The sequence below is a fragment of the Cibotium barometz genome, chromosome 2 (assembly GCF_041138505.1).
Source record: "Cibotium barometz isolate CiBa-2024 chromosome 2, ASM4113850v1, whole genome shotgun sequence".
In the NCBI taxonomy this organism is placed as follows: Eukaryota; Viridiplantae; Streptophyta; class Polypodiopsida; order Cyatheales; family Cibotiaceae; genus Cibotium; species Cibotium barometz.
The window spans coordinates 17,749,681-17,893,859 of record NC_141047.1 but is presented as its reverse complement, the minus strand read 5'-3'; the positions used below and the strand labels follow the sequence as shown (position 1 = coordinate 17,893,859).

General features: G+C 41.4%; 3 protein-coding genes across 8 annotated transcripts; all 3 read right to left on the bottom strand.

The window, feature by feature from the left end:
* Positions 1–18,366: 18,366 nt before the first annotated feature.
* LOC147640748 (uncharacterized) lies at positions 18,367–24,489 on the bottom strand. 2 transcript variants are annotated; one of them, XM_086814680.1, is made up of 6 exons: positions 23,369–24,485; positions 21,417–21,495; positions 20,915–21,074; positions 20,581–20,709; positions 20,031–20,434; positions 18,367–19,943 (listed from the first exon to the last, which is right to left on the bottom strand). In XM_086814680.1, exons 1-6 carry the CDS (start codon positions 24,052–24,054, stop codon positions 18,699–18,701), a joined length of 2,703 nt encoding a protein of 900 aa, XP_086670806.1. In that variant the 5' UTR covers positions 24,055–24,485; the 3' UTR covers positions 18,367–18,698. The 2 variants fall into 2 exon arrangements, with proteins under 2 accessions (XP_086670806.1, XP_086670813.1); XM_086814687.1 differs by lacking the exon at positions 20,581–20,709 and having other exon boundaries at positions 23,369–24,489.
* A 24,917-nt stretch (positions 24,490–49,406) lies between these two features.
* LOC147640746 (uncharacterized) lies at positions 49,407–137,998 on the bottom strand. Of its 5 annotated transcripts, none has more exons than XM_086814659.1 (2): positions 137,641–137,937; positions 49,407–50,085 (listed from the first exon to the last, which is right to left on the bottom strand). In XM_086814659.1, the coding sequence occupies exon 2, from the start codon at positions 50,043–50,045 to the stop codon at positions 49,533–49,535; it is 513 nt and encodes a 170-aa protein (XP_086670785.1). In that variant the 5' UTR covers positions 50,046–50,085; positions 137,641–137,937; the 3' UTR covers positions 49,407–49,532. The 5 variants fall into 5 exon arrangements, 4 of the variants coding, with proteins under 4 accessions (XP_086670785.1, XP_086670792.1, XP_086670770.1 ...); XM_086814666.1 differs by having other exon boundaries at positions 49,407–50,081; XM_086814644.1 differs by lacking the exon at positions 137,641–137,937 and adding an exon at positions 97,623–97,797.
* Positions 58,662–60,178, bottom strand: LOC147640747 (uncharacterized). The gene has a single exon (XM_086810941.1). It carries the CDS (start codon positions 59,277–59,279, stop codon positions 58,662–58,664), a length of 618 nt encoding a protein of 205 aa, XP_086667067.1. The 5' UTR covers positions 59,280–60,178.
* Positions 137,999–144,179: the final 6,181 nt, after the last annotated feature.

The following is a 144,179-nucleotide window of genomic DNA, read 5'->3' as shown; positions in this document are numbered from 1 at the left end:
AATGCCACCACTGCGATAGACCACAACTCTGAGGAGACAATGTACATGTTGAAGATTTTTTGGACCTTGCAATGTTTAGAATATACCCTTGGTGGTTGAATTTTTTATGTGATAAATATCCAGCAGAGAAGGAGAAGGATTTCCTATAGCATGCAAAGAAAAGGGAGGCGAATAAGGTGATAAAGGTGTTTTTAATTAAGACTATCTCCACTTCACACCTTAAGACATTAACATATAAACTTACATAATTTACTTAGGTTAAGCAGCTCCAAAGGTAAATGCCATCCCATTCATTTTCCATGATATTAGAAGATAACATGGAAGACCTTGAAGGAGAGGAGCTTAAAAATATCAGTGAGACGGATTTAACAATACACTACATGAATCCACATTAAAGCATCGACAATGAGCCCCCCCTTGCCCCCCCTCCTGCCCCCCCAAACAACACACAAGTTAGCCAACAATCTAAGGTGTGGTAGTATATGGTGATAGTGATATTTAGTTGTTATAATTTACAAGAAAACTCTAAATTTATATGTAACTAGGGGAGAAGCAACAACGTGAAGAAATTCAGGCTCGTCCTAAGCAACGGGGGAAAACTCAGGCTACACCCAAACAACTCAGGCTACACCCAAACAACAAACAAAATCTTAGGTTTCACTAAAGAAATAAGGAGAAATTTAGGCTCCATCCAAGAAGCAAGAAGAAACTCACCCTCCACCCAATCAACAAGCAAGATCTCATGCTCCACCTAAGCAATAAGCATAAACTCATGCTCTGCCATCCAAAAGTCAGGTTGCTTCACCAAAGCAAGGCATGCAAAATCTCCAAGTCAAAAAGGCAAGAGAAATAATTTAACCACTAGAATACGTAGTGAATTTTATTTACTAAATTATTTCATTTTCTATGTGTACTAGGTAGTTGCAATTCAGGTAAGACTGAGGTTGTGGTGGCCAATGATCCTTTAGGAATTGGTTTGGCAATGAGGGGATGGGAGACACCCCAAGATTTTGTTTATTTACATAATACTTTGGGGAAGTTGACTCCTCTAGGTCATAGATTTGGCCTAAAATAACAAAGTGTGCTTGCTTTCTTTCTAATGGTCCTAACAGGAGGATAGGTGCATGGTGTTGAAATTATATGCTCATATTTGAGATAAGATGTGTGTGTGTGTGTGTGTGTGTGTGTGTAGCAAACCATCTCTTATTGAGATAAGGTTTTTGTGTACCAAACCCTAACCTAGAGGCTATAAAGGAATCAACTCTCTCTCATATTGTGTGAGAGGAGTAAGGTATCTTGTAAACCTTGTTTTATTTTTGCTACATTCTCTCTCTCTCTCTCTCTCTCTCTCTCTCTCTCTCTCTCTCTCTCTCTCTCTCCACTTTTTCAAGTTGGTATCAGAGCCAAGTTGGTAGGTCATCCCATTTATAGTCTTTTTTGACTTTTTCTCCACAAAGCTCCAAGTTGCCAGCCATACCTACAGCTGGTGGAGGATTGAATGCTCCCAGCTCAAGTCCTCATTGCCCATGAAACTTTGTGAGCACCTTCCCCACCTCTGGGTGCTTCATCATGTTAGGTTAATTTACTGGAGTAGGTCGCAAATGCCGCGGCATTGTCGTTTCCCCCAAAACTACCTGCTTTCTGGTCGTACAGCATATTCACTGTCTTGCGCCCCTCCATCGTCTAATTCCTCACCATTGTAGGTGCACCCATATGTGTGCTTCCTTGCTCTAAGAGGGCTTAGCCAATGGCATCCTCAGCTAGGAGAACCAAGCCTCTCAACAAAGCTATGTTTTTCAAAGTCATAGCCACAACCTTATAATCATAATTAGTGTATTAAATATCACTAATTACCTTGTTTTTTTTACTAATTGAGTGTTCTGTCTAAGATTTATTTATTTTTCATCTTGTGGTTGGTCTTGGCCTCTCTTGAAAGGCCCAACAAGGTTCTTGACATCACAAGGTAGCAGCAACTCCAAGGCACCATACTCAAGGCACCATACTCAAGCAAGGGCTTTTGTGTCTTTATCAACAAGGTGGACAAGTCAACCATCATTTGGCCTTCAAAGCATCTCAAATATGAGGTTATAATCTCTGGTTTGAACTCTTAAATTTTGTTTTTTAACACCACTTAATTGAAGGCCATATTCATATGCAAGTCTTTATAGAGTTTTGCCATATTCATATGCAAGTCTTTATAGGGTTTTGCCATAAGCATTTGCCCTTGCAAATCATTAAGCTTGTTTTTTTCCTCTCTTGTGTTGGGTCACCTAGTTTGTAAAGGAGCTAGACACTACTCTTCTATAAGGCAAGTAATAAGACCTCTCCTACCTCCCCGTCATCATCATGTCAAAAGATACATATGTCATTGACAAGTTTGATGGAGAAGGGTTTCACACTTGGCAAGTCCAAGTACGGTATGCTCTCATGGGCAAGGGTTTGTGGCCTCCTTTGGTGAAAGGCACAAAGGTTTTGGATTTTGATGATTCCAAAGTTGTGGAAGACGCTGAACGAGCTTAGTCCATTATATCTCTAAATATGGATGAAAATTTCATTCATCGTGTTGCCAACATGAAGACCGGGATGAGATGGCAAAGTTGTATGGAGCAAAGGGCAAGCACTCCCGTATCTCTCTTAAGGTGAATTTTTTTGGCCTAGAAATTAAGAGTGAAGAGTCCCTTGGAGGCTTCATAGGCAACTTGAAGAGCATAATGGGACAACTTGCAAGCATTGATGCAAGAATCGAAGAGGAAGACACCATGGCGATTCTTTTCAAGGCAATGCTCGATGAGTTCTCCAACCTCGTCACACCCTAAAGAACCTTCCCAACCCTACCTTCAAAGGCATCGATGCGGCTCTCCTTGAAGAAGATTAATGTCTACGTGTGAAGAATGGAGGATCTACAGCGACTTCTCCTCCTACATCAAATGAGGCTCTTCTTATGAAGTGTAACCTTAAATGCTCTTATTGTAACAAAGAGGAGCATACAGCCGATCAATGTTTCAAAAGGTATCCCCATAAGCTTAAATGTATTAAGTGTGGAGTGCAAGGGCACACTATTTCAAGGTGTCCATAACATGCTTCTAAATAAGAGGTGGGAAACTTTGTATCCAATACCTCTAAGTGTGGAGTGCAAGGGCACACTATTTCAAGGTGTCCACAACATGCTTCTAAACAAGAGGTGGGAAACTTTGTATCCAATACCTCTAACCCTAATGAAGGACTCCTATGATACATGAGTGTTGTAATAAGCACACATTGTCACTCACAAGCCACTTCTTGTACAAGCATATGTTATAAAGGCGTTTCCCCTTTTTGTGTATGAGTATGTCCAATGCCTTCCCATGTCCCATGTGGCCATGTCCCATGGTTAGAATTGAGGGGGGGTGTTGAAATTATATGCTCATATTTGTGATAAGGTGTGTGTGTAACAAACCATCTCTTGTTGAGATAAGGTTTGTGTGTACCAAACCCTAGCCTAGAGGCTATAAAGGGATCAACTCTCTCTCATATTGTGTGAGAGGAGTCAGATATCTTGTAAACCTTGTTTTAGCATAAGAATTTCATTAAGATATCTTGTAAACCTTGTTACTCATATACTTTTTGTGATGGAAATGTGGGAGTATGTTCTGTATTTGCATGGAGTGATGGGTATGTAAATGAAGAAAGAGGGAAAGATAGGAGAGGGAGAGTGAGAAAGGGAGAGAGAGGGTGAGTGAGAGCAAGGTGAATAGAGAGAGGGATATATATATATATATATATATATATATATATATATATATATATATATATATATATATATATATATATAGAGAGAGAGAGAGAGAGAGAGAGAGAGAGAGAGAGAGAGAGAGAGAGAGAGAAAAGAGATAGATTAGGAGAGAGAGAACAAGAGGAAGGTGGATACATATAGAGAGATCGGAGGGGCAGAAAGAGATGAATAGAAGGGGGGAGAAAGAGACTGAGAGAGAGGGGACAATGAGAGAGGTATATGGAGACATAGGAAATAGGAGAGAGAGAGAGAGAGAGAGAGAGAGAGAGAGAGAGAGAGAGAGAGAGAGAGAGAGAGAATGGATGTGAGGAGAGGTGGAGGAGTAATTTGAAGGCCACATTAGGTTGGGCCAATGAGAGATGGGCTGGGAGGAGGAGGGGAGGAGCGAGGAGTAGGAAAGAAGAGTGAGAAGAAGTAGGAGGAATGGGTATAGAGAGGGTGTGGTTGTCAAAAAAAACTCGCTCAAAACACACACTCACATTACCACACTTACATCACCACTTGCTCATTCCACTACTTGCTTGCACTACCACTCACTCGCACTACTGCATGCTCATTTCACCACTCACTTGTTTTGCCACTCATTTATTCCCCTACTTGCGCTTGTTTTATCTTTGTTCCTCTATTTGCTCATTTTGCAACTTGCTTGGACAAATCACACCTCACTTATATGATTCTTGCACTTCTCTATCAAGACATCATAGTGTTGAAAAGTTTTGCACCCTTTTAATGTATAAGAGAGGAGAATATTGATTACTTTTTATAGGCAAATTGTGCTTATACTACCAATTTAGTTTGAAATAGAAATTACTTAGTATGAAGATAATTTAATGAAAAGTGCACGCAAATATACATTACTTTGAATTTGTATTAGATGCATGGGAGAGAGAGTTTTTATATTTGGGTTTTTCTATTAACTATTTTAAAAAAATTGCTTCGCTAAAAAACAATTAAAAAATAAAACCCTTATGAGTATATTTGAATTGTGACATTATGTATTCTTTGGTCATAAATAACACATATTTGGGGTGTTTTCAAGGGAAGAATCATTCACAATTACCCATTTAATCTATAATGTTTTTAATTGCCAACAAGCACTCAAAAATTTGAGTCACTTAAAGAAAAAGTTAATTTGCTTGGAAAAAGTCACTTTTAGAAGGGTAATCCTCCTTATAGAAAAAAACTATTAGAGTTAGCCATTAAGGCTTTGCAAAGCCTTTATTGAAGGTCTCAAAATACACTTACCTATCTGAAAGGAATATTATTATAGACTCTTTTTGCAACCTACTTTCTAATTTAATATGCCTACATATAGCAAATATAAAATACACACCTTTTGTGAAAATTGATTGGCCTAAATAAATAATTCAAGATTCTAAAAAGTTTCAGCAAAACAAGCCCAACAGTTCTTCTTTGCCCTATATCAATCCATACTTAGACTTCATTTTTATGCTACTGTAAATCAAAAGCTAGATTCTATGATGCTCAAAAACTCCCAAAGCATTTTGAGCTAGGCCTTCATGCAAAAACAAACCCCTTGATTAGTTATGAAGAAATATTGAAAAGTTGGTATATGCCAATACATATAGTCCTTTTTTCATTTTTGATACATGTCAATAGGTACCCAACCTCTGTTTTGGGGATTAATTAATTTGGTCATTGAAAAAAAATCAAAGCATTAAGGTTGCACCAAGGTTTAAGACCTTGAAAACACAAGATTTGGGAGATTTTTGTCATGATAATGATGTGCCACCTCATCACTAGTCTCATTAACTTGTCTCTCAAGGTTCCTCTCTCTAAACTGGGTGTTCTCTTTGTCTCTCTCTCTAGCTTTCAGTGCTCTATCTCTCTCTCTCTCTCTCTCTCTCTCTCTCTCTCTCTCTCTCTCTCTCTCTCTCTCGCACTCATAGGAGGACACCATCTCTCTCATTGGACAGGCAAGGGTAGCAAGCTCTCGTGCTCTCTGTTGGACGGTCCATAAGGTGGCCTCTCTATCTCTCGCTTCTGTGAGCTCGAGAGGTAACATTCCATCTCTCTCTCTCTCTCTCTCTCTCTCTCTCTCTCTCTCTCTCTCTCATAAAGGCCATGATCTACCCGAGTTCAAGTCCCACCGTTGGTCGTATATGCCCTCGTGTTGCATTCTACCGATGTTAATACCTACCTCTCTCTCTCTCTCTCTCCCTCTCTCTCTCTCTCTCTCTCTCTCTCTCTCTCTCTCGGATGGCGGGCGAGAGAGAGGTGGAATCTCTTTGTCTCTCTCTCTCTCAATAGGGACATCTCTATGTGTCGGGCATGAGAGAAGCTTTGAAGTAGTAGGGATGTAGTAGGAAGCCTTTTGATTTAAAATTTTAGTGAAACATTAGTAGATAGACAACCTTGATGAATTAACTTATAGAAAGAGTATGGGTGAGCAATGTTCATTTTCTATGGCAGGCCCTTCTCTTGCTCTCTCTAAGTCTCTCTCTCTCTCTCTCTCTCTCTCTCTCTCTCTCTCTCTCTCATGTTCCAGCTCTACTCTCTCGTATCCATCCCACTGTTTCAAGTCGACTACTGTTCTACCCTCTACCTTAGGGTATAGCCCTGATGCCCTAGCCTTGCCTATCAGAGCCTAGCCCAGCTCAGGAGCGCCGCGCAGCTTGTTGGCTCCAACCAGCATCGCCCACAAAGCTTGATGCCATGGCCCCCAGCTTGAACAAACGGTCCAGGGAAGGGGGAGCCTCTGCATTCCAACAGCAACACCAACAGAAGGTTTTTCTCTCGCAGGAGTTTGTCAAGAACGTAGTAGCATGGGTGTTCTTCAAGCAGTTGCAAACGCAACACTTTGTAAATATGTAAATAACAAAGGTTAGCCCTAACCTTTAAACGACCATTTACATTAGAAATTAGCAAACAAGCCAATGGAGACACACCGAGCCGTAAGGTGTTGAAGTCCCATGCATGAGGTTCTGGGTTCAAAACCTACTAGCTATTGACGGTGGCATGAAAAAGCACACACCCACACGAGCACAAAGATCCCAAAAAAAAAAAGATTAACAAACATGCCAAAAAAGCTCAACTTTGCTTCAAATCATGGTGATGTTTGCAAATCCCCCCCCCCCCCGCCCCCCCAACACCCCACGTCAACACTCTTGCAAATGAGAGGACAACATACTTGATGAAGCAAAAAACGTGATGGGTGCATGAACTTGAGAATCGCCTTCGCAACCATGGTGGAGAACAATCCAAGACTAAAAACAATAAGAAATCAAAGACCTATAGGAGATGGTGAGCAAGATCGAGATGGGAATTTGTGAGAACAACTCAAATAAGAAGGCGCTTGAGGTCAAGGAAAAACAACTAAGTTAGTTAAAGGCCTTTCAGATCCACCTGGGGGGTTTAGCTTTGGGGCATTAGCCGAAGGATGGCATATGGATGGAGACATGGATGGAAAGGAGGAGGAGTTTTTTGATCAACAAGTAGCAGAAGTTGTGCCAATGATAAAGTGAATGTCCCAATGAAAAAGCAAAATCATGCTGGTAAAGTTTCTCTACCTCTCTCTCTGGTAGCCCATGTTACTCTAGCTTGGTCTGTTTTCTAAGATGCAAGCTTTGTACACAATTCCCTTCTTTATTGATTCAAGGAGCATGTGTGCCATGTTTATTTTCTAAGATGTGGTGTTTGTGTGTAATTCTTTTCTTTACTGATTTAGGGAGTATTACCTTCCAAATTTTATGACAAATAATTATATTATATGGATCGTGGAGTAGAAAAAAGGACACATGACATCCTCTTCAAGAAGCGCCATATAGTGTGGTGACTAGCCAGAGGGCGTGGATTCGCATTTTGTGGTGACTAGCCAGAGGGCGTGGATTCGCATTTTGTGGTGCTTTTAATCAAATGGACACCACATGTCCTTTCTTTGATCATCATGTTTAGGTGAGAGTAGCCCACTATCTGCCAAGCACTAAGGATGCATATGCACCCACAACATCACACAATGGCCTCACATGGGACTACCCACTTTAGAGATGAAATGTGTCTATCGCCACCACACAATGGCCACACAGGGGACAACACACGTCAGAGCTATAATAGGTGCCAACTCAAATAGCAAGTGCCTTTGTGTCACACTTGCAATGTGTAGCTCATATGATAATGCAATTTAGTCTCTTCTAAAGCTTGTGCAATATTTTGTGTTTTTTAATATTTTAAGTGTTGAGGTATCAATTTGAAGTTTTTACAGTTGTTGCTAATGTTATTTTTTTAAAATTAGTTTACTTAGAATTCTAAATGTTAATGTGTTAAAATCTTATTTCATCAAAGGTTATAAAAATATTTGTTTAAGTTTACTTATCATTCTAAATGTTAATGTGTTAAAATCTTATTTCATCAAAGATTAGACTAGTAGGTTTGATTTAATGGTCAAAATTAACTTTCAGACTAATTCGACCAGTTAAAAATAGATTTAAGTGGGTCAAATTGGGTAGGAGATAAAACTCTCGGGATGCCCAATAGAAGTGGGTCTCTGAAAATTAAATTTTTGAATTGCATTTTGAGAAGGTTCAAAGGAATACAACATAACTATCTCTATGAGGTGAGTGATTTTGGTAATTTTTGTGGCATTTTTTTGCACATTTTGCAAAGGTCATAGGGGCAGGTCAAAGAGCATTAGTAGGAGATAGAAGCATAAGGTGGTCCATGCTTGAGAGAAAGAGAGAATACCCTTGGCTCTCATCAATGTTAACAAATCCGAAAGACTTCATACAAGAAGGGTATAGGTAGATGACAAGACATTTAGGATGAACAACACTATAGGTGGATGGATCATGGGGAGCTAGCCAGCACATATAACATTAAAATGGAAGAACAAGCCTTCCTAAAGGGAAGAAATTGACCATCTACAAAATTGACCATCATTTACTCAATTCTCCCTTAGGAACAAGCCTTCCTAAGGGAAGAAATTGACCCATTACTACAAAATTGGCATCATTTACTTAATTCTTCAGTTTCTAATGTAATTGGACCAATTCTCGAGCAAAAAATCAAAAAATGGTATTTATTTCATTAAGGTAAGAAAGAAAAATTGGATTAAAAAGAAAGTTCAAAATGGCAATTAAGGGAAACCAATTATGCTTGGGGGAGGTGCACCAAGACTATGTAGAGGAAAGCCCTTCAACAAAAATTAACTTGCTACTATATACGCTCTTGCATTGCAAACTTACCACCACTAGATATCACATAAGGAACCAGGCCAATATCATTGAAGTTTGCCCTCTCTAGAAGAAAGCTCTAGAAAATGTCCACCTCTTTTGGTTGGTAAACCCTTTCTAAAAAAATGTTCTACCTCTTTTGGTTAGTAGAAGTGGCTCAACAAAGCTAGTACACAAGAAATTACTTTTTTTAACTAACCTTTTACCATCAAGTAGACATAAAATCACCTCCTTTGGTTGGTAACCCTTTCAAGAAGTGGTCAACAAAGCTGGTACACAAGAAATTGCTTTTATTTTTTGACTAACCTCTAACCATCAAGTAGACATACAAAACCCCACTCTTAACAATAAACTAGAAATAACTAAAACCACAAGAACCTACCTAAAAGGAACAAAAACCAAAAACAAAAAAATCAGCTACATACAAACCTCCACCTAAAATCGATGGAGTGACACAAGAACCTCTTGTAAGCAAGTCATGCTAACTAGCAAAGCCACATCATCAATATGCACAAGCTAAAAGACCATAGTTATAAAAGTCCTAGTTAGAAGAAGTTTCCCTTGCCACAACAAATATAGCTTCATGGTTGGGCAAGAGGTTCCCCACTCTTTCATAGAAGGGTATTCCTCCATTAGTAGGCAAGAGGTTCCACACTCTTGCCCACTAATCATAGAAGGGTATTCCTCCATTATGAAACAAAACAATTTTACAGTATCCATCATGTAGTGCATGTCAAGGCTAAGCAATTTGATACTGAGTGATGGCATGCTTGTTTAATTTTGCTAGTTCATGGCATCCTATACAAATTGTGCAATTATACATTATACATTAAGTAAATATATATATATAATGTAAGAGGATACAACATTCAGGCATACAAGAGAACACTCAGGCTTTGCCATCTATTGTATCACTTCAGTAATATAATACACTCCTCTATCTCTGTTATTGTGCAACTTAAGTTTTAAAGTTTTGTGCTTTGAAAGATCCTACTTGTAATAAGTGTTCTCTTATATATATGCATTGCATATTGTATCCTCTTACATGGTATCAAAGCCATGAAAGATCCTACTTCTTGTGATTGTTCTCTTGTATACACTGCATATTGTATCCTCTTACATGGTATCAAGGCCATGAAAGATCCTACTTCTTGTAAGTGTTCTCTTGTATACATGGCATTGATGGTATCAATGCCATGTAAGATCCTACTTCTTGTGAGTGTTATCTTGTATACATGGCATTGATGGTATCAATGCCATGTAAGATCCTACTTCTTGTGAGTGTTATCTTGTATCCTCTTACATGGTATCAAGGCCATGAAAGATCCTACTTCTTGTAAGTGTTCTCTTGTATACATGGCATTGATGGTCTCAATGCCATGTAAGATCCTACTTCTTGTGAGTGTTATCTTGTATGCATTGCATGTTGTGCCCTCTTACGTGTATCAAAGCTCCAAATCGATACAAAACTTCCTTCTTGTCTAGCATGGCATCTTTCGTGAGACCATGCCCACCACCATTTGATGATGCTAATGGAAAGCTTAACGGAACCACTTATCCTCTCTTGAAATTCACGCTTAAGGCTATACTTTCCTCTAATCAAATTTGGGACACCTTCATTAGTGTTGATATTCACCCCCTCTACCCCTTGTCTAAGCTTGAAGTTGAAGGTATACACATGCTCTAAGCATCATCGTCTCACTAGCATAAAAGATAGTGTGCTGACATAATTCAGCATGTCTCCACAAGTTGTAGAAGCATGGGCTTTGTTGCATAGCCAGTACAAGACCATGAATCCCTCAACGATTCAGAATTTTAAAAATTAGCTTTAATAAGACAAGCTAAATGAAGGTGAAGTAGTGGAGGTGTTTCTCATTAGAATCAAAGACCTCCATTCAAAGGTGAATCAGTGGAGGTGTTTCTCACCAGAATCACCTCCATGACCAAATGGTTGCGATCGGCCTGAGTTTGCTCTTCCTAGATCTTGCTCATGTCATTGCCTACTTCAAGATGAGGAGATACGGATGTATAGTCGCAACAGTGGAGATTTCTCCATGAACACAAAGAAGAAGGGTAAGGAAACTTAAATAAAAAGAAATGCTTTTACTATAAAAAGAAAGGGCACATAACCAAAGAATATGAGAAAAAGCAGGTAGATGACAAGAATGGCACCCTCAAGAGTTGTTTGTTGCCATTGAAGAATCATGTGGTGAGATAATATTGAAATAACTAATGTTGTAGTACATGATGATTCTTAGATCATCAACAATGGGGCTTCTAGGCACAAGATTACAAGGATTGGTATTCCTCCCTAAGTCCTAATGACATCATGGTGGGCAATGATGCAAAGTGCTCAATCAAAGGCTTAAGTACTATTTCACTTATGTCTAAATAAGGTTATACAAATAATATTTGTGTTCCATATATGAAGAGAAGCCTACTTTCTGTCTCGGCCACATCAATGACCTTGACTTGGCCGGTTCAATCTCACAAGAACGATATTATTGCACTTGAGAATTCTTCCTATTTTTCATGGTGATGGATGAGTACACTAGGAAGATTTGGGCATATTTTCTTGAGGAAAAGTCTTAAGGCTTTTGGAAAGTTTCAAGAATGACTTGCACATTGGTTGAAACTAAGACAAGAGAAAAATTGAAAAAGTTAAGAAGAGACTGAGGAGAGGAGAAGATGAATTGTTCGATTTATGCAAGGAAAGAGGCATAAGCTGCCCACTACCACTCACACTCTACAGCAAAATAACATTCTAAAGCACAAGGATTGTGCTATTGTGGAGATGGCAAAACGAGTATGCTTAATGGTAGGAATCTACCTAAATCTTTTTGAGGAGAGGCAATCAACATGGCTGCATATCGAGCGTATAGGAGTGCAACGAAGGCCATCAAAGGAATGACTCTATTACAAGCCTACTTGGGTAACAAAATTTTAGTTGTACACTGGAAAGTTTTTGGCTGTGAATGTTATGTACATGTTCAAGATGCTCAAAGAGAAAGTTTGATACCAAAAAATGACAAAAATTCATCTTCTTAGGTCACAACACAGAGTCTTCAGCTCTATGATCCTCGTGCAAAGAAAATCATAGTGAGCCATGATATGGTATTTGAAGAACAACCATGTCTTGGAATAGAGGAGGAGCTTCCTTCTTCATCAAGCAACAAGAAAATTACCAAAGCAACACAAACTCCACATGTAGCCTAGACTTCCTTGCATTTTATGTGGTATGGGCGACTTTTGGATGGAACAAAATCTCTAGCCATCGAGGATACACCTCAAGCTATTTGCAAATACAAAATCTTTTGAATTTTTCTCTCATGGTAGAGATACTCAAGATTCAAGAGCCTACCACCTTTATTGAAGCACAAGGGTATAAGAAGTGGATGATGGAACCATGCAAGCAAAATATGACTCCATCTTGAAAAACCACACTTGGGACCTTGTAGATCTTCCTCCAAGATGCAAGGTAGTTAGCACTAAGTGGGTTTACAAGACAAAATATAGATCTAATGGTACTTTGAAAAAGTACAAAGCACGGTTGGTTGTGCCAAAGGTTTTACATAGAATGAAGGTTTTGACTTTTAGGAAACTTTTTCTCCTACAACCAGGTTAACCATAATATGCACCGTTCTTACATAGCTTTCCTCAAGCAGAACCTCAAGGAGGAGGTATATGTAGAGCAGCCACCAGGTTTTGTGGTTCCTGATTCCCAAAGCAAATTTTGTAGGTTACAAAAGGCACTCTATGGGCTGCAAAACAGGCCCCACGAGTGTGATATGAAAGGATTAATGCCTAGTTTGTGAGTGTTGGTCTTTTAGACAACCCTTCAAATACAAATTTGTATGTATTTTGGGAAGAGGGAATGTATATGGTCTCATTATTCCTCTCCAAGTAAATGGCCTCATGTGGACGGGCGATCACCACAAGAAAAAGATCTCGCAAACACAACAAATGCTTAGTGCAGAGTTTTAGATGACGGATCTTAGGCTTATATTGGGGATTGAGGTCAACTAGAAGCCAAATAACATTTTTTATCTCTCAACAAAAATATATAGGTGAGATACTCAAGGCATTTGGTATGACTAAATGCAAGGCAATTGGTACCCCAATGGAGGTTGATCTAAAGGTGTCCATCAAGCAAAGACACTTCAAACCTTATGGATGAGATTTTATATATGAAACTAGTTGGTAAACTTACCTTCTTATATGTAATACTAGAGTAGACATCAGTTTAATTATTGCTATTTTGAGTAGGTTCTCCAACCAGCCTAGGCAGAATCATTGGAAAGTAGGTATATGGGTGTTGCAATACATCCAAGGTACTCAGAAGTACGGCTATACTACGGGCAAGACCCTCAGTTGCTTTTTATCTCGGATTGGGTGGATAATTTGAACACCAGGCGCTTAGTAATACGGTATTGTTTTTATCGTGGTTTGGGATGCATTTCTTGGATTAGTAAGAATGTTATACTATTCTCGACAAAGACTGAGTACAAATGCAAACCTGTAAGATTTGCATCATGTAAGGCATTATGGCTGAGGAGGATTCTACAGGGTGGTGCAGAAGTAGCTTATAACACTACAATTTCATAACCACCATTGCTTGGAATCCTGTGTTTTATACTCGCACGGAACACATTGAGATTGATTATCACTTTATTCGCAAAACCTCGTCATATTCAAGGAGGTTGAGACGGTCTAACAGCAAAGAATCATGCACACATCTTCACAAAGGCTCTTAGTAGGGGACTAGATGGAGCGACATCTTCATCAACTCAGCATATCATATTACATAGGTAGTTCGGGTGGACATTGAGAGGAGGTGTTGGATACTCTCATATTGTACTACCTAGGCACCGTTTGGCTCATGTTTGTACGGCTCCCCATTATGAGTAGTAGCCATGGTTGAGTAGCTCAGGTGCTCAACATCCTCGTATTCACACATGAAGGTGACCTAGGAGACCAAATGGTTTAGAGACAGCATGGATAATATTTGACACGTTTCCAAATAAGCTACATGATGCTACACTGCACCGTTATCTCATAATAACGATCCACACACAGAGTAGATAGACTTCTCTGGGACACCATGTTCTGACATTGCGAGGCCTAAATGTGACCCAAGATGAGCCCGGATGGCCATGGGAGGTACGAAGCTGTATACAAGACTCTAGTTCATCTTTATGGACCGATTCTATACCGTGGTGGTGGATGATGGCATCGACTATGACCTCGGACCTGCGTGGTCATGTCATGGCCCAATGTATACATATCTATATAGATACATGGCCAATCCCTTCTCCACATAGTTCATCAGTAATGACTGAGTTTTTTCCCAAGCTTCTCCTAGCATATAGCCTCTGTGTCTTAGTAGTTCTAGATCAGCCACCATCGAAGCTCCCTTCAAAGAAGTACACAATCTTTTGTATCACTTCAATAATACATTATTCTCCTCTATCTCTATTATTGTGCAATTTGAGTTTTAAAGTTTTGTGCTATGAAAGATCAAATTTCTTGCGAGTGTTCTCTTGTATACACAGCATGTTGTATCCTCTTATATAACATGTTAAAGCTCTAAGCATCTTGATACTGAATGTATCAACTTCTTGTGAGTGTTCTCTTGTATACACTGCACGTTGTATCCTCTTATATAACATGTTAAAGCTCTGAGCATCTTAATACTGAATGTATAGCACTTTCATACTAAGTGCATAGCAATGTGTAACATGATAACCATCTTGATACTAAGTGCATAGTGTAACATGTTAAAGCTCTAACCATTTTGATACTGAATGTACAACACTTTCACATTGATGATAACATAACATCCTGCACTTTCATCTTGAGTATATAGAGCATCCTATCCTACACTTTCATGTTGAGGACACAGCATTATGTACTATTAATTTATGATATCCCTACAACAAGCAATTAATTGATGATATTAACATACAAATAGTGTACTAGTTTAATTAATTACCTTGCAAATGGGAGTCACCAGGACTGCCGCATTCTGGGCTCCTACCTGTGAACAGAAGAGCTACAGAGCCTCCCATAGCTTATCACCCTAGCTGCATCATAAAGAGTAGTTGATGAATTTTTCTTGCAACACATACCTGGAGTAGGTTTTGTGTGCAAGAATTGAGCCCTGCTAAGCATCCTGCAAGCTGTCCACCTTAACCCACACAATTTTCTCTTCAGACCCCCCGCTGGTGACAAAGCTCTTCAACCTTTGCAACAACTCATCCTCAATTGCAGGAAGTGTGTCTTGTTTTCTCTTGATGTGCAACATGAGCTTCCTGGCTCTACATTATCAGGTTGTCTGCTATTAAACTCTGCTTCTAGTTTGTGCTGTTTCCTTGCCACGATGTTCTAGCTCCGGGTGGACATGCATGGATGGTGCAGATGAAAGATTATGCATAGCTTAAGCGCAAGTAGCTAAAAAGCACACCGTGTGAGAGCTAGCGCAAGAGAGACTGTGAGCCATAGCCTGTACAGAGGTGCGTGCATGCCCAAAGATGAGATGAGCTACTGTGTTGAGACTGAGAAACATGATGGCCACTGCATGCAAGAGCACAAAGAATGTATTTCCACATGAAAGGAATGTAAATAAAAGAGCACTTGATGTGGTGCACTCAAATGTATGGGGGGCAACAACGAGAGAGAGATCAATAACCCCTCCATGACTGCACCTTGAAGCTCCATGATTGCAATTTACTTCAAGTTTTACAGGTTGTTGACTACCGTAAAGATCTCCATGGATATGAATGTTTGATTGACAAACAAAGACCTATACCCATCTCAATTGCCCCAAGCAAGTGTTCCCTCACTTAGAACTAAGGCAGTGATCACAAGACCAAACCTTGGTCAAAGCCTTGGAGGTCCCCAATGACCAGCTTCCACATGACCCCAATGATGGATTGGCTAGGCTAGAGGTGAGTTTTGTACTAATGCTGGTTATGAGTTTTGTACTAATGCTGGTTATGATTGCTGCTTCATTAGTTTGTGTTCCACGGCTTCACAAGAATAGCTGAAAACCTCCGGACTTAATCTGCTCCTACTAACTACTATCCAATAAGAATTTATCATTAATGATATCTTTCTTTCTTCCATGAATTTGTTAGTCTGCCACCTATGCCACAAAGCCCCAATGTGGGCAAGGACGACATGTAAACACGCTATCTTTTCTTTGCCCCACCCTTCCAGCGTGGGCGGGGATTGTGTAAACGCCTAAAACTTGGACTACCTTTTGCACATCATCCCTGACTTTCGCACAGACACGGGCAGAACATGCACATCTAGTCACCTAGATTGTGTCAAAGCCAACCCATCTTTTCCCCAACCTTACCTCGTCCTTCCAATGTGGGTGGGATGATTTGTGAACTTCCTCAAACTTGGACTAGCTTTTGCACATGCTCCCCCGTCCTTCCAATGTAGGGGGGGATGATACCCTGAAACGTATCTCAACCTTTCAACCTTCAAGGAAGAGTATGGGCTTATTCAAGATAGAACATAGTTTCCTAGTCTTCAAATCCATGTCAATTCTGTTGATTATACAAGCATATTGACTTGTGAATTCTCAGGTCCTTGAAACTTTTTTTTAAAATCAATCAAACATCTAATTGTATGAAGAAAAGATAAACATCATGAAATATCTAATTATCCTAATGGATTTATGGCCCTTACGAACGCAAATTTTAAAACACACATCATTGCTATGATTACAAAGCATTACTGATATCAAAACGTCAATTTGTTGACCTCCTATTTACCTTTTACCCAACTCTTTCACATCTATTCTCACAACAATGGCAAACACTGGCAAATATACACATGCTTCTAAAGGAGAATCCATGTAGACACAGGATGGCATTAAAGAGAGAATTGAATTTACCGACCTTCACAAGAAATAGTCTCATTATAGATGAAATCTAACACTTCATTGGAGCGGTGGGCAGTGATGAGCTGGGAGCTCTACATGCCGGGACGCAAGTTCGAATTGAGCTCACCCCTCCCCCCCTCGACAGGGTGGGTTAAAAAAGGGCGTGTACTGTGTGAGTAACAAATTATCGCAATACCCCCCAAAAAAAAAGAGACTTCATCGGGGGTCAAGGGGGTGGGAACAATCAGCCCTGCATTTAGATGTTATTGCTCTCAAGCTATCAACTGGGTGCACCAGGGTGAATGAGGCCTCTATTCCAAACAAGCCAAGTAGATAAAGGCCAAAGAAGTGATAACCCGATAGTTCAAACACGTTAATGAAAATATTATGGAAATGATTTTCTTATAAATCCAACATGGGCCCTCACCTACAAGGAGGGTGCAAGGAGGATGTGTATACTCACTCGCTCTACAGTGTCACCATGGGACGAGGACATTTCAACAAAAAAATTACAAGTCCCCATTTCTCTCCGAATAAACAACAAAACAAAAGTCTACAGGCTCAGATTATGTACCGAAACATATACTCTGATGAGTTGAAATGTGTAACGCATATACAAACAGTAACAAAGACCATTTGACCAAGAACGATCACTGCAGAACAATCTTGCGTAGCAAAAAACTTTTGTAACGAAACAATCACAACCTGCTAGGCTAACACACGCCAATAAACTGGCAAAAATCTATTAGCTGGCAGCAACATCTGGCACTAACTATATTCACATGGTGGCAGGCAGACAAAGCAAAAAAGAACATGTCTCTGTCGCAAATACAGGAAAAGTCATCAGGCCAGACCACACAACACTAAGCACAAGCCTTCAGAAAATCTGAGCAGGCAGGGAGCTGCATGCTTAACCAGGTGGGCTAGCTCAATTGGTTTTAATTCTAGGTGCAGCTTTTTTATATTTTCATGTCTGAACAGTAGAAGCACATGGACCTAGACGGTCCTGTTTCCAGCCACCCAACTACTGCCACATGTGGACACCTAGGAACTTCAGTGTACAGAATTCCACCAAGTTCAAGAGAAGCACAACTGGTAAAATCTCCATTGTCATTGCATAGAAATGGTAGACACCATGCACACTTTCTACATTCATGAGTACGCACCACGAGTTTGTGCGATCACGGATGCATGCCCCTGTGCCTGGGCCCTGCCTGCCATCCATGCACGCGCACACCGCACTCACTCGCATGCACACAAACACCATCCCCCCCCCCCCAAAAAAAAAAAAAAAAAGCCCAAACAGCTTCCAAGAGAGTTGATGCAAAGACAAACAGATTCAGAAGTCATTCGATGCCTACACCCCACCCCCCTCAAACCACAAAAAAAGCCCACACGCACGCACACATTTCTAGGAAGCTTCACATTAAAACAACAAACTAGAGACTAGAATGGGAGGGAGTAAGATACTTGAACCCCATGAGGTTCTTAATAAACAGCTTCAAAGAGAGTTGATGCAGGGACAAACAGATTTTGAAGTCATTTGATCCTTCTTCAGGAGCTCTACAAAGCCACATCCTGTTCAAAAATCCCATTTGAAAACAGGCTTTTCATACTTGCTTTATCAATATGGGGCAATTAGCCTATTTACAACGACATCAACAATTTACAACTACTTTCCTAAGTACAACAAAGTTGTATCACAGCTTTGCGTGGAGTCAAACTACGCAATGGGCTCCTCAAAACAGAAACAAATGGGCGGTTATCCAAAACAAATAAAAGCTAAGCCTCAAAAGTATTATCCATGTGAGCTATGCTTGAACACTGGAATTTAGTTTCAATCCTAGGCATGGTAGGCATGTCCACCATCCTGGACCTGATATCCCTGTGAAGGTGCCCCCACTCCTGAGACTTCTGGAACCAAGGCTGGTGGCTGGTGTACCTGGGGTGCATATGCATGCCCATACTGGAAGGCATGCGTCTCACTCCATTGCATAGGATAGGGAGGATGTGGAAAACGTAGTGGATAAGCATGTGGTGGGCGGGCATACATCTGTGCATGTGGCATATGAATAGGATAAGCATACCTATCTTGATAGGCCTGCTCAGACGGCACTTGTCGTGTTTGGATATTTGATCCCATGGCTTCGTTTTGATGGAAAGGTGCTAGATAAGAGGACCCTCCATCTTGCCTACGAAATGTTTCTTGGTCTTGAGGCACAGGTAAACCCAAAGCCTCTCCTGCTTGCCCCTGCCTAGCCTGAGAATAAGCATACCTATCATGAGAAAAATAGTGTTGCTGTGACATCATAATATCACCGGAAGCTTCTGGGCGCCCTTGTTGCAGATGTGGGTAAATGACTTGTCCGTTGTCTTGCATCTGATATGGCACTTGTTCCAATGATGCCATTCGTGGAGATCCCTGAGATCCATCTATCTGTTGTTGAGGGAGTGTAGGAACATACGCATATGCATGATCTTGCCCATAATAAGGCTGTTTAGGGGTTGCAGAGCCATTGTGCGCCCTAGGTTCATGAGCCCTAAGCTCATTTGTGTGTAATGGATATGCACTCTCTGGCATGTTATAGTCTCGATCTGAGACATGGTATTCACTTCCATCTTGACCTTCAAAAATTTTCTCAGGACCAGGATAAACCATCTCGTCTTCCTCCCCTTCATAAGCTTCCTCCAATTCAGCATCGTCTTCTTCTTCGGACACAGGCTCTTGGGGATAATCACCTTCATCTTCCTCCACTTCGTAGGCCTGTTCTGAGACCAAATGGCCGCCTGGCGTCTCAGATTCCGGAAGGTGTGATTGTGGCCCACTGGCATGATATCCATGATAAACCTGTTCCATTTCAGAGACCTGCGGGTGCCCACTCTGAAGGTCGCTCTCAACATCCAACGAGACATGATAATCATGACTAACATAATATGCACCATGGTCATGCTCTGCAACAGGCTGCCCACTTCCACCAGCAGCAGCAGCAACATTGGCTACATCAGAAACCTGGGATTGCAACCTCATCTTTTCCCGGAATTCTGTCAAGTATTTCTCCCTTTCTTGATTACCACGTGCAACATAAAGCTGCAACAACGGCTCAAAAAATTAATGAATTAAAGACAGCATCAAATACAATAGAATGCCCTTGAAAACAGCTTGACGGCAACTCACAGCTTTCTCATTCTCAGGAAGCTTGCTCCACATTTCAATAACTTTCTTGCCATGCCCCTTAGTCTCTGGGTAGAGCTGTTTTAATCTCGCCCGCTGCTCTTTGAAAAAAATGTTATATCCTGTTCGGGTTCTTTTGGGAGCATTTGGATCCCTCTTTCGTATATGTTCCTTTCTCTTCTTACCATACAGCTGTATCTCTAGACCATGTGTGTTCCCATCCGATCCAATGCCATCCAGCAGGCTAGGAACATTAGCAAATTGCTGAACCTTATTATTGGCAGAAACATGGTATAAGACACCGGTTAATTTTTCTGTACCGACAACTACTGTGACAAAGTAACCCTCATCAAATTTCCCATTGATAGCTCCCGTGGCAGTAGTGCCGATAGATGCAGCAGGATCAACTGCAAACCACAGCAAACATGAGATGAAGCATGACAAAATACACCTGAATCAAGAGCCTCACAGCAGCAGAAAAATTTGTATGCCAAGGCAAAAAAATGTGCGCACAATCCATGGATTAATTAGAGAGAGTGTCTGCAAAAATGACCTCCAAAAACTTTCATGGGATCTAGCTTTCTCTTTCTCTTCTTTAATGCAGACCGGATTTCTGGTGGTACCTCATAAGGGGACCCAATATCGGCTGCAGGCTCCACAGGACTAGGTGCAGGTAAAGGAACTACTCCACAAGAGGAAAAAGAGGTATACCAATGAAAAGTTCAGGTTATTTCCCAAAATTAAAAACAACCAAAGTGCAATCTTGAGAGTCTACTGACAAAGCCTTCACTGAGAAGAAAAACAGGGCAAGACTATGATCAGCCTCTCTAGAACTAAGCAGAACACCGACAAAAATGCATTATACACAAAACTTTCCAGTACTATACCAGGAGGAGACAGGAGTTGTCCTTCCACTCTGAAGAAATAAACTTGCTCATAATGAAACAATAGACTGGTGTAATGCTTGCGGAGGACAAAAGATGTGCTCAGGGAGGGCGGGATGTCTAAAATTTCACATAACTCTCTCCATTGTGCTAATCTAATGACCTGCGAAAATCAAACCAAGAAAAAAAATCTGAGAGGAAATTTACGTTACATGTCTCAGCATCTAGAAACAGCAAGTTTATCACACATGCACATTCTGTATCCATGAGTAGCTACTGCATGTAAGTGTGCACGTGTACATGGGGACGGGATACCTACAGTAACCTACTTCCATATGGAGGCTAAAGATGCACTTGTCTTTTGAAGTTTCCAATAAGCTTGAAGATTGAGAAAAAAAACGTCAATTGAAAACCCACATAAGATTAATAAGCCGCACCACATAAAGGGGTCCGTCTTTCTTAGTGCCTAGATGACACGCTGATACCAAAGAGGTCTCTGTGTTACCTGTTCAAGTCCACCATGAGCAGTGACTTCACAATAGAATGCATGTAGATTCATCTCCTTGCCTCCCACTTTTGGTACCCTGCAGTACAGCTTATATCAGGTAAATGCTGTGTTCTTGACAAAAAAAAAATCCAATATCTGCAGTGCCTCTTGATATGCAAAACCAGGCAGATTATGCTATCCGAAGTCTCACAAATGAGATATTGGACACACCAGTTAGAACCTCTTCAACGTGCTCAGACACAATCCAAGAGCCCCAAAGGAATATATCTTGTCCAAGTCCTTTTTTTTGGTCCAAGATACAATTGAGAGCTAGTCCACCAAATAAAGGGATTTTCAGAGATAAACCCAGCACATAGAAGGGAAGATCTCACCCACCCACACCTCATGGGTGAGGGATTGGTTTGCTGGGATGAAGTGGGAGACAGGAGGGAACGGGGGCAATACATGCACTACAATGCAAAAGCCGCGCAAGGCAAGGACCAGCAGTACATCAACAAAGAGCAAGGAAGAACACCGGGAATGGAAAACCCATTCCCTGCACATTAAGAAATCCATTTTGACCTAAACAGAACAATTTGTGCCTTTCAACTATATTGTTCAAAACAACATATGTAGCAGAACTTTCACAATGATGGGTGTTTTAGGCAAAACCAGTGCATTATCATTCTGGGTGCTTGATCTTTCACAAACACATGAGCATCACAGTACAAAAGCCTTTGACGAAACAGAAAAGGAAGCCACTATATATAAAAGAAGTGTACAGTTTTGCATTCAAATAGCTACAATTTGATCAATTTTTTGTTGTAGTTAGATTAGACAAAACCCCCCACATTATCATTCGGCATGCTCCTCAAATATGCACTTCTTTTAACCATAACTCATGCACATAGATTGCATCTACAAGTTCCATTACTTTTCGCTCCTCCAATTAGATAAAGACACTTATAGGTACAAGCATTTACATAGCTTTTCAACATTTTTTTGCCAACCACCCCACATAAGGATGGCATGTAGCTAAAATGAAGATGGATGAGCACCATTTTATGGTAACATCTTACACATATTGAAGTTCCCATTAGCATTAAAAAATCTGAGCAACCCATGCATATTTGTTAAGAGAGAGAAAACTAATCATCAAAAGAAAACCCTTGATTGTGCAATGTTTCAAAAGTTTTCAGCAAACCAGAATTGTTGACTATCTTGTGTAAATTAGACAGCATATTCATACCAAACACCATAATGGCTAGGGAAGCTAATATAGTATAGAATAGTGCACCGCATCGAATGTATAATATACTGAAATTTGAATAATGTAACATCAAAAGACTAGGCTAGGCCAAACAACACAAGCACATTAAAACCATCATAATTATACTCATGCTCCCATACATATAATCTTGAATGTTTCCAAAACTTGGCCTTTTCTAGAAGATCTTAGATATAACCTCATATAGTATTTAAAACAGTGACCCTTACGATAAATACAGATCTGTCACCCCTGTTTATATCGTGTAGAAGCCTAATTGAGCACAGAACTTGGCATTAATGACCTAATACAAATTGATGCTCATAAACAAAGATCACAAGAATTTAAAAATGCAAAGACATTCCCGTGATAAACTAGAAATGCACACATTCATACATACATCAAACACCGTGAGAGCAGGCCAGGGGATGTAAACATGTAGAAGGTTGAAGACCGCCATCTGCAGTGGATAGGCTAGAAAATGCAAGCATGTAAACGATCACTATATGAGGGTAATGATAAAAGATCAAAGGACTAATACATACATGCCAACACTATAAGGGCTAGGGTAAATAATGGACGGTTAAAAGGACACCATGTTCACCCCAAACATTGCTAAAGCTAATATGAAAAGCTACAAGGAGTGCATCTTTCTCACGTGCAACAGCAATGCAATGCGAAAAAGTTGTCAATTACCACTCACGTTAGCCTCGTTCCAAGGGCTGCAAGGAAGTTGTCCAGGGTCGTCATGAAGAGCTCCGGATCCTGCATCACGTCATCATGAGTAGCTGATGCTGAAGGGTAGTGTTGCTGGTGGTCACCCTGGTCATGCCGCGGAAATTCAGATGCTGGAACAATCTGAAGGTGCATGTTATCATCAGCTTGCTCCGGAGACCCACCACCATTGTGGGTGGGCATCATATGAGCTCCAGCAGCATGATCAGGCTCCATGCCCTGATGTGTTTGATGGGCATCTGGGATGTTTCCATGGTTGGTATTATAGGTCGGATGATTTGGTTGCTCTATGTGTTGGAAAGGTTGCTGCTCAAGGTCAAATGAGCGAGTTCCATCTGGCCGTACATCGAGAGCGTGGACACCAGATGGCCGTACTTCAAATGGGCCGGCAGACGCTGGACGAAGAGTACCCCCCTGCTGCTGCTGATACTGCTGTAAGTTTACACTACCGTATGCATCCGGCCGTTCCAAGCTTAAAGAGAGCGATGGCTGGGCCTGTCTTGGATCAGGGTACCTCTGTTGATGAAAGGGGACAAACCCTACATATTCCGGCGGCCTCTGCATGGGTTGTGGCGGAAAATCTACCTCTTTTGGCGCTTCTGAGGAATTCATTTGCTGCGAGATCTGGCCATACATAACCTCCTGCTGAGCCATGGCCGGAAAGCCGCCGAAAATGCCTTGATCGGAAAATTGCCCAAAATCCGTGGCAGGAAAGCTCCAAGCTCGCCGGGGAAATTTTCCCTGTGTCCCCGGCTAAAGCTCCATTTGAAAAAAACGCAAATGCGCTACCAAAATAAGAGCTTCACTTTTGAAAGAAGCTCCTGGCCTGCATTAAGCTTAAGGAAAAAATTCTGCCGGTGGCGGGAGGAGGCAAGAATCCCAAGATGCGGGGAGGACGCCGGGAACCCAATTCGACGAAGAGAGGACCCAATTTGCCGAGAAGGGCAAAGGGAGACGGAACAGGCACGAAATGGGCGAAGAAGGGACGGCTATGGCGCCCTTCTCTGGAAGGACAAGCAACAGAGAAGAGGTGAGGGTGATAATGAGGAGGAGGTTTGGTAAGAAGTTGCCACTTTGCAACGACAAGGGAGGCGTATTCTATGCAATACCCTAATATACGGTCCCATATACGGTCCCCGTCGCTTATACGGTTTCCCTTTTAGTTGGTGGTGTATTTTCTCCTCCCAAAAATCAGCATTTTCCGTTTTAGGTCTTCCTCGCCCGCATCCACACCGTCCAATGCCTCTCCATCCAACGGTTCCCTCCTCGCACGTTAAACTCCATCAATCCATCTTATCTTATTTTGAATCTAAAATTCCTTTTTCCCCTTTTTTTTAAAAAAAACTTCATATTTTCTTTTATTTGTATGTACGCTCCACACATACCTTCCCTCTCCCTCCTTATTTCCCTTGTATTTGGATTGGCCCACCTACCATTCAAATTTTTGAAACTTGCTTGTTTAATTCCCCCCTTCCTCCCATGGGTCTTTTTAACTCATTTTCTCCAAATAGAACAAATCTTAAATTCATTGCCTTTTCATAAAAAAACATGATATTAATTAGCTATTTAATCTTAACACCTGTGTATTTTCTCACATTATATTTTTTTCGCACTCCCCTTATTGTAATTGGTCCCTTGCCATCGGATTCCTCTCTGTGTCCCTGCTGGTGGAATGCATCATCACCAAAAGAGGAGGTAAGGCATCCGAACAATCATGTTTGAGCATGTAACACGTGGACACGATTCAAATATACTCTTGACTGCTACTTCTGCTGTCTTTGCTTTCATATTCTAAAGAAATATGTTTCAACCATACCTATCAGTTGCAGCAGTTGATGATTTTGCCAAATTTGTTTCATTGCATAAGGCTCTCTGTATTAATGTGTGAATGTGCCCGTAGTAGCTTGAACTACTGATCTTTCTATTACATGTTTCTATAGCTAGGTGAGAAATGATGATCTTAGAATTGTACATATATATAGCTTACACACTCCACTAATATGTTGCCAAAACTTTAGTAATTGAGAGAACTAGGCCTGTAGGATCTGTAGGATAATAACAACATGAAAACAATCAAAGTCTAAACTTATTCAATTTTGTGAGCCACTCAAAAATTTGCTTGTAGAAGAGTTTCACCAAGTAACCCTTGAGCTCTAGCAGCTGTTACATAAGGCAAGACAAAGGGCAACTGGTAGGATCATAAACCCATTTGCATTAGCCAAGTTGGGCTTTCAACTTAACATTGGCACTTTTCCTCTGACACTCAAAGTATCATAAGTACTTGCCATTTGAAGCCTTGGGGGTGTGAATGTTGTGTGTGCTGATGCATATACATGTATGTGCATGAATAAGCTCAAAATCTTTCACTATTAAGAATTTAGTATGCATTTTCAAAACTTTTCAAGGGTTTATTGGCTAAACCTTTAATAGTATAATGCTTTCTTAAGCATCGCAACTCTTTGAGAGGTCTTAAGACACTTGGTCGACTTCTTAGAAAGATGTAAGTGGCTCTTTTAATTATGAAATGTAGACATGTTTTTTAAAAGAGATTTAAAAAAAGAGAGGAAACATTTATGATGTGGAGATAATATTGACCTTCTACTTGGACTCAAAGTACAACAAAAATCTAGAAAGTACATCAAGATGCATGTCACTCGTCTAAACAATGATATCCATTTACTCAAAGATTGATTTCTTCGAGTCCATAATCATTCCCTTCTTACCTTCTTTAGTTTGTAGCAAAATAGAATGATTATGTGGAAAGTTGTCAAAAGAGGATATGATGTGGTTATAGTCAACTCTAAAAGACCAAGCATCTCTTGTTGTTTGTGATTAAAGTGGAAAAACATCAAGGAAATTTGTTTTTTCACACACTAGTTCAAGGTAACATGCATACCTTGTTTCCATATTCATTACATTTAGCTAGACAATAAAATAAAGTAATTTTTTTTTTCGCAAATGCTTCAATGTCATAGGTCATTCTTCCATTTTGATATGGCTTTGACTATTATGACTTTATTGGTTCGTCCGTTATCTTGTAAGAAGTCAATTGTTCATGTGTATCATTTTTTAATTCGATAATATGAAAACACAATGGTGAACCAAAAGTTTTTTTTGTTGTTCTCTTCAAAATTGATCACATGTGTTAAAAACAAGAGAGATGGTATGCCCACTTAGACAAGTGTGTACCATGGAGTTGAGATCTCCCTTTGTTTTTTCTTTCACTCTCGTGAACATTTAGCTTATGTTAATCTCATCTTTTGTTTAGTAGGTGCAAATATTATTTTCCAATCTAATCATTGACTATATTAGCATTAATTTATAAAGCTAAAATAGCTATGAACATTAATATTTAGCTTGTTTAGCAAGTGCAACAATCATTTGCCAATCTAATCATTGACCATTTTAGCATTAATTTATAGAGCTAAAATAGCTATGAATGTCATTATATGAAAAGTACTCACTCAAGATTTTGTTCTTTATTGTTTTGGTATAGTGTGAATGTATGCTCCTAGATAATTCACAACATCAATGTTAGCTTGTTTAGCAAGTGCAACAATCATTTGCTAATATAATCATTCACCATTTTAGCATTAATTTATAGAGCTAAAATAGCTATGAACGTCGTCATTATATAAAAAATACTAACTCGAGATTTTGTTCTTTATTGTTTTTGTATAGTGTGAATGTATGTTCCTAGATAATTCACAACATCAATGTTATGCAATCTTAAACATAAATTTAACTTGCTAGAATTTGAGTTTTTCTTAGGTTTCCATTGTGCCCTTTTAAGATAAAAGCATGAAATGTGTTTGTTGCATGATGATACTGAACATGGCATACTTTAGCTAAACTATAGATCCTATTGACATAAGTTTGTTATCATTCTATCATCTACAAAGTTCTCAAAGAAGGTCCACTTGTCTATCAGTTTATTTTACTAGCAACCCTAAATATTTGAATGTTAATATGTGGGGTAACAACAACTAGAAACTCAAAAAACCATGATGCTTTAATAGAGGTGTTGACATGCTTAAGTTATCATCATTGCTTTAAAAGGTAGCAGTATTCTTATAGCCATGCACATATGTATCTTAGAGATACTTGAGTGATGATGCAGACATCCCCCTTCTACCGCATAAGCATGCATGCCTACACATTTCCACAAATTCGCACATGTATACCTGAAACATCTTTTAAATATCTTAACCTTCTCTTTGCCTCCCAAACTCAAGAGTGTGTTGTCTTCTTACATGTCAATGGTGTTGTTTAAAAGATGCAAATTCAAAGAAAAGCAATTTGCTAAAGTTTGTAAGTTTTTTTATGTAATTGTAGTATACAAGAGTCTAGATGCAAATAGTGTGTGCGGTACATGGACATAGAAGTTACGTTCAAATAAAAGTTCATTTTCTCATTCATATCCATCTATGGGCTTAGCAAGAGTATAAATAAAGATCAAGATATGATAATCCATCTTACAATTTCATATCTCAAGTTGCTCAAAGCAAGATCCATTTCATTAGCAACTACCATGCATGTTCTACTGATTTGTTAACTGATTTCTACCATGCCTTTTCTAGTGATTTGTTTACTTCAACCATACTCAAATTCTCAAACTCATTGAATTCAATGCTTGGTATATATTAGAAATGAAAGTATTTTCTAGTCTCGTATATAATCATGAACTTAACGTGTCCACTTAACACATTGTAGGGGTTGGTAATAAACATGAAAAGCATGTGCCACCTTCTTATCCTTGGTACAAAGAACTATGTAGCTCATAAGAGGAATACATTTCGAGCATTTTGTAAAGTAATAGGATGTAAGAATGTGTGTGAGTTTAACACTTTTTATTCTCGAAAACATAATTAGGATATTTTATCTTTTATACAAACAATAAAATTGAGAAACAAGAAAAGAAAAACCAATCATAAAAGCACTTAAGGCATTGCATGCACCTTTGGGTGCCCATGCAAACATATCATAGAGGATCATGTCTCAAGTGTCTCCCGCCTAGATACATATATATGTTTTTAAAAAATGCATGACAACTAATTCATGTGTATGGAATATACATCATTGCTTTTTGTATGAATCAACATGATCATGAGTTTAAAGCATGAGAAAAAAGTATGTTTAAATGAAAGTAGAGAAAATAAAGCAAGTCTTTTTTCTCCAAAGAGGAAAAGGTTCACTAGCTAGTTCCTTTGCTTGTTAGTGCCTCCATCTAAGAAAAGCTATTAAGTTGCATAAACTATACTGAGGATTTGGTTGAATATTAATGGTTGAGTGCATCATAAACAAAAAAAATATATTCTTTTATTTTTCAATGTTAGTATGTAGAGAGAATTTCATACTTTTGATGTGCTATACCATGCCTAACATTAGGATATGTCATGGTTTTCTACCCATCTTGAGGGGATTAATTTGATTAATATATCATAGGAAATGAAGAGCACTCCCATTATAATTACGACATGCCATCGTGTATGTGCACTCTCAATTGTTTAGAACACTTTACCTCTTCTTTCAATCTAATGATGTTGCGTAGCTCAATCACAAAGTGTTCATGAAGAGGATCTATCTAAAACGCTCTTAAAAGGCCAAAATGGGAATGGCAAAAAGGCAAGCACAACTAAGCTAACAAATGCATGATAAACTATAACCAAAGTTGTTGTATAAATATATCAAATATTATAAATGACATATACTTCCAGCAAATCATGTTCATGCATTTAGTCCCTATTAAGATAAACTCTTGTGGAATAAAGCTACACTTGTTAACAACTCTACATTTTCTTATTTGATTTTTTGTAATCATTTTAGAGCATTGACTAAACAAACAAACTCAAAATAAGTGCTCCAAAAAATGCCCTTATCTGCAAAATAAGGGCTTTGATTAAACAAACAAACTCAAAATAAGTGCTCCAAAATTTCCCTTATTGCAATTTCTAAAAGTCTTAACAATTAACTTCAATACCAAACAAACATTGTCATATCCATAAAGAAATATCCCCAATCATATCATATTTTAAAAAACTTGAGAAAAATGTTAACATAATTTTAAAGGGATATTAGCTATGTGAAAAATATTTCCTAATGAACCAAGCTCATTGATTGAGAGGAAATAATGGTGAGAGTTAATTAATTATTTTATTATGTGCTACACATTTGGAGTTAGTTAATTTCTTTATATGTGCTACACATTCTACAGTTTTATCCTCTAATTATTATTTTTAAATCAATTTTGATACTTGGATTTTCATCTAAACTACCAATCTTAATGGCTCAATGTTTTAAATTTGGATTTTTTAGCTTCAATTGTTGTGATTCCTCTTAGTCCTTTAAGTATACTTTTTTATTTCAATTGATGTGATCTCTCTTTACCTCTTACTCTAATGAAGAAATTTACATATACTAGGTTCAAGTCCATGTGGTTAATTATGTGACCTTAGTGCATGTTTCTAGTTGTCTACATGCTATTTTACTTAACATGGCCTCTCTCTCTCTCTCTCTCTCTCTCTCTCTCTCTCTACTTTGTAATAGCAATGTGGTAAAGGTATAACCCATGTGTTACTATCTTTTTATAATATCAAAATTTACTTAACATGGCCTCTCTCTCTCTCTCTCTCTCTCTCTCTCTCTCTCTCTCTCTCTCTCTCTCTCTCTCTCTCTCTCTACTTTGTAATAGCAATGTGGTAAAGGTATTCCCCATGTGTTACTATCTTTTTATAATATAAAAATTTTTAGACATTTTACATATTTAACTAATATATAAAATCAACTTTAAAATCAAGAGAACATGACATAAGTTATCTTAAAATATTAACGTATTGCGATTGATGAAAGATTATAAATCATGTAATGGTCTATACTCTTTACTGCTTCTTATGATGTCTTTGCTTTCATACTCTAAAGAAATATGTTTTAACTATACCTATAAGTTGATGATTTTGCCAAATTTATTTCATTGTATAAGGCTCTCTGTATTAATGTGTGAATGTGCCTCGTAGTAGCTTGAACTACTGATCTTTCTATTACATGTTTCTGTAACTAGGTGAGAAATGATGATCTAAGAATTATACATATATATAGCTTACACACTCCATTCCTAATGACTAATATGTAGCCAAAACTTTAGTAATTAAGAGAGCTAGACCTGTAGGATCTATCGGATAATAACAACATGAAAACAATCAAAATTTAAACTTACTTCATGGAATTCAATTTTGTGAGCCACTCTAAAACTTGCTGCAAGACAAAGGGCAACTGGTAGGATTGTAAACTTATTTGCATTAGCCAATTTGGGCTCTTGCAATTAGTCTTTCAACTTGACATTGGCACTTTTCCTCTGACATTCAAAGTATCATAAGTCCTTGGCATTTGAAGCCTTGGGGGTGTGAACGTTGCATGTGTTGATGCATCTACATGTATGTGCATGAATAAGCTCAAAATCTTTCACTATTAACAATTTAGTGTGCACTTTCACAACTTTTCAAGGGTTTATTGGCCTAAACCTTTAATAGTATAATACTTTCTTAAGCGTTGCAACTCTTTAAGAGGTCTTAAGACACTTGGTTGACTTCTTAGAAAGATGTAAGTGTGGCTCTTTTAATTATGAGATGTCGACATGTTTTTTTAAAGAGATAAAAAAAAGAGAGGAAACATTTATGACATGGAGATAATATTGACCTTCTACTTGGACTCAAAGTACAACAAAAATCTAGAAAGTACATCAAGATGCATGTCACTTGGCTAAAAAATGATATCCGTTTACTCAACGATTGATTTCTTTGAGTCCATAATCATTCCCTTCTTACCTTCTTTAGTTTGTGCAAAATAGAATAATTATGTGGAAAGTTGTCAAAAGAGGATATGATGTGGTTAGTCAAACTCTAAAAGACCAAGCATCTCTTGTTGTTTATGATTGAAGTGGAAAAACATTAAGGAAAATTGTTTTTTCACACTAGTTGAAGGTAACATGCATGCATGCATACCTTGTTTCCATATTCATTACATTTAGCTAGACAATGCAATAAAGTTCTTTTTTTTGCAAATGCTTCAATGTCTTAGGTCATTCTTCCATTTTGATATGGCTTTGACTATGAATGACTTTATTGGTTTGTATGTAATCTTGTAAGAAGTCAATTGTTCATATGTATCATTTTTCTATTCGATAATATGAAAACACAATGGTTAACCAAAAGTTTTTTTATTATTCTCTTCAAAATTGATAGCATTTGTTAAAACAAGAGAGGTGGTTTACCCACTTATGACAAGTGTGTGCCATGGAGTTGAGATCCCCCTTTGGTTTTCCTTTCACTCTAATAAATACTTAGCTTATGTTAATCTTATCTTTTGTTTAGCAAGTGTAACTATTATTTGCCAATCTAATCATTGACCATCTTAGCATTAATTCATAAAGCTAAAATAGCTATGAACATCAATATTTACCTTGTTTAGCAAGTACAACAATCATTTTCCAATCTAATCATTGACCATTTTAGCATTAATTTATAAAGCTAAAATAGCTATAAACATTGTTATATGAAAAGGACAGATTCAAGATTTTGTTCTTTATTGTTTTGGTATAGTGTGAATGTATGCTCCTAGATAATTCACAACATCAATGTTATGAAATCTTAAACATAAATTTGACTTGCTAGAATTTGAGGTTTTCTTAGTTTTCCATTGTGCCCTTTTAAGATAAAGAACATTAAATGTTTTTGTTGCATGATATTAAATATGGCATATTTCAGTTAAACTATAGATGCCATTGGCATAAGTTTGTTATCATTCTATCATCTATTAAACAAGCGAAGTGTGTCCTAAGTTTCAAATTTCTCAAAGAAGTTCCAGTTATCCAATCAATTTATTACCAAGAACCTCAAATATTTGAATGGTAATATATGTTGTTTGTGTATCTTGTATAGGTAACAACAACTAGAAACTCAAAAAACCATGATACTTTAATAGATAGAGGTGTTGATGTGCTTAAGCTATTATAGACTCAAAGGTATAAATTAGTTGCTTTAAAAGATAGCTATATTATTATAGATATGCACATATGTATCTTATAAATATTTGAGTGGTGATGCATACATCCCCCTTCTACCGCATATGCATGCATGCTTGCACATTTCCATAAATGTGCACATGTATACATGAAACATCTTAACCTTCTCTTTGCCTTCCAAAGTCAAAAATGTGTTTTCTTACATGTCACTAGTGTTGTTTGAAAGATGCAAGTTCTTCAAAGAAGAGCAATTTGCTAAAGTTCATAGGTTTTTGATGTACTTGTAGTATACAAGAGTCTAGATGCAAGTAGTGTGTGTGGTACATGGACATAGACGTCACGTTCATCATTTTCTCATTCATATTCATCTATGGTTTAGCAAGAGTATAAATAAAGATCAAGATATATAGCCCATCTTACAATTTCATATCTCAAGTTGCTCAAAGCAAGATCCATTTCATTAACAACTAACATGCCTTTCTACTGATTTGTTTATTGATTTCTACCATGCCTCTTCTAGTGATATGTTTACTTCAACCACACTCAAATTCTCAAACGCATTGAATTCAATTACTTCAACCACACTCAAATTCTCAAACGCATTGAATTCAATGCTTTCTATATATTATAAATGAAATAATTTGCTATTCTTGTATATAATCATGAACTTAATGTTTTACCCAATGTGTCCACTAACACATTGTAGGGGTTGGTAATAAACATGAAAATCATGTGCCACTTTCTTATCCTTGGTACAAAGAACTATGTAGCTTGAAGAAGAATACATTTGGATCATTTTGTAAGTAATAGGATGTAAGAATATATGTTAATTCAATACTTTAATCTTCTCAAAAGTGTAATTAGGATATCTTATCTTTTGTACAAATAATGAATTGAGAAAGAAGAAAATAAAAACCCATCATAAAAGCACTTCAAGCATTGCATACACCTTTTGGCGCTCATGTAAACATAGAGGATCATGATCATGCCCATGTAAACATAGCATAAAGGATCATGTCTGAAGATGGAGTGTTATCCAAATCTTCCAAATATTTAAGCAAAGAGTTTCACTCACCAACAAAACCATAGTCTCAATAAATTTGGACCACCCTTGAGCCATTATATGAAGAAACACCCACACATGATCCCTCTAGGCATCATACAACAATGTAACCACCATTGAACACCCCCCACACCATGCCAAATAGCCACCCTTTTAATCATTCAATAATAGCCTGGCCCAAGTGATGGACTAGAACTAGAGCTGACATATTTGATGGCTCCATGCTCAATTATGTCCACACCGACCCCTATAGGGCCCGTAGGTGTTATATTAGAAACCTTACTTTATGGAATTATTTAGCAAAACTCTTAACACATTACAACTTGGCCCCACCTACTCATGTAGGCATGCCCTTGTAGACAACTTGGCTCCACATGCACAACTTTGTAGGCATGCCTTTGTAGACAACTTGGCTCCACACGCACACCTCCTTATGTAGACAACTTGTCTCCACATGCCCACCTCCTCATGTAGACAACTTGGCCCCACATACACCCACTCACGTAGACATGCCCTTTTAGACAAATTTAGTTTTTATTGGCTTATTTAGCCAATGTCATGGTGTGAGGATTCTTCTTTACCATTGGAAGGCATGCTTTCTTCCTTAAAATCATTGATGTTTCCTTTTCCCCTTGAATTAGGCACCTACATTTGTAGGACTCACTTGAGTTAGCCCTCAAACAACATATTGCACAAAAAATACACAAATTACAAATTGGAGGGGTTGTTGGCTCCCACGACAATAAAAGCTCCATTCGGAGTATGCTTGAGCCATGGGCCTATACCTATACCAATTACATATTACCACAACCTATGTATCCTATATCATTAAAGTACAATATCCAAGTGTCTAGCTAGCTCCTTCTCATGGCTGTTGAAGTGGAGGCAAAGGTAGCATTACACACATAGATGTGGCAAGTAAGTAGAGATGGACAGAAGGACAACACTCAAAGGAGATTGATGAGAATGAGTAAAGCACAAGTGAAGTGATATGATAAGGTCACTTACACACTCACTCATAAGAGTGTGTACACATGCTCGTGGGGAAAAAACATCCTAAGGAGGGAAAAGTACCCTAGCCTACATCCACATCTCATTACCATATAAATGGATACAAATCCCCCTTTGTCGTGATGATGTGAACATGCACATGGATCATGTGGTTGATCAATAACCAAATGGAAATAAGCTCAAAGCCTTGCAAAAAGCTTCTAACCTCTCGTGAGAGAAAGAGAAAATAGAAGCCTCTCTCGTGAGAGAGCCTTTGTGAATATATGTGCCACATTATCATGTGTAAAGACATAAGCTAGGCTAATCTCTCTTGCAACGAGCCTCTCCCTAGCATAATGATAATGCACCTCAATGTGCTTTATGTGAGCATGAAACTCTAGGTTCCTTGTAACGATCAGTGAAGATGGAGGTAAGGGTCCAACACCAAGATTTGCCAAAAGGCGTCTGAACCATACACACTACATAGTCGCTATATAAAAGCTGCCTTCACTCTTGGTTGCTTCTAGTTGAGCTATGATATATATAAATCTCCAAAATGAAAGAAAAAGACACTAGTGATGAACACTTGTATGTCATAATGTTCAGTTCAATAGGAGTTACCGAAAGCATGCAATTGAATCACCCTAGCATTGAATAACCCAAGGGATTAAGTGTCTTGCAAGTATTGAAATACTTGCTTGGTAGCTTGTTAATGCTTACTTTTAAGACGTATATAAATTACTCAATTGGAAGATCCCAACAGACAATGGGTTAGGTTGTGGAGGCTTACCCTTATTACTAGAGGAAGGCTCAAGATGTGTTAGTGTTAATAGGGTATAAGAAGGGACATATTCTAGAGTGGCTGTGTTGTCGACAATTGTGAGGTTGTGAAGTTAGAGGTGGAAGCCTATTCTTGTGTTGGTGAGGATGAAGTCGAAGGAATAGAAGTTTTATCAGGAAGGTCTTCCGTTGGAAAAGGTAAGTTTTTTAATTAAGGGGTTTTCTAGGAGGATCCTTGTAGCCTCTTTCATGCAATGTCATACAGATCCTTTAGTGTCATAATCTCTTTGTCACAAAATAGTATCACCATCTCCATGCTCTGGATCTTTAAAGTACTTATGTTGCTCATGCAACATGGTTTTTCACTGGTAAACAATAATCTTTAAAGTACTTATGTTGCTCGTGCAACATGGTTTTGCATTGGTAACAATAATCCTTTTCCCTCCAAGAACTAAGTCTGCTTCCAATACCAACTTAACCATGTAGGATTAGTTTACATATAGATTGTATGTTTAAAGTACCCCATACATGGCAAATTCATGTCTTGCGTGAAAGGAATTTGTTCAAGATAAGCTTATAGTGCCGGTTGACCTAATGATTCCCATAGTTCAAGGGTCATGAGATTATATAAGTTCATTCCATGGATAAAGTTGGGATTGAATTGTGTTGATATTTCCAAAGGCTTTAAATCCTACATCAAATCTTGGAGTATTTGGAATAGGGTTAAGTCCAGGTACCGGGTTTCAAGCCCATGGGTTTAGGTGGTCATGTTCAGGTACCAAGTTTCAAGCTCCATGGGTTAGGTGTGGTGAAGTTCCCTTTTCTGGCAATGGCTCCTCTTCTCTTAAGAGAATCATGAGTGTACTCACTCGGGAGCCTCTCTAGGGAACCATAAGGTGACAATTTACATTAATTGGTTAATTGAGTACTGATAACTACTTATCCACCAAAAGCCCCCCAAGATGATTTCTTCAAGGTTGTTAGGAGTAACCTGAAATTCCATTCTATGTCAACCCCTTCAAGGAGAAGAGTGAAATAACCCCACATTTCCATGCAACCCCTTCTATGTCAACCCCACATTTCCATGCAACCCCTTCTATGTCAACCCCTTCAAATAACCCCACATTTCTATGTAACCCCTTCTATGTCAACTCCTTCAAGGAGAAGAGTGAAATAACCCCATATTTCCATGCAGTCCCCATTAGCATCTATCACTTCAAAGTTTGTAGGAGTGATTAAGGATACCCAAGTTTCCCTAGACCACACAATGTTGTTGTTACAGGTATATAGTTTATCATATTTTTTATGAATTAATAATCGAAGAAAAATATGCTTGATTTAATGTGTGCTGAAATCGGCTTAATGGAATGTGTAAATGTACACAAGATTATTATATGTGAAAATGTGCATAAAGTTATTTTATGTAATAAGGCCCACTAGCAATTATATTTGGGCAAAGGTTTTTATATGTACAAACCTTAGGGATTTTGATATGATTAAAAATATGTAAAGCAATACCCCAAAAGTGGAAAAAGCAAGCCCAATTTTGTACGCTCATCTATTCTTAGCTCCTTAGGCTATTTTTATGAATAAAATTCTCAAATACTCAAGTCGTGGAAGTGGAGCTACACACTTGAGAGGGGAGATTGCACCCAATTTGGTTTAATGTGCGGTATTCTCTATCCTTTACTTTTGATGGTGATGTTATTCTAATTCTTTTGCTTTGTGTTATGCTAAGTTATTTAATTATCAATTTCAATTCAAGTCTTTGTTTCAATTATGATGTAATTTGTGAGATTTTTAATTAATTCTTCAAGAAGTACAAAAGGGTCCCATGACAGTGGTATCAGAGCTTTGGTTTAATTTAATCTTCTTGAAGGCGGGCAAAGACTTGTGGACAAAGAGGTGAAAGAGACGAATGAACGGGTGATTAGGTGTTTTTGGTAAATTTTTAATTTAATTTGAAGAATAGGTGATTTTGGTAAATTTTTAATTTAATTTGAAGAAGAACACATTTATGGATTTATGTTTATGTATGGTCGAAAGAAAGCTTGGATAACCAATCTCCATCAATCTATTTAAAAACAATTGGATAACCTATCTCCATCAATCTATTGCCCAAAGAAGGGTAAAGCAAGGTGGAAAACCATTAGTGGGTTTGCAAAACCATAAAACCACCTTTAATTTCACTAATCTGCTTCATAATCCGTCCATACGGATTGAATCAGCAAGGAGAGGAGCATGTAGAGCCATAGCTAAATTGCTAAACTGCTGCGACAATAGGAAATCCATCATGGAGGGATGAGAATTATTTAGAGATTTGTTTTTCAAAATTACCTTTTTGGGTTTTTATTTTCTCCTCCTCAATTGAGCGCTAGGCGCAAATTCCTTTTACCCGAGCTTGTGGACAAGCTTGGATATATATATATATATATATATATATATATATATATATATATATATTCTATTTTCTCGTCCACGACTGGCGTTGCACGTAATCCAAGAAAGAATGAGTGGCTGTTTTGCGTTGAATTACTCCACAAAAGCTTTGTAAGCTTTTACTAATAAAGCTTGTGTTGAATAAAAGCTTTGTTAAGCTTTTAGTAATAAAGCTGCGATGGATTATTTTGACTCAAAGCTTTGTTAAGTTTTAATACTAAAGCTTTGATAAGCTTTATACAACAAGCTATAAATATATATATATATACCTTATCCCATCTACCTCTCTCTCTTTTAGTGCATTCTTGTAGCCAAAAAATTCAAAGAGAGAAAACTTCATAATTTCTCTTAGAGAAGAGAGAAAACCCATAGCTTCTTTAAAGCAAATTTTTGCTAAAAGGCTTTAAAATTTTATAAAGCCTATCCTTATCACTTTAAAAGAAACTTTTCGAGAGAACTCATCACTCCCCAACCACAAAAGGCAACGATTCAGAAATCTCAAATCTTTTAGAGGACGGAATTGAACACAACATTTCATGACTGATTTATAAGTTAAAACTCTCCGTCTTAATTTAGTTGTAATGGTTGCTTTACCCACACCACCCACATTACAAGAACAAATCTTAGCGTTTCAAGAACAAATTGCTAATGTGAACGAGAACTCCAATGTAAATTAGAGCATCAAGTCAAGCATACCAAATGCAAACGCGATGCTTCAAATTCTTCTGACTCAGATGAGGAGGAAAGTGATCAAGTTAGACGCACTGTTAAAACTACATTGCGTGTTCAAAATTCTAAGAAAGACTCACGAATCAGTCGAAAGGCATTCACTTTCCAAAATTATGATGGCAAGAAGGATGCTCAAGTTCTTATTGCATGGATTAGCCAACTAGACGATTATTTCTCTCGCGAAAAGTTCTCAGAAAAGGATAAAATTAAATGTACTTGTAATCACTTGATTGAAAATGTTGCCTTATGGTGGAATGTGATCAAACAAGGTGAACATAAACCTTCAACATGGAAGAAGTTCCAAAAACTTTTAAAGAAACATTTCCTACCATCACAATACAAAGCTGACTCGACAATGATGGTCTACATTCAAACAGCTTAACACAGAAAATATATCAACTTATGTGGATAGATTTTGGTAAACTTTATTACAAATGTAGGTAATCGAGAAGGTTCGCACCAAGGATCAAAGAAGAAAGTTTATATAGCAGGTTTGAAACCTACAATTCGATCTAAGATAAATATGTTTCGACCACATTCTCTTAGCTCAGCCATTTCTCTAGCCTTGAATTATGAAAAGAAAAATGGTTTTCCTAAGAATACAATAACTCCCCAAACCACAGCATCAACATCTTTGAACCCTAAAACCTCTCCAAAATCTTTTGACACGTCTTTTAATGACCATAACATAGGTATTAACACTAAGATAGATGATTCACAAAAATCTAATAAACATGATTCCAAGAAGTGTTACGGGTGTAACGAGATTGGACACATCACATCAAATTGTCCACGGAAGTCAAAGTTTATTTCATTAGGACTCAATATGATCGATGAAGAAGAATACCATGAATGATGACTACTCAGACTCTTGAGGCAACCTATTTATTTCATTTGATTATTTAACACTTTTTGGTAAGCTCAAGGAGAGTTTTTATGCATCAAAAGTAGAACTTCTTGAAGGAACTGGACCTTCCATCTTGAATTATACTTTATGAATTTTTCACTATGTATTAATCTTGTGGTATGGGACACAAGATTAATCCTATGTGAAGCATTCTGATGCATATTTATCTCTACATTTGTGTGGGATAATTTCTGGTGGTACGGGACACTAGAATTTATTACACATAGAAGTCTTGATATAATGTATTTTGTTAGGGAACATACTTGAATCTCCTTTCCTCGCATAAGCAAACAAGCATTTGAGGTCAGTTGCTTATCCAAGCAGGAGGGATGTTACATAATGTCCACCCTTTAGTTATACGAGAACGCCCGGACGCTAGTGTGCCATCCTAGTGAATTGCTATCGTGGGTGACTCCACATTAAATACTGATACCTATTGGTATTGGCATAGCTTAAGACCATGCTTGACGGGTGTATGTTGTTAAAGTGTAACAAGTAGTGCCATGCTTGACAATTGTACAGTGGTCAAGTGAAACAAGTGGACTATGCTTGACAACTGCACATGATCGAAGTGAAACAAGTGGTTTATGCAACTGATGTAACATGCTCATTGGAGTGTAACAAGTGGTAACTCACAAGCTTCAGATGCAAAACGGTACTACCTTTGTATTATAGGATGTCAGACATGTGCCAAAGATCACGAAGAACTTATGCCTATCAATGTATCATATTGGGATTAATTGTAAACTAGGCAATTAATTGGGATATGTTTACAAAAATAGGTGATGAACAATGTGTGTGTGTCGCACATAAGGGATCTTGTCTATATCATATTTATTATTATTTATGATTTGATAATGGTGTGAGGATCACCAATTTAGGTGTCGCACGAGATTTTATTTTTGTAGCATTTTCTTTTACACAACTGAGGATAGTTGCTTCCTCAAACGGGAAGACTATTACATGTATATAGTTTATCATATTTTTTATGAATTAATAATCAAAGAAAAATATGCTTGATTTAATGTGTGCAGGAATCGGCTTAATGGAATGTGCGAATATGCACAAGATTATTATATGTGAAAATGTGCACAAAGTTATTTTATGTAACAAGGCCCACTAGCAATTATATTTGGGCCAAAGGTTTTTATATGTGCAAACCTTAGGGATTTTGATATGATTAAAAATATGTAAAGCAATACCCCAAAAGTGGGAAAAGAAAGCCCAATTTTGTACGCTCAACTATTCTTAGTTCCTTGGACAGTTTTTATGAATAAAATTCTCAAATACTCAAGTCGTGGAAGTGGAGCTACACACTTGAGGGGGGGGGAGATTGCACCCAATCTGGTTTACTGTGTGGTATTCTCTATCCTTTACTTTTGATGGTGATGTCACTCTAATTATTTTGCTTTGTATTATGTTAAGTTATTTAATTATCAATTTCAATTTAAGTCTTTGTTTCAATTATGATGTAATTTGTGAGATTTTTAATTAATTCTTCAAGAAGAACAAAAGGGTCCCGTGACAATTGTGACTAGCTTTAGGACTAAGCACTAAGACATGATGTTGTGACTAGCTTTACGACTAAGCACTGCTCGATTAGGACTAAGCACTACTCGATTAGGACTAAGCACTAAGACATGATGTTGTGACTAGCTTTACCGACTAAGCACTGCTCGATTAGGACTAAGCACTACTCGTTTCTGTTCAACATTCCTTCCTATAGAAAAATATAGCCAAACTTTAATAGGCTTCTCAAATGAAACCATGGATGTTTTAAGTTCACTTTCCGTTCAATTTCCCAGTCACTTTAATATGGAGGTATGGAAATTTCATTCTCTGATGTATTCCCCAATAAAGAGTTTATTTAAGGCATAGTTTTCCTCATTTTGACTCTCAATATTCTCAAGATTATTTAATGTTATGCTTAACCTTAAAAATGGCATTGAAGAACCCCTTAATGTGTTTATTGAGACTTATTTAGAAGCATCTGAAACCCACTTAATTCTGTCAATCTCATTCTGAGTTAAATACTTGGAGTATCACCTTGGTTCAATGGATTGGTCTTGGTTCCCAATGCTTCTTCCCCTTGAAAAGGAAATTGGTACTCCTATTTGTGGTAGTCTTTAGAGTTGTGAAATTTGCCTTAATTATAGGCATCAACATGATGAACTGTCTATATTGGCCTTGCCGAATAAGCATAGATTTAATACATGTACCTTGGTATGGTGATCCAAATTTCCCAGTACCTTACATTGCTACTTAAACATTTGCATGAATTGAACATGATCGGTAGATCCATCATATTTGCCCATGAGCTTGGAAATTTCTATGGACACCATTCTAGATGACTCCTTTGTCTAGGAATATAGGGGTGCTCGGTGTCTTGTAACACTCCCTTATTAGGCTTAATGTCATCAACATCTCCTACATAGTAAGGAGGAGCATTTCTCAAAAAGTGAAGAGCACACATATGTTCCCAAGCTCATGGGGAGGAAGCATGGTAATTTAAAAATGTCAAAATCCTCTTTGGTAATGGATGCATTGGCATCTAGATGAAGATCCGGATGTCAAAGAATCAATGTGGTGTTATATTAATAATCATTTTTATGTTTTTAATGGAAATATGATAGGAACACACAAAAGCTTGCATACAATTGTAGAGTTTGATCTTAACTTTGCAAATAGGAACATGTAACTTTGAATGCATGCACATACTTGGAAAAATCAGTCAATTAACCAATGAGCGCGTTATTATGTTTATTGGTGAACAAATATAATAACCAAAAGAATTACATAATTATGGAATCGAAATGATTACATGATTGTTTACTGACCCTCATGGAGTTTAACTTCACGAGATGATTGTTCAAAAGGGATCACAACACATTCATGCTAATCATTTGTCATGTGTGGCTAATGGAGAGCCACACCAATTGGAGTGGGTGATGACCTCCCTGATGTTTTGTTGAGTGGGGTGAGAGAATTTCTCACTATTTGGCTAATGGACTTTCACATGATGTTCCAATTAACAGGAACAACTTATTAAGAAATCTATGTGCAACACATGTGTAAGAGAATAAATGATAGCATTTTGAGGGAATATACGGAAAAGGATGAATGAGCATGTGGACATTGTTCAAACCAGGGGAGTCCACTCTCATTAGAAAATAGAAGAAAGCTTAAAGAGCATGAGATGAAAAAATCACGACTTAATTTCTCTATTGCAAGAGGATATATATAGAAAATATATCCAAAATTAGCTTGCCTCAAAATAGACCTAATATGCACCCAAAACGTTTTTATATGTTTGATTAAATAAAAACAGCCCATAACTATGTTGCAAAGCCTTTGGTTCATATTTAGTAATTCAAAATTAGTTCACCATTTTTGGGAAAAGATAAGCATCAGATGCCTTTCTAATTTTAGTGTGGGGAAATTTTTCTTTAAGAAGAGGAGAGCCTTGATTCTTAGGCTATGCTCAGCAGTCTCATGGACTACACGATGCTCTCTCCCTCAGGCTAAACCTGTTTCTGGTTGTTGTGACTAGAGAAGTGTCCTATCTGCCATAAAACTTCTTTAAACCCCCTCCCCTCCTCAAACCTTACGAAATTCTTTTCTTCATGTTTCGTATATTTTTGGTGTAAGTTAGGTTTTCTGCCAAGAAAACCTTTGTTTCATGCTTGTCGGGGTCGTGAGTGAGATCTTGGGCCTTGGAAATACTTTTATGTATCATGTTAATATTTTTTATTTTGGTTTTATGAAGTTTTTAAAATTTCCAGTTTGTTGTTATGTTTAGAAATATATTTTATTTTCCGTTTTGTGTATTTTCTGGATTCAAGTTTGTAATATGTATTTCAGGTTCTCAGTATATTCAATTTTTTAAAAAAAAACACAGTTTCCTATACTTTTATTTTCTTCTATGTCTTGATGTTGGTTTTTTTGAGCTGGAAGGATTAAAATTCGAAGCTGGAAAAAAATAAATTTGTTTAAAAATATTAAACCGACCTTACACATTAATGTTTTTAGAAAAATTAATCAATACACTAAGGTTACTTAAAGTTTACAGACCTTCGAAAACATAAGGTCTGGAAAAATTTATTTAAAGCACACTCGAAAAAAATTAATTAATTGTGTTAGGATGAATAAGCACACCTGAAAAAAAATATTTAATTGTGTTAGAGTGAATTAGCTTGCCTCAAAATAGACCTATCACCGCTTCCACCACTGAAGTTAGACAACTCACCCCTCAAAATGAGTGTGCACTGCAACAAAGGATATAGTGAACAATCCATATAGAATACAATTAAAAATTCTCAACAATCAACAAAGCCAAAATGCATGTCTTCTCTCAGTGTCTTCTCGATGGCATGACCACTACCATATTCACATGAAGCAAAGGTAGCTTGATCAATTGCTATCACTTCATCTTTACAAACAGCTTGCACTTTTGTCCTTTTAGCTTTGTTATGTGTCTTGATTTCTCCACAAGAGTGATCTCATGTGACCCATAGATCACACATGACTGCTAAAATAGTATGTACACACCCTAACAAAAGTGAAATATTACAGGTGATTAGCCTTCGAGGGTGTAAAAAGCCTAAAAACTCTCACAAGTGAGAGCCTATCTCTTAGTGTGTAAAGGGCCTTGATTTAGAACCTTAGAAACCAAGGTTTAACATTAAGCCTTTATAACTTGTGGGCAAAAATATGTGCTCTGCAAAAATGGACTCGATGTTCTCCAAGGAAACGACACTCCATAGAATCTTCAAAAGAAACATGCTAGGTAAAAAGAAGAATGCATAGAAAGTGGAAATGAGATGGGCTTGTTTTTTTGGTTTTGGAAAGCTCCTTTTGAGGGGATGTAGCCGAGCTAGAGGCTACACTACTCACATACACAAGCCTACAATGATGCGAGGATTCGAACCCATGACCTCTTGGGTAGGGCGAGTCATGTGCGCTTGTTACATTTGCATGAGTAGAGAAAGCATTGTTGCTTTCTATTAGGGTGAAATTCTAGGTCAGAGCCTTCACTTTTCCACTTATGGTATATCCCCACTTGCTTGAGAAAGCCATAGAATAGCCCACAGAAGATGTTTGAAATGTTAGCACACAAGTCACTATGGATGCCTTTGCTAAGATAGCTTTGTTGGGCTGATTTATGTTATGGTGTCGTTTGCAATCTTTCTTTGATTTTGTTTTGCAAAAAAGTGACTCTCCAACCTCTTTGTTACTATTTTGTAAGCCTTATAGAAACCTTAAAATAAGGTTAGGCGACTTCCAGTAATACTACATATATTTCTTGTAAATTTAAGGTCTTCTAACACCCCAGAATGTCCTATTTTTAACACTTGACCTAACTCAAAAATTTGTATTCAAAAAATATGGATAAAAAACTTATATATTAGACTCCAAAATTTTGTATTCAAACATATGGATAAGAAATTGGTTTTCAAAAATAGCTCTAGATGTAAGACTCCAAATTTTTGTCTCAATCTTCATTTACAACTTCCATTTCAATCCCATCTGAGCCCTTCATAGAAAAGAAGGGGCTCACCTTTTACCTCAGGGAATGCCTCTCAACTCTGCTTAGGGCCTAGCCATGTGTTGCCGATTGTTTAACTATCTCGTGCAAGCCTTGTGCACTATGCTGCTCTCAGATATGTGCTTCTCGCTCCTCGAATGAAGGTAGAGGAAGAGCCCCTTTCCCCTATAATGGGGATCTCAAGTATTGAAGGCAAGGTATGTAGGATTTATGAATGCTTTGAGAAATTGCCTATATTTTGCAATGCTCATAGATGAAGGATTGTAAAGAGGAGATTTTGGGATATTGAAAGACCAAAAATTTATCTTCTAAATTAAGGTTTTGAAGAGGGATTTTTGGGGTTTTTCTTTTATTTGAATTTGAGGTTAAACCTATAACCACCTCACATAGATTTTCTTAGACTTGAGGGATGTTAGTAGGGGAATGACTCCAAGAGGTTTTGGGAAGCTTTTTAAGTTTGGAAATTTAGAAAGACAAGCAACATAAGATCAATTTGGGGACCTTAAGGGAAGATTCAAAGATTTTCTCCTTTCATTTGATAGATCTAGGACATAGTTCTAAATCTTGAGGACCCTTTAATTGAAGCTTTTTGGGGACATTAAGACCTTTTGACCTATCCAATCATCTTGAAGAGAACTAGGGGAGGAACAAGATGTGTCAAATAAGGTGTGAAACACAAAGAACTTGTATGTGCGAGTGTATCATACACTATGAGAACATAAGAGAAGAGAATTATTATAACCATTGCCGACTCGTCTCTTTGACTTTTGATTGCAGGATCTAAGAAGTCAAAGAGTAGAATATCATTATAAAACAAGTCTCTAGAAGCTCCTTTGATTCCAAGAGTCTCACATAAAGAGCTTGTTCAACCCTTTTCTATAGCTTGTTACGGCACCTTTAACGATAAGGGTTTTGTACTGGCTTTGGGCCCATAAACAATTTGAAAGTAGTTGACTGGGACCAGCCATGGGGGTGAGACTTACCAACCCACATTGGTTCCAAAGATACCCCCAATCTTATAGAAGGATATAATAAAGGGCTTGCATGAAAGCTAACAATTAGATAACCATATGATTTCAAAGGGTTTTTAGAGCCTGATATCTAGCATGTCTTTAAATGTCACCATGGAAGTATTTACCATGCAGTACAAATTTATTTGCTAGCAAAAGTTGGGATCTTCATTGAGGTCAAAGGCTAGCCGCTCTTTTCTTTCCCTTTGAGCACCTCCCCGCAAGGATGAGGATAATGAGCTAGAAGAACTAGTGTATGGCCACTATAGCAAGGTCAGGGACTTGGTGTATTAGAGGTCATTAATGTTCTTCATTCGGAGCTACATCTCCGTGGTGGTGTGGGTCCGTCATTGTATGGGAAGTTGTGGATGGGCCTACCATGTACTCTTTCCACTTTTGATAGTCATTGAGTAGATAAGGTGTATGCCACTCGGGTTTCTCCTACGTGACCTGCATCCTTCGGATTAACAAAGTGGCAGCCTCCTCTGTTGTGTGCCATGGGTGGTCAATCTTCCCCTATGAAAATAGGTGATCCATGTGTTGATTCATAGGATGGATTTTGGCCATATCAAAGGGTGTATTAAGGCTGTTATGGAAGTTGTCTTGGAATGTGAGATCTTTCACATTGGATGGGTATGTGAGGAGCTATTATTGATGGATATCAAGGTATGTGAAGATCCCACACATTGGGTGGGTATGTGAGGAGTTGTTGATGGACAACTCCTACGTGTTGTTGATGGACAACACGCAGGACACCCCTGGGTCCTTCCCATCATCTTCATCGGTTTCTTCCTATGGTTGGTGGTGGTTCCTCATTGAGATCTAGCCCCTTATGGAATGATTCGATGATGGGGGGCTCGTGGATACAATTGATGAGGTGGTTAAGTTGGGGGAGAAGCTCTAGGCTCGAGTGTTGAATTATTGACAAAGAAGGTAATCTCATGGAGGATGATGCGGATAGAATAACGGGAGGGTTATGGGTGGGGGGTAGAGTTGCACCACACGGATGGTTTAACATTAAGTCTTTATAACTTGGGATTTAGAAGAAACAATTGGGCAAAAGTATGTGCTCTTCAAACAAGGACTCCATGTTCTCCAAGACAACGACACTCCATAGAATCTTCAAAAGAAACGTGTTAGACAAAAATGAAGAATGCATAGAAAGTTGAAATGAGATGGGCTTGTTATTTTCTTTTTTTGGAAAGCCCTTTGGAGGGGATGTAGCCGAGCTAGACGCTACACCATTCACACACACAAACCTATGGTGTGACGACTCAAAAGCACGACCTCTTGGGTAGGACTCGAACCCACAATACACCACTTACACAGACAAACCTACAGTGTGAGGACTTGAACCCATGACCTCTTGTGTACCTAAACTCTACACCACTTACACACACAAACCTATGGTGTGAGGACTCGAACCCACACTACACCCCTTACACACACAAACCTACAGTGTGAGGACTCGAACCCATGACCTCTTGGGTAGGGACGGTGTGAAGACTGGAACCCACGACCTCTTGGGTAGGAGTGACATTCTAGGTAGGGACCCTTCACTTTTCCACTTATGGTATGGCCCCACTTGCTTGAGAAAGCCATAGAATAGCTCTGCGATTTACAACTACTGCAGGATGCTGATTCCTCTCTGATTGCTTTATTAGCACACAAGTCGCCATGGATGCCTTAACTAAGATAGCTTTGTGGGCTGATCTATCTTATGGTGTCGCTGCAATGTTCCTTTGATTTTGTTTTGCAAACTCGCTGTTTTATAAGACCCTTAGAATCAGGTTAGACGATTTCCAGTAATAGTAATACTGCACATGTTTTCTTGTAAATTTAAGGTCTTCCAGCACCCCAAAATGTCCTCATTTTAACTCTTGACCTAACCCAAATTATGGATAAAAATTTTGCCTCGTGCACTATCCTGCTCTCGGTTATGTGCTTTCACTCCTTGAATGAAGGTAGAGAGCCCTTCTTCCCTATAATGGGGATCCCAAGAATCAAAGGCAAGGTATGTAGGATTTATGAGTGCTTTAGGATTTTCTCCCCAACCACTTATCAGTTTCTGGTGTAGCATCTGCAGATTAAAATTGAAATTGAAATTGTGAGTGACGTTTTACAGATTGTGAACGAAATTTGAGGAAAACTTTGCAGCTTTTTTTATCTAGACTCATTTTGGGGTCAGATCAAGAGTTGTAAAGAGGAGATTTTGGGGTATTGAAAGACCTAAAATTTATAGGAATGTATCTTATAAATTAAGGTTTTGAAGAGGGGTTATTTGGGTTTTTCTTCTATTTGAATTTGAGGTTAAACCTTAGAACCACCTCACATAGATTCTCTCAGACTTGAGGAATGCTTAGGGAAACGACTTCAAGAGGATTCGGGAAGTTTTTTAAGTTTGAACATTTAGAAAGACAACCAACATAAGATTAATTTCAGGACCTTAAGGGAAGATTCAAAGATTTGCTCCTTTTATTTGATAGACCTGGGACGTAGTTCTAAATCCTTAGGACAGATGTGTCAAATAAGGTGTGAAACACAAAGAGCTTGTATGTGTGAGTGTATCATACATTATAAGAACATTTACTGATCTAAAGAGTGAGATACTGACCCCTCTTGAGTTGTTTTTACTTCTTGTGAAAGAGTCTAGAACTATGTTATGATTGTAACAAAATTATGATGCTTTGTGGAAATAAGAAACTTTGCAGGGTTATCATGGACCTCACTGCGGTGATTGCCAACATGTTACCACGATACATGTCACACTTCTGCGGGAGTCTGCGTGGAGTTGTTTGAGGCAGACCCACACTACAAGGGCAGTTTTCAACACATCACTGCGGTGCATGTTATGCTTCTAAGAAAGTTTTATGTTGCACATCTTTGTGGGGATTGTGTAGCTTGAGATCCAGAGGAATCCCAAGACATGTTACCACTACAACAGCAGACCTGGATAGGTGTTTGTGGGTCGTACTGGAGCCCACAGATTGTCAATTGAAACGAGCTCCTACGAAAGTATATTGCATAATTATAATGAAATGATTATATTTTTTGGAGTCTTATCTTGCAAACGTGTAATTTTGTGAAAAATTCTTTTGTAAATTTGTGTTCGATTTTTACTGTGGATGTAGCACATATAAATTAAAGTAAAGACATGAGGCTTTGAATTATATTTAAGAAATTCATTAAGTATTCCAAGAATTTGTGAGCAAAACAAAGCATCCAAAGAATATGGTGGCCAACAACAATGATTATTTGTCAAGAAAAACGAATATTGATTGATGAGAGATGATTAGGCATTGCGCATATGCCAATGCTTATGGCGACCTGCATGTTAGCTCAGAAAGATTTAGCTTGAAGGCAAAAAAAACTTAAGTGTTCAAAGCTATGTGGTAATCCATGCATGACGGCAAGCTTCTGTGCATACATGTGCATGTCTGCAGCACGGACACAGCCTTGCATCCATGCATGTGTGCAAGCGCTTATATACCCGATAAACTGCATGCACGCAGAACTTGCGAGGTTGCTGTAGGTAAAATACATTGATTTTAAACCTTCCCACCACCCAATAAGGTGTTTCAAGCCTTACTGAATCAAACAAGAATATACACTTACTAATCAATAACAAAAAGATTGCCAATATGTGAAGGAATCTATCCAGAAGAATGTACATTCACATGGCTCCTGGGTTGTGACTGAACAGTTGGATACGGATTGTAAGCCAGACCCTCCAGAACCAACAGCTCATCCAGAAGAGACAACTTCTCTTCTTCGAGCTGTTTGACTTCGCTGTCTGTTTTCTCAAGCTGCTCAGCAAGCCTAAAACTTTCTTCCTCTAATGTCGTGTATTTCCTCTTCAAAGACCTGTACAGACTGTGACTGTCTCCTTCGTTTATCCTCAACATATCTACCACTGAAATTGGAGCTGGCCTGGCGGCTGCTGCTGATGCTCGATTGTGAGCTTCATTCACTAAATGCGATTGGTTAGCTTCTTGTACGCTTTTCTTTGACCTCTTCACCATCTTTGGGATAATGGATTGAGCTGCTTGAGCTGCACTGTCGAGCTGTGATAGGACCTTTGGCTGAAGCAGTCCAACCTGTTTCCTAGGTGGTTTTGGCTTAGGTTTGTGGAAGGAATGATTTGAAAAACCAAAGGGACTCTGCATTTGTTATGTAGTCAGCCTTGTGACTTCGATAGAGATCTGACTGACAACAGATACAGAAAGCAATAAGATTTCTAAACAAGGCCATGATAAGCACATACACTGAGTGTACTGGTTGCATTGGCTGAAATAGTGCCTTCATATGGGACTGGTAGGGCACATGATTTCCGCATTTGATTAGGAAATATTACATTGAGGAATGGTCAATGGTCCATAAACTTAAGCTTGTAACCACTTGATTGGAAACCAAACTAATTATTTGATTTAAGCTAACACTCATCCCAGACATGAACATCCTTGTTAGCATACCTTCAGTGGCTTACATGAAAAATAATCTCTCCTCTCTCTCTCTCTCTCTCTCTCAAACCGGTCCATTCAAGGGTGAAGGAAAGAACCTAGGTGACCTAACATAACTATTAAGGTCAAACACAGATGCCCACTATCATCCACACCCTTAGCACTGATGTGTCTGCACAATTCTTAAGACACGCTAGTAAGGCAAGGATCCATTCTGACAGAGATACCAGTCTCCATCCTGTTCTAAGCACACAATTATTAAGTACAGCAGACTCCAGAGTGGCATGCATCAATGATCAGCACTTAATGCATATGGACCTTTTGAAAAAGGGGGCCCTTGAAATGAACCTCGGGAAAATAAGCTTATGGTTTTCAACAAGCCATGGGGAACCACATAAGAATTCATTCTCACATTCAAGCACTAACACGTGGCAGGATAACAATGCAGGGCCACCTTACAGGCTTGCAAGTATGCGACTAGCTTTTGGAAAGCAAAAGATTAAAAGCTTTTTAAATACTAAAAGAGAAGAGCTTCTATTATTAAAAAGATGCTTTTTGGGCTATAAGTGAGTTTTAATGCGCTTTTCTCAAGTGCTTTTGGGCAAGAACTATAAATTCAGCTATTCTCTCATTGTTGTTGAGACATGTAAAAAGACAAGAGAGCTAGCTCTAAGAACTTGTACTAAAGACTCTTGCAAGGGGTTTTATCTAATATACCTCGGGGCGGGGAGGGGGGGGGTGTGTGGGGGGTCAACCCAAGGGTATTCTAACCCCTAGTGTGGTGCCTTTTCTCTCTACTCTCTCTTTTGTTTATTTTCAGATTTTCTCAAGGTTTTACGCGTGAATTTGTTGTTTTCTTGAAGATGCGCTAAGTACCCGTGCCACAGCTCTTATGAAGGCCTGTTACAATGGGCTGATCTTTGAGTTGTCCCCATGCTTTACGTACCACTCTCTCTTTGTTGTCATGCTTTGTATTCCCTTGTATGTCAGGAACAGCATGCATATTTACCTTTGGTTGCTTCTCATTTTCCTCCTCCTTACGTTATGGGCATTCCCTAAACATCTAATCCTGGCTACCATAAGAAAAGCATTTACTGAAAGTCGCAGCGGGTGCCCGGGGGACTAGGGCCTTTGACACACTTGTCGATACCATCAAAGCATATTAGAACATTTAAACATGGCCACAAGCTTAACACATATCCATCATCACTTTGCATAAAACATAAAAGCTGGACAAAATATCCACAAATGCTGAAAATGAAGCTTGCTCATGTGACACCGCATAGAGGCCAGAATGCGCGTGCGCCCCCCCCCCCCCCCCCCCCCCCCCCCCCCCCCCCGGTTGGAGTATTTTATTACCCAAGGAGAATAATATCATGCACAAGCTTTGAGGGCCTTACTCTCCCCATGGGAGATGTTGGATTATCCATATACAAATGCCATAACACAGCCCAACACAAGGCAACCAAGCCGGAACACAAGCTGTAGAAATACCGAGCCAACATTATAATCCATATACCTCCATGTGGGTACTGATTCTTTCCCAAAAACCACGGGTCTTCATGCAATAGAGCTGGTACAGCAAGTACAACTCTCCATTCAGCCGGTATAAGTAGTACAATGGTTGGTACAATAGGTACAGTGGCTAGTACAGCCGATATAGCAAGTACAAATACTGGTATAGCAAGTACAATGGTTGGTACGGTAGTTACATTGGCTGGTACAATTGGTACAGTAGTTACAAGGGCTGATACAGTTGGTACAGTGGCTGGTACAGTAGGTACAAGGGTTGGTACAGCCAGTACAATGGCTGGTACAGCAAGTACAGAAAGTACAAGGGCTAGTACAACAAGTACAATGGCTAGAAATCATAATAAAATGATTAAATACCCTTGCCTTAAGTATTTCTTCGCGATGGAAGCCTCCAAAACAGTCCCCAACAGCCGGTATTCTTCATGGGCAGCCTTCAAGAGAGAGAAAGAGAGTAGCCATCATTAGGACAACCTGTAATGGTGGTAGAGGCTAGTGTACAACAAGAGAGCCTCCCTTGGACTCCAATTTATAGATTTGGGCCTCCCATGAGCTAAAATGGCAAGAGAAGGCTACAATGACAAGTGGAGAGCCACACAATAGCTGGAGTGACAAGTGTGAGGCCACTTGTCTCACTTTGATCCACTTTCTTGCCACATGTCCCAATCTAAGAGATGGGTTCTCCCATATTCTTTACCTCTAAAAATATCCCAACTAGTTGACATTCTGTCATAGGCACTTTGCCAACTCTTGGTATTTGCTCAATTCTAGATGTAATGACACGAACAGAATTTCCATCGGAGTCGGGTCAAAAATAGCAACTCTCCTAAATTTTAGGAGTGTGGTCCTTTGTATTCTAGGATAATCTCCCATTCCCAAAGCTTATACTTTCCAAATATTTAGACATCCTGGAGTCCACCAGACCCTTTCATACTGGAAATGTCCAGGCTGGTGACATTTACCCTCCTTTGCATATTGCTCTCTTTGCTCCAGGGTTAGGTCTTTTATGGGGGTTATCCTTTGGCGATACATTTTCACCTTTTACCCCCACCTTTTGCATCCTTCCCATTGCCTTTAAAGTGCTGTCCATCTTTTTGGAGGTTTAGACCAGCCCTTACTTTGACCTTAAATGCATAGTCTCCCTTGCCAAAATGCTGCAACTTATGCTCTAGTTGCTCAGTGGCAAGAGTGGCTGTGATATAGTCTTGCAAAGTAGCATTATGATGCGTATCCAAACCAGATTTGTAGACCGGTTGCAACCCCGATTTAAACTCCCTTCTTCTTGGCTTCACCGACGAACAAGAAAGGTGAGACCTCCAACAAGAAGATCTTCAAAAACTTACTGACATAAGTTTGCCCAAATTCATTCTCCTCCTGCTCAATTTTATCCCATTTGCCCATATTCATTCTCCTTATGCTCAATTTTATCCCATTTGCTCATAATCTTATCCTCAGCATTGGGAGGTAGAAACTATGCATAAAACCTCTCTTTGAAGTCCTCCAAATGGGGCTACTAGAGAGTTTCTCGGTAATCCACCAATGGGCAGCCGAGCCCTTTAGAAACATGCTAACATGGCGAATCTTTGGTTTCTCAAGCCATTGATTTGCTTGCATCATACTCACCATGATAGGCTTCAAAGTTTCAAACTTAACAAACTTGTCACCTGCCTTGAATTCCTTAAGCCTCTTTACATGGTGATCCTCTTTATCAAGCTTTCTCTTACCCTTGTCCAATTGGACAGCATTGGGTGCATGCACATAACCATGATGCGAAACATGTGGGACAAAGCGGCCTATACAAGGGTGGCCTTCATTTAGCATGTGAAACATGTGTATCCTTGGTTGTCCCATCATTATGCTCCATTTTCAGCCCATGGCACGGCTCTTCCCTTGCTCGTTCCAAAGGCAATGACAAGCATGTGTCATATGTGCATTACCCTCATATCTACCACTGTCTCTGTCATGTGCATCTTTGCCCTTTCCCAAACCATGTGGCATAGAGGCTTGATGGGTAATCGCAGAGGCCTCATCCTTATGCACATAGGACTTAATCTTGCAAGATACGAGTCCACCAAGCCCTACTCGCAGAGGCTCGTGCATCACGAGTGAAGGAGATAAGTGAGGGCAATCTCCCTAGGCTTCACACCTAACTCCTTTGCTAGGGAGTCAAAGGTGTGCTCTATCGTGGACTTGGCTTCAATACATTTTTGCACCTATGGATTCTCATGCAACAATTTTAGCTCTGCTTCTTTGGCATACAATTGCCTCGTGACATGCTCAATCTCAACCCTTAACACATTAGGGCCCTCCTCGTACATTTTCTCTTTCCCACTAGAGTGTTGTCCCACATGTGTATAAACCACTTCATGGGCTGAAGGCATGTACCTGATTTGCAAAGCATCTGATGCATGGGTACCACTTGAATGGCCACGAGAATTTGGCGCTTATTGGCTGTCCATTGTGTATGACGGCGTTTCCACACGCTATCCCAAACACATAACAATAGTTTCCCCACTAAGGAGAGGGAAACAACCGTGCTCTAATAACGCTCTAATACACCCGGCTAGGTGTGAACGTTCCTGGACACTATCTTGTGAAATAGATAGCACGTCAACACTTAAGCAAAGCAATGGACATTGCATCAAAGTAAATAACAAAGCTGAAAGTAGAACTGCACAATGAACCACCATTGGGGCCGCAAAAACACACCCCCCCCTCCCAAAAAAAATACTGAGTATATTATTGGAGTATTTTAATTTGTACAAAGTTCCAAGGGCTTGCCTGCCACATAATCCAATGCAATGCAAGCATGAAGACAAGTTACCCAAACAAAAGTATGTTGGAGTAGACTGTCGATACCGGACTCGTCGAATGAGTCAAAGTAGCCTCGCCACAGATCTCATACACTTGGAGGGGAGTGAACGCGAAAACTGTCCGAGACCACGCACAAACAGGCGCTCTCGTACTGGATCTTGGCTCACACCCTCACAGAGACCGTGGCTCAAGCCTCCCTAGTGTGAGTACTCACACAGGTACTTGCACAACAGGTACAAGTACACCAGCAGGTACTCAAATAGGTACACATGGTGCCAGTTCACAACACGTACATCTAGTTCTGTAGACGTAGGATGATATTGAAAATGTACTTGCAAGTACAGTTAGGATTTCAGCCTGTACTTCCAAGTATAGTTAGGGTTTTAGCAGGTACTGTCACCATTTGGCCACCCAATTGGTCCACACGTGCTTTCTCATCATGTATGTACATTGGACTGGCATCCATGGCAGTTGTATATGCCGGGGATTGATGCCACTCATGTGATACTATGGAATTGGCTTTCCGTTGGGACTTGTGCCTCCATGTACATGCTCGGAAATGCCTGGTGGATTGGTGTTTCATTGGGTCTGGTACCTCGTGTACTTGCCTAGGGTACGTCTATTTTGGTATAGTCTCATGAACAGGGATTGTCCATACCAATGTTGCATTGCATAGCATCTTTATGTTCTTGCTTGCAATGGAAATTACATGCTATTTTCATACTTACTTTAACCAATGTGTAGTTCCGGGTAAGGGGACATCCGCCTGTGGACTGTGCGTGTGAAATTGTCTGCAGACATGGTTATGTGGCATGTGACAGGTGGTAAGTATTGGTCCATAAACCTAGCCTTAGGAATTAACACTAATTTATAAGTGAGTGTGTACACACTTCATTAAGTTTTGGGCGACCAAAAGTCACTTATAAATTATGACCAGCCCTGTGTTCGCACACACTGATGTCCCGAGGTGTACAAAACCCAATGCCCACCACGCAGACCTTATCCCCTTTGTACAAAGTGAGCAACCAACCATGTGTCCGTTCTAGCTTGCACCACAAAGCACCTACCTGACACCTAGAGTGGACAACTCACCATCTCACTCTTCCCTCTCTCTAGAAGTAGGCGCCTCCTTCATGAGGCCTCTTGGGCTGTATTTTCTGCACTTTTCTCCTTCCCAACTCCATATCCAAGCTTGCTAGGGTGTTTTCCAAGCTTCCAAGAGTGTTTCCAGGTGTTATACACTCTCCCACACACTCCCAATGACCAAAATTCAGCAAAACACCTCTTATTTTTGCTGTAGTTTCTGGTCTTTTTATTGAAAACCCTACTTTTAGCCTTCCTTTCTCAAGTTGAACCATAGGGGAAGCTTTCCCACGGTTCCCTTAATCCTCTTGAAGACTTTTGTCGCAAAGCCTTCAAGAGAATGAAGGGAACCGTGGGAAAGCTTGCTAGGGTGTTTTCCAAGTGTGTTCCAGGTGTTATACACTCTCCCACACACTCCCAATGACTGAAATTCAGTAAAACAACTCTTATTTTTGCTGTAGTTTTTGGTATTTTTGTTGAAAACCCTAATTTCAGCCTTCCTTTCTCAAGTTGAACCATAGGGGAAGCTTTCCCACCGTTCCCTTCATCCTCTTGAAGACTTGTCGCAAAGCATTGCAACAAACCGAAGATTTCAACACTCCAAGTGCTTCCATCGCGAAGACTTCCGCTGTCATCGTCTCTACTTGCGATTGGTAAGCTTTAATGCTTAAATATGGAACCAAGTAGCAAGAGGGAAGAACCGGATTCCAAGATCACATACCCTGTGTAGTGTTCTCTTGTCCTACGTGCTCTCTTGCAGATTGTTGCTACCATGAGTTGGTGGAGCAATAGATAGCAGATAGTAGGGAGCATGGGCACGGGCACTTGAGAGGATAGTGTGAGTTGCAAGTCTACACCAACAATCACATTGTTTGCAATACTATATTCATATGGAAATCCGGTCAGAAATGCCCATGACACTATGAGTCTCTTGTCAATTCAGCAAATTACTTCTTGTATTGAGCATGTTGTCCAGTAAATCTTGGTGTATTTAAGTGTATTGATAAGCAATTTGTTCAACCAAGTTACAGGTGCACAGCATGTACAACACAAGTACAGTAGGTAGCTACAATAGGTACAACAATGTCAAGTCCCCATGGATCTCCTCATAGAGCAATCTTGGAACATGACTGGAAACCTCCAAAACAAAGCCAAATAACGTGAAGGGGGTGCAGGCCTGACTCACCACCCAACCATGATAGCCGTGGGCAAAACCCTCAAGTCTTAGCTATCCCCACCGAGCCACGAGCTCAGCTAATTGGCAAAATGCACCGACCAATCTCTATCCCGTGACGTCCCATACCGCCATGGAGCTACCCTCGCGAACCTCGAGACTGCTACCAGCCTCAACAAAGGATTGCTGCCTTCCAAGGGCCAGGACAGCCAAGGGAAGGGCTCCAATCAAGGTGAAAAGTGCAAGTTAAGATTCTGTCTTTATTTTCAGATTTACATCATTCTAATAAAGCAAATACACCATTCGTGATGGGGAACCTACAGAGAGTATTTTAGACCCAATATTGCGTCCTCTTCTCCCTCCCTCCCTCCCTCCGCCTCTCTCTCTCTCTCTCTCTCTCTCTCTCTCTCTCTCTCTTTTCTACACATCTACTTCAGTTTTGTGCATTATATTTGTCGTGGAAGGTTGTTGAATTCTGAGCATTGAAGTTACCGATTCAACCACGAAGCTTCCACATGTTACACACACATGGTAGAATACTAGAAACAATCTTCAAAAGAGCACGTAGGACAAGAGAACACTACACAAGGTATGTGAACCATGAGTTCCATAAGTCCAATGCATTCCAAATAAAGGGAGACATAAACAATGTTTCCTTGAAACCATCTCAAGGCAAACAACACCACCTTTCTCCTTGCATGGCTATACAAGGATTCGTGAACATCAAAAACACTTCATAGTAATTAGCAAAAGCACCAACTTTGCAAACACAAAGTATACTTAGCTTTTCTTTGCCAGGTTGGTCATGAAGCCAAAAGAAATATCTCCTCACCATATCCTTCAGATATCTAGACATATATCTCCATATAGCTTGCTTGTAAGCTTGATAATATAATCCACAATATCCATATGGAAAGAGCTGATATGGCAAGAGAAGGCTATAATGACAAGTGGAGAGTCACACAATAACTGAAGTGACAAGTGTGAGGCCACTAGTCTCACTTTGATCCACTTTCTGACAAGTGTGAGACCACTTGTTTCTCTTTGATCCACTTTCTTGCCACATGTCCCAATCTAAGAGATGGGTTCTCCCATAATCTTTATCTTTTAAAATATTCCAACTCATAGAACTTCTACCAAATGTGCTTTGGCATGTCTCCCCATTTGCTCAATTCTAGACGTAAAGATACAAAAGAAATTTCCATCGGAGGAGCTAAACATAGTAACCCTCCTAGATTTTAGGAGTGTGATCCTTTGTATTCCACGATAATACTCCATTCCCAAAGCTTGTACTTTCCAAATATTTAGACGTCTTGGAGTCCACCAGACCCTTATCATAGTGGGAAATGCATAGTAACATGGAACGGGGACAGGGAACGACAAAAGGCAGGGAACGGGGATGGGGAGACGGGGACGGCATATGGAATATGCAATTTATTGACTACAAAGCACACTAAATAAAATAACATTTATGTTTTTACACTTTGAACTTTCAAGGCATCACTTTAAATGCACAATACGTGGCGCAAACACCGAAAAGGAGCTAATCAGTACACCGACGAAGTTCAAACCAATATATAAGCATGAAATGATGATCGCTATCAAGTAACAAAAGACTAGTGTCTACAATGCACATAAAGCGCTGAGTTAAGACTCAAAAGTAAAAACAATGAAGCATAGCTAAATGATAAATCATAGAGCCTGCAATGCTCAATCAGAGACTAGAGCGTGAGAAGTATGGCGTCATGATCATGGCTGCCTACATGACCAGTCTGAAAGGTAACGGCATCGTCCTCTGGACTCTGTTGTGTCTCCACCTTCTCATTTTCCTCCTCCTGCTCCATCTCCCACTGAGTAAAGGGATCTGCCTTTGAAGTCGCATCCTTGCAAAGCATTCGCAAGTTTGTGCTTACAAAGACAAGATCATTGGCCTTTTCTACACCAAGGCGGTTCCTCTTCTTTGATGCAATATGGCTGTAAGAACTCCAAAGCTGCTCCAAACAAGAGGAGCTTACAGCTTGGCTGAGAATGCGGATAGCCAAGTGTTGCAGCTCAGGCCCATCTGAACCATAGTCTTCCCACCACAAAGCAGCCCCAACCTTCAACCTATCCTCTTGTGCATCCGCACAACCAAAAGCACCACGAAAGGACCTGTATGCAGCAAGCTGGTCTCTGATTTTGCGCCTAATGCCTCCATCTGGCACTAGATGATCCAAGATGCACCTCCAACCATCATTGACCTCTCTGTCACTCTCATGTCCATTACCCTGAAACTCAGGGTCCACCATATATGCAGCTGCATGCATAGGAGAGGCATAGAGTTTCACCTCGTCACACATAAGGAACGAATATCCTCGTATCTATCCTCATCGGGCTCTAACTCTTGCAACTTCTCTATCATTCTATCCATTGCCTCATACACCTTCCCAATGCATGGCTGCATAGCATCTAATAGCCTCAACAAGTGGACAATAGGCCTCACCATAGCATCAATGCGTTTCACATCCCCCCAAAAGGAAGTGCTCTCTGCGCATGCTCCCTGCATAATATGCCTATGGTTGTCGAAGCCAATGTAGAAGTGGTGAACTCATCGCTGATGAAGAGCTGCCTCAATGCACCACTACACTCCCTCAAGTGGGCCAGCATCAAGAAGTTGAAGGCAAATCGTGTGTCTGAGTATTTGAGAAGTGAGAGCCTTGATTTCTTGGAGAACTCGTGGGCGGAGGAACTGGTAGTTCAAGACAAATGTGACCATTTGATTGGCCTCTTGAATGATTGGCTCAATCCATGACATCTTTCCAATATCCTTTAAAAGATTGTTCAAACAATGTGCCACAATTGTATCAACCTCTTCCTTCTTCTTAGGATCCCAACTTTCCTCTAGTGTACTCTGTCGCCGCGCGGGTGTGGGCATCGCAAAGGAACCTACACCATGTGGCCGTGGTGTAGATGTGGTAGATGCACCCCCTGACCCTGAAACAGACCCCTCAAGTAGTCTCACACAAATGCTGCAGGATCCACAGCCACATGTGCCGGCCTTGCAACCCTCAAAGCCTCATGCCCGGCAATGCACTCAAGAAGCTCCCTTCTCTTCTCCGATGTGATTCCCGTGCAAAATCGAACCTCGTGCCTAGACTCATGCATAAGGTGGGCTCTCACTTTGTCTGACCCACTCGTCCGCCTATAGGAGCAAAGCTTGCAAGACCACGGGCGTGAACCTCCTCCACTTCTTCCAGGGTGGTTGGCATTAACCTCTTCCCACCATGACCATCGGTTCTTCTAGCACCGTGCGGAGCCGAAGGTTGCTTGTGAAGAATATGCCATGAGAGAGGGTGAAAGTTGAGAGAGAGAGAGAGAGAGAGAGAGAGAGAGCTCTTAAGACTTAAGGCTTAAAAGTTAAGAGGCTAGAGCCTAGAGAAAGCTTGCGGGTTGAGACGAGAGAGAGAGAGAGAGAGAGAGAGAGTGTGTGAGAGAGTGAGGGAGAGAGAGAGAGAGAGAGAGAGAGAGAGAGAGAGAGAGAGAGTGGCCCGTGGGAGAGGGAGTGGGAGAGAAAGAGAGAGAGTGAGAGAGTGAGGGAGTGGGAGAGAGAGACAGAGAGAGCGCTTGCTGCTTAAGCTCAAGAGTGGAGAGAGGGAGTGGAGCGGCTGGCCAAGAGTGAGAGAGTGGGAGAGAGAGAGAGAGAGAGAGGAGAGCTCAAGCCTTATAGGCGGCTTAGGGCTCCAAGCCTCAAGGCTCATGCATGGTGTGGGTCACAGGTGACGGCAGGCCACAGTGCCAACGGGAGGAAACGAGCGCAGTTACCAGCCATCAACGGGCAGAAGCAGCAGAAAAAATGGTGAAAAAAAAAACGACAGAAAAAACTAAAAAAAAAACAGCAGAAAAAAAAGCGCAAAAAACGGCGCAAAAAAACCAACGAAAAAAAAAACGTTTCGCCGTCCCATTCCAGACCCGTCCCCGACAACGCACATCCGTTCCGCCGTTCCCGGGACGTCGTCCCCTTGTGACGCAGGTGCCCGAGGCGTCCCGCCTATCCCCAGATCATGTCGGAGCACCATGCCGATTCGGGACGGCGTTTCCGCGTCTCGGCCCTCCGTCCCCTATTACTATGGGGAAATGTCCAGGCTGGTAACACGGTGCAGTCTAGAGTCCAAACCACGATAACTATTGAAAGTCTTTCAAGCATCTCCACCTTTGCTCCGAAGGGGGTTTTGTTAGGATTTGGAGCCTAATGCATGTGAACAACCCCTAAAAGAGGTAAGTGTGTTAGTGTGTGTGAACCCACCCTTAGGTGTGGATAAGATAAGTGTGCCATGTGTCACTTCTCTTGTATGTGTGTGTGATTCCCTTGGGTCAAAAGATAAGGCTTACAGCCTACAAAAGCATGTGCTTGGTCTACGCTTCTACGCATCGATCAAGTATCTCATTGAGTCGTGCAACATATGCTCTCTTGAATTTCTTTACTCTACAGTTGCCATAGCTCAAGTCTCTCTCTATCTCTCTCTCTCTCCACGTCATTTTGGTCTCATAGATCCTTTAGGTCTTTTGAAGACGTTAATATAACACTCTCTCTCTCTCTCTCTCTCTCTCTCTCTCTCTCTCTCTCTCTCTCTCCACATCATTTTGGTCAATATAACTCTCTCTCTCTCTCTCTCTCTCTCTCTCTCTCTCTCTCTCTCTCTCTCTCTCTCTCTCGCGCGCGCGCGCGCGCGCGCGGATGGGACTACAGCACCATCTCCATGCACTCGATGACTTCTGCACATAGAGGGGGTTTACAATGAACCTTGGGAAAACCAAGGCCATGATTTTCCACACCTTAGGGCCGGTTCAACGACAGGCCATCTTCACACTAGCAAGAGGACAGGTAGAGGTGGTAGAGTCATATGTGTACCTGGGGATTACATTTACGACTCCGCCACGAAGATTTACTATGGCACAAGCAGCCAGGGATAGACTCACACGAGGGTATGCAACTCTGGCCATGCTAGAGAGACAGTGTCACCACACACATGCATGCACACGCATGCATACACATACACACACACTCTCTCTCTCTCTCTCTCTCTCTCTCTCTCTCTCTCTCTCACACACACACACACACGTGTATACACCCGCACATGCACTAATGCAAACACACACTCCCTCCTCCCACACACACAGAAAATCTCTCTCTCTCTCTCTCTCTCTCTCTCTCTCTCACACACACACACACACACACAATCTGAATAGGCCACCAAAATCTTTCTTTGTTTGGCATTAATTGATTAACCATCCCAATGCAAACACACACTCCCTCCTCCCACACACACAGAAAATCTCTCTCTCTCTCTCTCTCTCTCTCTCTCTCTCTCTCTCACACACACACACACACACACACAATCTGAATAGGCCACCAAAATCTTTCTTTGTTTGGCATTAATTGATTAACCATCCCATTTTCTATGGCCACCATGGGTTTCCTGTGAGTTACTAAGCTTTAAATCTTAGCAATTTTGATCGCTTCTTTTAGAAAGTAGGGATTTTTGGGATTTTTCTAGTGTGTGCCTTATGCACGCCCCTCTCTCTCTCTCTCTCTCTCTCTCTCTCTCTCTCTCTCGTGGTTGCATAGTAGGCTGGCTCGTGTTTGCATATTGCTCCCATATTACTCCTCCCTGCTTCCTCTACTAAATCGTGGCTCCCAAGGGATAGATGGTCTCTCTATTTCCCTCTCTCTTTGCTTGCATTCGTGCTGCCAACGCTGCCCTCTTCCCGCCCATCCCACTTCACCTACGCTCTCTATCCCGGTTCTGCATACTGTTTCCCACTCTCGCACAATTAAGCCTTCTTTATACCCATGAGGGGAGAGAGAGAGAGAGAGAGAAAATAGATAGTAGACACAATATTGGGTCCCAATCACCCACTGAAAAGCACCCCCCCCCCCCCCCCCCCCCCCCCCCTCTCCTTTCCCTCTTGCAAGCAGGAGTATTTGCTTATATTTCTTCGGAGAACTTTGTACAATGAGTATAACTGATGGCTAAGGACTGCCAAACACAAGGACGAAGTAGACCGAACTCAAGCTTAACCATATGCTGTCCACGCTCCTTCAAATAGCTCTTCAATGACAACTATGCGAACCCAAAACTGAATGCTAAAGCATTAATGCTCTTCGCAAAGGCCCTGGAAATTGTAGCACAATCCAGTGCTGAATGTATGTGCAAGAGGTCGGAAGCTCTAGGCACACATAACAGCTTGAGAACTGCTGAATATGATTTTATGAATGATGATTCTGACTGTGAACTGAGCGCTTGTTTATATTTACAGTTGTGGTCAACTGCTTATACGAGGGAGGGGATGTCACCATTTGGCCTCTTACCCACCTCTGACCAGTGTTTTGGGAGAAGTTCACACATAACGAAACCAAGGTGAGAACGAGGATTTTCCACAGAAGATGGGAGATGCCAAAGAATAAAAGCATTTCTTTGAAGAAGGTGTCAGGTGTTCACAGTGATATTTAAGGCCTGGGCACTTAACAAGGGATTTTATGGGTAGTTAACACTAAAAGGGTTCATGGACATGTGGGCAAGCTTTTTGGGCTTGCAAGGGCAACAAACGCTGGGCACCCACTTCTTTGTGATAATTTTATAGCATAGATACTAAAGATGGCCGACTTTTATCATTTATAGCGTTTCTGGACAAAGAGAGAATATGTTTCGATATTTTTAACATGGGCAACCACTTTTGGAAGGGAAATAGCATTTTTAGAGCTGGCCGACTCCAGCTAAAAGGGGGGGCTGGGCTGAAACGTGGAAGAGGAGAGATTCCAGGCCGGCAGCAGTGAGTTGCCCTCTTGCTTTCTCTCACACAGTACAGGCTGTACAGCAGCGTTTCTTCTCTCTCTACCGGTCGTCCTTTATTCTGCTCTCACACACACACACACACAGTACAGGTCATACAGCAGTAAGCTTCTCTCTCTCTTGTGCCCATATCCAGGCCGTACAGCAGCTTTTGTCTCTTTCTCGTCCTCAGAGGTGGCTGTACAACAGTGGACTGTTGCGGGGCGGATCTGGCTCAGTGTTTTGAGGCAATCTTGGAGCTTCATCGACTGATTTACGGCGCAGATCTAGCCTAAGCAAATGGCTGAAGATTGAGGCTCTTTGGGCTTGTGCAGAGAGCTTATACATTGTCTCGTATGAACTTTGTGGAAAGCTGCCCAAGACATGTGGAAAATCTGGTCAAGCGATGTCTTCAGTTGTGGCCGTTTGCATGCACGGGATCAACATGCAAAATTTACTGAATCAGTCCACAATGGTTATGCATTGTGTGGTGCAAAGATCGGGTGCGAACCTGTCTACATCCAAATGATGGCGTACAAGTGTACAACTCATCTTCTTAGCAAGCTGAGGAGAAATGGCATCCTCAGAGCTGCCCATGTCAAAGAGAACAATGAATTGTTGTCCCTTTGCTATGCCATAAGCACGAATGAGGGCTTTCTGTTGCTCCTCAACCTCACCCTCCTGCTTATCGTCAAATACGATTGTGGATACTATGTTTAAGGCGGGTAAGAGTTGGATGGCGTTAGTGGCTAATGCGGGAGGTGTACATGCAGCTGTGACTGTGGTTGTGGCTGTGGCGGTGGCTACTGTGGAGGCAGAGGTCTTGGAGGCTTGTACAACCTGCCACTTGGAACATTCTTTCTAACCATGCCCCACGGTGTGGCAGAAGAAACATCTGTTCTCCCCCTTATACAACGTTTGCTCTTTTGGTTGGAGATATCCACCAATGATGCCCTCCTTGGCCTTTTCTTCAAGTGTTTTCTTAGGCGTAAAGTTTTTATCCTTCTTGCCTCTTGAGGTGCTTTGGGATTCTTTCTTATAGTCTTTGCTATTCTCAGCTCCCTTCCCTCTCTCTACCGGTCGTCCTTTATTCTGCTCACACACACACACACACAGTACAGGTCATACAGCAGTAAGCTTCTCTCTCTCTTGTGCCCATATCCAGGCCGTACAGCAGCTTTTCTCTTTCTCGTCCTCAGAGGTGGCTGTACAACAGTGGACTGTTGCGGGGCGGATTTGGCTCAGTGTTTTGAGGCAATCTTGGAGCTTCATCGACTGATTTACGGCGCAGATCTAGCCTAAGCAAATGGCTGAAGATTGAGGCTCTTTGGGCTTGTGCAGAGAGCTTATACATTGTCTCGTATGAACTTTGTGGAAAGCTGCCCAAGACATGTGGAAAATCTGGTCAAGCGATGTCTTCAGTTGTGGCCGTTTGCATGCACGGGATCAACATGCAAAATTTACTGAATCAGTCCACAATGGTTATGCATTGTGTGGTGCAAAGATCGGGTGCGAACCTGTCTACATCCAAATGATGGCGTACAAGTGTACAACTCATCTTCTTAGCCAGCTGAGGAGAAATGGCATCCTCAGAGCTGCCCATGTCAAAGAGAAAAATGAACTGTTGTCCCTTTGCTATGCCATAAGCACGAATGAGGGCTTTCTGTTGCTCCTCAACCTCACCCTCCTGCTTATCGTCAAATACGATTGTGGATACTATGTTTAAGGCGTGTAAGAGTTGGATGGCGTTAGTGGCTAATGCGGGAGGTGTACATGCAGCAATGGCTGTGGCTGTGGCGGTGGCTACTGTGGAGGCAGAGGTCTTGGAGGCTTGTACAACCTGCCACTTGGAACAGTCTTTCTTACCATGCCCCACGGTGTGGCAGAAGAAACATCTGTTCTCCCCCTTATACAACGTTTGCTCTTTTGGTTGGAGATATCCACCAATGATGCCCTCCTTGGCCTTTTCTTCAAGTGTTTTCTTAGGCGTAAAGTTTTTATCCTTCTTGCCTCTTGAGGTGCTTTGGGATTCTTTCTTATAGTCTTTGCTATTCTCAGCTCCCTTCCTCACCCCCCCCCCCCCCCCCCCCCCGGCGAGATAATGACTATTGGGTGGTGAATGACTGCTATTGGGGTTTAGAGCTAGCCTAGATTTGCTAGAGCTTACCTCCGTTTAGCATCATTTCCTTATTCTGAGCAAGAGTGAGAGCCCTGTCATAGGACTGTGGCTCAAAATTACGTACAGTAAACCTAATCTTCGTATCCAGACCTCTAATAAATTATATCAACTTATCCTTCTCAAATATACCTAACTGTTGTACTCACGTGATTACTTTATTAGAGTATGTCACCACGGGTGACCCATTTTGGAAGAGTCTATAAAACTCATCCTCGAGATTGATCATGTACCGTGGAGGTAGAAACCGTTTTTTGAGATCAGGCACAAAGGTGCCCCATACATACTACGGATCCCCTATGATTGGGTCTACATGAAGACTCGACCAATGCTACCACCAAGTGGTTGCTTTGCCCGAAAGGTGAGGTGCCGCTAGATGGACTCAATCTTGAGGATCTAAAAGCTTAGCCAATGGAAAATATGCTACAAACTGATGAATGAATTGCATTATTGCAGCATAATTACCCACTGAAGGGCCCCCCTGCAAAAAGCAGGAGTATTTGCTTATATTTCTTTGGGGAACTTTGTACAAAGAGTATGAATGATGATTGAGGACTACCAAACACAAGGACGAAGTAGACCGAATGCAAGCTGAACCATATGATGTCCAAGCTCCTTTGAATAGCTCTTCAACGACCACTATGCAAAACCAAAATTGAGGGATGCACACATGCTGGCTGAATGCTAAAGAATGCTCTTCACAGAGGCCTTGGGAACTGTAGCACAATCAAGTGCTGAACGTTGAATGTATGCGCAAGAGGTTGGAGGCTCTAGGCACACATAACTGCCTGAGAACTGCTGAAGACGATTTTATGAATGATCATTTTGGCTGTGAACTAAGCGCTTGTTTATATACGAAGTGTTGCTTCTAGTTGGCCTGTTTATCAACTGTCGGCCTGTTTTTATGGCCCAAAAATGCCTTTTAATCAGCATTAAATGATGTGCATTCTTCCCATGAATATTCCACAAGCTGGCCGACTGGAGTTTGCTGCACAATTGGCTGTCGACTACTAGATGGGACTCCTGTAGGCTGCCAATTGCCATCTGGAGACACTTGTAGGCTGCCAACTGGCTGCCTATGCCAACCATGGGCTAGAAGGTGGATATTATGCTAGAGTCCTTAGACCCATGTGCTAGGCAACCCCCATGTTGGGGTGCCTTATGGACTAGCCCATGTGCTTATGCCCTACATGCTTACTGATGCAATATCTATGCTAAGGGTGACTTCTACATGACTTTATCTGATGAATTCTCCAAGTGAGTAAGCGAAACATGCCTTCGTAAGGGTTGTGGCACCGGTACTTGGCTTATCTTCAAGAAAACATCAATTTCACGCGTAAAACCTTGAGTAAATCTGAAAATAAACAAAAAGAGAGAGTAGAGAGAGAAGACACCACACTAGGGTTCGAAATAGCCTTGCCCTCCGAGTTATATTAGATAAGACTCCTTGCAGGAGTCTCGAGTACAAGTTCTTAGAGCTAGAGAACTCTCGTCTTTTTACATGTTTCAACAATGAGAGAATAGCATAATTTACTCTTTTTACATGTCTCAACAGTGAGAGAATAGTTGAATTTATAGTTCTTGCCCAAAAGCACTTGAGAAAAGCGCTTTCAAACTCACTTATAGTCCAAAAAGCATCTTTTTAATAATAAAAGCTCTTCTCTTTTTAGTTTTTAAAAAGCTTTTAATCTTTTGCTTTCCAAAAGCTAGTCGCATCATTCCAAGCCTGAAAGGTAACCTTGTGTTGCTTTCCTACCACGTGTCAGTGCCACATCACCATCGCCACGTCATTAGCACCACGCCACTTTTTTCCCCTTTTTTTGAAACTTTTTTTTCCCAAACTTTTTTTTCCAAACTTTTTTTTGGGCGCGCACATTGCGTTTTTGCATATCATCAACCGATATTTTGATGCTTCAGTCACAATGGGGTCACGGCATACGATAAATATTCCTAAAAAAAGGTAATCCTACCATATGAATGTTGCATTGATGTAGAACCAGTGTGTCACATAGCACTCCAGTGCAGGGTGCATGTGACATTGTGTGTGTGGCAACCCCGTACCAATGGTTGGACCATCAACTAGAAGGTACTCCCACCCTTACTTCATTGCGCATCGGGTGAGCTAAGTAGCCCAAGCCAAAAATGACCAAACTGAGCAGGTGGGACGATTGCAAGGAGTCACAGGGATGTCACAAGCGATCTCTAGTACTACTAGAGTGAAACACGGCTGCCCTTCATCACCCACTCTCTTTGGCCTTTACATTAATGAGATCTCAAGCTTCATTGACACATTAGGCAGGCCAATCACTCCACTTGCAAGCATACTCATTCCTCTCCTACTCTACGCAAATGACATTGTGCTCATATTAGATTCAGCCGAGGGGCTTCTCAAACACCTGGATGCTCTATAGGTTTTCTATACATAGCAACATCTCACTCGTAACCTTGGTAATGAAGGAAATCATGGTTCCAGGACCACAGAGTGGGGAGAGTGGAGATGGAAGCTCAAGCCATGATGAGTAGGTGCACAAACATGGAAGAGAGAGAGAGAGAGAGATGCAATAGAGCTAAGTGAGAGAGAGATTGCACATGAACACAATGATTGTATTATGAATAATAATACTCACACCATGTACAATGTATTTATAGGCACTAAGGCCTTATCTTTTGACCCTTAATAAGAGGTGGTTCACACCAAAAGACTCAATAACACTTTCACACGACTGAAACTCCGACTATTCCAACACCCCCTCTTGGAGCGAAGGTGGTACGACTCGAACGCTAAAGAAGCAACCAACTTCTAACTCCATCACATTACTGCAAAGAGGCGAACTAGCCATGCTATTCCCTCAATCAGCTTATGACTGAATCTAAGATTATTGCTTAGTCACACAGCTCCCACCACCCCCCAACTCCTGACCAAGATAAGAATACATCTCTACATTTTATAACATCAAGGCATTACAACAACTCCAAAAAGACATCCAACATATTCAGATTTTGGGAGACAACAACATAATAGAGGCAAAGGGGCTTAGAAAGCCCAATCATCTAGGACCTCATCTAGAGTGAGGCCTTTGATCTCGACCGTTTCAGCATCAATTTCTTCTTTATTAGCACCATATTCTTTAGAAGAGTCTGGAACATCGTCTTCAAGGAGATTGGCTTGATGTTGTTCTTGTTCTTGCTCTTTCTTCGTTGGTCTTCCAATTCTTGTTTGTGCTAATGAAGACTTGATCAACACCGATGCTCGTTTGCTCATCTTTGTTCCTCTTGTCTTTTTCAATTAAAAGTGATACTAGATCATCAAAAGTAGTGGCAACAAGACGTAAAACCTCTAGAGTTTGTTGGAATTGAGTGACTCCCTGCATGCTCTGTCACCATTTGGCCACCCAATTGGTCCACACGTGTTTTCTCATCATGTATGTACATTGGACTGGTGTCCATGGCAGTTGTATATGCCGGAGATTGATGCCACTCATGTGATACATCATACTGTGAAATTGGCTTTCCGTTGGGACTTGTGCCTCTTTGTACATGCCTGGAAATGCCTAGTGGATTGGTGCTCCATTGGGTCTAGTACCTCGTGTACTTGCCTGGAGCACGTCTATTTTGGTATAGTCTCATGGACAGGAATTGTCCATACCAATGCTGCATTGCATAGCATCTTTATGTGCTTGCTTGCAATCGAAATTGCATGTTGTTTTCGTGCTAGCTTGACCAATGTGTAGTTCCGGGTAAGGGCCCGCCCGCCCATGAACCGTGCGTGTGAAAAGTGACTAGATACACACTTCATTAAGTTTTGGGCGACCAAAACTCACTTATAAATTATGACCAGCCTTGTGTTCACACACACTGGTGTCCCGAGGTGTACAAAACCCAATGCCCACCGCGCAGACCTTATCCCCTTTGTACAAAGGGAGCAACCAACCATGTGTCCATTCTAGCTTGCACCACAAAGCACCTACCTGACACCTGGAGTGGACAACTCACCATCTCACTTTTCCCTCTCTAGAGGTAGGCGCCTCCTTCATGAGGCGTCTTGGGCTGTATTTTCTGCACTTTCTCCTTCCCAACTCCATATCCAAGCTTGCTAGGGTCTTTTCCCAGCTTCCAAGATTGTTTCTAGGTATTGTACACTCTCCTACATGTCAAAGTCACGTAGCAGTAGCACGCACACCACCCTAGGGCACTGAGCGACGTCGACCAGCTGGGCTCCCATCTCCCAACGGTTGCTCCCCCCAAAAACCCGGCCAAAGAAGATATCTATGACAAGATGTCACCATGTCATATATACCACCTCCAACACCCTCCTTCAATTCAAGCACCTCGATCAAACAGAGGTTAGGACCGCCTAGGACCTCACACGCTGAGCTCTGATACCATGTCAAAGTAACGCAACAGCAACACGCACACCACCCTAGGACACTGAGCAACATCGACCGGCTAGGCTCCCATCTCCCAACCGTTGCTCCCTCCAAAAACCAGCCCGGAGGAGATATCTATGACAAGGTGCCACCACACACATATGGCTCTTTGACTTCCCATGCTCTTGCATATGGGATAATCCACCACAACTTCTAGTCATGCGATAACCCGAGAGTAGCTACGAGAATTGCCACCTCATTGGGAGTGTGTAGTGTTGGAGGTGGCAATAAAGCTTTACAATGGCAATGGAACTGGATATTGAACCATGTGCAAGGGAATTGGATGAAGGAGTGAATAATGGGAAACTCCTTATATAGTGCATGAGTGAGCTTGCCGACTACCTCTAGGGCTGGCCGACTACTCACAAGACAAATAAATCGGAGAAATACAATAAAATACCTAGATAAATGGTAAAGCCCCAGAACACTCAGATGCATAGTTCTAACACCCCCTCTGCCTACAGCTCATAGTCTGCAAGAGTCAGAAGAAGATAAGTCGATGAAGAAGCAACCATGGACCCTCCAGCACCGCGAATACTGGAATCACCTCGGAGAGAGCACCAAGATGCCACCATGAATAGCAAGGAACTTTGCTTGGCCACGAATTCCGACACAAGTGTGCAGTGAACTCCAAGAATAAATGATGAGCTGTTGGACACACCGCGCCCATAATCCCCAACAGAGGACAGAACATATCACGTCCTAAAAGCCTCGAACAATGAACTTGGAACAGATCCAGTTCATAATCTTTGTTGTACCAAAGGTAACCATGTTCTCCCAGATGTGTAATGCTTGGAACTCTGAATCACGGTCCCCATGCACCAGTAATAAGTAGAGCTATAATCAGGCCCTTCTCCCACCCACAAGCCTCTTCTGGCTAGAAGCACATAGGGGGAAACTGCATGTGTACTAGAGAAGCACACCATCTGGGGTCTCCTGAGCCGGAATCGCCCTACGAGCCCTAGAAGTGGTACTAGAATCTATATCACTATCATGTGTCGTGTCTTTGCCTTTTCTTTGAGATGAAGCCTTGCCCTTGGTCTTGTCCTTCTTCTTGGACAAACAATCTGTCATGACCCTGTGAAAATGGAATGGCACAAGTGTGGGCATGGTGGTTGCTGAGCAAAAATATTAAATGATTCACATTTGGGGTGCCCGGACAGAGAGAATGATGTGTGGACATCTCCAGGTGTGAAGGGGGGAACAAGAACATTAATATTTTAATGTTTTATTCATGGGTTGCCCCTAGGCCTAAGTGGCCCCTAGGGAACTTTAATAAATATTAAAGTTGGGACCCTAGGACAATTTTGGAGAGAGGCCACTCCACTTTTGGAGTAACACGCCTCTCTCATCTCTCTCTCTCTCTCTAGCTTTTTGGGGAGTCGTGCAAGTTTGCAAGCATGGAGAAGGGGAGAAGTCTGGTCGATTGCATACGTGGGCTACTGTAGGTGTTTGGCTGCATACAGAACTGCTCTATCAAACAGGCCGTATAGTTCTGGCCGTACAGACCCAAGGGCTGCAGGCCGTACAGAGCTTGAGACTGCTGCAGATACAGGCGGCGTAGGTCAGGCAGCTGCTAGTAGCAGTTTCAGGCAACGCAGGCAGGTACAGTTGTAGGTACAGTCCACGTGGCAGCTATATGACTGCTGGTACAGTTGTAAAGACACGACAGGTGCAGGCGGCGCTGGACAGGACAGGTGCAGGCTGCGTTGACAGATATAGACAGCAGGCGGCTGCTATTTGGTACTGACTAGTACAGTACAGATGCCAGTAGAGACTGTACGGACAGGTACAGCATGGTTCTACTGACCTGTACGGACAGGTACAGCTGGTTGCAGATCTGTTCAAACCTGAACAGTAGGGAGCACTACATCTCCAGCTGGCAAGCAAAGCTTTCTCAGAGCTTAGTTGGTGAAACACTCAAGTGGTTGCAAGGAGGAAAAGTACAGACAGTCTCTGGCATGTACAGACTGGTACAATTGGCCTCACGAGTGCAGAACCACGTGCTGATTTGGTAAGCTCTGAACTTGTCCATCTATCTTTCTTTCCATTGGCTTATGTCTGTTGCAGAGTTGTGCTATCTGGCCCTTTGTGAGAGGAGGGATATGGCAGATTGAAAGGGTGGAAACAGAGTTTGGACAGCGGATGTATGTTTGTGCTGAATTGTGGAACCATGTACATGGGATATGCCAGATGTGTGCTCAAGGCTGCCCTGCTGAATGGTCTTGGCTGATCAGAGGGAAACACAGTGTTGCTTTTGTGGGACACAGATCTGTGTGTGAATCCTCTGTGCTAAGAGGTCTTGTGGGCTGCCAGATTGGACATACAGGTATATTCTCCTGGCTGGTTTTGTTGTACTCAGCTTTACATCATTTTGAATTTGAATAAAGAAATACCGAAAGGGGCGCCAAGCTTTGGGGCCAACAGGTGTCGGTTTCATTTCAGTTTTGGGGCACTCTAGCTCCAATTAATTTTGTTTTTATATCTGGACTACAAGTGGAAGGGTGACTGCTAGTCTACCGCACTTTGGTTTCTACCAGAGGCCGGTTTCAAGGTTCCGTCCCCGGGACCTATCATCAACTTTCTTAAGGGGGTGAGCTCGTGGTTGACTCAAGGAAAGTCATCGCTGAAAAATTCAGCAACATGTCTGATACAGAAGATGAATATTTTTATCACGAAGAGGAAGAGCAAGAGACCTCTCTTGAGAGAAATGAATCTGAGGATATTCATGCAGGAGAACAGGCTGCAGATGATGAGCAATATGAGGATGTAACACAGCCAGAAGATATGCCTAGTAAAGAGGAAGATGATGCTCAGTTTAAAAATCGTTTGGCTGGTGTTATGGATGTGTTTATGAAGCTCACACAAAGTGAGAAGTTTGCTGAATTTATGAGATCCCGTACACAACCTGAAAAAAAGAAGAAGAAGGTTCGTTCAAAGAACCTTCCTCAGGGTCATAGTGGTGCCTTCCCACAGGATCCATCTTTTGGACAGTTTCCGAACATGCAGCATGCTTTTGGTGCTAACTCTCACAGTTCCTTCTTTAGACAGCCATCTATTCCTTAGCAGACTATGCATCCAGGTTATTTTGGTGGTGGCTCGGTGTTCCAATCTATGACTGGAGGTTATCCTCAGGGAGGCATGGGTATGCCAGGGACTTTTGGAGCTAATTTTCAGCCTGGTATGCAGTGGAATATATATGGTGGTATGCAGTCCGGAATGCAAGGAAACATGTTTGGGGGCATGCAACCTGGAATGCAAGCAAATATGTATGGAGGCATGCAGCCCGGTATGCATAATGGTAAGTTTGGCAACATGGCTAGAATGTATGGCATGCCAGGTGTGGGAATTGGTAATGTTGACCCTATGATGGGCATGAATGCTAGGGGTAGCAATCTTGTGAAGCCACTTCCATACGACAATCTAACGCCTATGGGTAAGGCGAAGGATTATAAGGAAGGGGGAGCTGCTGTGAAATGTAACACGCGGAAGCTCTAGGTAGTCTTCTTTCAGCCCTAAACACTCTTGAGAACCATCTGATGCAAAAACGCACCATCTGATGCAAAAACGCAGGTAGAGAGAGAGTAGAGAGAGAAAGTGAGAAGTGCTGGAAATTCAGTATATACTATGGTACAAAAAGGTACATATCTGCAGCCATGGGCTGCCTTCATAAAAAGGTGGTTAACCCTAAAATCTGTCCCCTATGGGACCTCTAAGGATCCAAACCCCTAGTGGGATTGAATGATTAATTCTATGAGCACTTGGTGCCTTTTATAGGATTCTTGGACAAGGTAGGAGCTGGCCGACTGCTGGTCAGCCAGTTCTGAATACATTAAATGACTTTTAACTCAGCCGACTTGGTTATCTTGCCTTGTCATCATGCGCCTTCAGCCACCTTGCTTCCTGGCACAGCCGACTGCCCCCTGGTCTTTCTCCAAGTCCAACCTGTCCACTTCTGTATCTTGTGCTCCACACTCTGACTCTATCTGGTTCATACTATTTATCTGTTTGCCCCCTCTGGATCTAGCCCTGAGATTGTCCATGGCATCTATGATGCACATGACATCCCCCTCTGCTAAACTTGATGACGGGAATCCAACCTGCTCTTGGATGACTGTCATCATCCCAATCCTGTCCCGAAGTCCCTCTGTCATCTTCCATCCCTGGCAAACCTTTTTCTCTGAAAATCCGGTCTGTTCTCCAAACCACTCTGTCTCTGATGAAGATCTATGCATCTGATTCCTCTAGTCCACCATCCATTCCTACCCTGACTCTGAACACCGTCTTGGTCTTCTTTCCTGGAACTGAGTCTGGCACTCTCACATCACCCTTGGAGGATCAACCTCCCTTGGGACCGTTACCTGAGAACCTATCTGGCTCACGGAACTGCCATCCCCATCTCGCACTGTGGAACACCACCAACAAACCTCCTGGGAGTTCTTCCCGATCTATGTTCTTGCCTTGGGCTTCGAATCCGTGTACTTTCCTGTACCTTGGACCTGTACACCATCATCTGGGACTGAATCAGTGTTTAGCTTAGCTGAGCCTGATGCTCTGATACCAATGTAACACGCGGAAGCTCTGGGTAGTCTTCTTTCAGCCCTAAACACTCTTGAGAACCTTCTGATGCAAAAACGCACCATCTGATGCAAAAACGCAGGTAGAGAGAGAGTAGAGAGAGAAAGTGAGAAGTGCTGGAAATTCAGTATATACTATGGTACAAAAAGGTACATATCTGCAGCCATGGGCTGCCTTCATAAAAAGGTGGTTAACCCTAAAATCTGTCCCCTATGGGACCTCTAAGGATCCAAACCCCTAGTGGGATTGAATGATTAATTCTATGAGCACTTGCTGCCTTTAATAGGATTCTTGGACAAGGTAGGAGCTGGCCGACTGCTGGTCAGCCAGTTCTGAATACATTAAATGACTTTTAACTCAGCCGACTTGGTTATCTTGCCTTGTCATCATGCGCCTTCAGCCACCTTGCTTCCTGGTACAGCCGACAGCTCCTGTACTCAGCCGACTGCCCCCTGGTCTTTCTCCAAGTCCAACCTGTCCACTTCTGTATCTTGTGCTCCACACTCTGACTCTATCTGGTTCATACTATTTATCTGTTTGCCCCCTCTGGATCTAGCCCTGAGATTGTCCATGGCATCTATGATGCACATGACATGTGAAATTTGATACATTCAGTGGAGCCAAAGATAAGTTAAAGGCACTTACCTTCCTCCAGCAGTTTGATGCTGCTTTTTCTGGTGGTAATTACACGGAGTCCTCAAAGGTGAGAAAAGCTGCGACTTTTCTCAAAGGCAATGCATTGCAGTGGTGGTCTACTCTTCTTCTGCAAGGCATAGCACCAACTACTTGGGTACAATTTAAACAGGTGTTCTCTTCCGTATGGCTCACATCTACTTTTGAGGTGGATGTAATGACAGCATGGCACAAGTTGGATGCATCAAAGTGTGACAATCTTGAAGATTATAACAAGAAGTTTTGGGAAGCTTTACTCCCAGTTACTTCTTACCGTGCAGTGCCTTTGTCTGAGCAGGTAGAGAAGTATTGTTGTGGGCTGCCCAAGGAGGTGCGTGACTATTGTATCAAGACTCGAGTAACGAACATGTCACAGATGATAGAGAATGCTATGACAGCTAATGCGTTACTCACTAGAGTCTCATCTGGATTTAAAGGCAGTAAGAACTCGAGCAAGAAATCTGAAAATCAGGGCATGCTTCGCGTGATGCAAAAGGGTCTACAGAGACGCGGTATAAGAAGTTGCCAATGCCCAAGAGAACTCCCGAGGAGAGAGAGGCTTTGAGGGATGCTCGGAAATGTTTTTACTGTACAGAAGAGGGACATATGTCTTTTAATTGTCCCAAGAGAAAGTATGTTTTGGATGTAAAACTTAAAGGGGAATCTGTTCCTATTGTATCAGCTTCGGCAATTTCATCAGTAATGAAAAAGCATCTTTCCGCGTACTTGATTTATGTAAAGGATGCAAAAGATGATGAGTCTAAGTCTAATTTGTCTATGTTAGATAAGGATAGGACTGATTTCTTATGTGGTTTCCAAGATTGTTTTTCCGAGTCATTGCCACGGGAACTTCCTCTGGAAAGGCCAGAAGACCATGCCATTGATCTAATTCCTGGTAGTACTCCACCAAATAGACCGCCGTACCGTGTTAGTGCAGCCCAACAAGAAGAAATTATGAGTCAGGTACACGAGCTGTGGAATAAAGGGTTGATACAACCTAGCTCATCACCCTTTTGCTCACCTGTACTCTTAGTGCAAAAGAAGGATGGTTCTTGGCGCACGTGTATTGATTACAGGGCGCTGAACAAGAATACCATCAAGAATCGATTCCCCATTCCGAGGATTGATGACATTTTGGACCACTTATACAGGGCTCCACAGTCTTTAGTCGCATTGACTTGAAAAGCGGGTATCATCAGATTCGTATTAGACCCGAGGATGTACATAAGACAGCATTTCGAACCACGTTTGGGTTGTATGAGTTTTTGGTTATGCCCTTTGGTTTGACAAATGCACCTGCCACATTTAACAGAATGATGGACAGGATTTTCAGGCCTCATAGAGCGTTTGTGGACACATTCTTTGATGATATGATTGTGCATTCACAAACTGAGGAAGAGCATAGAAGGCATTTGGCCATTGTGTTTGCAGAACTCCGGAACCATAGGCTCGTTATTAATGGCAAGAAGAGTGAGTTTTTCTTGCAAGAGATACATTTCTTGGGGCATATTGTGTCTAAGCATGGAGTCCGTATGGATCCATCGAAGGTGGAAGCAATTCTTGATTGGCCAGATTTGAGAACCATGCATGATGTACGCAGCTTTTTGGGATTGTGTTCCTTGAATGGAAGAGATTAATTAGGGTTAGAGTTCATGTATGGGAGACATACACAGAGAAGCAGGGAGAGAGAGAGAGAGAGTTGTGGGGATAAGTCAACTCATCATATGAGTGTGTGACTCCCCTATCACACATGTATATTGCACTAGTACACATAGTGCACTTAGTACATTAAAAGTACTAAGTGTACTATGTACTATAACTTATGGGCTTGTACACACTATAAGGGTGGGCATTATGCCTTTACCCCAATAACCTCCCACTTAAAGGCAAAGTGCCCTTAAGTAAAGGAAAAGAAAAAATCAGCATGTACATGATAATATACAAGGCCATATCAAGGCTGAAACTGGCCTCATCCAATGCCCATCAAGTGTCTGCAATGAGCAAACCGCTCCGGAGGCAAACTCTTTGTCAACAGATCAACCGGGTTGTCATCCGTATGAATCTTAACAAGCTGAATTTGCTTGTTCTCTATCACCTCTCTGATGAAGTGATACTTCACATCCACATGCTTCGTCTTTGCATGAAAGACAGGGTTCTTTGCCAACTGGATGGCACTCTGACTGTCACAATGCAACAATGGAATATCCCCTGTATAACCCAAATCAACCACTAACCGAGATAGCCATAATGCCTCCTTGCAAGCCTCTGTGGCTGCAATATACTCGGCCTCTGTAGTAGATAAGGCAGTGCACTTCTGCATCCTGGATATCCATGACACATCACCTCCTGTGAATGTAAACACATAACCGGTAGTAGACTTCCGGTTATCTGGATGACCGGCATAATCTGAATCCGTGTAACCATGCACTAATGCATCCTGTTTGCCAAAGCAAATGCACATATCCTGTGTGCCCTTCAGGTATCTCATGACACCTTTCACTGTTTCCCAATGCTTCTTGCCAGGGTTGGCCATGTATCTAGAAACCACTCCCACTGCAAATGCAATGTCCGGCCTAGTAGCAACCATGGCATACATGAGATTGCCACAAGCTGAAGCATACGGAATCTTGGCCATATCAGCCCTGCCACTATCTGACTGTGGGCTGTCCATAGCACTGAGTTTCGCATATGGAGGCAAAGGAGTACTAGTTTTCTTCCCCCCCTCCATATTGAACCTCTGCAAAACTTTGCCAATGTATTTCTTCTGAGACAAATACAACACATGCTGATTTCTGTCCCGAAGTATCCGCATACCCAAGATGTGATTTGCATCACCCAAATCCTTCATATCAAAGGTTTGATGCAGCCTCTGCTTCAAGGCATCCATCTCCTTACGAGATTTCCCGGCAATCAACATATCATCAACATACAAGATGAGGATCAATAGACTGCCATCCAAAGCTTTCTTGGTGTACAAGCAGTGATCTATGTCACTTCTCCTGAATTTCTGGGATTTCATGAATGTATCAAATTTATGATACCATTCCCTTGGTGCCTGTTTGAGCCCATAAAGACTCTTTTTCAGCTTGCATACAAGCTTCTCCTTTCCACTCACTGCATAACCCTCTGGCTGTTGCATATATATCTCCTCATGGAGATCACCGTGAAGAAAAGCAGTCTTCACATCCATCTGAATCAAGTCCAGATCATCATGCGCAACCAAAGCTAACACAGCTCTAAGTGTGGTCATTTTGACCACTGGAGAGAAGATCTCCTCAAAGTCCACACCATATTCCTGCTTGAAGCCCTTAGCCACTAACCTGGCTTTGTATCTTGGCTTTGCATCAGGTGCAACTTTGAGCCTATAAACCCACTTGCATGGCAAAACCTTCTTGCCTGCAGGCAAATGCACCAACTTCCATGTTCCATTTTTGTGCAGAGAATCCATCTCTGACTTCATGGCACGCTCCCAAAGAGCCTTGTCTGCCCTCTGTAAAGCCTCCTTATAACATGAGGGCTCCCCACAGTAAATGAGCATCAAGTAGTCAACCCCTGGAACAAACCTGTCAGGGGCTCTGGAGGGTCTTGTGGACCTCCGTACCCAATGACCATCATTTGCATGTTGTTGTCCAGCCTGCATATCTCCTGTTCCATGCCATAAGGCTGAAAAATCATGCCCGGTATCTCCTCTAACTGTGGCATATCCATAGGGATATCTTCTGCCATCTCTGGCTGTCCATTTGGACCATTTTCAGCACCATTTAGGGGCTGGTTTTGCTGCTGTAATGGCTGATTTACAGTCCTTGGTTGTTGTCCATGATGTCCATCATCATCAAAGATGACTCTGCCAGGCTCCTGTTGCCTTGTAGGCTCCTTATACATGCATGTTTCATCAAAAATGACATCATTGCTGCGTATAATCTTTCTATTCACGGGATCCCAAAGTCTATACCCCATTTCACCTCTGTCACCATATCCTAGGAATATGCATTTGTGAGACTTAGGATCAAGTTTGGTGCGCATTTCCCTGCGTATGTGCACGTACGCAACGCAACCAAACACTTTCAAGTGCTTGTATGACGGAGGCTTCCCTGTCCATACTTCTTCTGGCACTTTCCCACCAAGCCTCGTGTTAGGTGACCTGTTTATAAGGTGAATGGCTGTCATAACAGCTTCAGCCCAAAAACCATGAGGTAATGCAGCATGTGACAACATAGAACGGACCTTCTCCTGAATGGTCCTGTTCATCCTCTCTGCTGTCCCGTTTTGTGGAGGATCATATGGAGTAGAGAGCTCCCTCTTGATGCCTTTAGCATCACAAAAGTCCTGAAACTGTTTGGACATATACTCTCCACCATTGTCGAAACGCAAAGCCTTCAGTGTTTTGCCAGTTTGATTCTCAACATGAGCAACAAACTTTTGAAACACTGAGAATGTATCACTCTTCAAACGAAGAGGATAAACCCACACCTTACGTGTGGCATCATCAATAAAAGACACAAAGTATTTTGCCCCTCCCAAAGAAAGCTGAGACATCTCACATACATCTGTATGCACAAGCTGTAACTGAGCATCTTTCTATCCAAGAGCTTTCTTGTGGGGGCACTGTAGTTGCCTACCATATATACAATGCTCACAAAACTGAAAACTTGAAAACTTTAGAGAAGGCAAGTAACCCAAACGAGACAATTGCTCCATTCTCTTGACACTCATGTGTCCCAACCGGCTATGCCACATAGAAATTTCCGGCAGCTCGGTTGCATTTACATTAGCATGGTGACAAACACCTGCATGCATGAAGTAAAGAGTGTCCACCTTAGAGCCTCTGGCAACAACCAGTGAGCCCTTACTAATCTTCCACTTTCCACGACCAAATGTGGTAACATAATCAACATCATCAAGCTGTCCAGTAGAAAGCAGATTCTTCTTGATCTCAAGCACATGCCTGACATCATGGAGCATAAGCTGTGAGCCATCTGAAAACACAAGCCTCACATCACCTCTACCAAGAATCTTGCATGCATGGTTATCACCCAAATAAACTACTCCTTCATTGCCAGCAGTATACCTGACAAACAAGTCTCTGCAACCTGTGACATGAAAGGAGGCACCTGAATCAATGATCCATGAGTGCATACCATGACCACCTGTAAGAAGTGAATGGGCATCAAGTGAAGACGTAAATAGGACCTCATCCTCACTGTCACCTGCATGTGACACATTGATTTCTTCAATCTTGACTCCACTTTTACCCTTTGGCTTTACATCTTTGGCTTCATCTTTGTCTTTGTCTTTGCCTTTTTCCTTTTCTTTTTGATCATTTTTCCATTTGTAGCATTGCTGTTTGATGTGTCCCTTCTTGCCACAATAATGGCATTCCAAGTCCTTTTTGGAGCGAGACTTGCTCCTTCCCCGTTCTTAGCTTTTACCCCTTTGCTGGGATCTCCCACGTGCATTCATTGCATTGGACTTTCCAACAGAGTTGTTTTTCCTGTTCATCTCTTCTTGAAGAAGAGCACCCTCAACATCTGCATATGACAGCATAGCATTCGAATTGCTAGTGGCTGTCCTGAATGTGTCCCAACTCTCTGGCAAAGTGCATAAGAGAAAAGTGGCTTTGAACTCATCGTCCATTGCCAACTTTTGATTTATAACTTGGCTGACAATACCATTAAATGTTGGGAAAAGCATAATGAGTGATAATAAAAGCTTAATGAGATCATGGAATGATGAAAGAGCTATGGTGGTTCAAGATAAGCCATGGTGGTCACATGAACAAAAGTGTAATTAACTAGTACTTAATCCAAGATTAAGAGAGCATAATGACAACACAATAAGGAGCATCACATAGCATATAAATTTCGTGTTTTTCTCATTAGGAGGGCCATCATTTTATAGCCAAAGTGTACATGCTTGAATGACATCATTGCTTACATCTCATCAAGAGCATCCAAGGCCATCTCCCCCCACATGGCTCCCTAGAATATAGCCTCCATGGAATCTTCTGAAACTCGCCTACTTCAAGTGGGGTTTGACCCTTACATTCACCTGGATTCTCTTCACATTACATGTCCCCCCGCCAAACAGCATCTGAGAAATCCCCCTGCGGGGCAACAAATCGTGTCTTTTTACCACGTACTTCCACCCATGGCTGCTCAACCTCATTCTGAACATCCACATGTACATCCATGTGCTGGACATCATGTAAAGGAGCATCATGCTCATCTTCCACGGGCAACTGCCCATCAACGATATCCTTGGTAGCAACAACTTGTTCTTTCTTAGGACATTCCGAGACAAAGTGGCCCATCTCACCACATTTGAAACAGTGGCCAGCAAATGTATCCCACCTCAATTCATACATTAAAGGTTGCAGCCCAGCCATATTGACACGCAAATGTCTTGGCCTAGGTCTCCCAGTATCCCACAACATGCATAGACGATTTCGATTTCTAGATGTCATTCGAGGCACCACCAAGACATCACCGATACCTCGCATGAGACCTAGTAAAACACGCCAAAACATTGGTGGGAATTGTTTCACTTCAACCCAAACTGGGCAAGCCTGGCGCAACATATCTTGCTACTCTGCCATAGGCTTCCACGGAACCACATGAACCAACTGCCCATCCAAAAAGAGTGGCACCTGCTCCAAGACTGCCCTACGGGCTTCCGAAGTGCGAAAAAGTATTTCATAAAAGCCTCTCGGACCATCATAAATCTCCTCAAGTGCCTCCGGCGACACCAAGCGGCCCAACCATGCTCTAAGACGAGGCAACAACGGAATACGCCCAGTAAAGAAGAAGATAGTAGCACGATCATGAAAATCTGCTAGCTGTTGTAGCAACAAAGGAGTCTCCATGCATACATCAGCCACACCACCATTATCTACTGCAGCCATTGGCACGCTATTTGCCTTCACATATTCTTGCAAAAGCTCACCAGTGATCTGCAGCAAACCTGCAAACTCCGAAGAAGGTACCTGAGAGCTTTCCTCTGCATTCTCTCCAACATTCACCGGAGTGTAGCATGCATCAACATCAAGCCTTTGACGTTTTTGTTGCTCCGAGGCATCTGAAGCATAACCCACATCCTTCTCGATCATCTCCTCAATAAGATCCATGTTAAGGCTATTGGCAGCCATGCCACCAACAGCAGCAGCCGGGTCATCCAAATCCATGTACAAAAGCAAAGAAAACCCGTTCTCTCAAACCCTAATTCAGCACCTGAAAACCCTAATTCAGCACCTGCAAACCCTAAATCAGTAGCTGCAAACCCTAAATCAGCACCTTCATAGATCAATCCAAACCTCTCTCTCTCTCTCTCTCTCTCTCTCTCTCTCTCTCTCACACACACACACACACACACATCACAATGATATGATTGTGTCCTTATTGTACCAATCATCTAAAGCTCTTACAAATTCCCAATCCCCTCTCTCTCTCTCTCTCTCTCTCTCTCTCTCTCTCTCTCTCTCTCTCCATCCAAAAGACATTGACAGTTGTACATTGATTTGTCTCACAGGTCGAGTTCGGCCTCTAGTAGACGTTAATACAGCTTTCTTTCTCTCTCTCTCTCTCTCCCTCTCTCTCTCTCTCCCCTTCTCTCTCCTCTCTCTCTCTCTCTCTCTCTCCTCGTGTCGCTCTCTCTCTCTCTCTCTCTCTCTCTCTCTCTCTCTACTTAGTACTTAGTACTCTCTAGACTCTCTTTCTCTCATGAATGATCATTGATGACACACAAACTCTCTCTCTCTCTCTCTCTCAACCCTTAATTAAACTAATCCTACCCTTAATAAGTTAATTTTAACACAGATTAATCATTACCCCCAATTCAAGAAATTCCAATTTTCAAAAATTCCCTCTATTTTCAGCCTTCAAGAATTCCATCTATTTTCAATCATTCCCTAAACCCTCTATTTTCAAAAATTACCTCTATTAATTTTATATTTTTGTTTTTTTTCCAATCATTCCCTCTATTTTCATTAATTCACCCCCTTGAACAATCCCTTTTTAATGTATTTTTTCCAATCTTCATTCCCAAATTCCTCTATTTTCAGAAATTCAGGCACTAATGTGGCTTCTAATGTTGATTTTTTTTAATTGCAGCTTGTCCAAGATGCCAAAGGCACCAAATCCTTACTAGGCTGCACACACCATCATACTTAATAGCACATCATCAGCAAGTTCTAGCACTCGTCATTGGAAGTGCCCTTATTGTAACTTGCAACAGTCTAGCTCGATCATGCGGGTCATCTGCCACATGTCAAAGTTGGGGGACAAGGGAATTAGTGGGTGCCCAAGTATTCCACAGGAGATGCCTCATGCTATTATAAGGGAGAACCCCAAGGAGTTTCCACATGGCAGAGAAATTCATAGCACTATCGTTGATGACGATGTGTTGTTGGATCCTTTGCCTACAAATGCAGCACCTAGCAGAAAGAGGGCTAGGATTTTTGAGGATGAGGAAGTGCCTGCTTCTTCTGCACCTATTGGGCAGCCTTCTAGGCAACGCAACATTAATTCCTCCTTGCACTCCATGTCATGGACCAAGGAGAGACAACGTAGGACAAAGATTGAGATAGAGTGCACTCTCATTGAGTGTAATATCTCTTTCAATGTGCTACGCACAAACCAATGGAAGAGGATGATTGCCGCTGTTGCAGCTGTAGGCAATGTGGATGGGTGGACAGGTTTAGAGTACAATAAGATGAGAACCACCATGTTGGAGGAAGAGAAGGAGAGGATTGAGACTTCTCTCCAACCTATCAAAGAAGGTTGGAAGAAGTTTGGTTGCACCATTTCAGATGGTTGGAGTGACACGAGGCGGCGCCACATAATAAATATCTTGGTCTCTTCATGTCTTGGTACCTGTTTTTTGCGTGCAGTTGATGCAGGCAAGACAGGGGAGCGGATCATAGCTAATTTTATCTACCACCACATTCATCAAGCTATTGTGGAGTTGGGGGTAGAGAATGTGGTGCAAGTGGTAATAGACAATACCTCTAACTACAAGAGGATGGGTGAGCTAATTGAGGAAGAGTTTCCAAGCATTGTGTGGACTCCTTGTGCGCTGCACACTCCTTGGATCTTCTTATGGAGGATATTGGGAGCTTGAGTTGGGTGAAGCCCATCATCGAGGATGCTACACGCATAGCTTCTTTCTTTAGAAACAAGCACTAGGCATTTGGCTATTTTTTGCTCTCATAGTGCAAGAGATATCATACGACTGCTTTATCCAGTATACAGAGGCTGAGTATAGAGCTGCAGCCATTAGTGTTTGTATGATGTTCGAGATGCTCTTCGCCGATCAGTGGTTGATGCAACTTGGAGGCAAATGCCTAATGCAAATCATGAAGCCACAAGGACCATCCAAAGAAAAGTGCTAGATGAGGAGTTTTGGACAGAAGCACATAGCATCACCATAGTCTTGAAACCCCTCTTTATCCTCTTGCTTGTCACAGATATGGAGGGGTCTACCATGATCATCTTTTCCACAAGATGAAGAGAGAGCTTGTAGCATGCACATGCAACCGAGGGATGCAACACGTGCATACTTGGCTCGTACCGAGGACACCTATGCAAAAAAGGCAACCATCCCACGTGTCTTGGAATCCCCACAGGTGCCCGAACAAGAACTTATATCTATGAGGATGAATCTCCATGCTATGGGAGAGAACCATCGGCGACTTCACGCCATGAAGGAATACCTTATGTAGCCCGTGAAGGAAAGGCAACCATCCCATATGTCTTGGAATCCCCACAAGTGCCCGAACAAGAACTTATATCTATGAGGATGAATCTCCATGCTATGGGAGAGAACCATCGACGACTTCACGCCATGAAGAAATACCTTATGTAGTCTGTGAAGGATGCAATGTTTATGGCAGTGGTCAAAATGTATGTCAAATGCCATTGCCAATTGAAAATTGTGCATGCACAACACATGCAACATGGGCTGCAATTTTCTGTTGGTGCAGGTATTCCGCATATCTCTCATGCCACTCATGCCTTCGAGTGTGCTTGTGAGGAAGAAGCTATGGGCGAAAATGCACCAATGCATGTTGAGGAGCCAGCCATGCCTCATGCTTACAGGGCACATGTATCTATGCCCAATGCATCACCTTTTGCTCCTAAAATGATGCCAATCACAAGGGCTGTCCAGATGGACAAACATGCAGGAAAACATGTTGAGATGCAGGCTCATGTATCGAAGTCTCATGACTTCAAAGCCGGAGATAAATCTCTAAAGTTTGACGCATATCATGGGGAATATAATGCATCTAAGGCACTTGCTTTTATTGCCCAGTTTGATATTGCTTTCAATGATGAGGATTTCGTATGTGTGTGGATTATAGAGCTTTGAATAAGCTTACCATCAAATATTGGTTTCCAATTCCACGCATAGACGACATCCTTGACAAGTTGGATGGATCGGCATGCTTTAGCCGAATTGATCTCAAGAGTATCATCAAGTGCGTGTGGTGCCTGAGGATGTACATAAAACTGCTTTCAGGATAGCATTTGGGCCTTATGAGTATCTTGTTATGCCTTTTGGTCTTACGAATGCCCTAGCTTCATTCAATAGAATGATGGATCGCATATTCCATGGGTGCAGGAAGTTTACAGGTGTCTTCTTTGATGACATCCTAGTCTTCTCAGAGACCGAAGAAAAGCATAGAGCTCATTTGGCTATTGTTTTTAAAGAACTCCGTAAGCATAAACTCTGCATAAATGCAAAGAAGAGTGAGTTCTTCTTGTCAGAGATACATTATCTTGGGCATATTGTGTCCAAAGATGGAGTGCGGATGGATCTTGCAAAGATTGATGCAATTCGGAATTGGCTCGAATTGAGTTCGATGCATGAGATCCATAGTTTTCTTGGATTTTGCTCTTATTACCGTAGGTTCATTCAACACTTTACATGGATTGATTCTCCTTTGCATGATTTGACAAAGAAGAAGGCTACATTCAAATGGACTAATGTAATGCGCCCTATACAGAAGACGGTGTGAGCATTTGTGTGACAGGATCTTCCATTACAAAGACTTCCGCTGCATATCACAACACCTCACTTGGTGGATCTTGCTTTGCAAAGCATATTGGATGCTCGGGCTCGTCTTATCATCATCCATTGCATGACTCCATCCATACAGGCATAGTTTGTCTCCTCTCGGAGTAATGCTCATCAAATGTAGACAGAGATCCAGGAGGTATGGAAGAGTTTCGACAGTGAAGATTGCCAAATTGGAGTCAGATCTGGAGAAGCTTACCATCATTGAGTCAGATAACTTGATTGAGAAGATTGGAAAGTTCTCCCGTATCAAGCTGCAACTTGAGGAGTATGGGAACACCATCAACAATCCCATCCATAAACTTCTCGGTAAGTTGCCTACCTCCTTTGATTCTTTCAGGGATAATATTTATTTCCATGATCCTCTCCCCCCTTTTGAGGAAGTCATGAGTTATCTCCACAACAATTTCATGCTTCGCGGAAAAGGCAAGTCGGCGTCTGCTTTTGTTGCCTCTAACAAGGGCAAGGGCAAAGGCAACGGCGGAAAAGGGAACTCCAACAACAAGCAGAAAGTCACCACAAAGGCATCTTTTGACGACGACGATTCTGACAATTCGAACAGCAACAAGGATTCCAGGTTGAAGGAATCTTGTGAATTTTGTGGCCGACTTGGTCATTCAGAGGCCAAATGTTTTGCCCGATAGGCTGCTTCCCGCAGAGCTAAAGCAAAGCAAGAGTCCTCCTCCGATGGCTCAGACACTTCACCCATGACAGATGGCTCAGATACTTCACCAACGACAGAGGAGAGTACGAAGACTCATGCTAAGATGACTTTTCTTGCTGTCTATGATCCCCCTGTTCTTTCATCTTCACAAAAGCAGGATGAGTCCATCTTGGTGGTCACACAGGAGACTTCTGATTCAGAAGTCAGAGCCCTATCCGCAACAGAGGATTATTTACATGAGTTTTTAATAGAGACCTTATCAATTCCTCTAATCCCTTTGGATGAGTATCTTCCTTCCCTTGGGCTATTTCTTGTTGATGCTATTATTGCAGATTTTCTCTCGTCTCTTTCGGAGGAGGATAGTGGTCTTCTACAGGGCAGGTGGATGATTTTGTTGAGATATCCTCACATATTCTAGAGCTTCCTACTTTGGCGGCTTCTCTCCTGGCAGTTGCTTCTTCTTCTTGTGTTTCAGAGGAGGCATCCTCCACTATCTTGGAGTCTGTTCCTACTTCGAACCTAGCAAATTCAGCTATCACTGATGATCAGTTTGTTCCAGTGGTTGTTTCATCTCCTTCTTCTTCAGAGGAGGATTCTGCTTCGGTCCCGATACTTGTTGCAGATGCAGAGGAGGTACCACATTTTTCAGAGTCATCTATGGTTCTATCTCTTGAGGGCTTCTCTCTCCAAATTGATCTTGGTGTTTCGTCTTCAATATCTTCTCGTGGCTTCTTCCGGAGACCTTCTCAGTATTCAAATGTATCGTATCTTCACGAGCTTTGTGCCTTTTATGAGGAGGTTGTTCCTTCAGACTCTTTGGAGGATTTTTTGCAGCACACCGGACATGGTCCACCCATCTAGTGCTGAAGAGGAGGTGTTGGAAATTATTTCATCCCCGAATGGACTTTCCCATGCATATTCATGCTTGTATCTGGCTCCATATGAAGCCCTGCATTAGCATATCTTAGCAGAGATTTTTCAACATTTTTTCTACCATTTTTCTGGTATTTTTTAGGCATTTTTAGCATTTCTTTGCTGCACCCAAGCTCTCGGCCTGCTACAACTGGCCGACTAGCTCCTCTCCCACATATATATAGGTGGCTTGACTTAGCATCATTATTATCTCATTTTTCAACTTCTGCAGTGATAGGCAGCATCGACGGGCCCTCCTGTTAGAAGTCATCTCCTGTCTAGTTTTATACACCAGGGCCTTTGTTGTGGGTGTGCCCGCCCTTATGAGGTGTTTTCCCATTTTTCCCCACATTCCGTATTTTTCCCCTATTTTTTCCCATTTTTCTGAGGCTTGGGAGGGCTGCCAGGTGATGCCAGGAGCACTCTGAAGCTGGCCGACTGCATCTGTAGCAGTCGTGGGCTGTCAGAGTGCTGGCCGACTGGATTTGATCAGTCGTGGGCACCAGATGCTGGCCGACTGCTGTTTTTCAGCAGTCGTGGGTTTTGTCCAGTCGTGGGCCTCTTCCAGTGCTGGCCGACTGCCCTCTAGGGGAGTATATATAGCTCCTCAGCCCCCATACCTCATTTGTATCATATTCGGGATCTTCTTGTGTATATCAGAGCAGAGTTACACGCCTACATCTCTCTCTTTTTGTGCTGTTTTTTCTGCCTGCGTTTTTTGCTCTTGTGTTCCCAGATTTGGTCATCATCTCCGCTGCATATTCTGACATGGTATCAGAGCCTAGGCTCTAGATAGTTCTTGGGATTTGTGTGAGCAAGAGGGGGGCTGTTTTGTGGCTGATTGGTGGACTGTTTTGGGCTGATCGGGAAGAGGAGAAGCAAGAGGAAGGCGGGCTGATTTGCTGGACAGCCACTTGCAGGTATCAGTTCTTCTTTGTTCCCACCCACCCACCCTTTTCAGAGTACATCCCCGCTATGGCAGATCTGTTTGAGATGGCCGAGAGACATGTGAAGATCCCGACACTCCCCACGTTTCCGGTGGACCGTCAGTTGGACGGGAGCAACTACGGCATATGGAAGGTGATGATGGAATCCGTTCTGGAGTCCTACGATCTCGCCGATTTCGTCGTTGTTGGTGTTCCACGGCCGGAAGTAGAGGAAGGGGAGTTACCGTCAACCCGAAAGGACCGGGAGGCCCAGACGCAGATGTGGGATCGCGTCAACGCCAGGGTCCGTTCGTTTATTTTCCTCAACTGCACACCACAGGTAATCAATCATGTAAAGCACATGACGCTGGCCAGAGGTATATGGCAGCATTTGGCTTCTCTGTACAACAGGGTATCACCCATGAAGAGGATTTCTTTGGAAGTACAGATGCGGGTTATGAGCCCTGCAAAGTCGTCGACGATGCGGGAGCATATTAACAAGCTGCAGGCTCTTCAGCAGGAAGTTCTCCAGGCTGGGAAGGAGATATCGTCAGAGGACATGGCCATAACGTTGCTGTCACATTTGCCCTCTTCGTACTCAGCATTTTATTCGTCGTTGATTACCAGTGGCAGGCTCAGCACCATCACGTGGGAGGAGCTTGTGCCCATGGTCCTGGACCAGGAGGAACGATTCACGAACCCTCCTCAGGGTGGAGGTTCGGAGGCCTTTACTGGCCAACGGTCGAAAGGCCGTAACACGGGCAAGGGGAAGGCTTCATCGGAGAAGTCTTCTGAGAAGATGTCCGACGCTGACCGCGAGAAACTGAAGGCAGAGAGGACCTGTAATGATTGTGGCGAGAAAGGCCACTACTGGAGGCAGTGTCCCAAGCGGAAGACCGAGAAGGGTGAAGACTCCTCAGCAATCACGAAGACTCCGGCTTTTGTGCACCTGGAGGTGATGGACACCGATGCTTCATTTTCTTCAGGCAGGGAGGAGATTGGAGGACTCTCCGCAACGGATACCAGGGATTGGATTCTCGATAGTGGTGCTTCCAGGCACATGACTCCTTCCCGTTCCGGTTTACAGGATCTCTGCAGGGTTTCTGGTCATATTCTTACTGGGGATACGTCCACTATCCCAGTTCACAGTGAGGGCAGGATGGAGATAGTTCCCGATGGCAGAGGGGGGAAGCATTCCTCCCAGGTGTTGTATGTTCCGGCACTTGGTTTTCATCTGTTGTCAGTGCATCAGGTTTGCAAGACTGGCGTACGGGTGGAGTTTGATGAGCATTTTGTTGCTCTCCGGGACAAAGCAACAGGCCAAGTGGTTTGGGAAGGTGGAGTGGAGAATGGAGTCTACAGGCTTTCAGCACTCTCTCTCCCAGGTCCTCAAGATTGTGATGAGTGGCAGTATGGTAATAGCTACTCAAGTGTGGATACGCTGCAGGTACGGGCTTTCCGAGACCAGGTGGTGGATAGCTTACCAGTAGATGGCAGCAGTTGGCAGGAACTTTCCAGTACTGAGATTGGTAGTTCTTGTGTTCGTGAGTCAGAGGAAGCTGAACAGGTCACTTATGCTCTGATGTCTCGTCGTGTTCGGGACATAGAACTTCCAGTAGCTGAGGATGTTCTTTCCACGGGGACCTTTCGGAAAGCTAGGCAGGTGACAGGTGACTACTTGCAGAAGGAGGTGGTTTCTCCAGGCTTTGTGGTTCCGGATTCAGAGGGGGTGGTTGACAGGTTTCAGAAGGCCTTGCGTGGTCTTCAGAAGGTTTCCAGGACCTGCTTGTGCACCGTAACAGGTGTTGATCCTTGTGAGCAGTGTGATGTCTCTGTGATTCAGAAGCTGTATGGTTCATGGATCTGGTTGATGGACACCGGATTGGACGGGAGCTTCCTGATGAGGCAGCTGAGCTCTTGGTTGCAGATGTCTCTTTGTGAGGCAGGATTGCGTTTCCTGTGGTTTCTGCGGCATGCGAAGGATCATGGACTCTTGTACACAGGAGGGGGATTGTTGGATGGAGTCCGACTCCACGGTTGGAGTGACTCGGTTTGGGGAGGAGATCCGGACACGAGGAGATCTACTTATGCCCGAGGAGCAGTTTTACGGAGCATGAGGAGGTTACATTGCAGGTTTGGGCTTCCACTGGAGGAACCCTTGGTCATCCAGAGGCACTTTGTTCGTGAACAGATTGTTGCTGATGATATCTTGCTGGAGTTCTGTTCGACGGAGGACAGTACGGTGGACCTCTTCACGAAGTCGCTCTCAGGATTTGCTCAGGCGGCACCCCAGCTCCCAGTGGTTGGTTACACAGCCAGGAGCTGAGAGGGGGTGTTAGAAGTCATCTCCTGTCTAGTTTTATACACCAGGGCCTTTGTTGTGGGTGTGCCCGCCCTTATGAGGTGTTTTCCCATTTTTCCCCACATTCCGTATTTTTCCCCTATTTTTTCCCATTTTTCTGAGGCTTGGGAGGGCTGCCAGGTGATGCCAGGAGCACTCTGAAGCTGGCCGACTGCATCTGTAGCAGTCGTGGGCTGTCAGAGTGCTGGCCGACTGGATTTGATCAGTCGTGGGCACCAGATGCTGGCCGACTGCTGTTTTTCAGCAGTCGTGGGTTTTGTCCAGTCGTGGGCCTCTTCCAGTGCTGGCCGACTGCCCTCTAGGGGAGTATATATAGCTCCTCAGCCCCCATACCTCATTTGTATCATATTCGGGATCTTCTTGTGTATATCAGAGCAGAGTTACACGCCTACATCTCTCTCTTTTTGTGCTGTTTTTTCTGCCTGCGTTTTTTGCTCTTGTGTTCCCAGATTTGGTCATCATCTCCGCTGCATATTCTGACACCTCCCTCATGCTGCTCCACATGATGTACTACCTTTTCTGGTGATATTCAGCAGTGATCTTCTTTTCTCCTTTATGCTTGCTATCCATATACAGTGTTGTACAGTTCTTGCAGCATTTCTGAGTGGGTATCTCAGCATAGTACCCATTCTTTCACAAACCATATGATAATGAACGGCAATGTGCTTGCACTTCGAATGGAGGACTAGGTTCCGAGCAAGAGCCATGGCACTCTGAGTGTCAGAGTAGACAACGGTAGGCAGCAGAGGAGGGACATGACGATTGTCAAGCAGCTGATGAAGCCACAGAAACTCTTTGACTATCTCAAAGTAAGTACGATCATAGTTGTTTCCGTACGGCGTACGACGTCATATCGTGCGGACTTGTACGGTTTTTTTTTTTAGCCTTTTTCCTTATTTTTTTCCCTTTTTTTGGGTAATGGTCTTGTTTTTGCTTGTCTATGGCTGTTTGAGCTTTCTCTGTACTATGATGCTTCCCTCCTTTTTAAAATATTCCATATCTCAGAATTGAAAATACCCAAGTTTATAAGTGTTTTTTTAAAACACTGTATTTTATCATATGATAAGAAAAAAAATTATATCATACCGTACTTTCCCGTACAATATCATACCTAACAACTATAACTGTACGATACTCTGCTTCTGTTGAAGAGCCGACAACTGTAGACTCCTTCTTCATTTGCCAAGAAATAAGTCAGGTACCAAGTAACAATAACCCATGGTAGACCTCCGGGTATCTAGATCACTTGCCTAGTCAGAATCTGAATATCCAACCAAATCAAGACTAGAGCCATATGAAATCCCATGTGTCAAGGTGTCTTGTATATATCTAAGAACACGAACAACAGCCTGCCAATAAGAAGTTTGTGGTGCTAAAAGAAACTGACTTAGGATACTAACATTGTAAGCAAGATCAAGTCTAGTAATGGTGAGATGAATTAGCGAGCCAACAAGCTCTCTGTACTTAGTAGGATCATGATGGGGTAGAGAGTCATCGTTTTTACTCAACGTCCAAGCGGGCTTTATATTTGTCGAGTGAACCATCGGCAAGAAACTTCACTTTATAAGTCCATTTGATGCCAATAACCTTCCTATGAGAAGGGCGGGAAACAAGTTCCCATCTCTGATTTCTGTTAATGGCATCCATTTCCACCTCCACCGCAAGCCGCCACTCGGGAATTTGTAAGAGTGTAGAAGGCTCCGCATGATGCATCAAAGAAGTCATCAATGCAAAGTTAACTGTAAGCATGCCAACACTCTAGGGTAGTAATCTAGCAGATCTCCTCAATCTCGATGGAGCAATCCCAGACTGATAAATGGCCGAAGAAGGGACTTGAGAATCCCGCGATGTAGAGTGAAGCCACCGCAGAGGGAGAGAGGTACCCGACGGAGGCAGAGGAGAGGTAAGAACCAATGCTGAGGGTGGAACCAAGGAAGGAGTTGCTAGTGATTCCGAGGATCTGGTAGTCTCGGGGATTTCATTAAAGCGCACGTCCCCAGATAATATAACTTTCTCTTTGTTGGGATCCCAAAGCCGGAAGGCTTTGGACTGTTCACTATAGCCGACAAAGATCATTTTGGTGGACTTGGGATCAAACTTCATGCAATGAGATTCATGAATATGAACATGAGCATCACATCCAAAGACATGGAAATGAGAAACTGATGGCTTTCTCCCAAAATATGCCTCCACTGGAATCTTCCCATAACGGTTGATGATGTTCACAGCAGTGTTAACTGCTTTAGCCCGAAACTTTTGAGGAAGGTGAGAATGAGAAAGAAGAGATCGAGCCATCTCAACCATGGTCATGTTCTTCCGTTCTACTACCCCATTTTGTTGAAGAGTGTGGGGAGTAGAAAATTGTCTCTGTATGCCGTGAGAAGTACAAAAGTCAGTGAATGCTCGAGAAGTAAACTCACCACCATTGTTGGAGCGCACTTTGACGACTTTGAGGCTAGCGTCAACCTCCACCATAGCAACCCATTCTTTGAACTTTGTAAATGTCTAATTTTTGGGACAAGAAAAAGACCCACACCTTCCTGGAAAAATCATCCACTAATAAGAAAAAATATCTGGCTCCTCCACTCCAGGTGTGACGGTAGTCATAGGTCCGCTCAAATCCATATGGATAAGCTAAAGAGTGGTGGAAGACCTAAAAGAGGCCTCGTGTGGAAATGAATCCTAATGTTGCCTGCCTTGAAGACAAGCTGAGCAAAGACATCCAAGGTAGTCGGGGCAAGCCTTCCACCATGTCGCAGGAGACAAGAAGCTCCACTGAAGAGAAGGAAAGATGCCCATAACGAGCATGCCAAAGAGTAGTATCCTCCTCAAGAAAAGCCTGATGATAAGCTAGAAGTTGGAACAGATGAGAATGATCAAGATTGGGTTCCTCCTGAAAACTAGTGAACTTGTAAAGTCCACCCTCTTGAATGCCCCAATCAATAATCCTGTGAGAATCCCTGTGAATTGATCTCCAAAACCTGATCATCGAAGTATAAGCCAGAGCCTTTATGGGCTATCTTAGAGATAGAAAGTAAGTTTTTTGGATAACTTTGGAACATAAAGGACATTCTCCATGTACTTGGGGCCTCCCCGAGGAAGTGACTAGAGGAATATTACCCATAATCGGTGTATCAACAAGTTGATTGTTAGCAAGTCGGACCTGCATAGAGAGACAGAGTTAAGAGTCCTCCACGATATGCTTGTTGTGAGAGTCATGTGGGAAGTAGCCCCGGAATCCACAATCCAGTCCTCAAGGGAGGTAGTAGTCCGCGCCTCAGTAGATGGGGTGCACTCTTCAACTAGAACAAAGGCCACATCTTTGTCTTTGGGTTTGGATTCTTTGTCGTTGGAGTCCTTCTATTTTGACGTTTTCTCCTCGTCTCTCGTCTTCTTGAAGCAATCAAGCCAAAGATGACCAGCCTTGCCACAGTAGTGGCATTTCCTCTCCATAGATTTGCCATTATCTTTTCCTTTATCTTTATCCTTGGAGCTGGATTTGCCGCCTTAGGTATTACCTCCTTTGGGTTGCCACTTGGGCTTCCCTTTGGCTGAAAAAGCTGACTCAGTAGGAGAAGAGTTGGAGATCTTCATGAGATCAAGCCTGTCTTGAAGCATGAAAATCACAAGATCCACTGGGAGAAGAACAAGGCGAAAGGCAATGGTATCCTTAAAGGATTGATAAGATGGAGGAAGTTTGCCCAGTAACTCAACGACAAAGTCATCATCGAGAATTTGGACACCCAAGATAGCTTGTTGTTGACGGATCTTCTTGAGTTCTTCCACTTTGGCCATGACATCATCCATCTTGCTAATCTTCAGCTCATTGAGTTGGGCTTTTAAATAAAGCTTGTGGCTGTAATTGTTCCTCTGAAAACGGGCTGCAAGTGCATCTCATAATTCCTTGAGGGTTGGGCAGCTTTATCCATACCAAAAAATTCCAAGAGATATGGTTGGTTCAAGTTGTAGGAAATGATTGTGCGTGCCCAACGATCCATGCTAATCTAGGAATTCACAGTCTGTGGTGAGTTAGTTGTAGGGTCGGGCTTTGGAGTAGAAGCATCGATGAACTGCCAAAGATCAAGACCCACCAAAAGGTATAATATGGCATCCTTCCACTGGGCATAATTGGAGTCTTTCTCCAACTTGGGAATGGTGAAAGTGTTTGAAGGCATTCTAAAGCATAAGAAAACGCAGCCTGCAAATCTGAGATGGCAAGAAAGAGAGAGAGGGTTCAGAAGCAAGAGGGAGGGAAAGTCTAGGAAAAAGCTCTCCAGAAGAAAACGCAGCCCTTTGTAGGTTGCCAAGGCTGAAAATGCAGCAATTGCAGCTCTCTGGGGAAAAAACGCAGCTTGTAGGCTGTCCACACAGAAAACTGTAGAAAACACGGCTCTCTGGAGAAAAACACAGCCTGTAGATGAGTCCACAGCCCACCTCCTCTGAGAAGTAAAAGGTATAGGTGCTGTCCAGCAAATCCTCAGTCTGGAACCCGCTCTGATACCATGAAAAAGTGCCAAACAATGAAAGAAAACTGAAGTTCACAAATACAAGATGCACAGGAACTGAAGGAAATGATATTCACCAAAAGGTGGTTACAAAGCTAGAGTAGGCAGCACGAGGCATACCGTAGGTGTAGCCATGATCCAAGACTATGAGGAAAATGAGATAATACAATTGAGGTCAGAGCCCATCCTTATATAGCACCTAAAGAGCCCAGTCGGCCAGCATAAAGTGGAACATGCCAGAAAAGGTGCCAAAAATGTGGAAAAAATCCAAAAAAATATGGGGAAAATTCCTAGGCTGGGGGAGATCTTCCAGAGGTGCTAGCACAGTGGGAAAGCACCCAGAATAGTGGAGGTGACCCCTCCAACAAGTGGGGTCAATGATGTATGATGTATTTCTAAAGCATCCAGCCTCCACCCCTCTTACAATGTCTCTTGTGCATTTCTACCCCAGTTTTGCTCTTCAAGTATCTTGCAAGTAATAGAAACTCCAAACAAATCCATGGGAGAGTCAGGATTCTCTTAGAAAAAAAAAAAAGCCTCGACTTGGAGGAGAAGACACCCAGGGCTTTCCTAGGATTGACTCCTAGCTAACAACAGTGTATTGTTCATTGAATCATCACTAGTTGGTCCAATACAAATGTGGTGCTTCAACGGCTTAAAGAACATAGCATATAGATGACCATCGAGGCATCAGTTGGGCTTGAACTCCAAGTGGCATGTGACTAGTCAATGAGCAAGACCCGAGGTTTGCATAAGATGACCAGTCAAGATATTCTACTTATTTCTGAGAACCGTATTTGATTGCAGGCTGATTAAAGTGACAAGGGCACTTTGTCAGGAGTGTGACTTTATATTTTCAGGAAGAGGGTACCTTTTAAACAAATTGCAACCCTTAGTGATTGAACTGGTTCTGAACGATGGTAAGACATCCCCATCCCCAAAGCATGCATAAGTTGCATGGGCCTGATGCGAATCATCTGTTGAAAGTTGAAACATCTCAAAAACCCTCGAGTTTGAGGTCTACCCTCGCATTTTGTCCGTAATTACTATATTTAGATGCCATACCGGTCAGAATGTGACCACTCTGGCTAGCGCCCGCTGTCAACAGTTTGCCCGTCTTTGAAGGAATACCATGATTATGTTGATTTCTGACATACGTCTATGATGTTTTCTCATGCACATCTACAAGCTAGACCATGTTTCAGCTCTCGTTTTCTATTCAATGTTACATGCAACCTTTGGGAATCTCAAAGCGTTGCAATCAGGCACTCACACCTGAATGTTTTTTTTTTTTTTTTTTTTTTGCTTAGATTTTTGTAAAGCTCTACCCCAGACATTATTTATGATGATGTAAAAGGACACAATGATGACCTTAGAGAAAGAAAGGATAGCACAAACTACTACCATGAAAGTTTATGAATCCACAGCAGCATGCAAATCAGAACTAGGGTTTTTAACCGACCTGCATAATGATGGTGAAAAGCCATGGATGGGGCGTTGCATCCACGTCCAGTTTAGGATTTTCTTCTCATTAAACTTATTGAAAAACGAAAAATTTGGCAAAAATGGAAAATGGCACACCTTGGTTAGTCAGTACAGGAGTCCCCTTGCGGCCTTGCGGGAGAGCTCTCGCCTTCGCAATTTGAGAACAGTTAAAAGGTTACTCCTCCAAGCCTTTTTCAGAAGTTGTTTCAAAGCTTTTGCGTTTCAAATTGATTTTGGGGATCCTGGCCGGCCGCCCAAAAGGGCACGGGTTTGGGCAGCTTTCGCAATTTGAGAACAGTTAAAAGGTTACTCCTCCAAGCCTTTTTCAGAAGTTGTTTCAAAGCTTTTGTGTTTCAAATTGATTTTGGGGATCCTGGTCGGCCGCCCAAAAGGCCACGGGTTTGGGCAGCTTTCGCAATTTGAGAACAGTTAAAAGGTTACTCCTCCAAGCCTTTTTCAGAAGTTGTTTCAAAGCTTTTGCATTTCAAATTGATTTTGGGGATCCTGGCCGGCCGCCCAAAAGGGCACGGGTTTGGGCAGCTCACGTTGCTAATGTGACCCTAATGAGATTGGAAGATTACACCAAAGATTCATATGAAATGCAATCTTGAGGCAAACAATCCAAGGGAACATGTTTGCATGGTCGAGAATCTTCAAAACACATGGTATGCTTGGTTCCTTGCTTGGTCTGAAATCTCCCTTCTTGTAAATTTTTTTCATACTTCATATATAAGTCTCTTTTTCGAAAAAAAAACGCTTGGAAAAGCTAGCATCAACCTATTGCATCTTGAAGTAGACAACAGTATCAACTGTATTATAAGTTTACCTTCACAAAGATGACGTTGTGATTCGCACAAATGAAACTTCCTTAAGTTCTTTTGATAAATTAGACTCTGATGTGTTAGAGTCTATTTTTTTTTGAGTTGTTATTGGTTGTTCAAAAGTATTCTTGAAAATTGATGCTGACCTTGTAATGAATATGTTACAAAAGGATCGTCTCTGATTTGTTAATTGAGAATACTAAAAAGATGATGCATAAGCATGAAGTGGGGATACAAGAACATGTTAACCCTGAGTTAGCATACTTCCCTTCCTAAGGGCGATCCTATCCTCAGATCACTAGTGGCAGTACTTGAAGTCAGTGTGTCCAAGTCAAGAGCTTACCTTAGCCTTACCAAATCATGTGTTGTTGGGCCTTGCCTTAGAGCCGCAAGATGTGGGTGTGGTAGCTCATCAGTTGCATTCTCACTCTATTGTACTTTGCCAATAGGGTGAAGGAAGAGCTCCCTATGCCTAGATGGAGGAAAAAAGAGATAGCCTTCACGATGGTTCTCTCTCACAAAATGTAGGGATGGTAAGGAAAAACTATTAACGGAAGTCAAGAAGGAATACGTGGACCCTCCGTGGACCTTGACTCAGATATTGAGATATTAGACAGTTAGGTAGCCACTCCAAAAAAACATTCAACTTCAAAACATCAACAATCATGGAGAATTTTGTTTGAGATTCCTCCTCAAAATGAAGGGAAAATGATACATGGAATGGAAACATCACGTGGTCAACATTACTGGCAACAGTATGTGATGACACATACAACCTTCCCAGGAGTGGTTAGAAGGCCTTCATGCATGGGACATATAGTTTGTGCAAACAAATTGTGCCCATATTTCATTAGGACAAGAGAGAAAAATAAAGTTTAGTGGAAAGAAAGGTCTGCAAATGGGAGTTTGCTTCAATATCTTCACTGCAAACTCAAGAGAAAATTGTTGCATGCGTGCTTTGCTACAATTTACTATTACATTCCAAAGATAGAGGAAAATTTGTATAGTCGTTATGTTATTCATGTGGGGAATCATAATCATGCCTTAACACAGTCAACTGAATAAGCAAGGAGATGGAAATGAAGGCTAAACAAAAAATCCATGATGATAACTCTTTGACCAAGTCATGTGCAATGGAGGATAATAAAATATTTTATCTTTGAAGATATAATAATGTTGATATTGTATGTTATTTTCACAATTTGTGTGCATATGCAGGGTTAGATGATGGGTGGAAAAGGAACGTGATCTATATAAATTAGGACCAAATGACCATTATGGAAGTAAAAAGAAGGTGCTCATATGAGTACATCCACATTGTTCTTTTGGTATGTTAGAAGATGAAGAGCCAGCAAGGTGTCATGTGTTTAAGATGTCAACAAAGGGGGTAGATCAGGGGTGGACTTAGTCAATAGGATGCAACCAGGAGGTGACTTGGAAAAATTTTGGGCTTTCTTTGATCATAGTCATAGAATAAGTGGTTGGGAAACAATGGGAGCATGTGTATATGACCCATATATTCAAGAATTACTAACCATAGCAGTCTATGACTTCAAGGTTGAAGATGTTGATGCATAGATTACATTTTGGAACATGTTGAATAGTGCCATGAAAAAGCACGAATTTGGGAGACCAAAATTTAGAGGGTTTATGTGGTAGATGAGGCATCTTCAAATTGGAATGCAATAAGGATTGTGTACAACACAAAACCAAATCAGGAGAGATTATGTGATTTGCATTGGGAGGAAAGCACACTCGTGATTATATTAAGTTGCCCTTTTAAGAGGAACACAAGAGGAAGTGTAGACTGTGGAAAAATGCGCCCTTTAAAGAAATAGTTGAAATACATTACAAGGTTCTTCAAAAATGGTGGGAGGGTGGACATGCTTACAATGATGATATTCCAAAACTATAAACCTATTTGAGATGGTGGCATGCACATATGCTCATTGGGGGAGTCTATGAGAATGGTATATATGGAATTGTTGCACTTATGTGTGACTATAAAGGCAATAAAGTGGATTCTAATAAATTTTTTTTTGTTTTCTTGGTTAGGGAATGGATGAACAGTATGCTATTCCAACAATTAATATGTCTAAATTAATGCATGGGAGTTGGGCAGCAATAAAGAAAATAGGATTATATGAGGCATGTGTAAGTGATATGTCAACGGCACTTCTACAGTCATAGAAGTACACCGCGTTCTTAAGTGGAAAACATATTGGTGGAGGTCCCTCATTGGAAGAACTGAAAAGATGAGCTAGTGAGTTAAATGCAAAGAATAAAAGGTATAAGAAAATTGTCAAACAGATCAATAAATCAATAATAGAGTTGGGGGTTGCATTAGGTAGCCTCCCCATGCATGGGGAGCTTGAGACAGTGAGAAAGAAAAGGGGCAAGGTAGTGCTAGAAGGAATTGATGAATTGGATAGCCACAAGCCTAAATACATTCATGTGAGAACAAATTCAAGAAAGAAAGTTGATTTGGGTTCGACTGCACTTGAGGCTAAAAATAGGGAGCCATTAGTAGTGGAGGTGGAGACAATTGATGCGCTATGGGTAACACGATGATGCAAGCCATTCAGCAAGGCAGGGTTCAATGGACGTATTCTAGATACAAATTCAAAATGTAACAAACTTGTGTGTTGCAACTATTCCCATTGCTAGAAATTTTTGGTTGGCCGCGTGCCATTTATTTGTACTCGAATATTTATGTACACCGATGTGCACAGGTATATTGCGTGTGAACTAGAGCTTCACTATTATTTTTGGTACACACTAGATGTGTGTGAACATCCTCTAGAAGGATTGGTCATTTTTGTAAAAAGCCTATTTTTGGAAAAAGTTTCACGTTGACTCAAGGGCTATTTTGGTAATACATGATTAAAATACTCATGTCGTGGAAGGAGCCAGCACGCATGAGGGGGAGATTTAACCCAACCCTTTGTTGATGGTGATGTTGTCTAAATTCTGTTTTCAAGTCTATGGTTTTATCTCATGTTTATTTTCATATCCATGCTTAATACATTTGAATCTTTTATTTGTATGGAGTTGATTACTAATTCTTGATTTATGCGAGCACTTGTGGTACTTTGATTCTCTTGTGTGGCAAAGATCCTGATAGTAGCAAACAACCCTATCACCTAGATTCTAGTCAAATTAATAAGAGCCTTTTTTGGCCACACCATTAATTACCCCAAATAACCTTTATCCCAGTACTCAATAATGCCAAATTCCACGAGCAAGAGAGGCCAAAGTTCATTGCATCAACAATAATCTAATGATCTTGACTCCCCAAGAAAAGGGATGTCAACAAGTAAATGTCTAACAGCCAAAAGAGTCAAAGAAAGCAGTTCAATTGGAGAAATCTTTGAGTTTGGAGGAGTACCTATATAGAGTCTACTTACACTCTTGGTAGAAAAACAAAGGAACCTTCATTAAAAACCAAAAAGTGTAAAAGAACCTCCTAAAACCAAATTATGCATCACCAAATTTAGTTGCCATCATCATCAATAAACTAGAAACTCATCAAAGGTTCCTTATAAAAAAAGGCAACGAGAGCATAAAGAAAGGAGGCCCTTATCACTTTCTAGATACTAACATGCACTATATATAATGATTATCTCCAAAAATATCTTAAAGTGTTTACAAATGACCTTTTTTTTGTTCCAAATGTAAAGAAAATCCAGTATGTCTTGAAATGTCTTTAACAGATCATTGATCCCACTAAAAAATGTCACTTTTGGGTTAAACACAACGTGACCTTAGGAAACATTATCTCTAAGAATTCAATTGATGATGATAAAATGCAATTAAACCTTAAAATACCACCATCGACTTACCATTAAACCCCTAGATACCCTCAATGTTTGTTTTAGGAATAATTGTAGAAACCGCCACCCTTAGTATTGTCAAAAACATCCTCTAATGATACTCTCCCCTCCTCATACTCAAACTGGTCACATAGGCTCTTCTTAAATAGAAAGGACAACTCTTCTCCCACCAAAACAATGAGCTTCTTCCCTACGAGACTCATCACTTGCACCTTGCATGTCGTACTCTTAGAAGAAGAAGCCATTACTTCTCAGAGAAAGAACCTCTCGCAAAAGCAGAATGACCATCAACAACAAGCAATCAAGTATGCATATAAAATAATAACCATAAAGACCATCAAACCCGTTTTTGGTTGACAGGACTTATAACTCTATGGAGTGGAATACTCCTTTAATGACAACGTCTTCTTATGATTCTCATTTATGAAGAATATCATTTCGCACAACATCTAAATCTCATTTCTAAGTAAAATCATCTCCCACAACATTTCAAGGCCATAACCCAGCAAGTTCACATCCCAAAATTGGACCACAATTTGTATCAAAATTATATTTTTTCAACAATGCATATATAGTTTACTATAATAGTTCACTTATTTATATATAGTTTACTTATATATATATATATATGGTTCACTATAATAGTTTACTTCTATATATATAGTTTACTTTTTATATAGTTTATATATAGAGAGTTTATTTACTTTTATATTATATAGTTTTGCAAAGAATGAGTAAATGTACATATAATAACTATATATACATTTACAAGTAAGAAATATAATTACATTTAGAACTACACATAAAAACTATATATATTAGCTATATACAATATTTTTATATATAAGAACTATATATACTATACATATATACCTAAATAAAACAATGATATGTACTATATAAGAACTATATATACTAAATATTTATATATTATAAGTAAGAACTATAAATAATTTTGAATAATTAAATAAGAACTATATATAGTATACATGGGAACTATCTTTAGAACTTTATATAAGAAATAAGAACTGTATATACTATACATATATATAAGAAGTGTATATACTACACATATATATAAGAAGTATATATACTACACATATATGTAAGAAGTATATATACTACACATATATATAAGAACTATCTATACAATACATATATATACTATTCTCTATATATACTATACATATATATAAGAAGCATATATACTCCATATAGTATACATAGGAACTATATTTAGAACTTTATATAAGAAATAAAAACTATATATACTATACATATATATAGGAAGTATATATACTACACACATATATATATACAATACATATATATACTATACTCTTTATATATTGTACATATATACCTAAATAAAATAATAATATATATTACATATGTACTATATATACTATACTAAAAGAACTATACATGAGAATTATACTAACAAATAAAAAACTACGTTTTTTAAAGGGTTATCACCTTTTGGTGTTGGGCATGCGTCTCACTACCTCCATCTCTGCCAAGAAGTCTTGTTGCACCGCATCCACCTCCATCGCCTGGCCAGCTTCGACAAGGGACTCCCCTTGAGGTACTCCTCACATAGATGGCAGTGGGGATGGTTTCGCCAGGCAGAACTATCCCCACAGCTAGCCTGTATGCTTACTCACTAGAAGTGAAGGCCAATTATGGGGATAGTTCCGCTGCCACTCCCCACCGTGGCGGCGGAACTATCCCCACCGCCAACATTGCAACTTGACTTCTTTTTTTAAAAATGATTTGTATAAAAAATGACATCTTTTGGTGCTGGGCCTGCGTCTCACTACCTCCACCTTCATGTCATCGCGTTCAGGAAGTCTTGTTGCGTTGCATCTACCTTCATCGCCTGGGCACATAGCTGGCTGTGGGGATACTTCCGCCGATGAAACTATCCCCACAACTAGCCTGTATGTTTATTCACAAGAAGTGAAGGCTGGTTGTAGGGATAGTTCCATCCGGCGGAACTATCCCCACCATCGGCATTACAACTCTACACATTTCAGCATAAGAAGGTATAATAAGAGATGAAGAACTTCATTTTAAAAAAAAGGTGAGCTGGTGATGGGGATAGTTCTGTTGGGTGGAACTATCTCCACCTTCGGTTCTCCTTTTTTAAAAAAATAAAAAAGTTTAAAGTTGGTTATAGCAATTAATTTTTTGACTTCTATATATAGTTTATATATAACTGGAAATTTTATAACTATTAATATTTTATATATAACTAGAAATTTTATAATTATAATAGTTTATATATAACTAGAAATAGTTATATATAAACTATTTAAATTTGGTTATAAAAAAAATTTGAAGTTGGTTATAGCAATTAATTTTTTGACTTATATATATAGTTTATATATAACTATAAATTTTATAACTATGATAGTATATATATATTTATAATATATATATATACATATATATATACATATATATATATGTGTGTGTGTGTGTGTGTGTGTGTGTGTGTGTGTGTGTGTGTTAGATAGTTTACTATATAGTTGACTATTATATTGTTTATAAAATTTTATTATATATTGGATAATAAAACTTATATATTACACATACTAGTGCCATTATATATGTATATATGATTGCACATAGAAGCAAAGCGTTCACATACACATGTAGATCCCTAAATACAAGTTCATACCTAGATGCATACACATTTATACAAGGAATTCGTGTATGCTCAAATATGCTTATGTTGGAATGTTGTAATGAAGCGGTAAGAGTTCATGAAATTAGTGCTTTTGAGGAGATGCTAGCATGAGTTCATGCCAATGTGTAAGAGATTTCTCTCTTATGATGCAATTTTTTTCAAATTTATATTGTAATAAACTCTATTTCTTGTTTAGAAATCTAGAATGGGAAGAGGGTACCCTTGGCATTTGGAGGAGAGAAGGGGAGTGTGTCTTGAATCCACCTTGCCATGAGTGCCTTGGAAAAGCGGTAAGGTGGAGGATTAGGTACCCCCATAAGTGAAGAAATGGCCCCAACCTTTGCCTTAGATTTTCAAACTTGGTAAAGGGGTGGAAAGGGTTGGCTGGTAGATCAGCAACCATATATCTCTTCATTGATGAATTCTCTCAAGTGAGCTGGTGTAATGGTTGCCAAATGTACATATAAAAATTGCAAGTGAGCATTTGATTCTAGGTTACACATGCAAATTTGGTGTAGGCCTACAAACACATGCATATAAGGATGCATATAATCTTGCACAAATATACAAATACATATGTGTTCATAGATTCAAACACATACACAAAAGTATATATAAATAAACATGCATACACTTATACACACACACACACACACACACACACATATATATAGTATACTTATATGTTAGATAGTTTACTATATAGTTGACTATTATATTGTTTATAAAATTTTATTATATATTGGATAATAAAACTTATATATTACACATACTAGTGCCATTATATATGTATATATGTATATATGATTGCACACATACATAGAAGCAAAGCATTCACATACACATGTAGATCCCTAAATACAAGTTCATACCTAGATGCATACACATTTATACAAGGAATTTGTGTTTGCTCAAATATGCTTATGTTGGAATGTTCAAATATGCTTATGTTGGAATGTTGTAATGGAGCGGTAAGAGTTCATGAAATTAGTGCTTTTGAGGAGATGCTAGCATGAGTTCATGTCAGTGTGTAAGAGCTTTCTCTCTTATGATGCAATTTTTTTCAAATTTATATTGTAATCAACTCTATTTCTTGTTTAGAAATCTAAAATGGGAAGAGGTACCCTTGGCATTCGGAGGAGAGAAGGGGAGTGTGTCTTGAATCCACCTTGCCACCCATGAGTGTTTTGGAAAAGCAGGAAGGTGGAGGATTAGGTACCCCCATAAGTGAAGAAATGGCCCCAACCTTTGCCTTGGATTTTCAAACTTGGTAAAGGGGTGGAAAGGGTTGGCTGGGAGATCGACAACCATATATCTCTTCATTGATGAATTCTCTCAAGTGAGCTGGTGTAATGGTTGCCAAATGTACATATAAAAATTGCAAGTGAGCATTTGATTCTAGGTTACACATGCAAATTTGGTGTAGGCCTACAAACACATGCATATAAGGATGCATATAATCTTGCACAAATATACAAATACATATGTGTTCATAGATTCATTCACATGGCTGGGCATAGAGGTTTGGTTATGCACAGAGGCCAAGCCCATCATTTTGGGTTTGCAAATGTTGCCCATTGGTGACCCTTTCCAGTTGCTTGAGCATTCTTCCTTGAAGGAGTTTCTTGATGGGGTGGTGTCTCTCAATCGCAAGACAATTAACAGCCCATTCCAAAAATGGATTAAGATGGATCAATCTAATAGACCTCAGTAGACATTGTGTGTGCATCAAGAAGGGTGATATACAGGTGGGTATAATCTATACAAGTAGAATTAATCATTCATTGTTTATGTTGGGGTTTTTCACCATATGAAACTCTTTGATATCACAAAGTAGGTATTTTATATGCTTAAATGCCATGGGTAAAGTTGAGCGATCCTCCACTAGTTAGAGCATGGTGCTCTTTCAATAGTGATGCATGCATGTACTCCAAACTACTTCTAGATTTGTTTGGTGGTATGGCCAACTTTACGGAATGGCAGAGGAGAAATTGCCCATGGTGGAATGAGATTCCCTTGGGGAACTACACAGAGGAGGAGAAAGAATTATATGAGAAAAATGCAAAGGGAGAGCTCTTGGTTAGTAGATCTTCTTCAGATCAACAGTCACATTGAAGTAGACTTGCAAGTTACAATGGATGCAATGAGGGTGAGGGATGCTGTAAACATAGACGTGGGCGATCCAAATACCGGTGGTGTTGGTAGGCCAAAGGATAATTTACTAAGATTCTCTTCATTGGTGACCTTTGGATATATGGGTTTTGGTTTTCTTAGTAGAGGTGGGAATTCATCTAGAGGTGTATGTCAAAAAGCGCAACATTGAGGGAGCATTTGTTAGCCATACAAAGATGCAATACCCTCAATGCCTTATTTCCTTCTTTTCTTATGATGTCGATGTTATTTGGGGAGATGTGATTGAGATGGGGAAGGATCTTAACGCTAACAAGTGAGTTCCACCGTAAGAATAGTAGGGGGGATGAAACTTAGGGATGGAGCAATAGTATCTTGGTCGGTTGATCTTGTAGTAATTAGGAGAGGTGTTGGATCATCTTTAGAGGGGTTTCATGGAGTGTGCACCATCTTGACCTTGTGAGGTATTCCTTGTTGGGAGTTGCAGCTTCATTTCTAGGTGATGATGGTTGGGTATTATGTATCTTCCCCATGAGTCATATTGGGGAGGTTGGGCATCTCTATCACTCCATTGAGGTGGAGGGTTTCTTCATCATTCGATCCATGGACCCCATTGGAGTCATGTGCATTGGGCTACATGATGTATTGGTAAGATGTCTACTCTATTATAAATAATTATACAGTCACAAAAAATTTGATTGAAATTTTGATTGTCATGAATATATAATTTATTTTAGGTGGATTCACAATTTGCTTTCATGTTGAGAAAGAAAATTGGGCTTGGAGTGCTAAATGTGGCAGAAGAAAATGAGGTTGGGAAAGCATTGATTTGTATTTTACTTCACGAACATTTAATCATTATATGCCTCTTTCAGAAAGAAGTATATGTTAGGCAAAGGAGGCATGGCATGGCCCATTGGAGAAGGTTGTTTCATTCATGGCCTTTTTCTTGCAGTTTTTATGTCCTTAAGGGGGCTCAGTGATGGAACTATGTTGTGGGAGAGCTCCTATTGCATGTGGTTGTGGCGATTCTCATCGCACATCCTTGTCCGTGGATAATGACACGGAGCTTGTTGAAGGATGTGTGTGTCCCATGATCAAGGTAATAGAATTTTGACATGTGTTTAATCAAGAAGAATGTTAAAAAGAATCCATTATACCATGATATTAATTTTTGCATCCATGTTTTTTAGGCCCAACCATTGATGCCTGCACCCATAACAACCTTGATTGTGTCCCTTGATGATGATGCCATTGATGTTGATCAATTCACAAGCATGTGTGATTAGTATATCCCACCTTTGGTATTGATTTTTCCCCTTACTATTAATGGGGTTGAATATCAACTTGGTGTTTACATAGCTTGGCATAAATTTGGAGAGAAAATGGTTTGAAATATCTTTAATGTAGATTGGCAGACATACCAGATATGTATGCAGAGGTTGTTGCTAGTAGGTTGGTAGACGTACCAGATGTCATTCTGTCTAGCATCATGTGATAGATGAGGAGGTTCCCTCTAGTGGATGATGAGGCACATGATGCATGATGTAGTCTTTTGATTTCGTGTTTCTTCACTGGGTGACATTCGACTCTTTTTTACTCTAGTTGCATACATTCTATATTTTTAATGGGGCCGTGTCTTCTAGTAGATGCATTGCTCTTTATTTAAGTTACTTGCTTGGTCATTCTATATTTTGATGTGACAGTGTCCTCTATTGGATGATGAGGCAAATGACGGATGATACAATACTACATACTATATGGTTTTGTTTTATGGCTCTATTATACTCTAGTTGAAACATTGGTGCATACTAGATGGTTCTTCTCTATGTGTCTATCCTTTTTAATATATAATAGTATTTACTTATATATATATTTTACATTATGAATACTAAAGTACAATAGTGTATATATATATATATATATATATATATATATATATATATATATATATATATATATATATATATATATATTCCATAAGCGCGGTGAATTGAATTAGAATAGAACAAAAATTACATCAGCTGGAGCATGGAGAGCATCCAAGGAGAAACCATAGTACCAGACAGGGGTGAATCTATACGACCAAGATACAACCAACCAAGATGCATTATAATTGTTTATTATAATAGTTTACTAACATTGATCACTGCTTTTTTCGACACTTATACTACTTTCTTTAACTCTTACACATGGTTGGGGATAGGAACTTGATCATTGATGTGTGATGATGCAGCTAGTTCATAAGGCAATTTATGAATGAGGCTAGGTTTTCCCCATGAGAAGGGAAGAATTTAGGACACACATAATGGCATATGTTGGTAAATTGCGAGCTATGGGTGGCTTATCACGACAAGGTCGAATGGATCCACATGCTTCTTGAGCCTCTTTTTGAAGTGGTGGTGTGGCTATTCGACTCGCTTACTTGAAGCATTGCAATGTTGATAGAAAGAAGTGAAGCATTTCAGAGCTTATATGACTTAGAGTGAAATTTCACATTGCTAGACTATGCCAACCTTAGCATGCGGCTTTAGATTGACCTCTTGGGCATCTCTACCTTGCTTTATTAGGGTGGTTATAGGCATGTTTTTTTGTCTCGAAGGGAGATGCAGAGCTTGCATGATTGGCTTTTGTTGGCTTCGATTGTGTTGTTAGCTCTTCTCCCCAATCTCTTCTACCTTGTCGTCGGTTGTAGGTTGTGCCTTACTAGTTGTGTAGGTGGTACCTTGTTAGTTATGTTGGATTGTGGATAGATTGGCAAGTCATTGCGGGTATGGATTGCCTCATTAGGCCAGACGAGATTGCTTGCGGGTAGAGTGTGCACATGTGAATGTGGGTGTGTATGTAAGTAAAACGTTGTGGGCATGTGTGTAAGTAAAAAAATGTGTGCACATGCAGGTGGTTACGTTTTGTGTGCATGCACATGATGTGGTGTGTGTGCACATGCGTTTGCTTTTAGTTTTTTGTTATTTTAGACTTGTTTTAGTTTTTAGATTTTTATCATTCCAAGTTGTTGTGTACAATTGCTAGGGGGTTCAAGGTTTTGGCTTATCGTGTGGCCTCATTGAGAGAAGGCAAATAATTGCTAGGGGTGCTACGATACATATGTACAATGGACATTTAAGGCTTTGGTTTACCATGTGGCCTCACTGAGAGAAGGCAGAGAATTACTTGCCCAGACGAAAGCTTCGATGTCACCACCAGCTTTGTTAGCATGCACTCTTGATTGAGCTTTGTCCTTTTAGTTCTAGTTAGTGAGTTAGTGTTACGATGTGGAACACAAGGGTGTTCCTTTTGAGACTTGCGATTGCTCGAAGGTGCCATAAAAGCATGTGCATGACTCTCTTTAGGCTTTGGCACCATGGGTGGCTCTCCTTTGATGTAGGAATGGGGTTAGATGGGGGCCACTACACATAGGTAAGGTGTCGCCTCTTGTTGCTCAACGTCCATAGACTCTTTCAATTTTCTATAGGTATTGTCGAAACATGAGTCGAGGTGGAAGCCATTGCTCTCCACTCTTGCTTAAACATTGGGGTTAGTGGCATGGATTTTGGTCTCCACTCTATAGTGGTTTAGCTTTTGTTGATGGCATGGTTGTAGTCCTATTTATAGTGTGGTGTGGGTTTTCTTGACTTCCCATAGAAGCCCTGTGCACTTATTTTGAGACCCACTGAAATGTTGACTGCTGGGCTCAAATTGGGATGGCCAACTCTCTTTGACTTTGGAGATTGGGGTGTAGACCATGAGGTTTTTGGGACCTAAATGGAAGGGTTTCCATCGTAGAAGCCTTGAGCTTCTAACATCTTGATGGGGATCCAACAAGGCTTAGGTTATGGGTAAAACTCTATTACTTAGGGCTCCCATTTAGAAGATCTTTGTTCATGGGTAAGCTTTCGGATAACAGTGTGAGTGCCAAGGATTTTCTTGGGCAACATCCTACTTTCCTTCGCTAGCCAGGGTACTCTTGGGTACCCACTCCTTCTTGGTGTGATCTCCCTTAAGGGTTCTTAGGGTTATCATTCAGGGGGTGGTCTTTATCTTTAACAACAAGGTTTTAGATCTCCATAATGGGTAAGGAGGTGGTCAAGATGGCAAGGTGAGAGGAGTATTGGGTATTAGGAGTTACCTATATGGTGATGACCTGAATTTGGAAGATGAGGCTTTAGATGTTAATAGGTTTAGGTATCCTCGTCCACCAAGGGCATGGTAATAACCATCCCCTAGGGAAGCTCGAGTGTTGTAGTACTTTTTTGCACAATTAGTGGCATTACTATCGAGGATGATGCTCTCTTTCATTGTACCTTCTGTGTGGGGGACACATACAACTTGTAAAACATAGGTTTAGTTTCAATGTAAAATTTAGCTTCAAAATAACTGACTATCATGGAATGGGAAATTTTTATCAATGGTCATGGTAGCTATAGGTGGTGCGAGGGATGGGTGGCCTAAGGAGGTTCACATCTCCCACGATAAAATATTGTGGCTAGTCTCGATGTCAACCAAGGTGGGCCATGCAAATAGGTGATACTTCTAGGGGAAATCGCTCAAGGTGATCTACTAGTTCTATTTTAAATATGTCAAGCACAAACATGGATGTGATTTTGGCACCGCCTAATCATGCAAACCTTATCTCAAGCTTTTATGGAAGAATGTCCGACGTCCCGAAATGTGAATCTAATACTTGGACTCGTCTTAGGCTTCAAGAGGAGCTCATATCCTTAGTCCTCATCTTTGCCATCCAACATCTTGTTACAAGCTCTACAAATATCAATTGACGTGGTGTGAGCTTTTGTGTTGCATGCTCTGTAGATATCGACTTTGAATGGTTGTGCCAGACTCATTTGGCAAGAATGCCTTAAACCTATGAGATGAGTCTTCCTTGTTTTCAAGTTTATTTTCAAGGACCTTTGCATATGTAAATGTGATTAGTTTCCCAACCATCAACTAACCTTGTGTCTCTAATGTAAGGCCTTCTGAGGATCATGACCCTCTTCCCTAAAAATCCATTACCATCATGAATGCATGGTGGAAGCTAAGCCTAGCATATTCCAATTTGCTTCCTGAAGGACATCACCCAAAGGTTTAGTTGTGTTCCCATCGGCAATCTTGATCATGAGGCTTGTGCCTCTCTAAGATGAATGGTGGGATTTCCTAGGACTTGCAACAATCCTTGATGATTATGCTGACACCAGCACCACCATCCAAGATTATAGAGACCATCGTCCCTTTAGAAACGATAGGTAACACGATGTTCCTCAAAATAGTGTCCCAGCTTGCTTATGGGCACTTTTGGTTGTCCCTTCGTTTTTGGTATGGGGTGAGGATACTGAATGTGACATGGCTTATCCTTCTCCTCTTTAGGTTGGTGTGAGGGCTCTTGGGTTCCAACTCATCCCCAGACCGATAAGTCTCTCAAAGTTGAGAATTCCCTTTTAAAAAAAACTTATCAGGACTCAGACTTCCGAGGTCAAGTAGGCAATGAGGCCTGCTATGTCCCTCGAGTAATATTCACACTCACTTGATGGGGTCGAAATGAAATCATAAAAAACAATCACCTCTAAGAAAATGTTACGATGACTATGATGACCCATGGAAGGCCAACTTTATCCTCCCACTAAGTCCTCCTTCAATGTATCTAGCAATGTGGAATTTGGTTAGATTAGTTTTAGATATAGAGGCTCCAAAGCTGGCTCTTAAGATGTAGGTTTAGTTAAGGCTTTTGGAAGGTTATGAGGTTCCCTTATTGGTTCTATGATTAGCTTTGGGATTAGGTCAGGGAGATGCTTAAGCGGGGTCAATGGTGGTTGGTATTGGATCACTTGCTCAAGTACTGGCTCTAGTTCAGCCTACACCTTACAAACTCTTGGGCTTTTTTTCATTCTTTCTTCAACATGGGGTTAAGATATTCCTTGGGTTTCTTTGGAAGGTTTGAGTAGTAAATGGGTTTTTCCTCTTTGGAAAGAGCTAGCTTAAGTGGGAGATCACTTGTTATCTTTGCAAGGGAGGTAGCTTTAAAACTCTTATTTGAACCAATTTAAATGGTCACAACATCATTGTCCTTGACAACTCTGTTTAAACCACTTTAAATGGTCACAACATTCCTTGACAAATTTTCCTGCATTGTGTTTTCACGTGCTCTTTGATTTTTTCTTCTTTTAAACCTCAGAATCTGGTCCTTTAGCATTTTCAAGGACTACTACAACAACCTTATAGGTTTGTATCTTAGGCTCTTTGGCTACTAGCTTTGAGGTTGAAGTCTAAGCATAGCTATCTTGGATGTTTCCTTGCAACTACCCTCGAGACTTGGTTTAGAAATATCCCTGACTTGTTGGTTTGGAGAGCCTTGTGATGGCCTTAAGAGGGACGGCATGAATAAGTCCACCTTGTATGTTTAACAAGTTAAGGCTTGTCAAAGTGGGACCACATGAATAACACCTTATATGTTTAATTAAAGGTAAGGCTCATCAAAGTGTCTGATATGCTAGCCCCAATTGGGTGATTGTCACTCTGTTGAGACAATTCGTGAAGGCATGCTAAAATCTCCACACTTGTAACATGTGCCTCCATAATTGGGGTTTGTAACTAAGGATCCGAGGATGGAATTGGTTACTTGGTGTGTGACGGATCTATGAGGACACTCAGTAGCATGGTGCAAGCCCTTGTAATGGAAATGTTGAAGAGGTGGCATGCGTGACATGTTATTAAAGTGTCATGCTCTTTTTTACAATGTAGTTTCAAAAACAAGGAGCCATAGCAATGGTGGCTACTAGAGGTTGTTCTAGATATCCATATGAATCATATTCCTCAAATGTCACGTAGGCTATAACGCCTGTGAAACCGACGGTGGACCGGATGGCCATGTCCGGGGTTCAGTGGGAGAGGATGCCCATGCGGAGTCATGGGCGGCCAGGCTAGTGTGGACGGCAGGCCACACACTATATAGCCTGGGGGATAAGGGGCAATCCTCATTCTTCCTCTATGGCTGGGTGGTGAGCCAGAGGCCGTCCCCTCTTGTGGTAACGCCCGTAAAGCGATGTTACGGATATCTAACACTGGTATCAGAGCGTGGTTCGATGGGATCGTCAGAGTCCGCGCGTGACCGGGGGACCGGAGCCCACTCGATGGTTTTCGACCATTCATCTCCTCATCCTTATCTCCACAATGGGGTGTGTGGAGGGAGGCGGCCAAGACATTTGGAAGGGAAGAACTCTCTCTCTCTCTCTCTCCCTGTCACACACAGCAAGCAAAAACGCAGGTAAGCAAAAGCAATTTTCGTTTTGTTTTTTTTTTTCTCTGCGTTGAAATTGTCTGCAAAGAAAACGTTGAAGCCTGTGTGTGGGGGTGGGGGGGCGAAGACCAGCCAGCCCCACGTAAAGCTCCCTGTAGGAGCTATTGTGTGTGAGGCGAAGAGCAGCCCAGGACGAAGAGCCCACTACTGTGTGGGGGGGCGAAGCAATTTTTTCATTCGGCGTGGGGGGGGCGAAGGGCAGCCCCACGGCGAACACCAGCCCCACCAGCCCCCCTATGACTTGCGTTGAAGAAGCTGCTATGAATGGCCGAAGAGACTGCATTAAACGGTCTCATGAAAATGCTGTGAATGGCTGTATAAGGCTTGAATGACCTGCACGACCAGCAAGGCCAGGCGGCGAGACGACGGGCGTGTGGAGGTGAACACTGCTGCTCTGCTGCTCGATAGCATAAGCCATGGGCCAGCCAGGCGGCGGCCAGCCAGGGGCGGCGGCGGCCAGCGCAGCCACAACGCCAGCCAGGCCAGGGGGCCGGCCAGCCATCAGCGGCCACCAGCGAGAGGAGAAAATAAAAAGAAAAAGAAAAAAATATGTATTTTTTAAAATATATATTTCATTATTCATTTTTAATGAAATTAAAAATGACAAAATTCAAACAAATCCTCTCTCTCGGATGGGGAGGAGGGATAATCCCGGCAAGGCATAGCCTCTCGATCATTTTTATTTTTGTTATGAAGACTCTGGGAGCGTAGCGTCGCCAGATTTCAATTTCCACTTTTGCGAACGTCGTCTTGCTAGAGTTAAAGTTTTTGTTCGAACAAATTTGTGTTTGTTTTGTAGTTACAAACAAATGTGTTCTTCTGTAGACACACCTTCTTTGCAGTGTCACCACTCAGGTCTAGTCCGGAGTGACTTGGTCCTAGTTCGAAGTGAATTGAGGGTAGCACATGTGGTGATCACACATTTGGTTCAGAGAGACTAAATTTAAGCTGAGCATAGACTTAGTATTGACCATCAAAGTCACGTAGTTTGGCTATAGTGTAAATCTAAAACTGCGGTGTGTTTTTGGGCTAAGAGGACCGGCAATGGCGTCAGTTGTGCCTAAATTAGACGAAGTGCTTATCACGAGAAATCAAGGTAAGCCTAATTGAACCGTAGTGCTCATAACCCTTCACAATCTTTTAACAGTTGCTAGAAGATTGTGATAAACTTTGGCAAATGAGAACCATGTACAAGCGTAGTCTTGATGTGGTTATGCCTTGTGTCCAAACAAGTTGCTTACTGTTTGTAGCAACAAGAGAGCCTTGGCCCGTAGAGGCAAGCTGGCCCTTGTTGGTAGTAACAAAATAGTGTCACTACTTGGGCCTAGAGAGTAGTGACTAGTTTAATTTAGTCACGTAGATTGCTTTGTAAAAGTAATCCCTAAGGTGTGTATTACTTGGGATAAAGCTGCTAGCAGTACTCAATTGAATGGTTTATCTAGGAGTACTAAGAGGGATTAGCATATGCCTAGATAATAATAACAGATTTAGGATTGATTTGTAGAAATCAAAGGTAAATCTGAAGGGGTACAGTCTTGAGATGTAATGCTCAATGCCCTTATAGAAGTTGATCGACGAAGAGAACTGTTCTTAAACTTACTAGCATGGTTTTCTCTTCTTTTTATTGCCATGCGTCAACATCCCACTGCTTGAGAGTTTGTGGTGATCTTTCGAGGGGGGAAAGAGCCTTTTTATATGTCACATCAATTGGTTTGGTGGTAATTTGATGGTAAGGGACATCAAATTCTCACGTAATCGATTGTAGTCTTGGTGGAATGGGATGCCAAGGCTTGTGCATGTAACTTGACTCTTTGGCAGGTCTGTATGTACACTTGTCTGTAGTGATAAAGTGTGCAAGATAAAATTTGAACTTTGAAAATTACCAAATATAGCCATAAGTTGGGATAAAACCCAGTTACAGAGTTTGGAGAAGCTCTAGGTAGCAAGACCATGATGGTGTACTAGTGCTAATAGAGTGATTTAGTTCCGGAGTGATCTAAATCTAGAGGTTAGCAGTAAGACTAGTTTGGTTGGACAGTTTCATGCATGGGAGACGCCCTATAGCATTTTGCAAGCGTAGTCTTGCCTATGTTCAACATAAGTGTGCGATTGTGAGCACATTTTAGTTGCTACCATATGAATTTGGGAAATATATTACTTTCCTACATAAGCAATTGTAATATTGCATGACAGGCTATTTTGCTTACAAAGTTCATGTGCGTGTAAACCCTATAAGTCGTATGACCCCTGGGGAATGAGGAGCATTTCTAGGGTTTAATAAGGTTTTACATGGCAATAGTGAGTAGTATCTCACTCCAGACGAGCCTGGTTGTTGTTAGTATCAGATCCGACATATGTAGTGTACATAAACTCGGGCTGAGTTAGGATAGGAGGCTAAGCCGGAGAGCTTAGTGGTAAATCCTACTGTATTTGGTGAGTTTTGACTTAACCGGAGTGTTAAGAAGTAAACTCAAAGTCTGGGGCTCAACTGGAGTGTTCGGAGGCAGACATATCTTTGTTAAATCGGAGAATTTAGCAACAGATGAGCTTGGGGTGAACCATGGTACCCAGGAAAAAAGCTCTTCATACTAAAATAGTGCACAATAATTTTAGGGTGATAAAAATCCATCGTAGGAATGTTTTACAACTTTCCATAGATGATAGATGAAGACCATGTACTTTACGGAGTTAAAGTACATAGGTGGTGACTTCGACGCCACATTTTTTTGAAGTCACCAGTGGTGTGGTTAGGTCAGCCGAGACTCCACAAGACCTATGCACTAGTTTTTAAGTTGACCTCTATGATAAGGACGTCCAAAAATTCGTGTTGTAATATCAGAGATTGTACTGCAATGTGCAATGGAGGGGTCAATTTGTGTAGTCACTTCTTAGCAACAAGTGACTTAAGCATCTTGTTATTATAGATGGTTGTATATGGTACTCCCACTCGGGGGAGGTACGCCATTGGGTACGGAGTTACTCACAGACTAGTATGGAGCTACTAGTGTGATGATAGTGGGTACGTAGTTACTCACTACTAATACATAGCTGCTAATAAAATTAAGATCCTCGAGTGAAAGATACTCTAGATCAACATTTTAAATTACCGAACCACAATCCATGAGTATCGAGGTACTCATAAATATGTTGCCGTTGCTCAAATCGAGGGACCGATTTGTTCGATGGTATGGAATAAGCAACAAGGAGAGTGAAATAACTTAAAAGTTACACATCACTAGTCCTAGTGAGTTGTCAAGGTCATCCGTAGTTTGATGATCCCCTCTACCTATCAGACAACATTCAATTTTGCAAGCCCTGGCATTTAATCCGTAGTGATTATGAGTTTGGTGTGAGATATGGTTATGAAGTTCTTACAAGAGTACTCGTTTATTTGCTTGTCATCGGTTATAGCTTGGTAGAGATTGCCACCTGTGATGACTAGGTAGCTTTGCCGCTATAATGAGGAGGCAGAAAATAATGTTCTCATAGTTATACTTCATACCAACACCAAACAGCGATAGGATGAAATTCCTAAGTTCATCATCACGAAATACTGTGATGTTTGCATTTATATTGAATGTATGATGTAATGAGACATTGGGCTTGTGTAATTACCATCTAGCAACCTATGGCTTCGCAGACAGCAAGCTCAGTCATTATCTGTGATTGATAATGTGGTTATTAGTAGTTTGGAATTTTTCTTGATAGATGGTACAACCATGCCACGTATGAACGAGTTGTTTGATCAACTCTATGGGTCGAAATATTTCTCTAGGATAAACCTGAGATCTGGGTATCATCAGGCTAGAATTAAGGTCGAGGATGTTGCGAAGACAGCATTCAGGACACGATTCGGTCACTTTGAGTTTTTGGTTATGCCGTTTGGGCTAACCAATGCTCCAGCGACTTTTATGACGCTGATGGACAATGTTTTACGTCCATACTTAGGAAAATTCGTAGTAGTTTTCCTAGATGATATTCTTGTGTACAGTAAAACGCGTAAAGAACACTTGGCACATTTGCGATTAGTGTTCCAGTTATTGCGACAACACAAGCTATTTGCGAAGGAGAGCAAATGTGAATTTTTTGAAAGAGAAATTCACTATTTGGGCCACATTATATCCGCACATGGTACGCGGATGGAACCTGAGAAAGTGGAAGCTATTCTCAAGTGGCTAGCCCCAAAAAATCTCGAAGAATTACAGATTTTTCTTGGCATGTCGGGGTTTTACCGACAGTATGTAAAGGACTACGCGAAGATCGCAGTCCCGTTAAAACGGATCAGTTGCGCACGAAACAAAGAATATATGTTGGGAGGGACACCAACAAAGAAGCTTCGAAAAACTTAAGGTAGCCATAATAGCTGCACCTGTTTTGACTATAGTTGACCCTACTGAGTCGTTTGTCTTGGAGACAGACACTAGTGGTGAGGCCATTGGAGCCGTGCTTTTGCAAAGGGGACGCCCTGTTGCATTTGAGAGCAAGAAATTAGATAGGACTCAGCGTAACTACTCGGCTCACGAGCGCGAGTTACTGGCCATCGTACATGCACTTAAAAAGTGAACACACTATTTATATGGTGCCACTTTTGAAGTACGTACGGATCACGAAAGCCTGACAAGGCTTTCGAGTCAAAATGAGTTGAAAGGTCGAAAAGCTCGGTGGGCGGAGCTCCTACAGAAGTTTGACCTTCAGATTCGCTACCAAAGTGGTAAATATAATGTTGTGGCGGATGCGCTTAGCCGCATGCCACAAATTAATGAGTTAAGCTTTACGGTTTTCAAGAATGACTTCTTGGAATCACTTCGTGGCTTATGTGAGCATGATCCTGTCTTTAGAGAGGTCTGGCGCGCTGTACGCGTACGCACTTTGTCACAGCTGCGCCCACCTTCCTCGCCGGCACGTAATGCTAGTCCGGAGAGACTGGCCGTAGGTGCGGCGGGTAGCGAGGCGAGAGTTAGTCCGGAGAGGCTAGCTGAGTCTTCGGGGTATAGTTTTGAGCCGAAGAGCTCAGACATAGGCCCTTCATCACCTTTGTTTTCCTACATGGTTTCAAAGGATGATGCTAAACTTCATCGGCGGGGGGAGAAGTATGCTAACTACTCCATTAACGACGGGTACTTACTCTACAAGGGTAGGGTGTGTGTACCAACTATTGGTGACTTTCGAGCATGCATTCTTAGAGAAAGTCACGATAGTCCAAGTGCTGGTAATCCCGGGATACAAAAGACCTATGCACTAGTCAAACGACAATTTTATTGGCCTAGTTTGTTCAAGGATGTCCAGACTTATGTGCTGTAATGCAATAAGTGTCAGGTCAATAAGCATAAAAGGCTAAAGGTTGGGGGCTTGCTCCATCCTTTAAGCATTCCTCAACGGAAATGGGAAAAAATTTCCATGGATTTCATCACCGGTTTACCCAAGACGAGTCGAGGGAATGACTCAGTGTGGGTGGTAGTGAACAGGTTAACTAAAATGGCAAAGTTTATTGCCACCAAAAAATGGTAAAAATGCCAGAGTTGGCAAAACTCTTTATTGAACATCTCTACAAGCTATATGGCTTGCCCGCAGATATAGTGTCAGATAGAGATAGAAAGTTCAACAGTCACTTTTGGAGGGAAGTCTTCAAAAAGCTGGATACTACTCTGAGTATGAGTACGGCGGACCATCTGGAGTCTAATGGTCAAACAGAAAATCTCCAACAACTGGCTTTACACCATTCATGTTGATGTATGGTTTTCAGCCGAGGTCTCCAATGGCTGTAGGCCTAGAAAAGAAGAAGATTCAATCTATCAAGGATTTCTTTGAAGATATGAATGATATGCTCAGAGCCGCACGTGAGAGCATTTGTAGCGCTCAGGATCGCGCTAAAACTTATGCGGATAAAGGACGTAGAAAGGTGACCTTTGTAGAAGGTGACTTTGTATTCCTCAAGGTTCCTACGCAGTTAGAAACCATGAAAACGGGAAAGTGTTATAAAATTTCTCCGAGATATTGTGATCCTTTTAAAATCCTTAAGAAGATTGGGGACGTAGCATATAAACTTGAGTTACCGGAGAGTAAACTGAAGAAATCAGTTCACGGGTTAGAGAACGCAGTTTCTCCAGAGATTTTGGTAGACTTGATAGAGCCACCAAAGATACCATATGAACTTGAAAAAATTCTACAGTATCGTGACAGACAAACTCGACATAAAGTGTACCAGGAGGTACTTGTTAAATGGACAGATAGGGATGAGGAGGTAGCTACCTGAGAACGCCGTAGTGCAATTTCCAAAAAGTTTCCCCAGTTTGTTTTCGAGGACGAAAACTCTTCTTAAGGGAGGGGTAATGTCACGTAGGCTTTAACGCCTGTGTGACCGATGGCGGACCGGATGGCCATGTCCGGGGTTCAGTGGGAGAGGACGCCCATGCAGAGTCATGGGCGGCCAGGCTAGTGTGGACGGCAGGCCACACATTATATAGCCTGGGGGATGAGGGGCAATCCTCATTCTTCCTCTATGGCTGCGTGGTGAGCCAGAGGCCGTCCCCTCTTGTGGTAACGCCCGTAGCGACGTTACGGATATCTAACATCCAATGACTCATAGCTCTCCTATTATGGACTCTCGGAGTCCACTATCGAAGTCACCGAGTATCGATATACTCCAAGAGGAACCGCAACCAGTTGGGGTGATAATACCGAATGTGGATATCGCATTGGTGGCGATCTCTTGGTAAAGGATTTTGATAAATGGACAGTGGAATATGTTGTTGCCATATATATAGGCAGTGATGTGTGTGAACACACTTAGGACCGCCGGGGCACTTTTTTCCTCTTTAGGAGGTTTTTTTCCCCGGCTTGTATATACGCCCATCGTTCTAGGGCTAACTTATCTTTTGTACATTGACACAATCTAATACATTGTGTGTTGTGTGCATTCTTGCTTCCTCTTCTCCAAGCTTTGTGTGCTGTCCTGCAACCCTAATTCCAACAATTGGTATCAGAGCAGGCATCGGCTCTTAGGGCTACACCGCCAGCATCCTCCGACTCACGTTCTCTGATTGAGGTGAGTTTTCACGAGCGCTTGTAGGTTCCTATACTCTGCAAATAAGCTCGGAGGAATTTGCGTTCTCAGAAATTGCATCTGAGGTTGTTTCGGGTTCCGTTTTTGCATTTCAAGTTCTGCACAGGTGTTTTCGTCATTTTGTGCAAAAATTTCGACAGTGCAGTTTATTAGTAGGTCTGCAACTTCTTTTCCTTCCACAGGTAGCAACAATAAATCTGAGAAAGCTCTTAATAAAGGTAAGAAAAAAATGAGGTGCAACTATTGTAAGGCAACTGATCATGTCATTAAGAATTGCCCTAAGCTAAAGGCTAAAGAGGCAAAGAAGAAAGAGTCAAATGCAGCCACAATAGCGGATACTTCTACAAATGCAGATTCTGCAAATATTGTGCAGGATACAGAATGGGCGTTTAGCGTGTATTGCCAGTATGATCCATCTGTACATGATGCATGTTTGGCAGTTTCTGTTGACTCTCATGTATGGTATTTTGACAGTGGTGCTACAAAGCACATTACCTCGCATCGTGAAATGTTCACTTGTCTTGAGGTTGTCCCTAATGGGAATACTGTCACATGTGCCAATAATGCTTCTTACCCAGTGAAGGGCATTGGTAAAATTATGCTTACTGCTGCAAATGGCAGCGCTTTCACACTTTCAGATGCTTTGTATGTGCCAGGGATAAAGAAGAATCTATTGTCTGTCTCTGCGCTTGCTAGACTTGGACTTGTAGTCAAATTTGTGGATGACAGATGTACTATTCATGATTTGACTTCTGGTGATACGATTATTGTATCTGGCACCTTGTTTGTGGGCTATATAGGCTCAAATCTTATGAAAAGTGTGTGGAAGTTTCAGTAAATGCAGTTTCTGATGAAAAGGCAGTTTTAGATGCAAAACTATGGCATGCTTGTTTTGGTCATATGAACTTTGCTAGTTTGCCGCGTTTGCAGAAATTTGATATGGTTGCTTCATTGTCCCCCTCTTGAGGCACCATTGAAACATGTTTGCGAAGGCTTTATTTTGGGTAAAATGCAGCGTTCTGCGTTTTCAAAGGATAGTTTTGTGCGGGCCAATCGCAAATTGCAACTTGTACATAGTGATGTATGTGGGCCTATGTAAACTCCGTCATTTGGTAAACACTTGTACTTCGTGACTTTCATTGATGATTACTCAAGGCATGCATGGGTATATCCACTGAAGGCAAAGTCCGAAGTGTTTTTGTGCTTCAAACAATTTTTGCTTATGGTTGAAAATGTATCCAATTGTAATGTGGACACCCTCCGTTCTGGTCGAGGTGGGGAGTACATGTCTAAAGAGTTTGGTGCATTTTTGGCTAGTCGTGGGATAAAACACCAATGTACAGTGCCGTATACCCCTCAGTAAAATGGTGTTGCTGAGAGAAAAAACAGGTCACTTATGGAGATGACACGATGTATGGTCAAGAGCCAAGCTTTGCCACATGCATTTTGACTTGAGGCTGTCATGTGTGCTGCATATGTACTCAACAGGTGTCCCACTAAGGCCTTGCAGTCTATTACTCCATACGAAGCTTGGCATGGCAGGAAGCCTTCTATTGGTCACATGCGTGTCTTTGGTTGCTTGGCCTATGCTTTAGTGCCTGTGCAACAACGCAGAAAATTGGATGATAAGGCTGTCAAATGCATTTTTGTTGGTTACAGTGCTGAGAGCAAGGGTTACAGATTGTATCATCCGCAGTCAAAGCGTATCTTGATTAGTCAAGATGTTATTTTTGTGGAAGTTGCTCTGCAGCCTTTGTTATCATGTACCAAAGAGACAGGTGTGAGCTCACGGGATGTATTTGATACGTTGTTGCCTCTCTTTATAGGTGGGAATTCAAATGTAAGTCCTAATGAGGCAAATATTCAGCCTATGCAGATTTCAAACGACATCATAGATCAGCCTATTTCTGATGCAGATTTACAGGATGTAATTCATGAGGATAGGGCTGAAAATGAGTAGGCTAGAGGTATGCCTAAATGGCTGGTGTAAACCTTGCATGATAGTAAAATTGATGCACCTATTTCTAGTCATACTCGTTCAGGTTTTCAGCATGCCTCTTATGCATCAGATTGTTATGCTTTGGCTGTGTCTAGTATGTGTGAAGAGGAAGAACCTCTTTCATTTGATGAGGCACAAAAATCAAAAAATTGGTTGGCTACAATGCAAAGTGAATATGATCCTATAATGAAGAATGCTACATGGTCTTTGCGTGATTTGCCTATTGGTAAAAAGATCATTGGATGTAAGTGGGTTTTTAAGTTGAAACGAAAGCCATATGGCAGTGTTGATCGCTATAAGGCTAGACTTGTTGCGAAGGGTTATGCTCAAGAAAAGGGCATTGATTTTGATGAGACCTTTGCTTCCACTTGTCGTATGACTACCATTTGTAGCATTTGTGCATTGGCAGCGCATAATGGTTGGAATGTACATCAGTTGGACATAAAGACTGCGTTCTTAAATGGAGATTTGCATGAGGAGGTGTATGTAACACAGCCTCGTGGTTTTGTTCAAAGAGGAGGAAAACAAAGCGTGCAGGTTGAAAAAGGCTTTATATGGTTTAAAGCAAGCTCCACGAGCTTGGTATGAAAAGATACATGCATATTTGACTGCACATGGTTTTCAGAATAGTCCAACAGAAAGCACTTTGTATGTTAACTGTGTGGATGATGTATATCTAATCATTGCTCTCTATGTCGATGACATGTTGCTCACAAGACCAAATGAGAGTCATAGTGCTGATTTTAAGGCTGATTTGAATGCCTCTTTTGAGATGTCAGATTTGGGACATTTGCATCATTATTTAGGGATACAATTTAAGCAGTGTGATGGAGGTATTGCTTTGTGTCAGGCAAAATATATTGAGACATTGTTGCGGAGATTTGGCCTTGAAGACTGCAAGCCTATTGCTACTCCAATGGAGACAGGTTTGAAGTTGAGTCTTCATGATGCTGGAGATCACTTTGATGTCACACTCTATCAGACAGCTGTTGGTTGCCTCATTTATGTATGCATTACGAGGCCGGACATTCAGTTTGCAGTCTCACAGGTGAGCAGGTTTATGCATAGCCCAGGGTCTCAGCATTGGAAGGCAGTTAAACGCATCTTTCGGTACTTGAGTGGCACCATACATCTTGGGTTGTTTTATCCCAAGGGGAGATCGTTGCCGCCAGATTTACATGCTTTTTTGGACTCAGATTGGGATGGTTGCTACTATGACACAAGAGTGTCCACAAGTGGTTTTTGTTTCATGCTCGGTAGCTCATGCATATTTTGGTTGAGCAAGAAGCAACCTACTATGGCCACTTCTAGTTGTGAAGCTGAGTACAGGGCAGCTTTCACAGCTATGGTTGAGTGTGTGTGGCTTAGACGGCTTATGGCTGACGGGTGTTGGACAGGAGTCTGCCACCTCTATCTTCACTGACAGTCAGAGCGCATTGGCAGTTGCGAGAAACCCAGTTTTTCATGCTCGCACAAAGCACATTGAGGTGCATTATCACTATGTCAGGGAGATACTCTCAGCAGAGGAGAGATCAACTTGGCCTATGTGCCAACACAGGAGGACCTCGCCGATCTTTTCACAAAGGCGCTTCCTCATGAGAAGTTCGAAGCTTTCCGCAAAGCTTTGGGCTTGCTCCCCTTTGTGGACTGATCTACTTCGGGCATGGCACTCCCCTATACATGAGTGCCAGCTCTCGTTTACATCATCACTCCCAGGGGGGATTTGTTGCCATATATATATATAGGCAGTGATGTGTGTGAACACACTTAGGACCGTCGGGGCACTTTTTCCCTCTTTAGGAGGTTTTTTCCCCCGGCTTGTATACATGCCCATCCTTCTAGGGCTAACTTATCTTTTGTACATTGACACAATCTAATACATTGTGTGTTGTGTGCATTCTTGCTTCCTCTTCTCCAAGCTTTGTGTGCTGTCCTGCAACCCTAATTCTAACATATGTGTCAGTTGAGGTGTATTTTGGAATGGGTGGTAAGTGCTTTGGCACTGAGAGCATAGGTTGTGGTGTCGAGTTTCCTTGGTAGTATCCACAATGAGTTGTATTATGGTTTGTAGCATTGGCAATAAGCATAAAACAATGTTGTTATCTTTGCTTAACAGACGCTCCATACTTGTAAGATTTTGGTAATCACTAACCCATCTCTCTCTGTAGAAATAAATGTGGGAATTGAGGAACTGGCTTATTTGTGATGGTGGCTTTGAGGTCGCCTTTAAGTCTGGACCTATGCTATTGACCTATTTGATTAAGCAAATTTTCTATCAATTCATCCATGCTTATGTCCTTGATTAGGACTCTAGATGGTGTTGGTTGGGCACCCTTAGCCATTGAGGCTTTGGATGATACATCCCCTATCTCTTGGTTTGGGTGGACAACCTCATGGCATCCTTGTCATGAAGATTGTCTATTGGGTCTATTATCTCATGGAAACACTCATTAGTCAGTGTTTAGAATCTAGACTTGTAGTGATGGAAGCCTCTTTCTCTTAAGACTAATCATAAAGCAATAAGTCATTTGGTCTCTTGCAAGAGGGGGGGACTACATCTCATATGAAGATACTTAGTTCTAGTAATATAGTCCCACATTACCTCTCCCTCTTCTTGCTTGAGGTATAGGTTTATGAAATAAAGGGGCCATCGGATCCACTGGGTTAGAACCCCATAATAATGAATGTGTGCATTAAGAACTTAGATGGCCTCAAGTGGGTTTAGAGACCTAAACCACTAGCCTAGTTACCTTTAAGGTAAATTCCAAATGAATAGATCTTCATGGGATCATCAATCCTTCCTACAACTTTGTAAATTTGATCAAACTAGTCAAAGAAGATCCTTATACTCCTGAAAAAAATCATGAACACATAAGTGAGGTTCACGTGTGACTTTCCTTAGATGGTCAGGCTTGTGATATCTCAAGTTTTTCATGCCTAAAAAAGTTGCTTCAAAAGTATCAAAAATCATGCTTAGCACTTCATAATGATGAGAGGAATCATGAAAGCTACTCAAAAGCATGATGCTCACAAGTTTAGTTGACGTGAAAAACGATTGGAGACTCATGATTGTAGTATCTCAAGTTTTTCATGTCTAAAAAAGTTGTTTCAATAGGCGTGTAAATTATACTCAGCCTTCCCAAGGGATCACATAAGCCCAAATATCACATGTGAAGAATAAAATCTAAAGTTCAATTGACGTGAAAAACTAGTGGATCACATGAGCCCCAACATCACCTTACAAGAATAAAAATCTTAAGTTTAGTTGACGTGAAAAACCAATGAAGTTCACGACTGCAAGAATCTCGAGTTTAAAACCTCTAAAAAAGGTAGTTTAAAAGTAGTATGAATGATACCAAGGTCTTCAAAAAGTGATTAGAGGCTTCACAAAATAAGTTCAAAAACATGAAATTCAAAAGTTCAGTCAACATGAAAAACTAACAGAAGTTCAGTTCAAAGCTATCAACTAAGGTGACAACAAGCCTCCACAAAATGTGAGAAAGGCCAGCATTTGGTCAAAATCACTAAACAACAAATTTTTTTCATTATGAATATCATATTCATGCATGAATATCTTTACTAGTCGGGTGATAACATGTGTTGTGCTCACCCTATTAATGAGTCAATCACCCATACCTGTGTGTACATTTATATTACTTTTATCGTTTTTTCCTTTCCTTTTTGCTCTTGCTTCATTGCTCTTCCTTCGATTTGTGCCATCTCTCCCATGCCTCCAACAATCAAACATCACCTATAGAACCAAGGTAGGAGACTTCTTTGTTTATTGTTTCCTTCCTATCGATCGGTTTCAACTATCTGTTGTGGGTGAACATCCATGGTCTCTCGCTATCGCAAGGTTGTGAACATTAACATAGTCTCTTTCTCAATCAGTCTCTCTCACCTTTCATCAGATCCCAACAAAGACTTTCTTGCACTTTCTTGCCGTGCATAATAAAGACATTCTTAGCCGTACATATCAAAGGGAAAATCCCTAAAGCTAAGTTTTGAAGTCAACCATGCCATCATATCTCTACATATACTTTCCTTCACTCCCCTAATGGAACTGCAAACTTACACACGAGAATGACCTCCTTCAATCAAGGGGAAAACACATGTACTTACACATTCACATCTTCTTGATCCTAGACATGTACTCCTTATCCAATTTTGTGACAAAAAATTTGACTTGAATCCCTTGGGATATTCACAGTCGTGACAATCAATTCTCATATCTTTCATCTTTTCTACACTCAATACATCCATCTAACATCATTTTGCATCATAACACTAATTTTTAGTTGACATGAATTTATTCAATACCATGGTTTTTAATGTCACAAAAATCTTGAAAATTGCATGATCTACTAACTTTACCTCATAATCTGAGTAGTCTGTATTATTAACATGCATAAAACTTACCAAAACAAAACTTTTTTTTTAATTGTTCAAGAATGACACTGTACACACTAATTGTATCTTCTTTTAACGTTACTAGACCATCCTAACATCTTTTTGTCTTCAAACGCTAACATTTTTTGTTAAGATCTTGTTTTAACCTACTAGACTATCCTAACCTATTTTATCTTCAAATGCTAACATTTTTCAAACGCGAATATCTCAAGATATTCATGCCGTGAAAACTAGTTAGGTTTTTCAAACGATTAAAAGTTATAAGAAATGGTACTATTAACCTTGATCTCATCTTCTTTTGCATTAATGAACCATTCCAGCATGTTTGTGCTTCAAGATCATGATATTTTTTTGACATGAATATCTTAAGATATTCATGGCCGTGAGTTTTTTCATGCCTGATGAAACCTTTCCAGATCATCACACAAGTATATAGATAACTCCTCGAACAACAACTTCTAACACTAATGTACTACCATTTTAAAAAAAAAAATCCACGAAAATAGTTTAGAAGTCTCTCTACTAGCCAGCTTGCGAGACTAACAAATATGATGATTGCTTTTACAGGAGGACTCCGACCATACCTAGATTTAGAGGTGAGATTGAGTCTACAACATCTAGTGAAGAGCCATCAACATCCTTAAGCAAGCTTAAAGGAAAAATAAGCTAGCAAAAGAGGAAATCATCTTACCAACATACCACTAGTGTTTAAACTTTATGTAATTATCTTTAGATGTGTAAGTTCCAAAAGATTTATTTTTTATGATGCTACTTGAGTTCCAAATTTATCACTGGATTTATAAATAGGCATTATTAATAATATAGAACATATCTTGGATTTGCATATGATTCATCAAGAATAGACTTTAATGCCTTTTGCTCATACCTAATTTATATTTTTTGTACCACCACTAAACAAGTTACCTTATTAGATTGACATCAAATATTCCACCTCCATGTGATGTTCCCTTACCATGTAGTGGATGATACTATTATGGTCCCAAGCTTTTACCATTGATTTGTAAAATTTTCTAACAACGTTCTTGAAATTTAAGTGCATCATTCCACTGTAAATGTCATCTTTGCAAAAGCATTACCAACTAGTCAAGTGCAACCCATATGTTTCGTGTTAAGATTGGTCTCGTGGACATCAGTTTTTGGCCAGCTTGTGATCTTGTACTTTTGGTTGATCTTGAATCGAGCTTTGGTTATGGAATTAGTTTCCAACGATGACTTGGAGATAGTGAAACCTCCAGGGTGGCTTGGACCCTACTGTCCGCCCATTGTTTTTGCAAATTCATGAGGTCTTTTTTAAGTTGCTAAAATATGATGAAGTCCAAATTTATTTTACATCTTATTGTGAAATTTTATATGCTCTTTGCCTTTTTCATGGATGATCATATTTTAATCTATGTATTAGTTACATCTATCAACCTTCACCCTAAAGAGTTGATGCAAGAGTACTTGCAACCTCTTAAGGGGGTTGGAGAGTTGATGATTTGAAATGGTGCCCATCCACATTGTGATCCTTGTAGCTTGGGTAGCCGACTGGAAGCTTAAACCCAGAAGACTGAGGATAAGTGGACGGCTTAGGTATTCAACCTGGAGTTAAGGTTGTGAGAGACCTCATACCTTGATAGTTTACCCGATGGCTAGATGATAGCTGGGATGGGAAATTGAGGTGTTCGATTTGATGGTATTTCTCATCCTTGTTTTGGCACAAATTGGACTAGCATGATGCTAGGTTGTTCTGTTGGTTTGACCAAGAGGGGGATTTGCTTGCATTTAGATCTGGTTGTAAGGTGGAGTTGGTAAGCCCACCTATGACTTGTATCTAAGGGAGATTTTACACGCCAGGACCTATTACATGTTGGATCTCCTGATGCTTCTAAGTCTTTAGACTAGGATGGCTCTATGCTACTTGCATAGATAACCTCAAAAAACCTTGCAAGCTATAGTATCAATTTGTAAGACATCAAATTTCTTGGATGTTTGAGCATGGCACATTACCATAGTAAGGTAAATCTGTGGAGAGATTAGTCGGGGTGATCCTTGACTTTGTATATTGTGCCTCATGAGTATTGGATTCATCATACACTCTCATGATGGCTGAACTAATATAAATCTTGTACTTACTGTACAAAGAGGCAGCCTCAGTTGTACGTGAGGGAGATGAGAAGTTTGAAAACTTATCGTTCTAGACCTTGAGTCAAAGATCATTTGGCTATGCCCTAGATGTAGGGACAGCCATATTTGTGACGTTTTTGCGTGAGGTACCCACAAAGGTCAGTGATGCTCCATGTTGGATGTTGATCCACAGACACATCTGAAGCTCCGTGTTGGATGTTGATCCATGGAGGTGTTTAGTGCTCCTGGGTGGATGAAGTCCACGGAGGCTTCATACCTTTGGTTTTTGGAAATCAAAGGGAGATTCACCTATCCTATGGACTGCAGACCATGGATTTGTTCACTTCCTGGTGAGGGGAAGTGAACCTGCATGTTTGTCTTCAAAATTATTTGACGACGTTTATTCAAACACATGGTAGTCTGGTTGAGAAGTTATTTATCTGCCCCAGAAATTGAAATATTTGGATTTGTCCTTTAACATCCTTCTGCGGATGAGAAGAGTCTTATGTAGTTCCAAGGATTCCGAGAGTTAAGTCGTGAATGGCCAACCTTGAGAACTCATAGAACTCTGACTTTGAGACATATCCTACAGAATCTCTGTCCAGCGTTGAGATTCCTATATTTAGTTGACATGTGATAGCTTCTGTGGGAAGTCTGTTACTAGATCACACCTAATTTGGGGGAGTGAAAAGTAGTCATATGTCGAACCAGTTTGACTAAGATAGCCAGTTTTTTTGAGATGGGCTACTTAGCATTTGCATTTCGTTGAGCTTATAGAATCCAGAGGGATTTGACACCCTCCAATTGGATTGCTTTGAAATACTAGGTGACTCGAGGAGTTAAACCTTTTAGGCCAAGGTTTATTGAAACTTGTTGTGTTTTGGGATATCTCCTCGTTGTTGAGATATTATTAGCCAAACACATGTGGCAGTCGATGACTTTGAATAGTAAAGAGGACTTGCCTTCATCCTATTTTGGTAGCCATCTTACTGGCTGTTTTTTGGCAGCCGTTAGTATGATACTGCTTGCCTTCTTTGAATAGTAAAGAGGACTTGCCTTCATCTATTTCAGTGGGGTGAAAATCAGCAAGAACTAGCTGTCTCACTGGCTGTTTTTTGGCAGCCATTATTATGATACTGCTTGCTTCAAGTAGTCTCCATGAGTGTTTTCCCACATGTGCAGATATGTGTTCGTGCATGTGACCTCTAGTGTATATGAAACCTTCTTGAGAGCAGATTCTGTGTTTGAACGGATTCTGTTGGGAGTATGGAGATAATAATGTGGGAAGATGACTGCAGTTGTGCCTTAGCCATACTAGAAGCAGTGGTGGGATTTTTTCCTAGCATAACAAGCTCAGAGATCGATTGCTTTAAACATCTTGTCCGGAGGAAACTCTTTAACACAGAACAAGAACCGGGTTAGTTATGGTGTAAGAGAGCGTTTCTGGCCGAAAGACGTGGTGAGTGACATTATCTGTTGAGAGGTTGGTTGTTTTTGTACACATGTTGAGAAGCAACATGAGTTGTTTTTCCATATATTGAGTTGTGCTAGGGACTTCTCTTGCGTATGGTTGCATGTGCCACTTGTGTGGAGGTAAAGACATGGAGTGGTATGGTGCATAGACCTGTGCATAAGGCAACAGAGTCAGCATGACTTATTTTGGTTATATGAGTTAATTTGGTTAACTCTTGACTGTACTGATGTAATCTCTTGTATTGTACACATCGATAACTTTGTAGTACAGAGTCAGCTTGAGGCTGCTGACACACACTAGCATAGATGATTTGGCGTGAGGGCTAAACTATGTAGTGGACTGGTACTAGAGCTGGTAAGCGAGTTACCTTATAGGAATTCTGCGATTCCCATAGCTCAGAACCACTATAGGAGTTCCATTCTAGCTCAGGTAAAGGCTAGGGAACTTATGTGGATGCTAGGAAGGAATTTGCGAATTCGAGGTAGGGCTTACATTTTGTTTGTCTCCTAATAGGGATTCACGAGGACGTGAATCTAAAATAAGAGGGAAGTAATGTTATGTTCCAAACAGGTCTAGGGTGGGGTTAGGATAACCCTTGGTTATGGGATAAGCTAAACCAGGATTAGGGTTAGGGCTTCGCCAAGTGTGGGAACCACCACGATCCGCCCATAGCAAGATGAGGTTTGGAAGTAAGCCAGGGGCTATATATGGCAAAAAGCTAATAATAGAGCTAAAGGCTAATAATAGTAGGCTATTACTATAAAAGTGACTTGAGGGTCATTTATGAGGATTATTGAGGGTTCCTTGCGGTGGAGGAGCTCGACGGGATGAGCTCGGCCTCTAGGCCAGAGTAGCTACAGGCATGCATGCGGTTTGGTGGTATGGGACACCAGAGCGAGCTATGGTTGGGTGGTGAGCTGCTAGCCACAATCTTTTGCGATCGTTGATCTTGGATTTATCTAACTTTGATTTGATGCAGGTTAACTAAGTATGTGGTCCTTTACACCTAGTGTCCCATACCACTAGGCCGAACCATCTCACCTTACAACCCCATGGTCATAAGGTCTTGCACGCCCTTGGTAGCCCTCCTGTCTACCGTGTGGATACCTCAATCACTTATATATGCCCCAAAGGTCACTTATATAGCAATAACCTAGCTATTATTGGCCCTTGCTTTATTAATAAGCTTTTAGCCATTATTAGCCCTAGGCTATTAATTATAAGCTCTTAGCTAATCTAGACCTCATCCTATTAGCACCCTTAGTCCATGGTGAAACCCTCCACGTCCCCATGCCTTAGCTAAGCCCTATGTAACTATTTGGCCCTCCTAGCTCTATTTCACATAATGAAATCCATGCCCGGACACTAGGCAGGTGGAAGAAGACATGGGGACAAGGTCCATAAGGATTGATCAAGAAAAAGCACCATTCTTGGTCAAAAAGCAAGAAAAAGCAAAAAGTCAAACAGGGTTGACCACGAGCCAAGGGCACCATTGGAAAGAGTCCTTTGTATTCTAGGATAATCCCCCATTCCCAAAGCTTGTACTTTCCAAATATTTAGACATCCTGGAGTCCACCAGACTCCTTTCATACTGGGAAATGTCCAAGTTGGTGACAGTGGTGGATGCTGTTGCGGACTACGGGTTGGTGACACCTATGACTGGGGAGACTGAGGAGAGCTCCTGATACCTCAAGTGTATAGCCTCCTTTTCCCGTTGGTGCTCGAGTACCATACTTTCTCGATCAAGCTCACGTTGGTGTTCCCGAGCGGCGAGTTCAGCTTGACGCCGCTCTTCGTCAATCCTGCGTTGGGCTTCCTCATAGTCCCGTCTTTCTACTTTTTCTTCTTTCCTTCAGACCTCATCCTCTCTCCTTTGTTGTTCCATCTGAAAGAAGAGGGAGATGTAGTCGGGTGCTGCTGGGGGCAGAGAAGGACGTGCTACTGCTACCTCCAAGAGTTGGAGACGCTCCATGAGCAGCTGGTTCTGAGCTCTCAGAAGAGCTATGGTGTTTGCTGTAGGCAGAAGAACATGGTCTCCTTTGGGGAAGACGTCTTCCGGCTGATCAGTACTCTCTTCTGTAGACATGATGCTGAAGTCGGTGGTTGTGCCGGAACGCAATCTAACCATCCAAGGATTCCCCCACGCTAGGATACAGTGTGTGTGGACAATCTGAATCTGATACCAATGTGATATGCAGCGGAAGTCTTTGTATTGGAAGGATCCTGTCACACATGTCACAAATGCTCACACCGTCTTCTTTATCCTGAGTTTTGTGAGTTTAGCAATTCACTTTAATACTTCAAACTTTAAAGAGATATGAGAGAGAGATATGAGAATTGTACACCAGATTGGGTCCCGAATTACCCACTAAAGGGCTCCCTATCCCGATAACGAGATAGTATTTGCTTTATTACTTTAGAGGGAATGACTGTGCACTGTAGACAAGCCAAACGCAAGATCTCGGAGAATCTGAAGCCTCGCTGAACTATACACAGCTGTAGAAACACCTCAATGAACTGATCTCGAGCCTATGCACTCTTCCCAAGGGCATGAGAAAGGGCTGCACACCTGAGGCTGAGAAAAGAAGGCGGTGGACTGTTCTAAGCTATGTTAGAATGCTGTAAATGCTTATGAATGATAGAATACCTTTACCAGATGACTGGTGTATGCCTGGATGATGCACTGAATGCTGGATACTCATGTAGACTGATGAATCAAGGCTGAAACTGCTGGGAATCTGCAAACGCAGGTCTGTAGGGCTGTTGTAGGGCTGTAACGCAGATCTACACCTGTTGTATGACTGAAACGCAAGTTTACAAGGCTGGATATCTGCAAACATAGGGCTGTACTGGTCTGTGTACCTGCTGGTTATGCTGTATGCACAAACGCAGAGGTTGATGCTGATCTGAGGCCTGCAAGAGTGCTGACTGCAGGCGCCTATGGACTGTATGCTGCGCCTAGGTCTGCAGGGGATTGAAGAGCTGAACTGCTGTGTTAAAAGGACTGTTGGCTGCTGGCTGAAGGGGTCTGATGGCTGCGCCGAGATGGGCTTCAAGAAGGGCTGCAAGAAGACACCAACTACCAAGCAGCAGGAGTTCAATCTAGGCAGAAGGCAAGGGTACTCCAAGGGCTGAGGAGGAAAGCTCTTAGCACACTGAAGAGACTGAATGCTGAACTAAGCCCTATGCAAGCCTATTTATACTAACTAGGGGCTGGTCAAGTTGGTTGGTCATTTATTTAATAAAGTTTATATTTATAAATGACAAAAAATGCTAAATAAATACCATAAAATAAAATAAAAATACCAGATAAATCCTAGTAGATTCCCTAAGGTTTCTGGGATGTTCTAAATGATACACAAGCATATGAATGCATATTATGCAAGATGTAGAGTGCTTTCTGATACAACCCTAAGGCTTCTACCGACTCTACATGCATGAATGATTCTCTCCAAGTCGGTTAAGGGACTTGACTGACTAACTGACCCGCTAAGGCTGAGGAATGACATACGTAGCTCGTGCCTGACTTATCCTGGACTGAGGATGTACAATGGGGTCACGGCGTACGACAAATATCATCCTACTGGGTTCTAATAATGTACAAATGTTGCACTGCTGATGATGAGCCAGTTTGTCACCATGCACTGAGTGCAAAGTGCATGTGACACCTCCGTGGTCAATGGGGGCAGCTCCAGGGTGGCTCAGACCGCATGCGGAAACACCTGGAGGCCTTCCTAAGGATTTGGTGGCACGGTCCCTATCTTTAAGCCCCAGACCACCTGTGTGGTTGTTTCCCCCTTCCCCCATTGTATGAGATAGCCTTCTCCTCCTAGAGCAGCCAGCTGAAGGAAGCATCCTAAAACCGGTCTATGGACACATAAAGCGGTAATTCATTCACAAATAACCTAGACTTACTCAGACACACAATCACAGAATCCTCGCTCCCTCGCTCAACAACACATTGGCCCCGAAGTCCGGCGCCCCTTGCGGTTTTTCTTTATTGTTAAAAAGTTGGAAAATACAAAGCACGAGTGCAACAGAGCACTCTACTTGCACCAGCTGAGTTTTACGAATTCTGGGAGCAATTTGCTAACATAACTACACTAAAACTGTTCCATAACATCTCAGAATTGAGTCCCAACTAACAGGCTCACTTCCATAGGCATCAGACTACCCAATGGAGTCCAAAACATCACAATTCAGCTTGCTGTAATTTTTTGCCCAGACCTGTTTTCAGCTCTGTTTTCAGCCCAAATTAACCCTTGTACTGTCCTGGAGGACTTTAGCAAAGTCCTACTGCATTCTGGCATCAACCGGGCAACGTAACAGCCCAAAAACAGCACCTAAACAATGCTGAAACAGCGTTGTATTGAAGAGGTTATTACCCTCTTCCGTCCCTGCTTTGGTGTAGGAACTAACTACATCGGTTCCTGTTCAAGGAGGCAACTAGCCTCTGCATATAAACATGAAATTCACACAACTATACCTGATTTTATCTGATGAGAGCATTACCATAGTCTACAAGAGAGAGAGAGAGAGAGAGAGACTGTGGGGAGCAAGCTCAACCCTCAATACATGAGTTGCAGGGCAAGGGAGTGCACCACAATAGCTCTTAACCTGTAACAACCCACCATAATGGCTACAAATGAGCCTCATTCAGCCCAAAATCCCACGCTTCCCTCTTCCCAGTGTGGAAAATGCACATAAATTTGACACTTGGCACATTTTTAAGCCTTTTTCACATGCAATCTTCCAAGCTAAAAATCTCCTGACTGGTTCACATTCTCACAACAGTCCTTTGCCAGCTTTTGGTCCCCTTGACATTCTGCACAAATTGACGCAAACACATTTCAATTCCGACACTGCCCAAAATAGCAGTTCCCTAGATTTTAGGGATGATGTCATCTGCATTCCTTCTGGTCTCCTGACCATCTTTGACCACTATGGTCACTTCAGAATTTGCTTAGAATTCAAGATACATTCACATTTCGGTGGCGGCCACTTACTAGTGTAAACCGGCCTATGCCCTCATTCAGTGGCCATGTCCTGGACACTGTCATTCATCTTTCAGTGCAGTTCTCAGGCTTAGCCAACCACTGGTCCAAAGTCCCACTGGCTGACCCATTCTGACATTGCAATGGCCCAAGCCCTTCCAAGAGATCCCGGGGGAAAGCAACACCAACAAAAGAGAAAGAAAAGAAAAATATATATTTATAAAGAAATGTAAATAAAGAAAACAACTGCAAAAAGTTTCACCTCCTGGTGACACATCCTCCCCCTTTTGTACATCTTGACTCTCATTTCCCATTTGTGGACGAGTTTGTACTTAGCCCTTTTGGTTGTTTTCTTGGTAACTATTAGAAGGATCTTTTTCCCAGGAAAAAAAAACAATCCCAACATTCCATTAGGAGAATCTGCCAATGGATCTGAGGTTCTAACACAAGTAACTACACATGTTCTTTCAACGAAGAACGCCATGGTTCTAGGCTACTCTGCTACAGGTTGAAAAAGGTCAATTGGTTTTCAAGCCATCACTCACAGCTGAACAGCTTATAGTGTGATGACCAGCTTATGCTGTGTTCCAGCTCCCATGGGGCTGGTCGGCTGTGAGTGATGGCTTGAACCAATCTTTTTCTACAAAAGCCTGTCACAAAACAATGCATTTGAATTGGATCTGAGTAGTTCCTCATCTAAGATACACAGGACATGAACTGCCGAGAGAGAGAGAGAGAGAGAGAGAGAGAGAGAGAGGGGGAGGGAGGGGAGGGAGCAGCTCAGCTTGGCCAGGCTGTGTCACCCAAACAAATCTAGAAAAAACCTTAATATTTGAAATTCTGTTTAAACATGTATGCCCCTATAAATCTTCAAAGCCGGATCATCAGCCTGCTCCTTGCAACCTCGCTTAGTTACAGCAGGTCATGGATTTCGGAATGGCCATTGGAAGGGCCATCCTACAGGTGGGTGGTAGACAGGAGCCCCACCATGTCCGGATATTTTTGCCTGACATGAAGGCTGGGAGTGACATGTCAGTACGCAGTAAGCTAGGTTTTGTGGAATGCGAGCGACGTGTGGGCGATGGGAACTTTGCAGAAAACGGTGAGGCAGTGGTCAAAAAATCGCCGACTGGTGTGGAAATCAACAACCAGTGTCCAGGACGACATGGCAAGGAAGACAGAAAACCTTTTCTTTAACTAAGATAGAAAAAACAAGAGGCCGATTTCATTCAGATAGAACTTGGAGAGGGCAGAAAGCAAGCGGATCAGGAAAAGGGCAATACCTGTGGTGCCGAGCACGCATCTCTGCTAAGCCTCGTCGTAAAGCAGGAATCTCCTTGTCGTAGATGGACTTGGGCTCCCTACCTCCCATGCTATCCGTGTTTTTGTTCTTAGAATTGGGGAAGCCCCTTCAGGGGGGCTCACTCAAAAAATTGACGTGCCAGCTACCGAAAGTAGGGGCGAGCAGGCACGCACTGAATGTGTGTTCGAAGCTAATAGGATGTTAGCACGGCAAGCCGTCGCAATACGCTCATTGACCGGCCGACTCTCATCCCCCGTAAGGACGGATTACCTAAAGCCTTGGCCAAGGAAAAGTATTTACACAGCGTTTCCCGTATCCCACCTCTAAGCGCATGTGGGATTTTGTTATAAAAATCTTCCCCTACGAAGAAAGCTCAAGGATTCGGTTCTAGCCAATGGAACAAAAAGGGCTGCTTAGAAAACTAGCCAATATTTAGTGTTATGCATAATGTGTGTGTGTGTGTGTGTGTGAGAGAGAGAGAGAGAGAGAGAGAGTGAGAGAGAGAGAGAGAGAGAGGAGATTTAAGCATCTTGAAGAAGAAGGCACTTATAGCATTTGATGGATAACCACAACTGCTAATTGACAGGTAGGTTTTGAACACAGGTGGATAGAGAGAAAGAAGAAAGATATAAACTTATATATATATATATATATAAATCTCTCCGAAACGCCCAAATGACCTACGAGACCAAATACACAACACAAAGACCATGAAGTTCTCGAGACAAAATTTGTGGTCTAGTGAAATAAAATACCCAAAGGAGGAAAAGTCCTACTAATGAGTTAGTAGAGCTACGATGCTAGGCGTTAAATATGTTCATGTCAACTAAAAGAGATCTAGTTTTTTTTTGGGCTTTGATTTGGTTCTGTAAAAATGCTCTCTCTAAAAATCCGTGATAAGGGCTCAACCCTCATGATAGACTACATGTGCGCCTTCTTTGCAAGCTACTCGAATCTTGGCTGATTTTTGTGAGTTAAAGTGGGGTCAATTCCTATGCCATTTAGATCTTTGTGCCTTTAAGTTTGTTTTTTTATTTTAGGACCCTGTTATGGCTCACTCAGTCCCTTATCTAAACACATCAAACAGAGGCATACCTAACAAGCAACAACCGTTCGTAGGAATCTTTTGGTTAGCCGAGTCGGTAACCCTTGAGGCCTCTAAGTTCCACAACTCCTTGAGGCCTCTAAGTTCCACAACTCCTTTGAGAAGCAATTCCACCCTGCCTCCCGCGGTGTTGTCACACCGCCGCATTGCACTACGTGTACTTGTCCCTCCTCTCTCACCTCACTTCACTCACACACACTCACTAGCATGGATTAGAGAGAGATTAGCAAGATCAAGTCTCTATTGCACAATGGAAGAGTTATTGGTATTATGAGAGATTTTCACCTATATACATGGCCATAAGTGTTCACACTCACTTAAACTAAGGCTGACCGGGCACTTTAGGCTCATAAGAGGCCTAATGCTATTACAATGACTACTCTCATAATATATCCATAAAGTACATTACTTGGGACTTCATCCTAACTTGCTACCACACACTCTTGAAGCGAAAATTGCCATAAGTACTGCATTGGACCATTATGGGCGCTCATCTAAGTTGTAGATTTAGACATCGTTGCTTCATATCTTGAACGTATGACCTTTTGGTGTGTTGACCTTGACTCCTTGATGTAAGATAATGGTAGTAGCTTTTGTTAACCCTAGAACTAGGTTAACATTCTCCCTTTCCTAATACTGATCACGTCCTTGTGATCACATTGAAGACCTTTGTGTGAGGAGAATAGATAAGGTTTGTTGATGGCTTTTGATGTTGAGTGGCGTTCAATGGTCCTTATTTCTTTGGAAGGAATAAGAAAGACTAGTTAATTGAAAAGGTTAAAGATTAGCAGGAATTCCTAACGGGGTGGGGGGTTTTGCAAGTGATTACATTTTTATATTTTTTTGAGCATGCTCTTTTTTGGGTATATTCTTTGCTTGCTTTGTTTTTGACAATCATAAGTATAGTCACATGTTATTTGTGTTAGTTAGGAAACTAAGATATGTTAATAATGGGAGAGAAGAGAAGGATGGATCCAGAGGAACATAGACAAAATCATCAGAACAAGATTGTGATTCTCAGTTCCTCATCTGATTCATTGAAGCAACATTCACTTGAAAAATTTGGCCTTTGATGATGTCCCTTTTTGTGGCAAGTTAAATGTTGTTAAATAGGACCTATTTTTCCTGCACGCTTCTTTCCTTGTCCTTTTTATGCTTTTAAGTATATTTAAGTACTCTATGAAGCAGATAAACATGAAGTACATTAAATGAGTCAAATAGACTCTTATTGAGCTACTACTTGTTGAAGTAGCCACTTGTTGGTGAGGCATGCAAGAATTACGGCGACTTGTGAGGCTAATATAGACATCTTCACTAACGAATAGAGATCAATGTGTTGTGAAAACTTTAGCTTCGTTTGGAGAGGTTTCCAATTTGAAGGAAAATTCCAGGCGATGGGTTATACCATTGACCAGGCTTTCGCCCACCATGCCCCCCCATTCAGAGATGTACTTGGAAAGTTATTGATGATGAGGCTTTGGTGCCAATGTCCTCCAATGCATGAGTATAGATATGTATTCATGGAGCAGGTGTTGCATTAACTTAGCCAAAAGAAGTAAGCTATAAGCTTAACAAAAACGTATTGGCTAATGAAGATTGTTGGGAGTTTATTCTACCATTTTTAGGTAGGTCATTTGTGTGACTCCCTTGTGTTTTGCCTTTTTGTTTTTCTTTTCTCTCTCTCTCTCTCTCTTTTTTGGGGGGTTACCACCTTACGAGCAACAGGTTCTTGTGTCTACGCTCCTTTTTGAGGGAATAGGTTCTTATGTTTGCTGCGTAGATTTTACATTCATGCTTCTCATCCAAAGGGGTGAAAAGAGCATTTGTAGACATGGGGATTGATTCTTGAATTTGTGGCAAGTGTTGTCGAGGTGGTATGTACAACTTCTGGTTGGTTGGTTGCCATTGGTGTTGTCGAGGTGGTAGGTACAAGGTTGGTTTCCATTGGTGCTGATTGAACACGCAAGCTCTTGTGTATGTCTTGTATGCATGAGAGGGGTTGAGTAGCTTTCTTGGTGTTGCTTGGGCCTCCATTCTTGTCGCGAACTTTAAGTGAAGTTCTTGGAATTGAAGTCGATGGGTGAGGCTTTCTTCACTTTTTTCGATCTTAGCAACAACCATAGGATGGGATATCTATCATAATATCCTTTTTCTTAAAGCACATGCACAAGTACCCATCTTTGATGAGCATTATGAATCGGAGGCTGATGCTTTTGATACTGAGGTTTCTTTCTTTGTGCAGGCGTAGGTGACTTCTTGATTTACTTGGGAATCCAAGCTTTGGTATCACCTTGGTAGTACCCTTGAGCTTACAATAATCTTTTTGGTACCCACACTTATTGAGTGGTTGGAGTTCTTTAAAGAACTCACATAGGCTTTTATGGATGATTTTGTGGAGTACTTTTATTCTTCTTTGGTCTTTGATTTTTACGTTGAGGAAGAGGCTTTGATTGTTAAGGCACCCAAATTGGATTGGCACCTTCGTAGTAGCCTTGAGCTTTCCACTCACATTTTGATACCAAATTGGATTGGCACCTTCGTAGTAGGGCTTGAGCTACAAGTAGCTGCTTTTCCACCCATATTTTCATAATGTTCATCTTTGATAAACATTATGAATCGGAAGCTTATGCTTTTGGTGCTGAGGTTTCTTTCTTTGTGTAGGCGTAGGTGACTTCTTGATGCACTTGGGAATCCAAGCTTTGGTATTACCTTGGTAGTACCCTTGATCTTGCAATAATCTTTTGGTACCCAATTTGTTGAGTGGCTAGAGTTCTTTGGGGAACTTGCATAGGCTTTTGTGGACGACATTGTGGAGTACTTTTATTCTTCTTTGGCATTTGATTTTCGCATTGAGAAAAAGGCTTTGATTGTCGAGGCACCCAAATTGGATTGGCACAGGTCTTCGTAGTAGTCATGAGCTACAAGTAGCTACTTTTCTACCCACATTTTTGATAAAAAACAGAAGCAGGAGGGAACACACACAAGAGAAGCAAACCCTAATCAATATCCATCAATCATAAAGAAGGAGAGAAGCCATAGTCATCATCTCTCTCACACACACAAAGGAGAACACAACATAGTGTTATGTCCACACTACAAAGTAAACCTAATGTAATGTCCACACCACACATGACCCGCTGGACGCAGTCATAAACACACCACACGATATCTATCTACCATACTGTCACTCTGTCTCAGCACCCATGTGCTATCCTCCAGCTGTATACGAGCTTGACATTTCAACACTCCCCCTCAAGCTCGACATGTCCATCTCTAGGACTCCCAATCTAGTACGGAAATACTCGAGCTTATCCTTACCAAGTGCTTTGGTAAAGATATCTGCAACCTGCTCATCTGTCTGCACATATGTCAAATCAACATGCCCATCTAGCACTTTCTCTCTGATGAAGTGATAGTGGACCTCAATATGTTTGGTCCTGGCATGATAAACTGGGTTGCTAGCAAGCTGAATACTACTCATGTTGTCACAATGAATGACAACTCTCATATCACTCTGTATCCTGACATCATCTAGCAACTTCTTCAACCACATAGCCTCACATGCAGCTATGGCTGCTCCACGATACTCTGCCTCTGTGGTAGATAAAGCAACTGTAGGTTGCTTTTTACTGCTCCAACTCACAGCTCCACTACCAAGGCTGAAAACATAGCCACTGGTAGACCTCCTGTCATATGCACTACCGACCCAATCTGCATCTGTATACCCATAGACATGCATGTCTTTTCCTACCTCATAGAAAAGACCATAATGCACGGTAGTTTTGACGTATCTCAGAATACGTCTCACAGCATCCAAGTGAGGTTTACGAGGACTCTGCATAAACTGACTCACCAAACCAACTGCATAACTGAGATCTGGCCTCATAATGGTCATGTAGATAAGGCTACCAACCATTTTCCTGTACATGGTGATATCATCAAGCTCATCACCCAAATCAGCCCGAAGCTTCATGTTTTGCTCTAATGGTGTCAACATTGGTTTGCATGCTGTCATACCATACTTTGCCAGCATGTCAAGTGCATATTGCCTTTGCACCAACCATATACCCTTGCTTGTTCTAATCACCTCAATGCCAAGAAAGAACCTTAAATCACCAAGGTCTTTCATATCAAACTCTTTGCATAAAGAGGCCTTAACCTCATCAATGCCTTTCCCACAATCACCTGTGATAATCAAATCATCAACATAAATGACTATCATCACGATACCATCATGTGTCTTCTTCACATAAGTGAAGAGTCTGCATTTCCAACCACAAATCCAATACTGACAAGATATCTGCTGATCTTGTCACTCCAAGCACGAGGTGCTTGCTTCAAACCATAGAGTGCTTTCTTTAACCTGCAAACAAAAGTCGGATAATTTGGATGTACATATCCTTCTGGCTGTTCCATGTACACCTCTTCTTGTAGTTCACCATTCAAGAAAGCATTTTTTACATCCATTTGATGTAAAGCCCAACCTTTTTGTGCTGCTAGTGCAATGATAAACCTCACTGTAGCCATCTTAGCCACCGGGCTGAAAGTTTCATCATAATCAAGACCATAAGTTTGTGCATATCCTTTAGCGACCAGCCTTGCCTTATGTCTCTCTAGGCTGCCATCTGACTTGCACTTTACCTTATACACCCATTTGCAACCAATTGCATTCTTTCCTTGAGGTAACTCAGCCAATTCCCATGTATCATTTTTGTCCAAAGCATCCATCTCTTCATCCATGGCTTTCTCCCATACATGCTCTCCAATAGCCTCTGTATAGCATGTAGCAAAAGCTTTTGAGGTGTATTCACCACCTCCATCTGTCCTCAAACATTTAATCCAACAGCCATATTGCTTTTCTACAAGAGCCTTGAAATCCATGAATTTCTCCAACACTTCACTCTTCTCTCTCAGAAAGTATATCCATGTCATCCTGCTGAAGTCATCTATAAATGTCACATAGTATAGACTTCCTTTGATAGATGGATTTTGTGCAGGGCCCCATACATCACTGTGTACTATCTCAAGTGGCCTGTTACTCATATTTCCTTCTCTAGGAAACCTCAACCTTGCCTGCTTTCCAAACTGACAGGCTTCACAAACATGCATATGTCCATCATATTTAAATCGAGGCAATCCACTGACAATGCCTCTTGTTTGCATGTTCTTTAATCTCTGCATATTGACATGTCCAATTCTCTTGTGCCACATGTCAATGTCCTGCACAATCCCATTTCTCTTTGAAAACATGGCTGAGCTCAATTCTGGTATGCCTGCATCCAATTTGAACAACCTTCCTTCCTTCTTGCCCTTGGCAATCAATCTACAGCCATGCTTGAAGTCTTCCACAAAACAGCCATTCTCATTGAATCTTACTTGTAATCCCTGCTCAACCATTTGGCCTACTGATGCCA

Coding starts and splice junctions, on each gene's coding strand:
- LOC147640748 (XM_086814680.1), bottom strand. CDS start 24,054: ATGGCTCAGCAGGAGGTTATGTATGGCCAGATCTCGCAGCAAATGAAT. Junction 21,075..21,416: donor CTCATGGTGGACTTGAACAG/GTAACACAGAGA, acceptor TGATTTTCGCAG/GTCATTAGATTAGCACAATG. Junction 20,710..20,914: donor ACAACTCCTGTCTCCTCCTG/GTATAGTACTGG, acceptor CTTGTGGAGTAG/TTCCTTTACCTGCACCTAGT.
- LOC147640746 (XM_086814659.1), bottom strand. CDS start 50,045: ATGCAGAGTCCCTTTGGTTTTTCAAATCATTCCTTCCACAAACCTAAG.
- LOC147640747 (XM_086810941.1), bottom strand. CDS start 59,279: ATGTGTGACGAGGTGAAACTCTATGCCTCTCCTATGCATGCAGCTGCA.